The sequence below is a fragment of the Eulemur rufifrons genome, chromosome 6 (assembly GCF_041146395.1).
Source record: "Eulemur rufifrons isolate Redbay chromosome 6, OSU_ERuf_1, whole genome shotgun sequence".
Classification (NCBI taxonomy): Eukaryota; Metazoa; Chordata; class Mammalia; order Primates; family Lemuridae; genus Eulemur; species Eulemur rufifrons.
In genome coordinates, this window is record NC_090988.1 from 82,362,189 (window position 1) to 82,506,367 (window position 144,179).

Below are 144,179 nucleotides of genomic sequence, written 5' to 3' on the forward strand. Positions count from 1 at the left end.
CTTCTGATGGCAGGTGTTAGAGAGAAGGCCACAAACAGTAGGACCAAGCCACCCTTGCACTGACTGGTAGGGCCAGGTTGCCTAAGTGCTCCCATTAACCAAGTGGCCATTGTAAAAATGTAGCTGATTTTGAAGCATCTGGAGAGCCCCCCACACAAGATGGCCTCTCGTGGTGTTCAGCTGGGAGTCAATAGCCAAGGGGAAGCTGCTGGAATTTCTATTGCCTACATCAGAGAATGGTGCAAAGACGATATTCCCCAGCGAGAAAGGTCCCAGAGGAATGCCTCAAAGTGACTCACTTGGCAGGACAGAGGTTGTTTGACAGCCAAGGAAGACCTATAATTAGCACTTTCTAATTAAAAAAAAAAAATACTTGAATACATTTTTAACATTCACGGTACTCTTTTCCGGTCCCCAAATTAGAAGACATAGCAGACTAAAGAGAGTTGGAAAATGGAGAGAAAGAACAGATCATCTCACATTCCTTGCTGCTGATCAAATGTGAGCTGGTAAAGCAGGGAACAGCTTTAAATTGACTGAGAGAGTAAAAGCCTTATTTTACTAGTTGAAAATAAAACAGTTATAACACCTGAAAATTGTGGGACTTCTGTCACTAGAAAGCTAACAACTATATCTAATTCATTTTCTAGGAAAGGACAAAGAACATCCGACTAAATAAATTTGAAGATGGAGATGGAAAATATTAAGGTTGTTTTCTGATCATATTGAGCTCTTTAGCCATTTATAATCTGTAATATTAATTATCTTCACCAGGGTAATCCTCTCTGTCCAGGGGGGAAAAAACACCACCACCACCACCACCAACAAACTCAGAAGAATAAATTGGACTCTATTTTTACTTTCAAAGACCTGGTAGTCTAAAAGCAGAAAAAATGATGAGAATGAAATTACTAGGGAAATGGGCAGTTTTAAAATTACCAATAGGATACCAGTGTTAAGGAGGATGGAGAGATTCTAAAATCTTGATTCTTTTCTGTGGTCATTAAGTTACCTTCTGACTTCTCCCAGCTGAAGACAAGAGTCTTTGTAAGAAAGAAAGCTGACTAAAGCTGCAGTGACTTGTTTTCTTGTTATAATTCCTCTTACTAATTTGGAAGACACCTGAAATACTTAAAGTGTCTGTCTTTCACAGACCAAATCCTCACAAAAAAAAAAAAAAAAATATATGTGTTGGGTTGAGTAGCAAGTACTGTGGCTGAGATTTGGAATCCAGTCTTAAATGTGCTTTATTCATAGTGGCATACTGCTATTATGTAATTGTATGCTTTTTGGTTAAATTAAATGCTGTGTTCTATACATTTGCAGATATTCTAGCACGGAATAAGTATATAGGTTTTGGCATTCAGACATGAATTGACAGACCACTGTCAGTCCAAACAATGTCATAGACTTGATGTTACAGAATTAATTCTTTTTCTGTAAAAACTGCCAGAAGTGCTGCTTTGCTAATGACATACTGGACTTGTGAATCGGAAGCAACCATAGTCCAGAGATGAGTAAACATATTATAAATACTAATAATTTTAAAATATGCAACCGTAACTCTGTGAAAGAATAAATATGGCAATTTGCATTAATTTTGTAGTTGGTATATCAGTATTATGCCAGGACTTGACATGCATCATCTCACTGAATCTTCAAGGTAGGAATATAGTAAAGGTTTGAGCAGCATTCCACCAAGCTGAGGATTAGGTGAAGGTCAACTGTTGCTTCCTCTTTTATTCCAGACCTATTCTCTCCAGTTTGCTATATTTTTCACCACTCACTCTTTGTATGCACTGGACCCACTTCCACAATTTTCTATTAAAGGCCTGGCTCGTATAGGCATTTGCTTTTTCATAATGGGCTTCTCAGTGGAGTATTTATTAAAAGAAACTTTCCACTACAGCCAATAGTTATGGTCATTCTTCCTAACATACAAGAACATGCTCCTTGAATACTGAAAAGATATCTCCACTCCCGTGTTTATTGTAGCACTATTCACAATAGCCAAGGTAGGGAATCAGCCTAAAGTGTCCCTGAATGGATGAATGGATAAAGAAATTGTGGTTCATATACACAATGGAATATTATTATATGTAGCCACAAAAAAGAATGAAATCCTGCCCTTTGCAACAACATGGATGGAAATGGAGAATATTATGTTAAGTGAAATAAGCCAACTACAGAAAGACAAGTGTCGGATGTTCTCACTCGTATGTAGGAGCTAAATATTTTAAAAAATTGATCTTATGGAAACAAAGAGTAGAATGACAGTTACCAGGGGCTGGGAAGGGTAGCAGGGAAAGGGGGATAAAGTGGGGATGGCGAATGTGTACAAAAATATAGTTAGTTAGAATGAACAATATTTGATAGCATAACATAGTGACTATAATCAACAATAAGTTAGGGTATACTTTAAAATAAATAAAAGAGTGGAATTGGAATGTACCTAACACAAAGAAGTGTTAAATGACTGAGTGATGGATACTTCATTTACCCTGATTTGATTAAATCACATTGTGTACCTGTATCAAAACATCACATGTACCTGATAAAAAATATACAACTATTATATCTGTACTCCTAATAATTAAAAATAAAAAATAGAAAAAAGGACATGGTGCTTAAGCCCTCCCCACAAATGGCAGCATGGTATACTACCCTCAACTGAGAGAGTCACTGTTCTCATTTCATGAGTAACCAGCCACAGATCTCAATGTTCTCTCTTAACTTTCCACGTAGACGTATAGCTGCAAAGGATGTTGTTTCCTTGTCATTCTTTGTATCTCTTGGGAATTTCTTGTCAGTATTTGCTCATGCTCCTCCCATCCCATGCACACACACATTTTTCCTATTCTCCCAGTCATGCTTTCTTCTCTTCTCAACTTTTAGTCCATCAATTTGTCCTGTAATTAAAAGCTTCTCTTCCCTTAATTACAGTACCAAATAAGGTCAAATCTCATTTTTAATCTTTATTCTCCAATATTGTTCCTTCCCACACTCCATTTAGTATTCAGCCAAAGATTAACTCTAATCAAAATAACCTGGATCACTTTTAGCATCTTTCTGAAAGCTATTTCCTTGGGTTCCATCTAAGCCACTGACATAGGCTTAAGCATCTCCCTCAGTGATCTGTTTCTCTTCAGTCTATGCCTTCATGTAACTGAACTCTAAATTCTTCCCCTTCTGTATTTTAAGCCTATTTCCATATAATTTCCACAATGATTAATACTTATTTCAATAGAAAAAAATCCTCATGGAATTGCATAACCTTTTTCATTCTTGCACAATGGTGGTTTCTAATCACTTCAAATAGCAATAGTGAGTAAGAATTGAAATTAGCAAAATTTAAATCAGGAAGCAAAAGTGAATTCCAGAAACATTACCATTCTTAGACTTCTACATTGACACATTTGTGCACTTGATATCTAAATTGTGCTGATGAAAACAGACCAGAAAGGCACATTTTTTAAATAGCACAATTCTGAGTCCAGAAAGATTTGGTTACTCTCCGTGTGTGTGTACGTGTGTGTGTTATAGAGGAATACTGCTCTATAATGGAGGAAGATTAATTTTTTACCAAACTCTGGAAGATTTTCCCAAACACAAGGCTTTTGAATGCTCTAAAACATTTGCAATGATGTCATTGCCAATTCTTTACAACATTGATTGTATTTTCCTTTTGGAATAAAAGAATTGAATTGTTTGTTTTAAGAAAAGTTTGAAAAATTGGTTTTCAATATTATCAATTCTTTTGCATTTAGCCTTTCATTCTACAAACATCTACTGAATACATACCAAGCATTAGACATGAGCATACACAATTGAACAGAAAAACTAACGTCATTGTCAATAGGGAGCTTATTTTTTTCTGGTGGAGAAGAAAGATACTGAATAATGTGAAAATTTGGTTAGTGTTATGATGTGGTGAATACAGACTCTTGTGGAAGCACCTTTTTATTTATGGTGCCCAGTGTTATAGAAGAGTTAAATAAAATAAACAGGTGCTATGTTACTTCTTCCATCTGGCTGGAATAAACTGAATGGTTCCATTTTGACAAGTTTCAACTTCAATATCAAATCCTCAGAGGAGATATCCGCTATAAAAATATTACCACCTAGTCATTTTATCCCTCCACCATATTTTAATTCTCTGCATAGCTTTCTTGCTTATTTACTTGCTCATTATTTATGTTTCTGTGCTAGTGTTTACCACTGTATTCTCAGAGTTTAGGTCAGAGTCAGGCACATAATATTTATTCAATTAATATTTGTAAATTAATTGAATAATAATGATATGTAAATATGTCCACTTGAATATAAGTCTGGGTAGTAATTTCTTTAAAACATTACACTGATTCAGCCATATAGTTTTTATAACCTTTTTAAAAAAAGCCACATTTTCTTCTTTTTAAATCCTGAATAATATTCCCTTGTATGTATAAACCACATTTTCTTTATCCATTCTTCTACTGATGGGCATTCACGTTGCTGACATGTATTGGATATTATAAATAATTCTGCAATAAACATGGAAGTGCAGATACCTCTTCAAGATCTTGATTTCAAAATGAAGAAAATCCTGCCATTTTCAATAAGATATATGAACCTAGAAGACATTATGCTAAGCAAAATAGGCCAGATTCAAAAGGACAAATATTATATGATGCCACTTATGTGATGAATCTAAAACAGTCAAACTCATGGAAGCAGAGAGTGGAATGGTTTTTGTCAGGTGCTGGTAGAAGGGAAAATGAGATGATATTATTCAAAGTGCAAAGTTTCAGTTTTATAAGATGAGTAAGTCAGAGATCTATTGTATGAGATGGTGCCTACAGTTAGCAATATTGTATTGTATATTTATAAATATGCTAAAAGGATAGTTCTTATTTTAAGTGTTCTTATGATAATAATAATAAACAAGTTTTTTTTTTTTTATTTTTTGTTTGTTTTTCAGCTCATCAAGGGGGTACAAAAGATCAGGCTATATACATTGCCCATGCCTCCCCATCCCTCCGAGTCTGAGCTTTAGTTGTGTCCATTTCCTAGACAGTGCACATCACTCTCATCATGTAGGTGTGCACTCCTCCCCTCCCCCCACCCCATCCCCCCCAGAGAGAACTTCAAACGTGTCCATTCCCCAGGCAGTGCACATCGCACTCATCAAGTAGGTATACACCCATCCCTTCCACCCAGCCCCGACCTCTGTCCAATACCCAATTGGTGTGAATCCCAAATGTGCTCTCAGGGAAACCAGTTTGCTGGTGAGTACATGTGGTGCTTGTTTTTCCATTCTTGGGATACTTCACTTAATAGAATGGGTTCCAACTCTCTCCAGGAGAACCAAAGAGATGCCAAATCGCCATCATTTCTGATAGCTGAGTAATATTCCATGGTATACATATACCACATTTTGCTAATCCATTCATGAATCGATGGGCATTTGGGTTGTTTCCATATCTTTGCGATTGTGAATTGTGCTGCTATAAACATTCGGGTGCAGGTGTCTTTTTTATAGAATGACTTTTGTTCTTCTGGGTAGATGCCCAGTAATGGGATTGCTGGATCGAATGGTAGGTCTACTTGAATCTGTTTAAGGTATCTCCACATTGCTTTCCACAGGGGCTGCACTAGTTTACAGTCCCACCAGCAGTGTATGAGAGTACCTGTCTCTCCACACCCACGCCAACATGTATAGTTTTGGGACTTTTTGATAAAGGCCGTTCTCACTGGAGTTAAGTGATATCTCATTGTGGTTTTGATTTGCATTTCCCTGATGATTAGAGATGTTGAACACTTTTTCATATGTTTGTTAGCCATTTTTATATCTTCTTTTGAAAAATTTCTTTTCATGTCCTTTGCCCACTTTTTGATAGGGTTGTTCGATTTTTTCTTACTGATTTTCCTGAGTTCTAAATAGATTCTTGTTATCAGTCCTTTATCTGATGTGTAGTATGCGAAAATTTTTTCCCATTCTGTAGGTTGTCTATTTACTCTTGTGACTGTTTCTTTGGCTGTGCAGAAGCTTTTTAATTTGATCAGGTCCCATTTATTTATTTTTGTTGCTGCTGTGATTGCCTTAGGGGTCTTCTTCATAAATTCTTTGCCTAGGCCAATGTCTGTAAGAGTCTTTCCTACGTTTTCTTCTAGAATTCTAATAGTTTCTGACCTAAGGTTTAAGTCTGTTAACCACCGTGATTTGATTTTTGTGAGGGGTGAGAGCTGTGTGTCCTGTTTTAGTCTTCTACATGTGGATATACAGTTTTCCCAGCACCATTTATTAAATAAGGAATCTTTTCCCCAGAGTATGTTTTTTTCTGCTTTGTCAAAGATTAGATGGCTATATGAGGATGGTTTTATATTTGGATTTTCTGTTCTGTTCCACTGGTCTGTGTCTTGGCACTTGTGCCAGTACCAGGCTGTTTTTAGAACCACAGCCTTGTAGTAAAGTTTGAAGTCTGGCAAATTAATACCTCCCATTTTGTTTTTGTTGTTTAATATTGCTTTTGCTAAACGGGGTCTTCTCTGATTCCATACAAAGCGTAAAATTATTTTTTCTATGTCTGTGAAAAAAGATGTTGATAATTTAATAGGGATTGCATTGAATCTATAGATAACTTTGGGCAGTATAGACATTTTAACAATGTTGATTCTACCGATCCATGAGCATGGTATGGTTTTCCACCTATTTACATGTTCTGCGATTTCCTTCCTCAGAGTTTCATAGTTCTCCCTATAGAGGTCCTTTACTTCCTTAGTTAGATATATTCCTAGATATTTTATTTTCTTTGTTGCTATTTTGAAGGGTATTGAGTCCTTAATTTGGTTCTCCGTTTAACTGTTATTGGCGTATATGAATGCCTCTGATTTGTGTGTCTTGATTTTGTATCCTGAGACTTTGCTGAATTCATTAATCAATTCCAGGAGTCTCTTGGTTGAAATCTTGGGGTTTTCTAGATATAACATCATATCATCAGCAAAGAGTGAGAGTTTGATCTCTTCTGTCCCTATTTGGACTCCCTTGATTCTACTCTCTTGTCTGATAGCTCTTGCAAGGACTTCCAATACTATGTTGAAAAGTAATGGGGACAGTGGGCAGCCTTGTCTGGTTCCAGTTCGAAGTGGGAATGCTTTCAGTTTTTCCCCATTCAGTATGATGTTGGCTGTGGGTTTGTCATATATGGCTTGTATCATTTTTAGATAGGCCCCGTCTATGCCTATTTTTTTGAGTGTTCTTATCATAAAAGGGTGTTGAATTTTGTCGAATGCTTTTTCTGCATCTATTGAGAGTATCATATGATCTTTATTTTTGCTTCTATTTATGTGATGAATTACATTTATAGATTTGTGTATGTTAAACCATCCCTGCATCTCTGGGATGAAGCCCACTTGGTCGTGATGGATTATTTTTTTGATAAGCACTTGGATTCGATTTGCTAGAATTTTATTGAGAATTTTTGCATCTATATTCATAAGAGAAATTGGTCTATAGTTCTCTGTTTTAGTTGCATCCTTTCCTGGTTTTGGTATTAGGGTTATGTTGGCTTGGTAAAAAGTGTTGGGGAGAATCCCATCCTTCTCTATATTGGAGAATAGTTTATGTAGGATGGGCACCAGTTCTTCTTTGTAGGTATGGTAGAATTCAGGTGTGAACCCATCTGGTCCAGGGCTTTTCTTTTTGGGAAGGTTTTTTATTGCTGTTTCGATTTCAGATCTAGATATCGGTCTATTTAGGAATTCTACTTCTTCCTGGTTGAGCCTGGGAAGGCTGTGTGTTTCTAGGAATTTGTCCATTTCCTCCAGGTTTTCTAATTTGTGTGCATAAAGATTTTTGTAGAATTCATATATGGTATCCTGTATCTCTGTGGCATCCGTCGTGATTACTCCTTTTGTGTTCCTGATGGAGGTTATAAGAGATTTTTCTTTTCTGTTCTTGGTTAGTCTAGCCAGAGGTGTGTCAATTTTGTTTATTTTTTCAAAGAACCAACTTTTGGTTTTATTAATCTCCCTTATGGTTTGATTGTTGTCCTTTTCATTTAGTTCTGATTTAATCTTAATAATTTCTCTCCTTCTGCTGGGTTTGGGATCGGTCTGTTCTTCCTTCTCCAGCACTTTGAGTCTATTCATTAGATTGTCTAATTGTAAGTTTTCTGTCTTTTTGGTATAAGCATTTATGGAAATAAATTTTCCTCTCAGGACTGCTTTAGCTGTGTCCCACAGATTTTGATAGGTTTTATCTCCTTTGTCATTTAATTCAAAAAATCTTTTGATTTCCGACTTGATTTCTTCATTTATAAAATGATTGTTCAGGAGAAGGTTATTTAGCTTCCATGACTTTGAGTAGAAGTGAGGATTTCTGTTAGGGTTCATTGTTACTTTTATTCCACTGTGATCTGAGAAGATGCATGGTATAATTTCTATATTTTTAAATTTTTTAAGGCATGCTTTATGACCTAAGATATGGTCAATCTTGGAGAATGTCCCATGAGCTGATGAGAAGAAAGTATATTCAGTGGTTTTTGGGTAGAATGTCCTGTAGATATCAGTCAGGCCCATTTGATCGAGCGTTGTATTTAAGTCCACTATTTCTTTGTTTATTTTTTGTTTGGAAGATCTGTCCTGAACTGTCAGTGGCGTGTTAAAATCTCCGGCTACTAATGTGTTGTTATCTATCATTTGGTTGAGATCAAGTAGGGTTTGCTTTATGAATCTGGGTGCACCTAGATTGGGTGCATATATATTAAGTATAGTTATGTCTTCTTGTTGAATTGTACCCTTCACCAGTATATAGTAACCATCTTTGTCTTTCTTTACTTTTGTTGATTTGAAAACTACGTTATCGGAGATTAGAACCGCCACGCCAGCTTTCTTTTGGGTTCCATTTGCTTGGAATATTGATTTCCATCCTTTTATCTTCAGCCTAAATGCATCCTTGCAGGTTAGATGAGTTTCCTGAAGACAGCAGATACTTGGCTTATATTTTTTTATCCATTGGGCCAGTCTATGTCTCTTGAGTGGGGAATTCAATCCATTCACATTTAATGAGAGAACTGATAGGTGAGACAGATTGCTTTTCCTCAAGTTGGGTTGAATTTCATTGATCTGTTTTCTCTCTTGAGCCATTATGATAACTGGGTTTTTATATTTATCTCTTGATTAGTGTTACATTCGAGGGTCCTTCTTGTGCTGGACCATGTGTAACTCTGTTTTGAGTACTTCTTGGAGAGCTGGTCTTGTCTTGGTGAATTCCCTAAGTTTTTGTTTATCTGAGAATGTCTTAATTTCACCTTCATATATAAAACTGAGCTTAGCTGGATACAGGATTCTAGGCTGGGCATTATTCTGCTTCAGAAGAGTGAGAATGGGGCCCCAATCTCTTCTTGCTTGTAAGGTTTCAGTTGAGAAATCTGGCGTGATTCGGATGGACTTTCCTTTGTATGTTACTTGATTTTTTCTCCTTACAGCTCGAAGAAGGGCCTCTTTAGTGGATATTTTGGTCAGTCTAATGACTACATGACGTGGTGTCTTCCTATTTGGTATGAATCTCCCAGGGGTTCTTTGAGCTTCTTGAACCTGTATATCTAGAGATTTGGCTAGGCCTGGGAAATTTTCCTCAATTATATCTTCGAATAGTTTATTCAACCCTTGCTTATTGTCTTCTTCACCCTCAGGAATGCCGATAACTCTGACGTTAGGCTTCTTCTTCACATAATCCCACATTTCTTGTAGACTGTGGTTAATTCTCATGTTTGTTTGTTTCAGCTCTGTAACTGACTTATTTAATTGGAAAGTGTTGTCTTCGATCTCTGAGATTCTTTCTTCTGTTTGATCTACCCTGCTCTTGAGACTTTCCACTGTGTTTTGTAGCTCCTTGAATAAATTCTTCATTTCCAGGAGTTCAGTTTGATTTTTCTTCAGTATTTCAATTTCTTTGGTGAATTTTTCTTCCAAGTCCTGGATCTTTTTTGTGGTTTCTTTATGTTGATTATCCATTTTTACTTGCATGCTGTTCAGCGTGTTTATGATCCATGTTTGAAATTCTTCCTGTGACATGTTGCTATTTGGAATCTGGTTTGTGTTAATTGGTGGTGAACTAGTAATCCTCTTTGAGGGTGAAGTTTCAGCTTGATTCTTTATACTTCCAGAGTTCTTTCGCTGAGCCCTTCCCATCTGGATGATTCCTTAAGATTCCTTCTTTCAGCTTTAGTCTGGAAAGGGGCAGGCCGTGAGCGCCAGGTAAGCTGCCTCCTCTGTCGCTAGGGGGAGCCCTTCGCGTGTTGTTCAGGGTTTTGCTACCTCCGCTGGGGGGGCTGCTCCTCTTCCTCTCCCGAGGTGGTTTCCGTCTCTCTCTGTGAGAAAGACAGTGGATAGGGGGAGGGGAGCGGCGCCCTTGTTCGCCCAGCGCCCCAGCTGCTGCAGTTCCCGTGGGCGATGGTCCTCCCCGTCCCAATGTCCGCAAGGTCCACGCTCGACTCTCTCGTGACTGGGGAACCACTCAGTGTTCACACAAAGGCTTAGCTCCTAGTCGGTCCGTGGACTAGGGAAGGGAGCCGCCCGGTACCCAATCACTTCACCGGGTTTAGGGTGCAAAACCCAACAATGGCGACCGCCCGTCTGCAGCACTGTCGCTGGGGTTGAACGCTCAGCGACCGGCAGAGGCCAGAGGAGCCGAGACCGGGAGAACCCAGCCCCGCCTAAATGAGACAGATCGGCGTCTGCTCGAGCCGGGAGGGAGGCAGCCCCGCAGCCTGCGTATAGGAGACAGTTGCTAGGCGCCTCAGCCGCGCACAGCGCACAGCGTTCTAGGGTCCAAAAAGCCTCCCGCCAATGTTTCCTCTGCAGAGCTCACGTCTCCCGCGGCAATTCTGCGCCGACTTTGGGCAAATCCCCAATTGAGTGGGTGTGGAGGTCAGAGGGGGAACAAGATGCTTTCCTGTGGGGCTGAACCCACCCTACTCTCTGGTGGGGTGCGTACAACCGTCCCGCACTCCCTTCTCTGATGACCCTCCGCACTCTCTAGTTTTTCGCGCTGTATTTCCCGATCACCTCAGTCCTTTCTCGTTCTCTCTCTGTCCCACGCTGATTCTCCGTGGGTTCACGCCGCCGTTCTTGTGGGGGAGTGAACCTCTAGCGTTGTGGCAGTCCGAGACCCATGCCTTCCACTCTGGGAGCACGAATCCAGGAGGTCACCACCATTCCGCCATCTTCCCAACTCCAATAAACAAGTTGAAAGGAAATTTTTGGAGATGATGGATAGGTTTATAGCATAGATTGTGGTGATGGTTTCATGGATATCTATTTATCAAGATGTGCACATTAAATATGTGTGGTTTTTGGTGTCTTAATCATACCTCAACAAAGTAATTTAAAAAATAAAAATAAAATAATAGCCACAACTGATTCAAGGCAGCAGGTCACCTCTGCTTTTTTGCCTGCCCAGAAAGAATTCAACCTTTCTTTGGGAATATCACCATGTTTTTCCTTGGTAATCTTGTGTAATCTCAATTTAGATGTTCTCATTGAGAACCATCTGGAAAAGGAAGCCAATACTTAGGAAAGGAAAAGTACAATTAAGTTTCTTGATATAAGCATTTTATTACCTGGATTCAGCTCTAAGCTAGACTTCCCCTATGGACTTCTTCATTGTATCAGCCAATTTAAATAAGGTTTGTATCACTTGAAAATAAAAGAGTCCTTACTAATAATGTTAGAGCTGATTTTTGAGAGGTGTTGCTCTGGTTCTTTGGCTTCTGGCTTGGAAGAATCACAAGCTGGGCTAGGGCAACAGAGAGTCGACAGACATGAGCAACTCACACAAGCAGTTTTTATTGTAGGCTTGTCAGCATAGAATAGAAAACAAAAGTACACTTCCTGAGGGGAAATGGGTGTATCTCCGCAAGTGGAGAAGACGCTGGGGTCTTCCCACACTTTTGCTTTTATGTCTATACCTTATGATATGCTAAATGGTGGGTAGAATATGCATTATTTTCTTGGGGAAAAGGTAGAGAGTTCTTAGAGCTAAGGGTACTCCCCAATTTTATCCCCAATTTTATAGGGTAACTTCCTGGCATTGCCATGACAATGGTAAACTGTCATGGCACTGATGGGTATGATTTTTACTCTGCTAATGTATGTTAATGGGGAAAAGGTTACCTTTGGACATGAGTTCCTAGTTTCTGCCCATGCTCCTGGCTGGGAAAAGTCCCTAACCTCAAGTTCCTGCTGTTGCAGGTTTGGTTTTAAATGCTCACTGGCCTCCTCATTTTTGCCCCGCTCCTCTTTTCCTGTGGTTAGCCATGCCAAGCTGCACCTGTCCCTAACAATAATCTATCATTTTCTTAACTGATAAGTCATAATAGCTATGGACTGTCACTTTCACCTATTTGCTAATTAACATTCTCATTATATATTCTAAGTCTTTTATTCACCAATTTTTTTCTACTTATTTCTGATCACTCAAAAGTTACATTTAAATATGATTTATCATGGCCTCTCTAGCATCATTTCTTTTTTTTTAATATTTATTTATTTTTTTCATTTCAGCATATTTTGGGGATACAAAAGTTTAGGTTACGTATATTGCCATTGCCCCTGCCCCCAATCAGAGCTTCAAGTGTGTCCATCCCCTAGACGGTGCTCATCGCGCTCTTTATGTACGTATACACTCATCCCCTGCCCCCCAACATCTGCCCAACACCTGATTAATGTTATTCCTAAATATGCTTTTAGGTGATGATCAGTGAAACCAATTTGATGGTGAGTACATACGGTGCTTATTTTTCTATTCTTGGGATACTTCACTTAGTAGAATGGGTTCTAGCTCTATCCAGGAAAATACAAGAAGTGCCATATCACTATTATTTCTTATAGCTGAGTAGTACTCCATGGTATACGTATACCACATTTTATTAATCCACTCAGGTATTGATGGGCACTTGGGTTGTTTCCACATCTTTGCAATTGTGAATTGTGCTGCTATAAACATTCGAGTGCAGATGTCTTTTTTATAGAATGCCTTTTGTTCTTATGGGTAGATGCCCAATAATGGGATTGCTGGATCAAATGGTAGATCTGCTTGTATCTGTTTAAGGTATCTCCATATTGCTTTCCACAGAGGTTGCACTAGTTTGCAGTCCCACAAGCAGTGTATCAGTGTTCCTGTCTCTCCGCATCCTTGCCAACATTTATTGTTTTGGGACTTTTTGGTAAAGGCCATTCTCACTGGAGTTAAGTGATATCTCATTGTGGTTTTGATTTGCATTTCCCTGATGATTAGAGATGTTGAGCATTTTTTCATATGTTTGTTGGCCATTCTTCTGTCTTCTTTTGAAAAGTTTCTGTTCATGTACTTTGCTCACTTTTTGATAGGGTTGTTTGATTTTTTTCTTGCTGATTTTCCTGAGTTCTAAATAGATTCTAGTTATCGGTCCTTTATCAGATGTGTAGCATGCGAGAATTTTTTGCATTCTGTAGGTTGTTTGTTTGCTCTCGTGACAGTTTCTCTGGCTGTGCAGAAGCTTTTTAATTTAATCAGGTCCCATTTATTTATCTTTGTTGCTCTAGCATCATTTCTCATTATGACTTTTCTGCTTCAATTCTCCTAATAATTTCCTCATTTTAATACTCTTTCTAAGCTCAATTTCACAAGAGAGAGAATCTGGTGGGCACAACATGTTATATTCCTTAGAAGGGTTATAGATTACGTGTATAGGTAGGTTATCAGCTGGCTGTATTTGGGTGAAGTGACCATACTTTTCTTATCTACTAAGGATATGAGCAACATAGAGATTTATGATGTGGTATAAAATTTGACTACCTAAAAAGATATTGGAGAGAAAGATTCCCTTATAAGGACAATAAGCAAGGTAGGAAAGGTCACATTTAGTGATAATATTGGTACATGTATGCAACATAGTAGGTGCTCAGCTAACTACTATAGTTGCTTCTGCTTGTTATAAAAAAGGAATGTTTTGCTATTACTTGAAGGTATTTGAATAAAGCAATTAAGGTGATTCCATGGAGATTTTCTGGCTGCTTTTCACTTGAGCTGGTGCGTTGTTCAAGGTGATTAACCAAAGCTATTGGTCACTGTTTTTTTAAACCAGATTTTCCTTGCTCTTCATCCAAAAGTCTCTCTAATATCCTTCTATTGGTAGGCATCCAGCCAAGATTGCAGGAAAGTTAGAAGCCATTATTTCACTAATGGGAAACTCCACATTTGCTAGACCTTCCTTCCATGATAATACTGTATAAAGAACTTCCAAATGTATCAGCTCATGTGATTTAATATTTCACATTTTTGAGGCAAGTATTTTTCTCCCTTATTTAGTATATGAGGAAATTATATTTTACCAAATTTCTGTGATTTTTAATTCCATATCTTATAGTATGTCTAATGCTACTCTGCCTATTTCTTCTCCATTTTGGAAAAAGATAAACTAAGTAAAATCTTCATACCTAGGTCATGGATTCTGGACATGATCCTTCTTCTTTAGTTTGCTACCCATAACTCATAACTGATGCCTGATGCTGACACAGTTTTTCCAGATTGCCGTTATAAAATATACTACATTTAATTTTAGTATTCAGACTTTTAAATGAAGTAGGAATTATAAAGTCACTAATTTTCACAGCCCTGGAAATACTTTTTGTTAGTTATAAATTAATCATTATAAAATATTAGTTGATCCTTTAGGATATATTTCTGTTCTGAAATATAAGATCTTTAAGAATATGTTATATAGCTGGAGGTAAAGGAGGGCTAATTTATAACTCAAATGCCAAGTAGACGCTTCAACCTTCCTCTGCAAAATGAATTTATGTCTCCTTATATTTATTAGTGTCAGCCATAATTTACTGTGGAATTGAATCACATAATGTACATCAATTATGTGTTCTTTACTGATGGGAAGAGAGGATTTCCTATGTCTAATAGCCAAATTTTTTTGCATGGCATTTTGCAGAAAACAATAAAAGCAGTGATGGTCCTGTTTGAATAATTAAACATTAAATTTCTCTGTGATATCTGGTCTTCCTGTAAGTATTTCTAGTACTGAAACATGAATAATAACCTTATTTAGATTTGTGAGGAAGATAAACTACATGAGGAATAGTGGCTTAAAGATGTAAGGTAATAATACATTGCTAGATAGACCTGGATCCCTAACCATACAATGCAGACAAATTTGGTAAGTTACACAAGACCATGTGGAACAATGGTTTTTCTTAAGCTGTTCAGCCCTAAATGGCTTCAGTCAGATAAAAGAGCAATTCATGACATCTGCTAACATGAGAGGCCGTATAATCAGAAAGTTACAGTGTAAAAGAGATCACATTTGCCCTCAAGGCTACATACAGGCTACCAGGTGGCAGAAGGGAGAGGCTTCCTTCCATGCAGGAACGAACTTGGCTTTTCAATATACAGAGGGAACCAGTGATAGATTCTACAGAGAGATAGATAAAGATATTGAAAAAAAGAAAAAAAAGAAAAAGAAAAAATACTATATGCAGGGTTGTGCTTACTTCCCTAGCACAAGTGAATAGACACCAGAGAAAGATGCAGTTTCTTTCACATATGAGGCCTTTCAAAATACAGTGCTCCTATCCTCCAGCAAATGTGGCCCCACCATGTCTGGAATTGAAAAACAGAGGCTCCCATTTTCTCCTTTAGGTGATGATGCAGAGGGAGGGGGAGACAGCAATAGAGATTGCTTCCTTACCTCTGCATGGCCAGTATATAAAGTAACATACTAGTAATATAGTTCTGGAATTTTCCCAGTCAAAGCAATATTGCCTATCTTTTAGGATGAATTTCTAGCTTTACAATCCAGGAAAGAGATCAAGAGTTAAAAGTGATTTGCACAAGTCAACCACACTTCCATATGTGTATGCGTATGTGTCTGTGTGTAGGGTGTGTGTATCTTAATGCAATGAGTGATCGTATTCCCACGTACTGCCTAAAATTAGATTCTTAACAATGACCTCCTGAATTACTTTTTTGAAGAATTAGGCATCAGAATGCTTCCATTTGTTCTGGTATATAAGAAAGAGTCTCGTATTGGCAAAAATGTGAAAAGATTTATGAACACTGTAAGTTGAACTATTTATAATAGTAAACACCTAAAAAGAAACCCAATTATCTATCAATAGGGACCTTGTTGAATAAAAAGTAGCTCATAGGCACAATGAAAAACTATTCATCTATAGAAAAAGGAAGGAGAGATATCTCTATGTATTACAATAAAATGATTGCCAGGAAATATTCTTAAGTAAAGCAAGGAGAATAAAGCTGTGTATATTAACCTATATTTTTATCCAATAATGGGAGAAATTAATACATATATGTATTTATTTATATACTTTAATAGAAATATAAGCCTTGTAATAAAAAAATTGTTACCATAGGGGAAACGACAAATAGAGAGAAGACAGGGATACAGATTATTTTTTAATATGTCTTCTTTTTTATATTTCATTTCAGAACTGTGTGAAATTTTTTCATCATTATAAAATTAACTTACAGTAAAAATCTCTAAAACCAAAAGTTAGATGAAACAAATGCACCTGACTATCCAGTTAGTAGAATAAAACACAGAAAAGAAAAAGAAACATTGGCCAGTTGAATAGTTTCCTACTAACCAAAATCGGGACCATTTGAGCATCAATTAGAGTAATAATTGCAATCACTTGAAACACATTGTATGTTCCATCTTATGAATGGGAGTAAAGAAGACGAAAGAAGAGCTATGAATAGATAATTTTTAAAGTTGGATAAAGGAGACGTGATGTTTCAAGATACTATTCTCTTTACATTTTTATATGTTTGAAATATTCTCTACTAAAGCCAAAGGGGAAAAGAAAGGAAAGGGAATTTACATTTGCAGAGAAAAACAAATGCTAATTTTCATCAGGGTGTTGCACTATAGAACACTGTGTATTAACCACAAGTGATGTCTCTCACCCAGACCAAAGTGGAAGACAAGATAAAATGATCTGTCAAGCAGATTTCTTTTCTATTTTGTTTCCACAAATCATTGCAAGAGATAAACTGTTAAATTAAGCTATTTACAATGCTAGAATTGTTCTATTTCTAAACTCAGAAATGCAAAGCATAACTTGAGTTGTAGGCTTATGTTTACGAAGGAAGGATTAAGAAGTGGTAAAGTGCTTTCTTGAGGCTCTGCTGTGAGGTGAGTAAAAGAGTTTCAGTAGCCAATATGCTAGCCACTGGTCACATAAGGAAGGCTCTTTAAATTAAAATTAGTTAAAATTAGGGCCAGTCACAGTGGCTTATGACTGTAATCCTGGCACTTTGGGAAGCTGAAGTGGAAGTATTGCTTGAGTCCTTGAGTTCAAGACCAGTGAGGGCAAGGTAGCGAGACCCTGTCTCCACAAAAAATTAAAAAATTAGCCAGGCACTGTGGTGCACGCCTTTAGTCCCGGTTACTCAGGAGGTTGAAGTGGGAGGATCGCTTGAGCCCAGGAGTTCAAGGGTACAGTGAGCTATGAATTCCACCCTGCAGCCCAGTCTGGGAGACAGAATAGAGACCCTGTCTCAATCAATCAGTCAATCAATTAAAATAAAATAAATAATTCCCCAGTCACACTGGCTACATTTCAACTGTTCAGTTGCCATGTATGTATAATGGTCATTTTATTGGATAGTGCTGATATGAATATTTCCATCATCATGGAACGTTCTAATGGCCAGAATTTATCCAGAGGTAGTCCTCCTGTATAAAAATCCCAGTTCTATGCATTATTGACTGTACTGATTTTCTGTTCTTTAGTTCCTAAATTTTTTAAAATGGTATTAAAAATAGTAGAGCTTACTTCTAGGATGACAGTTAGGATTAAACATAAGGCACTCAGAACCTGTACAAACCTGTAGATACTTGTACAAACACATGATAAATATTGTTTCTTTCATATAAACTATTCCTTCAAATAGCTATAAGATGGATTAAAGAGTCTTGCCTCTGATTACATCACACACAAAACTTTTTGGTAATGAAGCATTCTGCACATTGCTTAACTGATTTTAGAATGTTGATAAACAGCTTTAAATATAGTTTTAAAAACTTGACAAATCCACAAATCACTTTTCTTGGATTCTCATGATGCATTATTTTACTTAGCTTTTATGGGTAAAACTGTCTGTCTCTTGTTTAGACAACAGATTCTTCCTGTCTAGAGAATCTGGGAGGTACTTAATCAATGTGGCAGACAGAATAATGGGTCCCCAAAATATCTGTGTTATAATCAATGGAACTTATGACTGTGTCATAAGGTAAAAAAAAAAAAAATTACACACAGAGGCAATTAAGTTTTCAGAGTTTAAAATAGGGAGATTTCTCTAGAGTATTTGAATGGGACCAGTGTATTCATGTGTGCCCTTAAAAGTAGAAGAAAGAGGCAGGTGGATGTGTTAGTGTGATAATACAGATGTAGAAGCTGGCAAGATTTGAACCATGAAAGAAACTCCGTGAGCTTTTGCTGGCTTTGAAGATAGAGAAAGGGGCCTTTAACTAAGACATGTAGAAGCCTCTAAAAACTGGATACAGCTCCCAGCTGATGGCCAGTAAAAAAATAGGGATCTCAGTTCTGCAACCACTAAAAACTGAACTCTGCCAGCAATCTGAATGAGAAAGGAATCAGATTCTCTCTCCGACAGCCTCCAGAAGGAAACTCACCTTTGCTACCATTTTGACATTACCCCAGTAAGCCTGGTATTATTATTTTGACATATAGAACTGAAAGATAAGAAATTTGTATTATTTTAAGATGCTAACTTTTTGATAGTTTGTTGTAGGGGCCACAAAAAACCAATACAATCAAAATAATAGAAAATGCATTTAAGATCTGGGAAAGCAAAAGCCTTAAACTTTTTACTGTGTCACTGCCATGTGTCATGGCAGTAGAATGTAAGTATTTATCACTTAAGATCCTCATAAAAATTGAACTTGAAAAAAATATTGAGACTGAAAATAACACCATATTCACATTATGGGAGAACGTCCAGAATATATTTGGGATGATATAGGAATTGTGAAAAAAGAATCTTGATTAATGTTCCCTTGGATGAGAAAAACTGAATCACTTATGACAAAGATAAAATAATTCTTTAATGTACATCACAATTTGATCCCAACTCTAGACATAGGAGCTAAACATAGAAGAGGCAACTGCATCTTATTTCATGATAACTAACTTCTGAGAGACGGAAATGTCCCCTAATCCTATCAGTTGATCTCTTTCTCTTTTAAAGAGACCCAAGACATTTTGGTATGCATACAAAATTATTTTAATCAGGTCCAAAAAATAAAGCTTTGATGTTTTAGCCTTTAACAAATAAAGTTTTTTACTTTTGTAAAAACAAAAATTCTAATATTGAAAATTTTTCATTGCTATTATGTGTAATATAATCTAAGCATTTTAATTTTAATAAACCATATAATCCTAACTACACCTACATGAAATGAACACTATTGCCTGCTCCCAAAACTCTATATTGACAATTATGTTAGAGGTTTTTCTTTGGTTATTTTACTCATCATAATTATGCATAATATTTTTAGATAAAATTGCCCATCCAGTTCACAAGTAAAACAGAAAGCAAAAGAATAGAAAAAATAAGAATTTTCTGAGAAAAATATCAAAGATTTCCAGTGTTTGGAATTAGGAGGGTTGATGGAGCATAGGGGGTGGGGGAAGAGTGAGTAGAGTCACAGAATTAAGTTTCTCTTCTGTATTCTAATAACAGAGAAACAAAATTTACTATAACCAAGTAACAGGTGATATCCTGAATGAACTCCCATTAACAGGAGGAGACTTGAAATATAATAGGAAGTAAAGTCACTTTTATAAATTTTGATACATGTCATTTTATTCTTCAACTGCATAAGGATTTCCTGTGCGACTGAGCAGTTACTACTCTAATTCCTACCTCCATTTACATGAAGTCTTAATTTCTAAAGCTCTTTCATTGCACTCTGGGGATGATTTCCACGTGAAGCACAATGATTAAGATTTTATGCAGGTATCATCAAAATGACTGTCCTAGAATTTCATACAAGTGAGATTGGGTTTTCATTTGAGTTTTAAGTGAGTTTTATGCTGCTATTATTTATTGCTTCAGGTGTGCTTCTAAAGGATATAGGGCCTATGAAATTTGCTCAAATTGTAATTTGAAAGTAAGTTGTCTAATTGCATTGTTTTTAAGAATCTTCTTGGTCATGTTTTGATATTTGCTTTGGGTTTATTTTTTCACAACTTAGAAAATATTTTTTATTTTCATATAATTAATTGGCTATTTTTTTATCCCATGAGGATTTCTGAGAGACAAAATCAAAGGTGATCTAAAAAAAGATATAAAAGTATTTTATGAAGAAAATTAAGAGCAGATGGCATAAGTCAGTCTCGTAGTCATGAAAGAGTATATAGAGAATGGGAAAAGAGGGTAATAAATTATGAAGCAAAATGATGATTCTGTGTATATACCTTTTGAGCATGGGGCATATTAGAAATTTATCAGAGGTTAGTGTTTTACCTTTATTGATATCATATTTTTGGTAATATTTCTGAGGTGTTTTTTTTTTTTTTTTTTTTTTTGGAGTGAGGAAGTTACTACTTAGTCCAGGAAGTTGCAATTTTTTTGAGTTCACATAGGTTTTAAATAGTAGAACTAGAATTTAAACCCATGTCATTTTCATCTTAAACTTTTGTCTCCTGTACCATACCATCAAGGGATTGATGGGGCCAGGTAAGAGAATCCAGCTAAAATCTCATGTGCTATCCTATAACACAAGTAATCCTTGGAAGATGTAAAACCTCATAACTCAGAATATTGTAGTGGCTGATAGTAAAAAATCACTCTTCTTTATTCCTTTCTAGAGCCTTTAACTTGTTCTAATTCTTTGTGATTGAAACTCTACTGAACGGTATTAATACCAGATAATACTCTGGGCTTTTGCAAGTTTGTGTACTGAAAGGATCCTATCTCATAGGGTGGTTAGGATAAATATCAATAGAGTATTGGGATTTCCTTGGAGTGGGATGCAGTGTTCCTTACATGAAACAAGGGAGCATGGTTCTCCTACGGGAAGTCACAGTCGAAATTCAAGAGACAGAGTCTGTGCACTGACAAGATGAAGATATTCAGTATTAATATCTAAACTAGCATTTGTACAGGAAGCCAAGAAAAGGAAAAAGGAGAAGCATATCTGGAACATCTGAGAAAGGCCCTGCACTATCTGGACTTTTAGAGACACATACCAGACTAGTGTGAATCTCAACTCAGCCACTGGTTAACTAACTGGCCCTGTGTCTCAGGAACTCATTTCCCTCATCTAGGGACAATAACAGTACCTGCTTCATTGCATTGTTGTAGGGAATGAATGAGTAATTATAGGCATTACCTACTTCATGCCATATAATATATGTTAATTAAATTTGGCATTCCTTACTAAGCACTCTGTGTCCCACAAGCGAAAATGGGAAAAGACACAAATAGTGTGTGTAAATCTAAATGTTAACTTTTAGACTAGGGATTCAGGAGCCTAGTATCTTGAGTTTCACTGTGTAGTTCTGCCAAATATAGTCACCACAATGTATCAGTAAGTTGACTTTCACTTGAAAGCCATTATTATAAGCTTTTCTGGTTCAGTTTCTGCTGACATCTATAGCATAAGTGACAATATCATATGAGATGAAGACGTTTTAAAGCAGGGATGTGAATGCAGTGGTAAAGTGCTTGCACTCCAGATTTGTTTGGCAGAAATACATGCAGCTTTGGGGTTATGTCTCATAATAATCACGTTGATTTGATGAAATCTTTGTCAAAATCAAGGGCATCTGATGTCATCATTAATCTATAAAGCCTTAGTGCAGATATTTGGACATTTTCTGTCCAAATATTGGAGGTGGCAAAATTAACATGTGGACCACCACCACCTCCTTAGTAGAACCCAAGCATTAACTTCTGTTCTAAAGTCAATAGCAGCTGATGACTATCTTAATCAGCTGTGGTTGAAAGGAAAAAGAGGCACTATTTTTGCTCTGGCAGCCTGGAGTGAAGAATGTGGCCCTCCATGTTTGATGAGTGTGGCCATAAGTAATGACACAGAGCTGCCTCCTTCCTGGCCTCAGAGCTGAAAGCATCCCTATTAAATTGGAGAACAGTGCTGTGCTTTCATTACAATGAGGGCTGCTCTTGCCAAAAGGGAATTTTCCTTAATTAATGAGAAAGTACTCTTTTCAAGTGCTACACAATGAGGTCATTGCAATGCAACTTTCTCAGTAAAGAGCAGTCCTCCTCGCCTCTGGATACTGGACTTTGTAGCTGGGGCGGAGAGGCAGTTTAGTGTAATTGTGAAGACAATGGGCTTTGAAGTCAGAACAACCTGTTGGCAAATATTGGCTGCCAGCTAATTTTTTCAATAATCTTGAGCATGTTATTTCACTTCTCTAAATCTTGGTTTCTATCTCTGCAAACATGGATGTATCAATACCTATCTCATAAAATTATCATTAGGATTAAACAAAGTGAGGATAGTAAAGGACTTAGCACAATGTTTGGGACATATTTGTTACTTATTAAGTGGTAGCTATTTTATCCTAAGAATTTTATTGTTAGTCTTTTTTGGATTCAATAGTTGGAAATTATATATTCTCATGAAATACAAACCCAAGAGAAAAATGATCAAAAAATTCTTCATTATTCATCATGAGTTAATACCAAGCATGTACTATCTTCTGCCTAGACTGCTAAATTGGAGCTTCATAAAAGCTATAGCTTAAACAGTGATGACAAATTAGTTCTATCTCATGGAATGTTGGGGCGACACCTAGACTTATTGAAACCAAGGGCCGTGATTGATAATGATACCAGTCATGGGGAAAAGAATGGAATTTGAAGGAACACACATCACCAACCCTCCATCCCTGACTAAGATAAACAAACAGGCTTCCATATTGGAATGAAAGCAGCTGAAAACTGGATCTGTTTAATATGGTCTTTATGCAGCAAATCTCTCTGATAATTGTGGAGTCACCAGTTTTGGGTCCTGCCCTTTTAATTTGGGGAAAATTATTTTGGATGATTCCTGTGTGTGATCCAAGCCAAGCTTGTGATTTTCAGTTTGAGAAACATTTTTAAAAATTATTCAACCAAAATTTCTTAATCACTTTTTTAACTTACCTTGAGTAATTCACTTTTTGTTTAACAAAAACCTAAGAAAATGATGGTAATTTTACACTTGTTGCTACAGCATCTCAATAGCAAGCCAGCTTGGAGGGGAAAGATTTGCAAAGTTTGGAAGTTTCGCTTGTTCACACTTGATTTTCAAATTAATTGTTTTCTCATATCAGAATGCCAATGTTAGGTAGATTCAATGGATAAAAGCATAGAACTGATATGTACTTACTGGCTTTTTCTAGTGACAGATTAATTAATCGTTATGAGACAGATCAATTTCACATTTAAAAGAGAAACCTGTATTGGTGATTAAGATACATAGATGGCCTGTAATCCCATTCCAAGAGATATTCTCTCTTGATGTCGTTGGGGCTTAGAAAATGCCCCAAAGTTGAGTGCTTTGGCATGGTGCATACTTTGGGCAGTACTTAAACAGGTTAGAAAGCCTCAGAGCAGCCTCAGAAACAAGTCTTTCTGACCTCTCTCTGAGTTTCTATCTCCTGACCCTCTTTCTCCCCCAAAGCAAGTGACAAATCCTAGATAGGTCACTGTCTCCCTTCTCATTTCTTTCTTGAAGACCCTTATTCCAGAGGGTCCTGACCCATACCCTGGAGGGAAGAAATGCTGTGCAGAGAGGCCAAGAAGACTGAACAGACAGGCCTTTGTGGGTTTCTTCCCCTCAGTCTATTACCATTAGATCATGCCCTCTGTTCAATCACATTTCTGTACGGCTATACATTTTTCATTGAATGTAAGCATAAAAATACTTTTCCCTGGGTCTTTGGGTCATTGTTTCTGAAGGCTCCCGTGCCAAGTAAAACTTTGATTAAATAAATGTGTTATGCATTTCTCCTGTTAACCTATCTTTTGCTATAGGAGTGGTCAGCATGACCCTTAGGATAAGTATGGAAAGGTATTACACCTTTCTGCCTCTACAAAGTAAATATATACCACACAGAAAAATAGCAAAACAGAAGTGAAGGCCTATCTTCTCACTTAGTTCTTTACTTCAATATTAAACATGTTTTATTAGGTTTTTTTGTGTGTTTGAGGAAAAAAAAATGCAGAGGAATACATGCTTATTTGTTTCATAGCTATTAAAATATTAATACTATTTATACTCTTCTGTACTTTATTGCACAATCTTATATTATAAATATACAAGTATTTTCACAGAAAACAATTGTAGAAAATGCAGAAATGAGCCAGAACAAGGAACTCCTTTTATCTTTCATGGGGCACATTTTTATTTTTCTCTGCTTCTGTCTGCTCCACTTTTCTGCCTTTTTCTGTTGACCCATTTCCTCTTCTTAAGCATATAGTATGGCAGAAAATAGTTCCACCAGTCACAGCTATTAAGATCAATACTCAAGCCTGTTCAAATTCCTGATAGAAGACAGGTGGACCACTTTTGCCCCAATGCTGGCTTGGTCCTTCTGCGATTGCTCACTATTTGAAGTTTAATCAGCTGCCCATCTCAGAGGTGAAGGGCTTGGGGGACAGGGGTTACCCAATTGTTAAGAGACAAATTTTTTAAAGAGTAAGTATAGGCAGACTCCTCCTCTAACAAGTCTACTTCTCTGTGAATAGTATTAATAGCTTTCCTTCTTGCTACTATGACAGTCCTTGTCACAGACAATCCCTGTCTGTGAACATGGCGATTTCTTCCATGTATCATTACTTCTAAATAGGCTTTCTGTTGTTAGAGTGTCTTTGCTTTTTGGTTGCTTGTTGTACTCTTGTATTTGTAAAACCATTAATTTTCCCTGAACATTCATCCTCAGGGTTCATTCTGTCCTATAATCTTAAGAACTCTTTATTTCCTCTTTCTATACATACCACCACACCCCCACTACACATACATGCACGCGCGCGCGCGCACACACACACACACACACACACACGTATGCACATACATAGGCATTACCATCTGGCTTCCCAGAGCAAAAGAATAATAAATACACTGAAAATTCAAGTAAAGCTTCAAGAAGTTATAATGTGTCATTGACAAAAGTGTGTGTGTGTGATCTCATTTTTTAAAAGAAATTTTCTTATTGCTCAGTTTTTCCAATGTCTGGGTTCTGGACTTCCTTTACCTTCAAATAGTAGTTTCTGCTGAGTAAGGTTGAAAAAAATAATAAAGCTATGATTCAGAAAAATTATGTTAATTATGTAACAACAAAAAAATCTATAAAAAAGAAAAGTGATTGATGATGGCATGAGGACCTTGTTGTAGCAGACATACTTGAAGAATGAACCTGGCCCCTGGATTCTGAGTCTCTTGGACAGTGACAGCCATGACATACAGCTCGTGACTTGATTGGTTGCATCTCTAGAAAACACAGTATTAAAGAAAGGATATGAGCCATGACATAGCAATAAGTCACTAAAGCCTGAGGCCGAATCTTCAATATGTAAATCTATAAACTCTTTAATATATCTTGACAATAAAACTAGAATTATACACAAGGCAATCATTTGGAGTGACCATTTTAGGACAGCTGAAGGACACTGAAGTTTATTTGAATTTGAAGCATATGCCTTGCAATGAGTTTGGTGGATTGGAATTGTCAGTAATTCTCTGTGTAATAGATTGTACAAATGGTTTTCCTAAGGGTTTCAGACACAGAAGGTTTTCTATGTATTTCTCTTAACTAGACAACTTTCCAAATTCTTATATGAAGATGCTATGAGGTACCCAACTTGGTCAAATGGCTGTGACCTAAACTCCAGGATGGATGAGACATAGGAGAATAGGACAATTATCTAGGGCAATTATCCACAATCTCTCCTGCTTTCTGGAACTCTCATGCAGCTTCAGAAGAAATCTGGGACACAGATAAAAACAATTTATTTCCAAATTAAAATGGACCACTGACCAGCCCTGCAGTACAATGCAAATTAGAAAATTGGAGAAGTGATTTTTATTGGGTAACTTTGTAAATTTGCATATACTCTTCCATATCTGATCTTTTCTTTTCTTTTTTCTTTCTTTTTCTTTTTTTTTGAGACAGGGTCTCACTCTGTTACCCAGGCTAGAGTACAGTGGGATGATTATAACTCACTGCAGCTTCAGACTCTTTGGCACAAGTGATCCACCTGACTCAGCTTTCTGAGTAGATGGATCACGCCTGGCTAATTTTTTTTATCTTTTGTAGAAATGGAGTCTCACTATGTTGCCCAGGCTGGTCTCGAACTCCTGGCCTCAAGCAATCCTATCGCCTAGGCCTCCCAAAGTGCTGGGATTATAGGCATGAGCCATGGTGCCTGGCCCTGACTTTTAGATAGTTTAAAAAATCAGAATCAAGTGTAAATATTTCCAAATTTATATGTTGATATTTCTAAATTTTATTTGGGACACCATTCATTTATTCTGTTGGCAGTTAAGGATAACTTTTGGCTTCTTTGACTTTTTCTCTTCATATTTAATATTAAAAATTTTAACTTCTACTATGTACTTGGGATAAAAAGATTAGGAAGACACTACTCTTAATTTTAAAAAGCAAACTTGTTCCTAGGATAGACTGATGTTTACATGCACATATGTTCAAGTTTGAAAATGCTAGTAGTATTCACCAGCTTATACAAAGCGTGATATTAAATGTTATTAACAAAGAAGTGAGCATAGACACTGACCAATAGTAGTGAAGATGCTGGTCCTAGAGCTGGAGAAGGACCTGGATACCCCCAATTATGCCAGGAATTGATCCTCTACTTGCTAGATTGTTGACAAGGAACAGAAAGTCTCATGAGTGGGCCAGAATAATCTGAGTGACAGAGCATTCAGAAAGTTTAAGGTATTGGCTATTTACCAAGAAATATATAAGTAATTCAGTATTTTAATAAAGAATAAGACTATGCCAGTTTATCCAGGTTCTATGTGTTCCATAAATTGGTACTGTTTGAATTAGAGTTCTCTAGGAGAGTGTGTGTGTGTGTGTGTGTGTCTATGTTTACCTGTGTATGTTTAGATGAGAAACGGTTAGACATGGAAAATAAACAGCAAAAATAAAAAGATAGCAGCCATCACCAAGGCTCTCTCACATAGAACGTGCAAAAGAATGTCCAGATAGGAGGTCAAAGGAGTATCATGCAGTTCTGTTAGCAAGGACCAAGTATGACAGAGATTTGGGGATCAATCCCTAGATACAAGAGATTGATTTATAATGTCATAATTAGATGTATATTTTAGAAATATTAATATAACTCTGATAGAAATATGAAAGGTAAATTGGTATCAAGTGACTTTTTAAAATTACAAAGTAATATATATATATTTTTTTTAGTTAATAGGATTCAAGGAAAATTACTAGAGCAGGAAACCAGGTACCTAGCACTTCTTTTCTATAATAAAGGGCAAAGAGGTTTGTTTATAACTTTAATCATTCTCTTGTCAATTGTCCCCATGTCCTTCATTCAAGAAAACCACAAACTTGAATCAATCCATTTCTCCTTTTCCATTCCTTTTCCATTTCTACACCATGCCTCATAAACACTGTTGACTTCTATTTTTAAACTTACTAACTTGCCTTTATTGAAAGAACTGGTATTTTAATGACATAGTATCAACATATAAAGGACAAATATATGACTTTGAGTTCTAATCTCAGTTCTGTCTTTCACTACTTGGATGATGACGTAAGTCCAAAAAGCTTATTTTTTTTGGGCTTTAGTCTTCTCCAGTGTAATACAGGCACAAAAAATGTCTCCCTGGCCAGGCTATTATAATTGTCTTTACCAAAGACAATGCTGTGTGTAAAAGTATGCCTCAGAGTTGAGTGTAAATACTCAGTCTGAATATTAGCACCATATGTGTTCCTTGCTTTCCATTTGACCAACTCTTCCTTCTAAATGTAGCTCAAACATCGTCCTCAAAGTCCTTCTGATCTGGTCCCCTAGGACCTCCTCTCATTCCATAGTTCATTCCACTCCAGCGACACTGGCTTCTTTGCTTCCTGTGTGTAAGTCAGACCTGCTCCTGTTACCCATATGTACTGACCAGGTATTGCACGGGTAACTTGCTTCCTCTAAAACTTTGTTCAAATGTCACCTCCAAAGTTCTGTTTATAATCACAATTTATAATTGCAAACTGCTCCCTCCCTCTTTGTAGCATAGGTAACATAATCACTTGTTCTCTAAATAAAGAATTGAGGGAATGGCTACAATGCCAGATTTTTACTGCCTGTTACTTCTAATCAGTGAAATTGACCTTCCTGGGAAAAGAAAGTAATAAATATATAAGATGTGAAGCTTAATCTATTAGTTCAATATGAAAATTAATTACCCTAAAGGACCAAAAATTCATTACCTAACTACTAATTTTGTTTAGGGTGACCTCAGAGCATAGCAAAACCTCTGAATGACCAAACATAGACTTGCCCTGTCAAAGTTCATGATGTAATTAATTAACCCTGAACTTTGGTCCGTGGAGTAAGTTATCCTAGGGACAGTGGCACAATACTATTCTGTAGTTCATACTGACAATAGAGTTTACAACCTTGATGTTGGATCAGGACATCCTAATTGTGTAACAGCTATTAAACGTGTGTTGTTACAAAATAAAGTTATGTGAGATCTGAGTTTAGACTGAAACAGGTGGTTTCCATCTATACCATATTTCTCAAAGTGCAAAAGGACAGAGAAATAAGGCCCACTTTATGAAACCACTATAAATTGAATAGATGGAATCACCTAAGTTTAGTAAATAAATATAAAGCTCTGCCTAAGAATAGAGCTCGTTAAGGTGACCGAACCAGGTAATTGCATGTAAGTTAAACCATGATCCCTACAGCTGGAACTACAACTCAGCATTTTAACAATCATCTTTTCACTCAACTTTCTGCTATGTGTTGTCCCAATCATACTTGCCGTAACTTTCTAAGACTGATTGAATGAAAAGCTATAGTCCTGGGGTCAGCAAACTATGGCCCACAGGCCAAATCTAGACAACCACCTCTTTTTGTATACTCTGTGAGCTAAGAATTTTATCTATTTATTTTTTTAGATTTAAAATGGTTGGAGGAAAAAAACCCAAAATGTTTTATGATGAGTGAAGGTTATACAAAATTCATATTGAGTGTCAATATAAAGTTTTATTGGACTACAACCCTGCCTATTTGTTTATATATTGGCTGGCTACATTTGCAGCACAAGGACAGAGTTGAATAGTTGCAAAAGAGATGGTATGGTTAGAAAAGCCTAAAATATTTACTATCTGACTCTTGAGAGAAATGTATACTGACCCTTATTTTAGGCTATACACAACTATGAAAAGACCAGATGTTGTAGGTCCATACAGACTGCTACAACCAACTGTAGATGCCATAAACTTATGTAGCAATGAACCACTTTGGCCCCTAACTTCATCAGAAATATTATTCATTATTGTACCTTTGCTAGCTACTTTAGCATTAGCAATTTGAACACTGATTCCAGTACTATACCAACTGACAGATTTAAAATTAGTACTATTATTCCTTCTATTTATATCAACTCTAGTTGCTGATTGCATCCTATAATCTTAATAAGCTTTAAATTCAATATACGTTTTTATGGAGGTTTTATGAGCAGTAGCACAAACAATTTCTTATAAGATTACACTAGTGCAATGGTCTGAATGTTTGTGTCCCTCCAAAGTTCGTGTTGAAACTTAATCCCCATTGTGGTGGTATTAAGGAGTGGGGCCTTTTGGGAAGTGATTAAGTCATTAAGTCGCCACCATTGTGAATGGGATTAACGCTTTTATAAAAGAAGCTTCAGAGAGCTGTATGGGCCTTCCTTCCCTTCCTCCATGTGCAGACACAGTGTCCGTCCCCTCCAGAAGACACAGCAACCAAATACCTTCTTGGAAGCAGAGAATAAGCCCTTACCCGACACCAAATCTGCCAGCACCTTGATCTTGGACTTCTCAGGCTTCAGAACTGTGAGAAATAAATCTCTGTCATTTTAAAATTACCCAGTCTAACATTTTTAAATTACCCATCAGAAACAGACTAAGACAGCTAGCAATCATTTCATTATTCACTATACTAATGAATGGGTGGTCATTCACATGTTCTGCACTCGTAATCATGACTCATGTCATCCTGTCTTAAAAGATTTATTTCAACTCTGGCAGAAATGAATTTCTAATCCCCTTGGCTTATGCTTTTTTTTACAATAATGTAGATCCAGATCCTTTCTACTAATAACAGACTGCATAATTTACTTCTTTATTATATTTATTATATGTAGTCTGCTTCCCCAGCCATTAGAATGTAACCTGCATGAGGGCGAGAAGTTTTATTTGTTTTTTTTTTTTTTCCTTTTATGTTCACTGAAATACCTCCACTGCTTAAAATAATACCTAACACATGTCAGGCACTGACTATATATTATTCGATAAATCTGTTTTTTGAAACTTTTGTATAATTTCTGATAAGATGCAGTGAGACCCTCCTTTATTCTTAGAACAGGCTTATTATGCTGTGTGATAAATATTTGCTTATAGTTGACTCTCCCAGTATATCATGCAGTTTTTGAAAATAAGGCTTCTTTTCGTTAATCTCTGTTTTCAAAAAAATGTTTGCTAGAAGAAAGAATAAATGTTTGCTAAGAGAAAGAATAAAGAAGTACTACTGAATTAATTGGCTTCTAAATTTGAGATCAGAATTAATTTTTTGTGTTCTGTGGCTCCTTGAATAATAAAATGAAAGCCTTAATCCATTGCAAATATCGTTCATAAAAAAAAATCTTCCAAATGAGTCTCTGTATTGATCCTTATGAAATTCTAGGTTGGTGTTAGGTCCAGAGCAGAGAGAGAGAGAGAGAGAGAGAGAGAGACAGAGACATGAAGCCTCATTTGCAGCAAAATTCTGTTTATTTTGAGCATCTTGGTGCAGATGGGTGGAGGCCGGAAAAAGGCAGCCATGAGAGAAAAGGGGAGAGCCTTGGGTTTTATAGAGGGTTTTTCTGGGAGGAGTAAACAAATTCTTTCAAACAAGAGTGGAGGGGGAATAAGGAAAGTAAGTTACCCTTTTTCATTTCATTCCCTTATCTCCCTAGGGGTCTGGCAAAGACTACCCCTAAGAAGGGGAGAAGGGTGGGTGTTACAAGAGGTTTGGATAGAAGTTTGGGGAGGGCAAATTCTTTAAGCCTAACAGTTGGCTTATGGCATTTTGAGATACAAAGTTAATTTTACTTAATAAATATTTTGGAACATGTGCTCTGCTCAAGGACACAATGAGGACCAGAGTTAGGAAAGGCCCCACACTCTGCTTGCCAAGCTAAAGTTTATACAGTTGGTAAATGGAGGAAGGTTATTTTGCAGTGAGTAATTTATTTCCAGGAAGTAAGTTAAATCCTGGGAAACTGGAAAATATTTTAAAATGTACCTGAAAATTTTAGCTTGATAAATTAATACTGGCATTTTTCTCCTCTAAAATGTCAGTAATATCACTTAAAGCTAGGTTACTATTTCAGTGCAAAAGCCCTCTACCCTCTCCCTGGCAGCTACATTTTCAGAGTGAGAAGGTGGTAGGAGAATCTTAATTTTTGTCATAATTGGAATATGTATGCTTCCTTGTACTCTTTGACACAAAGGAGAGAAATTACTAAGAAAATCAGCATTTTCCAGGGAACAGAAAACATATTGAATACATTAGGTAAATAAAAATCTCTGAGACCACCAAAGTCTCTATTGGTGCTATTTTTGCACAACTCACATTACAGTCACTTAATTGTCCTTGATGTTCAATATTTTCACAGTTAACTCTGCACAGCTAATCATAAGGTAGAATGAAGAGCCATTTAATGATTTGCTATTAGATCATATCACAAACCAAAGGATTATATCACAGACTAATCAAACAATGCCTGTAGAAAATTTTAAACAAACAAACAAATAAACAAAATTTTCCTGAGTTCATCTATTAAAGACTGCATGCTGCAGGATTTCTACTTTAACCACAGAAACCGGGCCAGTGCATATCTCGTTGACTTAGTTCCCTCCGTTATAGCAAAACACTACAGACTGAGTTGCTTAACCTACAGCTGTTTCTCATAGGCCTGGAGGCTGGGAAAGTCAAGATCAAGTTGCCAGCAAATTTAGCTCTTGATGAGGATGCTCTTTCTGGCTTGCAGATATCCACATTTCCTCTGTGTGCTAACATGGCCTTGCCTAGGCCTGTGCTCCTGGAATCCCTCTCTCTTCCTTTTTGCCTAAGGGCATTAATCTTACCATAAACTTCCCACCCTCATGACCTTATCTAAATCTAATTACCTCCCAAAGGCTCCATCTCCAGATATCATCCCATTGGAGTTAGGGCTTCAACATATGAATTGAGGGTGGGGAACCAACATTCAGTTCTTGAGAGTTCTGTAAGCTTTGCACTGCACAAGCCTTCTAGGGTTTAGGAGTCAGCAAAGTATAGCCTGCTGTATATTTTTGTAAGTAAAGTTTTACCAGAACACAGACACACTCATTTGTTAATGTCCTATCTATGGTTGCTTTTACATTTCTATGACACAGGTGAGTACTGTGACACAGACCATATGGTCTATAAAGTCTAAAATTCACTATCTGGTCCTTTAGAGAAAAGTTTGGCAACCCCTGGTCTAGACTGTGTAATCATTTGAGGCTGTTCTAGTAGGATATGTGTGATCATGCTACTCTAGATAAATGCTTCTCAAAATTGAGCATGCATTAGGATCATCTAGAGTACTGATTAAAACACATTTCTGGGCCCCATCCCCAGATATTATGATTTAGGAAGTCTTGGGTAAGTCCAGGGATTTGCATTTCTAACAAATGTCAAGGTAATAGTGATCCTGATGGAAGTTCAAAGTCCACACTTGGAGTAATACTGTTTTAGAAAATCATTCTGTCAATAAAATTGATATTCTTCCATGTTTGCTCAATTGTAAAAATTACTGGTTTACAAAGTACTAAAATGTGTTGAGGGATTGAAATGCTTAAGATAGATATCTTAAAAATATAACAGTTTTAATTGATTATGTTTCATACCAGCAAGGCACAGTGTTTTACCTACATTTATCTAATTCTCACAATTTTTATTTATTACCATATTTCAGTGAAGTAAATATTATGATTTATATTTTATGTGAATAAAATTGGGCTTAGAGAGTTGAAGAAATTTGCTCAAAACCACACACCAGGAAGCAGAGAAAATTGGATTCAAAAAAGGTCTTTTCACTCCAATTTCCATACTCTTACCCTTCTTCTATATTAAAAATCTAAACTATGATGCTTAGACCTCTGATAAATTTGGCTAAAGAAATAAGCATTTCTGGCAGTTTCAATCTTGAAACTAATAGAGCAAGTGGAAAGCAAATATTATATCCAAAGAACTTTTATTTTGTTTTATTTTTCCTAAACCACATAGTTAATTTGTTACTTTTTATGAGGGATACTTTTTTTTTTTTTTTTTTTTTTTTGGAGAGAGGGGCATGTGGGAAGCCAAAGATCACTAAAAGTATCCAAACTAGTTTAAATTAAATTATACGGTCAAATTATTTTTGCTGAATCATCAGGACCCCACGGAAAGTTTGTTTGTACAAGTTTACTGAAAAACTTTATCTTCAGTCTTCTTCTGTTCAGCATATTTATCAATAAATTCAACGAACACGAATGCACGTGTGCACACACCTTGAGTACTTAGCTATTTGGTAGACATGCTTTTAAGCACTTATCAAACATTATTTAATTTGTTAGCTATACTAACACTGTAAGACAGGTGACAGGTTTAATACCGCTTTCATTTTTATAAATGAGGAAATTGATGAGGTACAGATAGAATATGTATTTTGCTCAAGGCTATGCTACAAGCAAATGTAAGTACCGGGGTTGTAATCTAAAAGCCTGTTCTTTTGCCCCCAGCACCTATGATGCTGGCAGATGCCAGTAAGTTGGGAGAGACAATTAAAATACCAAATATCAGGCAGGGCACAGTGGCTCATGCCTGTAATCCCAGTGCTTTGGGAGGCCAAGGTGGTAGGATTGCTTGAGGTCAGGAGTTCGAGACCAGCCTGGGCAATATAGCAAGACCCTGTCTATAAAAAAAGGAAAAAAAAAAATAGCCAATCATGGTGGCTTGAGACTATAGTCCTAGCTACTACTCTGGAGGCTGAAGCAGGAGGATCACTTGAGCCCAGGAGTTCGAGGCTGCAGTGAGCTATGATTATGTCACTACACTTCAGCCTAGGTAACAGAGCAAGACCCTATCTCTAAAATAAAAAATAAAAACAAAAACCAGACAAACCAAGTATCAGATTTATTGGAGTCTTTTAAATTTATAATTCTAATTTAAGACTGCTGAATTATTTCCTCTGTGATAGACAGCATTTTAGACTGAGCCATTCGTACTGTCTCCCATTTCCCCTCTGGCATTGTAACTGCACCCACATGGTTCTCAGGACTCCTATGCAGAAGATTTCCAATGACTTAACCAGCTTCGATGTGCAAACTACTATTATAGCTTTTGTGATGTGTGACTTTACTAGTGGTTAGCCCTATTGGTGGAATGATACTTCTCTGCTAAATAAAAACTCTATTCTTTGTTCTAACCTGTTAACCAGATATCTAGTGAATCCAATATAAGTGAAGTCTTTAAAATTCTCAGTAAATATCTTATAGGTTAAAAATTGTACACGTATTTGCATGATCATAGATAATAGTTTTAAAATTATTTCCCCATACTTCACTTAGTAGAATGGGCTCCAGCTCTATCCAGGATAATACAAGAGGTGCTAGATCACCATTGTTTTCCGAAGCTTGAAGCTCTGACTTGGGTGGGGCAAAGGCAATACATGTGTAACCTAAACATTTGTAACCCCGTAATATGCTGAAATAAAAAAAAAAAAAATTATCTCCCAGTAGACAAATTAGTGATGCATTTTTAAATTGCCTGATGGCTTATGTTTTGTATATTGTCATTTGTTTAGCCAAAGGAAACTGTAGATCAAGAAATTTTATGAGTTTAAAATGGCAGAAATAAGCTTACCTGAATGGATTTTCCTTTTAAAATCACTAGGCTTTACTAATTACTATTATTAAGAATTTATATGGTATTTTGTGTTTGCAAATATTTTACAAGCAGCAATTAACTACTTACGTGGAATAATTGTTGCTATTATTTTCACCATTTTATATGTTGGTAAATTAACAAGCAAAATTAAATCTTCTCAGGGTATGTGTGTTTGTGTGTGGGTATGTGTTTGTGTTTGTGTTTTAGGGACATGGCAAATTTCTGATGAAGTTAATATAGCTGAGACTTTCTGTATCCTCAAATCACTGTGAATTTTATGATAATTTAATTGAAATGAGAGCAATTTGATCAATAAGAAATCTCAAATTTCTATGGAATTTATTGTTGGAACACTCAGTGACAGTTTTTGCATTTATTTAACATTTTTGAGGCATAATCATTTTGTCCCATTCTTCAATCTTTGGGGAAATGTGTTATCTAACTAAGTGGCAGCTGTTGGCTAACCCTCTCATTGGCCATATAATGGTCTGCATTGGCATTTCCTTCTTGGAATTTTTTGTTTAACAAATACTTTTTAATTCCTTGTTTGATTACTGGTGTTGTTCAAGGTACAGAAGAGAAAGAATTAAAGGTGGCCACAGGAGTCATTTCTTGCTAGGGAATGCAGATTTATAAACAGCTGCAGTTAAAGATGATGGCCTGAATAATATAAGAGTTTTTTTGTTAATTAAAAGTTGCTATAGGAATTTTAGGCAAAAGAATGATTATTCCCAAGCCATCGAAACAAGGTTTGTATTTGATAAATATGTTTGTTACGCTTACTATTTGCCAAGCATCATTTTAAACACTTTAGTTCTATTAACTGAGTCTTTATAATGCTCTTTTAAGTAAGCATTACTATTATCTTCATTTTTAGTTGGAGTTCTGAGCACAAAGAAGGTAAGAAACTTGCCCAAGTCATAGAGTTAACAAGTAGCAGAACCAGGATTCAAACTCAGGCTGCTTGGTTTAATTGGACTTACTCTTAACCACTATTCTATGCTACCTAAGTATTTGTGAGTTGTAACATAAGAATATAATTTAGTTTTACCATATTTCTAAGTTTTCAGATCTTGTATAGTATATATTTATATTTTAGTTCGGTTTTAAGTGTAATCAATTCTACCTTGAATGCAGTATTAACCAAGTGGGGGATGGAGATACTCCAGAATGTCCTCAAATAGATATTACAATCCAAACAGAACAACACTGATACCTTTAATATGCACTGGACCTAGACAGTCACCAAAAATGAGTGAAGTAGTCTACGCTCAAAAAATATCGTCTTTACTGCCACAAAGACACATGGTTTCTCTCATTTTTCTTAAAGCACGTGGCCTTGCTGATCTCATCTTTATTTTCTCACTTTGTGCAGAGAAATGAGTGTAAGAAATATTTCAGTGTCCTCTTGATTCTAGAAGACAAACAGCAGCTCCACTAGGGTGATGAATGACAACCAGTGCCTGGCATCATTATCAGGGAAACCCTGAGTGGCAGGGAAAACTTGACTCCGAAGATTTTTGCAATGGGTGGATGCTAACCTGAATGTAATACATTTCCTGATTTTTAAAAGAAGAGAAAAAAATGACATACATACATATGCATAACATGTGTACGTGCATGCAAAAAACCCCACACAGCACAAACACATATCTTGAATTTTGATTTTCTTTATTTGCAAATAACTTAGAAAAACAAAAACAATACTCTGCTCTTATGAGCACTACTGTATGAACCACTGTAAACCTGACTGCAGGGTGAATTCAAAGTCTGGATCATATCAAATCAAGAAGGAAGTCAAGGAAGTGAAATTAGGGTTCACACCGGGGCACCTGAGGTTGATGTGAATGAAGTGAATGACGTACATCTGCTTTCTCTTGTGTCATTCAACCCTAAGAACACAGCCCTCAGGATTTGAAAACCCAAATATCTTCCTCTTCGTGGCAGTGTCTGTATTTGTCAGAGTAGTCTAATCTTGCAAAAAAAAAAAAAAAAATCACAACATTGTCACAACAAAGATTTATTTCTTGTTAAGCCATTTGTCTATCGCTAATGGGCTGAGCATTTTATCTAGGATTATGGAACAGCAACCATCCCAAATATTGCTGATTACTATCACAGAAAGAGAGCTCTGAAAAATTTTCTCCTCAATTAAATGTTCTGACATTTAATTAGTCCACACTAGACACACAGCATCTTCTAGCTACAAAAAAACCCAGGGGAAAGGGAATTCTTATACCCAGGAGAAAGTTGGAGTAAGAACCCAATCACTATTAGATTTTCCTATTAAATAATTAAAGGGCAGGCTGTCCCTGGTCATTTAACAAGTCAAACACATTTATAGCATATTGATTATGCTGTGATTTTCATCATGATTTCCTAGATTAAGTTTAAAGCACACAAGGCCACATGGCTTGTGCTTACTCGAATAGCAGTTAATTTATACTAAGGCTCATGGTGGGGGTGAGGAAAATGTTTCTACAGTGCTACTTTTTTTGTAAAAAAAAAAAAGTTGGTTCTATCAGAAACAATATATTAGTGACTATTAAGAGATACCACATGTCATTTATTGACATTTCTAAAAGAGAAATGAGAGGAGGCTTATGAAAACCAAATAAAAAAAGTGTTTAACATCAGAAGTTACATTCAATTCGGGTTTTTGAAGCATTTACTATTATCAAAAAGGGATTAATTATCAGGTATCTATAAATACAGATATTATTTGTGTACTAAATAGGCAGTAGTGTTTATTTCATGACATAGTCAGTGACAATCAAACCATGTTCAAAGCATATTGGCTGTGTGAACCATATAAAATGAGAAACATATACGAAAATAGTAAAGGAAAATAAAAGAGCAGTTGATGTGGAGTGCTATGCAGACCCAGAGAGGGAAGGGAATAGTTGCAAGAAATTAAAGCTTTTGCCTGAAGTAAGCCCTTGATAACCTTATATTATGAAAAAGTCCCAGAACACCTAATCTGTGTCTGTATGGCAAAGGCAAACATGGTTTTAAAATTCTGAAGTGTACTCAGTGTTCAGCCAACAAGACAATTTTATTTATCATTTAATTTGCTCCAGATGCCACCTCTGGAAGTCTCATCTGAAAGTCTTCAGTAAAATTTTTTAATTTGCTATTCCCCAGAGTAAATGTTTTCTATTTTTTTTTTTTTCAGTTTTACCACAGCACTTGTTTGTGTTCCTGTTAAAGCACCTATCACTTTTAACTTGGGTTGTGATTACTTGTGCCTATATCTCCTGATAGAACTCCAGCTCTGAGAGCATGGGAGCATACTTCATTTGTTCAGGGATCACCCACATTGACTATTACCTTATGTGTTCTAGCTGTCTGTTGGGAATGCAGCTAAGTGTCTATGCAACGTCTCCTGCACCAGCAAAATATCACTTCAGTGCTATGAAATGGTAAATGTGAATTACGTTTTGCTTAGTTCTGGGTTCATCAGTTTACACAAGTGAGGGAATATAGCAATGAGTATAATTGACAGGAATTTACCTCAAGTACCACAGATAGTCTATTCATAAATAAATTCTAAATACAGAGGGAGCAGCTTCTTCAGAAGTGTTAGCCTTTCCCAGTGAAGTAGACGCCATGGAGTAATAAAGCATAGTTAGCACTTGAAAGTAGAGAAGAGATGTGAAATAGTTTATATTTCCCAGGAAATAAAGTGCTCTAATATGTCTCAATCTTTAACAGACCGTTTGGTTACAAAGTTTCTATAGCCAAAGAAAACTCTAATGTTCTGGTTGTAAATTTTGCCAGCTTTTACAAAAATATATTTGTATTCCACATGATTATCAAGAAGCTTAATTATAAGAATCACCTTTCTGCTATGGAATAATGGATACTGAGTAAATGTCAGTGGAAGTCAGGGACCCCTCACCCCACTCTGAATTATTTTCCACAATGATTAATAAATTAATCATTAATAAATGTCTTTGGTTGGACTTTTTGTATTAGTTGGTTTTTACAGTTTAATTACAGGTCATCGTTTTGGCAGTATTTTTGATTATTTATTGCCATTTTAATCAAAGTAGTATGTGCTAATAGTTAAAAATTAAATTTTTCTTAAATACAGGAGATGATAGTGATATGTAGATAAAGGGAAGAAGTGGAATTCTCAAACCATCCCTTTCAGTTGTTTCTACTGGGATAAGCTTTCATATTTGAAATAATAGTAAAATGTTTAGTTCAAAGTTACCTTGTTAAGCAAATATTATACACATTATATATAATCACTATTGACTTCACATTTTGATAAATTAGATTATTCTCTTTTTTTATTTCAGCATATTATGGGGTACAAATGTTTAGGTTATGTGTATTGCCCCTGCTCCCCTCTCCCCACCCTGAGTCAGAGCTTCAAGCATGTCTATCCCCTTGACGGTGTGCATCACACTCATTATGTATTTATATACCCATCCCCTCCTCCCCCCTCCCATCTGCCCAATAGCTGATTAATGTTATTCCTATATATGCACTTAGGTATTGATCAGTGAAACCAATTTGATGGTAAGTATATGTGGTGCTTATTCTTCCATTCTTGGGATACTTCACTTAATAGAATAGGTTCTAGCTCTATCCAGGAAAATACAAGAAGTGTTATATCACCATGGTTTCTTATAGCTGAGTAGTACTCCATGGTATACATATACCACATTTTATTAATCCACTCATGTATTGATGGGCACTTGGGTTGTTTCTACATCTTTGCAATTGTGAATTGTGCTGCTATAAACATTCGAGTGCAGATGTCTTTTTTATAGAATGTCTTTTGTTCTTTTGGGCAGATGCCCAGTAATGGGATTGCTGGATCAAATGGTAGATTTATTTGTATCTCTTTAAGGTATCTCCATATTGCTTTCCACAGAGGTTGCACTAGTTGCAGTCCCACCAGCAGTGTATGAGTGTTCCTATCTCTCCATATCCAGGCCAACATTTATTGTTTTGGGATTTTTTGATAAAGACCATTCTTACTGGAGATAAGTGATATCTCATTGTGGTTTTGATTTGCATTTCCCTGATAATTAGAGATGTTGAGCATTTTTTCATATGTTTGTTGGCCATTGTTCTGTCTTCTTTTGAAAAGTTTCTGTTCATGTCCTTTGCCCACTTTTTGATAGGGTTGTTTGATTTTTTCTTGCTGGTTTTCCTGAGTTCTGAATAGATTCTAGTTATCAGCCCTTTATTGGATGTGTGGCATGCAAAAATTTTCTCCCATTCTGTAGGTTGTCTGTTTATTCTCCTGACAATTTCTTTGGCTGTGCAGAAGCTTTTTAATTTGATCAGGTCCCATTTATTTATTCTTTAATATATCTCCACTTTTCCTTTTCCCATCCAAAAAACAAGTTATATCATGATTTTGAGGTAAGTTAAATGCCCATGTTTACCTTATTATGCTACACACACACACACACACATATATTGCTCATTGCTAATTAAGGATATAAAGTAATCATTGTGTACTCACTGATAAGTAACATTGTTGAGTCCATATATTTTGTTATGACAGAAAGCAAGAAAGCTTGCGCTGAATAAGAGATCAAGTCAAAAGGACAGGACTTACCTTGAAGAAACTCAGAATGGCAAATGTGTGACTCTGAGTGTCATAAAGAAAAATGATTCTATATGATAGAGATATATTAAATAAATGAAAACTCATGAATCCACAATAATAATAACAAAAAGAGAAAGAAAAGCTAGAAGAAACATACTTGTCCTTATTTATGGTGGTTAATAAATCAAACACTTATTTTCAAAATCAGAAATTAATAGAAAACAGGTAAGCATCTGTCTTAATAATGAAATTTTTGAGTAGCCAATTCATTCTAGTTGTTGACTCAAAACTCTAATGAAGAATACCTGCTTGTATAAATTGAAGGAATGATGCATTTGAAAATCATTTTGAAATGGCGATTCAGGTAGGAATTATCAATTGGTGTTTAATCAATAAGATAGAAGATTAACGAAGAGTTAAGCATTCCTTGTATTGTTAAATTTCATATAGGCAATGCATATTTCATATAGGAATGAATATACTAATAATGGAAGAAGATATTGACATTGAGCCTCCATTGATGATAGATATTATTAGTTGCTTTAATTATGTTTTCTCATTTAATCTTCAAAACAATACTGTAACTTAATGGCAATATGATTTAAAAGGGAAAAAAATAGAGATTAAAGTAGTTAAGTAACTTGGAGAGAGTCACTCAGCTAGGAAATGGCACAGCTAAAATCCAAACTCTTTTCTGATTCCTTTCTCTGTGCTACAAACCTCAAAATTAAATTTTGCAAAACTTTATATTTTATGATATTTATCCATTTATGTATGGGACTATAATAGTATTATATGATAGTATTAATAGTATTATAGCATGACATCATAGATTTTGTATGATGTCTGGAAAGGATTTTAATTTTTAAATATGATATATGTTAAGTTTATTAAACTGGAAGAATATTACATGCAAGTAGCCTATCTAGTATAACATAGTTAATCTATGGACTGAAATTAATTTTTTGATTATACTAACGCATATGTCTTGAATGACTCATGATTAAGAGTGGTATTGGTATGATGAGAAAACTTTGTATAAATATGTTATTGCATATATTGTGGACTTGAAGGTTATTATAAATGATGTGATATGTTTTTACATTATGTATAAAGATCTATTAATATACAGAAATATTGAAAATAAATTTGATTTTTATACTAGGTTTTACAAACTTCAAATACATAATTTCAAAAGATTTCTTTATCTTTCACTTCACTGAATTTGGGTTTGAAAGTAGAGCAAAGCATGCATGAGTTCTTCCTTGATTATGCAAGAGTCAGTTGGAAGGCAATGTTCGCTTAACTCTATCTTCTTCATGGAAACTTTTCCCCTTCTGTCCTCGAAGAACTAAAGATAGGATTTCATTATAAAGCATGTTAGAATTCACTTCTCTGTGCTGTGAAATTTATAAGAAATACCTTCTGTTTTGCCTTGAACTAACACTGCAAACCCATTGCTTGAGGTTCAGTTCATTTTGTCCTACTCAATAACTCTGGAAGCTGATTCCATGATTTTAGCCAAATGTAAGAGATGGTTGATGCACAAATCACTCCTCGATCACCAAACTCCTTACCTAAAACTGTAGTTGTTTCTGTCATGTCGTATAACAGTAAAGAATACGGACTGACTGTCCATGTTTATAAGTAGGTGCAAATCATGAAATAAGTATTGGCACTGTGGGATTGAATTCGGCCTGTTTTCTTGATAATTATATTCTAAAACAGTTTAAACTACTCCACTTCACTCGTGACCTGGGTCACAAAGCCAGGTAATCTGTTTTGTTGAGGATAACATGTGCATTGTTGACATCCCCCCCCCACACTCTAATCCTCTTTCCAAATGTTCAATACAAAAAAACCCACAAACCTATAAATTAAAATGAAAAAATCAAAAAGTAATTCTGAATAATTTCCATTGAGGAAAAATAGAAAATGGAATGATATGTACTGGTTTTATACACATACATGCCACTATCAGAGGTACAAAAATACAGTATTTCCTTATCCAGCACTACATGTATCAAATTGTTTCTTTAGGAAAAAATGTACCTACATATATTTTATATGCTAATGCTCAACTTTATTTCTCTCAACTTAATTTTCATAAGGTATTAATTGTACAGTTGTATCAGATTCAGTCAGCCATTTTGCAGGTAAAACAATGAGTAGATTCTAGATATTGATTTTCAGAGGAAAACATTATGAGCCTTTTGTAGTTCATAAAGAAAAAGCTGAGAAAATAGATTTAATCATTTAAAAATTTTCTATGTAAGAGTTAATCTTAAGTAATTTCTAGAAAGGATGCCTCTCCATTTTGTATTATGGTTGTATCCATAGAAACAACTTGAGCCTGTTCCAGTGTTCATGTCATTTGTTCTTAACTTCTCTCTTCAGTGAGATAGAACACAATATACCCTCCCCATTCCACATTGCTAATGCTATATGACATTAATAATGATTAATAGATATGTTATATTTCATTATTACAAAATGTATAAATTTGTGGCAAAAGCTTTCTTTCTTTTTTTTGTTCCTTTTCTTATCTTACTTTTATGGCACAGAAGTTTCTGAGTTTCAGAAGGTGGAATGAGGAGTTTCTTTAGAGCCTTCCAAAAGATGTAATATGCATATAAGAATAAGGAAACACACATCTTGATATTCTCAATGCTCCTATGAGGATGTGCAGGTCTCCATTCACCAGTGTTCTAGATGTTTGGTGATACTATATGTCCTTTCTCACATTTCAATTTGGTCTAACAAAGGAAGGAGCCAAGTTTGCTTTTCAGAATTAGGTCCCGTCAATTAAGAGGTCTCAAATCAGCATGTCATTATCCCGAACCCAGTTCGAGGTCTTCAATTTGGTTTATACACCCTTTAATTCTCTTAACTGACATTACAAAAGAGTTGACATACTAGGTAAATACATCCAACATATATACTACTAAATAACTTAAATACACACCAAATGTCGTCTACTCATACAAAATGAAAATATGATAAGTATAGCTCCACCCATCTTAATTACATTATAAACCTTCTAACCTATCATTCTTCTATATCCCCTCCCAGTTCTTGTTCCATAGAATGAAGTAATAGACATTGAGGACAAGTTCTGCAGACTAAGACAGCTAGCAATCCTTTCATTAGTCACTATACTAATGAATGGGTGGTCATGTAATAATTCATCCATTTTATTACACATCAACTTTTATAACTCTTACTGTCATTTATTACCAAATTCCTTAGAAGTTTATGAAATGTCAAAATACTGTTCGTTTTGAAAGAAATTTCATAAAACCAAAAGTTATTAATATTAGCAGCAAAGATTGGCAAAACATTTTTCTTTTCCTTTTTTAAATTTCTTTTTTAATTGACAAATAATAGTATATATTTATGGGGTATAATGTGATGTTTTGATATATGTACACATTGAGTAATGATTAAATCAAGGTAACTAACAGATCCATTACCACACATACTTATATTTTTGGGGTGAGAAAATTTGAAATTTACTCATCTAGCAAATTTGTAATATATAATACATTATTATTAACTGTAGTCACCACATTGTGCAAGAGAGCAATTGATCAGTAAAATATTCCTCCTAACTAAAACTTTAAGAAAATAAGTGAGTAGAAATTAAAAGACAGCATCATGCTTGGTTTGCAATTACCCTGTGTTATTTTCTGTTTTAAAATCTCTTTATGTATTAATTCATCCATTCCTCAGCAGATAATTAGAGAGCACCCACTGTGGGCCAGACAGTTACGTAGACCTTGTAGATGCATTGGTGAAGAGAAAAGACAATGATCCCCTGCGGTGCTGTCCCTGTGGAGCTTATGTTCCAGTGGCCCCTCCTTTTCTGTGCATGCCCAGACCCATGTCAGAGCATATTCAGCTTTCTTGAGTATGGCACAATCTACCTAGCAGACCTGATGTCACATCTAGGTTTGAGTACTATTTAGCTTATGAACTTTGACAATTTTTTGCACCTCACATTTATTAAAAGAGAATAAAATACATTGGAACGTTGAAATAATTGACCAAAGTAACATGCAAAATAGTCTTTAAAATATTGGTACTCCTCCTGTTATTGAATAATGGATAGAACTTTAGATAAAGAAAAACAATATTATTTTTCTTCCTAAAGCTCTTTGAAATGCCAAATCTAATGATTCATATTTTACCTTTCCCAGGATGAAAAGTTTCCCCTTTTCTTCAAAATGTGAAAATCTATTTATGTAAAAAAAGAAACCAAACAAACAGAAAACATGCTGCCAATTTCTTTCCCTCTATCATCCAAAAGTTTCAGAGAGAATAAAAAGATCTCAAGTGTAAAAGTAGAAAGGGAAACAGAAAGTATATCCTTCATCCAACCAAGTAGGTTGTGTTTTATCCCCAAACTAAAGTTACAATTCATAATAGCCTGTTGTCCAGATTCATACAAAGAACTGTGACTTTATAAGCACCTGCTAGGAGCTCTGTAATGAATAGCAGGCCCTGTAATCAGATTCAGAGCCAAATAAAACTGGACAACAGAATTTTGTTTCTTCAGAGTTGCTTAACCCATTAGAAGTATTTTTTTTTCTTTTTCTTTGCACACATAGGTGGTGTTCATTTATTTTCACTATTGAACAATCTTCTATTGCATGAATGCACCACAGCTTATTGGTTCATTGCCTTATATTAACGTTCATGGATATTTGGGTTGTTTCAAACATTTTGCTGTTACAAATCATGCATCACTCTGGTTTGTATCTTCTAGAACACATAGACAAGGATACATATAATAGATGTGACAGAGTCCAGATGTTCATCATATACATATATGTTTTATATGTATATGTGTATGTATATATTATATATATGTATATATTATATATACCTATACTCATTTACATACATACATATATACACACACACACAAACACAGTTGACCCTTGATCAATGCATGTTGGAACTGTCGGGGTTCACCTATATATGGATTTATTTCCATCTCTGCTACGAATTGGAAGTCTTTTATATGATTGTAGCTGTAGATGCCTCCTTCTGAGGCAGCCTTTCCCAAGTTGTCCACTGTTACTTGCTTGAGAGTATCTTTCCCAGTTGGTTCCTTTCCTCTCACTGCAATAATTGTGTTCTAAGTAGGGTTACGTAGACAGATCTCCCAGTTGGAAGGGGAAAGTATGGGGGAGAAAAAAGGAAATACTAGGCTGTTGATTGTGATTTTCTGTAAAATTTTGTAACAGTGACAAAATATATATGGACATCAGAGTTGTGTTTAATTAATTTGTGATATTCAGTTGGGGCCTGTATAGATTAAATAAGTTTAGCAGCTTTAGAAAAAATAAGCAGACAGTTTCTTCATGAGTTCCTGCAGAGCTGTCACTTGTTAGTGACTATCTACCTGTTGGGTAAGTAGTCACAAGACAGAAAAATGGGTGAGAGTCAAGGCTTAACTTTGGGGAATTTCAACTGCTGGCCCAGTGGTACTCAGGAATCCTGAGTCCACAACCCACTCTATGTCACAGAATTTAGGAGACAATGCGACTTGTCTGATGGGTGAGACAAAGGCAAGGCAGTGCCTCTTTGAAAACAGCAAACCATTTTTGCACTAGCAGAAGCAGATTTCCTCTCTCTCAAGCGTGAAAGAAGCTGAGACATGAAGTCAAAAAGCAGACAGGATGATCTTTCTTGCAGGAAGCCTGATTCCACAGACATTGGTAAGAACTTGTTTGCTTGTGTTCTAGGAGTCTGAAAAAGTAATTCAGCACAGCTTTAACCGTGACCTTTGATTATCTCCCTAATCCTTGCTTACTCAAGATGAGTAATAAAACTGCCCTTTGCAGAATCCCTATCTCCAGAAGAAACCTTAGATGCCAACTTCAAAGGTGAGGAAGAATCAGGCTGTGATAGAATTTAATGATCTATTTTCACCCCCAAGTGGGAAAGAAAAACATTCAGAAGATATTTGAGAATGAAAATGGAGTTTTGACTGCAGCAGTCTGCTAATTAATTGGAAAAGTGTTCTGAAGATATTAATGTATCAACATAACTTTTACTTGACAGCTGACCATGTATGAAATATAATGTGAAACTAATGTTTGAATGTTTTTATTTATATTTCATATTAAAAAGTACAATCACAGGAGAAACAACCTACATATTTTTATGTATTTTTGAGAATTATGTTTTACCTACAGCATGTGAATTAATTTATCCTGAAACTCTGATTAGCAAGTATTGTTTTCCTCTTTTCACTGATAAAATATGAAGCACAGAAAGGCAAAGGTCTTTGCCCGAGGGCATACCAGTAGCTAGTGAAATACCCAGGATTGGAACGTCATGTTGTCTGTACGCAAAGGGACAAAAAAAATGAGCTTGTGTAAACTAATGCCCCTTAGCCTTGAGCTAGGTACTTGAGCTTTTAGTATTCTATTAATAGTTAGGTTTCTGAACCTGTAGTTGCTCTGGGTACCTGAGCTTTTAGTACTCATTTTGCAAGAGGGCTGTGGAGAGCTTGGTTTCAGCACAAACACTGAGATCCAAAGAAATGCATTGCTTTGAGTACCAGGCTGCAGCCGGAGCCTTAGGCATAGTATAGTTCTCAAAGTCAGAACAACAATAGCGGCCCAGTCCAAGATTACTGGTGTAAAGTGGTTAAGAGAACAGATTGTGAAGCCAGACCATTGGAATTTGAAGCCTACCCTGAGTAGCTGTATGACCACAGGAAAGGTACTAAAATTTCTATGTTTTATAAGCTTTTCATAAGGATTCAATGAGTTAATACACTAGAGGAGTTTATACTGATCCACAGCATGTGTTTTCTATTATTATTGTTCATGTTCATAGAAGTAACTTGGAAACAGGGTATAGCAGGTATAGGGAATAAGGAGCCTGACATCAACACCCAGGAAATACGGCCAGTGAAAGCCAAGAAAGATGTCCAATCAGAGTAGGCTACAAATATACAGAATAAGAGAAAGCCCTTACTTTGTAGGTGTTTTATTTCACCCTTCAGGCATGCCAGCTGCCAGAGACTCTGCCCTCTGCAGAAAGACTGTGATCTTCCCAGCTGGTGACTGTAGGTCCCTGCCCTGATACAGATTGTACAAGGCTGAACTTTCAAGTGAAACCCTTTGATGACTGTGTCTGGGTGGGGCCAGAGTGGCCAGCACTGGTAGTGGCTTCCAAAGCCCCAGAATGTAGTGAAATTTTATAGGATTGGGTCAGAAGGCTCTTGGGGTTCTCTCATCAGGACTTCAATTTAAGTTCCCATTGGACACCCATTCAGGGATTATTTGTTTGCCAGGAGAAAACTACTTGGATTAGTCTATAGTAAAAAGAGAAACATTACGAAGAGCATAGGGCTTTCTCACAGAACTTTAGGGCTGGGGGTATATTTGGGCCTCACACAGGCCTAAAGGAAAGCACTAGAAGCTCTCAGGAGTCAGTGTAGTTACAATTTCCATCCCCTTTGTGTCCCCCCTCACCAGTGCTCAAAGGACACATGGTCTTTTCTGTAAAGCTGCTCTATTACTTGCTTACGTCTATTACCTTCACATATCAGGTTTGTCTGTTCCACAAGGTGGAACCCCAACTCCAACTTTACTTGCTGTTTTAATTCAAGAGGAAAATGAAGGTTGAGCTGTACTTCCAGATCTCTGGAAAAGGAAACAAAATCTGATTGACCAAGGCTTCATCAGTCGGCAAGGGGTGGAATTCTTCTTTTAAGGGTGTGGCATAGATCCTCTGAGCAGAGAGTAAGATGGGGAGCAAATCATCAGTCGTTTCTAATGCTGTAGATGTGAAGAAATTCTGTTCAATCAAATTTTATGATTAAGAGATGCTGTATAAACAAAAATTTCAAAATAGTAACTGGAGAATCTGATTATTGGCCTGGCTTTGCCTTTGGCCATCTACATCTCCCTGTTCGCACACACACTCTCTCTTGCCACTGTCCTGTTGCATTGATCGATACAATGCAATTTTCTTAAAAATATGTTGTTTTAGATTTCCAGGAGCTGAACAACTGAAGTGCACTTAAAATTGCAAATTATATGTGTGTTACCTTTTCTTGACTCTATGCCCTTTGTAGGACAAGTCTATATCCTATTTAAGGTTATATTTTCATTATCAAGCATATAATACACTTAAATAAATAAAATAATGAGTCGGAAAGATTTAAGGTATTTGCTAACAAGAAATATTAGTTGGACTAGAGTAAGAACTTAAGACTACCCTGAAAGATTTTATATATCTTTATACTTTATTTATTTTTGATTAGGAAGGAGTCTTTAAAAATAGCTATGATATTCTACTGTGAGTTATGGCCATGTGATTAGCTCTACCAGAAGACTTTGAGTAGAAGTTACATGTGTCGCCTTCAACCTGAGATTATCAAGAATTGTGTCTCGTACATCTCTGTATTTCCTTCTCATGGTTGTCTGGGAAGACTTGTGCTATAGGTCATGCAGCTACAAGATGGTTGAAGGTAACTGTTATGATTGAACGTTGTGAACTTGAAAAAGAAACTTGTGACCCAGGGATTTCTCTGCCATTGCCACATGGTCTCTGCTGATTAATGCAGTAACTAAGCAAAGGGGTCATTTTACTTTGACCTTGAAAGATCAATATGGTTTTACTAATTGGGAGGAAAAAAAGCATAATTCTTCTAGTTAAAGAAAAGAGTAGTTAAAAATAAATGGAAGAATGAAAGTTCATTGTCTAGTCAGAGAATATCACAGAGTCTCTTTGTTGGCAAAACTGATTATGTTTGCCTGATAATGAAGGATTTTTATGAAATTTTGGAAGGCTTTAAATATCATAAGTCTAATTTTTCACTAAATTTGGGCTTTTAAGTATTTGCCTATTTAAAATATAGGATTAAGTCCAGGTGCAGTGTTTCATTCTTGTAATCTTAGCACTTTGGTAGGTCGAGGTGGGAGGATTGTTTGAGGCCAGGATTTGGGGACCAGCCTGAGCTACACAGTGAGACCCATCACCACAAAAAATAGAAAAATTAGCCAGGCATGGTGGTACATGACTGTAGTCCCACATACTCAGGAGGCTGAGACAGGATGATTGCTTGAGCCTAGGAGTTTGAGTCTGTAGTGAGCTATAATGACACCACTGTATTCTGGCACAGGCAAAAGAACAAGAGACCCTATCCCCAAAATTATGATCATAGTTATCACTGTAAATTATAATTTTTCACAGTTAAAATCACCTAAATGATAAATTCACTCATAATTCTCCAATCTATTTAGATATAGTGCTGAAAGGCTCCTTCTGTTCTTAAATAGGGTAGGTAGGTAAAAAGGAACAGAAGAATGTTTAAACCTTAATCATGAAAGAGCCTCTCCTTCAGATAGTAGACAATAATTGGACAAGATAATGACTCAGTATCAATTTGTTTTGGCAGGATAAGCATTTAAAAGATAGAGAGTTTGGAATATGAATGATTGCCAGGTGATCAAAGCTAATGAAATACTCTTATGAGAAAATATAATCAGTGGGAATATTAATAATTATATTAGTTATCTTAAAATTTAATCTTCCCTCCTGTAATGTATATAAACATTTTCCATCCATCTAATTGCCACATCTTATTAAATAACCAGGTATTAAGTCTTGTTATTTTAAATTCTCATTAGTCTGGTTATCGCTGATCCAGACATGTAGACTTCTTCTTATGAGATAAAATAACTTTCAGAAAGTAATGAGATAAAATAACTTTATATGAGATAAAATAATTTTCAGAAAGTAATGTAAAAATATGTTTAAATTTAATTCTTCATGAGTGAGATGAGGATATAGATATGTTTCAGGTGGTGTAAACCAGTGGAAGCTGAGATTCTAAATGTCCTTATGATGAGTTTATCCAAATGAATAATTAATTCAGCATCTCTGGCTGTTACCCTTTTAACTGTGAATAGCACTTATATTTTTTTAAATAACATTCTTTTAATTCATTGTTTTGTGCATTAATAAATAACCATTTACCTATGTCCACCAAAAGCTATACTCTAAGATGTTCTTAAGCATAGCTATTCCAAAGGACAAGTAACACAATATCCTTTAAAAGTAAAATGGATAAATAAACTGTAGCATATTCACAAATGGAATTCTATACAGCAGTAATAATAAATAAATACACTACGTGAATGACTCTCACTAATATTTTGAGTGAAAGAAGCAATACTCAAAGAAGCACACATATAATTTCATCCAAATAATTTGCAGAACCAAGACAATTTGGGAATGTGAGAAAGTAATTATTAATTCTCTGATGAAGATGGTGGCTTTACTTTGAATTTTTACTAACAAGGTGAAAGTTTCAGGTCTTATACATTAGATCCTGGAGGAAAAGAAAGGCTTCCAGATGAGCTCAGTGGCAAAGGTTGAATTTTTAGAAAAAAAATAGAGAAACATTTATAAGGAGAAATGAGACAACTCAATGGACCATTTCGCATTGATTACCTTAAGTAAGAACTGGATTACACACGATTGCTTAAAAGATAGGGTGCAAAATTAAATAAAGGTGATTAATTAGGAAATGTGTTATAAACCTTGACACACAAGGAAATCGTAATTAGTTTTAAATTGGGATATGAGTGCACTGGTCAAAAGAAATGATGCAATAACTATTTTATAATAAACATTGTATATTGAAAAAAGTTTCAAGTCCAAAGAAGAATTACTTATTGAATGTTGTAAAAAGTTTAATAGTGATAATTTGGGACCCTGAACTTTCCTTTCATAATATTAATTATACGACATATTAGTTTATTATTCACCATGTGTGTTCCCAAATGGTCTATGAATCTACCTAAGCATATTTTATTTAGCCTTTCCTCCTTAATGCCTAGCACAGACAATAGTATGTATTAAAATAGCCACAATTAAACACTAAAATATTAGTGGAAAAAGTCAATTAAAAAAAAGTCCAATAAAAATCAACAATAAATATAGATTGGTAAGGGTTATTGATGTCCAATAATTTGATTTCATTCTTTTGCATATACGTATGATAAAGAGAAAAAGATATGATTGCCCTGTATCCAATCATTAGGTAGCCATTAAGCTAATTGAGGAAAAATATCAGTTGCTACAAATAACAAAGAATACAGACTCTAGAAAACTCATGCTGAATAATACTAACAAAACAATAAACCACCACAAACAACAATAACAACAAATTCTTGGTGTCAGGAAATTGAAAACTACAGTAACTCAAACAAAAAGTTTATTAGAAGGATTCTACGTCAGATTTCATATGGCAAAGAAAGAATCAGTTAACTTAAACATAGGTCAGTTGAGACCGATCTGAAAATCAGAAAGAAATAAATATATAGTGGTTTTACTTTTCCCATATATAAGCATATAAATATACATATTTATACATATATAAGCAAAATGACAGACATAAGTCTCACCTTATCATTAAGTGCATTATATATGAATGTATTAAACATTGTATTGAAAAAGTGGCAATTGGTGGAATGAATTAAAATGATCTAACTATATGATGTTTATAAGAGACACATTTTTTAATTTTTTTTTTAATTATTATGGGTACATAAGAATTGTATATCTTTATAGGGTACATGCGATGTTTTGATACAGGCATACAATGCCAATTAATTAAATCAGGGTAATCACCTCAGGCATTTAATGTTTCTTTGGATTAGAAACATTCCATTTCCACTCTTTTAATTATTTTAAGTTATACCCTAACATTGTTGATTATAGTCACTTCGTTATGCTATCAAATATTGATCATTCTATCTAAGTAACTATATTTTTGCACCCATTAACCATTCCCACTTTATCTCCTCCTCCCTGCTACTTTTCCTAGCATTTGGCAACCATCATTCTAATCTCTATAAGATCAGTTGTTTTTAATATTTAGCTCCCACATATGAATGAGAACATGTGAGATTTGTCTTTCTCTGCTTGGCTTATTTAACTTAATGTAATGTTCTCCAGTTCCATCCAGGTTGTTGCAAATGGCAGGATTTCAGTTTTGTGGCTATATAATATTCTATTGTGTATATGTACCATAATTTCTTTATCCATTCATCTATTGATGGACACTTAGATTGATTCCAAATCTCGGCTATTGTGAATAGTGCTGCAATAAACATGAGAGTGCAGATATCTTTTTGACATACTGATTTCCCCTCCTTTGGATATATACCAAGCAGTGGGATTGCTGGACTATATGGCAGTCCTATTTTTAGTTTTTGGGGACCCTCCATACCATTCATCATAGTGTTTACACTAATTGATATTCCCACCAACAGTGTACGAGAACTTTCCTTTCTCCACATCCTTGCCAGCATTCATTATTGCCTCTTTTTGATAAAAGCCATTTTAACTGGGGTGAGATAGTATCTCATTGTAGTTTTGATTTGCACTTCTCTGATGACTGACTAATGATGTTAAGCATGTTTTCATATACCTGATGGCCATTTATATGCCTTCTTTTGAGAAATGTCTATTTGGATCTATTGCCCATTTTTAAATCAGATTATTGATTTTTTTCCTACTGAGTTATTGGAGATCCTTATATATTCTAGTTATTAATCCCTTGTCAGATGAGTAGTTTATGAGAAGCACTTTTGATTCAGAGACACAAATAGGTTGAATATTTAAAAATTGCTTACATCAAATTTTTATATATGTAAAAATATGTATTGAAAAGAAGAATCATGTCATGTCAATAACCTAACCTACCTCAAGAAATTAGAAAAATAAGAATATACTAAGTCCAAAGCAAGCAGAAGAAAAAAGTAATAATAAAAATTAGAGTGAAAGTAAATGACATAGAGAATAGAAAAACAGTGGAGAAAAATCAATGAGCCCAAAATTTTGTATTTTGAAATTATCAAAGAAATTTACAGTGCTCTAACTAGACCGAGAAAGAAAGAAACTAGGAAGTCTCAAATTAATAAATAAATAAATAAAATTATTACTGACCTTAAAAATTTAAAAAATAGATTTACAAGGGAATATTGTGAACAATTACATACTAACATTCAGATAATCAAGATTAAATGGACAAAATTCCAGAAACACAAAAATTATAAAACTAACTCAAGAAAAAAAAATAGAAAATATGAACAGACCTATAACAAGAAAAGATATTGAATCAAAAACCTCCCAACAAATAAAAGCCAGATGCCAGAGGGTTTCAGTGATGAATTTTATCAAACATTTAAAGAATTAATAACAGTCCCTCGTAAATTCTTCCAAAAAACAAGAACAGGTGGGGGTACTTCCCTAAAAATTCTGTCGGACTGGTTAGTATTACTGGATATCAAAACCTGACAAAGACATCACAAGAAATGAAAATTACAGGTTAGTGTCACAAATATAGATGTCAAATTCTACAACAAATTACAACTGGATATATATATGCAAAAAATTAAATTATACCCCTACCTCACATTAAATACAAAATTTAACTCAAAATGAATCACCCACCTCCTGATACTCACAACCTTGAGGGTTGGCAGGACCTATGAATTGCTACTAACCAAGAAAATACAACAAAGATGTCAAGACCATGATTAAGTTACATATTAATATATTACAGTCTTATAATATCCTCTCGCTAGCATCGTGCTTGCTGGCTTTCTTGAGACAAACTGCTGTTTTAAGCTGCTATATAAAGAAGTTCTTGCTGTATGGCAAGGGACTGACAGTGGTCTCTGACTGACAACCAGAAAAAAACTGAGGCCCTCAGTTCTATAATCCACAAGGAACTCGATTCTTTCAACAGTCATGTGAGCTTGGAAGCAGACTCTTCCCCGGTCAAGACTTGAGATGATACTGCAGGTCGACACTTCTATTGTGGGCATTTGGGATATCCTGAAGCAGAGACCCCATCTAAGCTGTTCCTGGAACTCTGACACCCCAAAACAGTGAGACAAAAACTTGTGCTATTTTAAGTGACTAATTTTTTGACAGTGTGGTTATTCATCATTAGATAACTAATGTAGAAGGTAAAAATTAAGTGAATGACAAGTACAAAAAAGATGGACATGGTCATAGCATGTCACTAAAATGTCTTGATCTTAGAAAAATGTACCTAACTTCTTTAAACCTTGATTCTTCGCTACTATGCTAGACATAATGTCTAACTTATGGCAATGAAATATTGTTTTGAGGTTAAAATCAGTTTATGAGATGAACTGATTTTTGAATAGGCTTTAAGAAACCTATAGTAATACAAAGCATTAAGTATACATGTTAGCCGTCATCATCATAATTATTATGTATTATATTTCTGGAAGGCACATGGTTTTAATATAGTTGTAGAGCTAATACATACAAAATGCCTAGCATGTTGACTGGATCTCATGTAATAATAACTATTATTCTCAGTTCCAATGAGGAGGAGTACATCAAAATCTAAAGACTATTAGGCACAAAATGGAAATTGTCTGAAGGCTCACAGCATCAAGCTGGTATACTTTGGCAAATACTGTGCCCCTCATTAACGAGTAATGTTTCACTAACATCTACTTCCCACAAATCCCATGTGTCCCATTGGACATATTACCACTAAAAATTATTATTACAATCACAATTTTGCAAAATGTTTATCATCTCTAGTAAGACCAGTGTGTAATTATTATCATTTCACAGCTTAAGGTTAAGCTGCATTTACTGATTTTGCTATTTGGGTGATTTAATGATATGTCAAATCTCTGGGATGGTAAAATACCTTCAGGTGCGCAGTATGTTTCATCCACAAATCCCTCCTATTTACAGCTATCAAAACATATCATTACAAGCAAAAGGCAGGAAGATAGAAGTGAACAAATACATGCATTATTCATAAACTGTTTTTCTCTTCTGCTAGCTTTCTCAAAACCTTCTTTTCTTTAGGAGATGCCAGAAGCATGCATTTAGATTAGTTTATTAACAAGAACATTAATCAGGAATCTGTGTTTTAAGACATCTTGTTGATCAGGAAGAAAAAATAAGATGCCTAAAGGAAGATGTGAAATCTAATATTGCTGCAATACATTAGTAATTATCTCAGTCATGATTTATTAATTTAACAATTCAGAAAAGAAAAAAATAATGTACTTGCAATTAATAAATACTTTATAAGCCAAAATACATATTCTCAAATATCATAAAGCTTTGCATATATCCATCTTAGGAAAAAGTAGCAGTTTCATTGACATTTTGAAAGGATTTTTCTATCTATGATCATTCTCCCTCTTATTGAAGATTGACATCTGAACACAGGAAGTAGTTTCAATCTTATTTATGGATGAAAAAACTGAGGTCAAGAGATTCCCCTAAGGCTGAAAAGGACTGAGTCCCATCTCTGCTTGCTAACAATGATCTTTTCCCAATCACTGTGTTAGATTTCCTTCTACCTTGAAAACCAGTGACTTGTGATCAGAAAAAATAGAATTTTTATGAACCTCAGTTTCCATTTCTGTATGTTAAAATGAATAAGATTCATTATCTAGCTGATAGTATTGGAATGAAAATTATTAGACCTAAGAGATTTCAGAGAACATGTACATTTTAAGTATTAGGATTACTAATAATGCACTCTTAATAACATAATAAATGAATAGCAGTCTTCACTATGAATATTCTATTTGGTAACATCTAAAACTTGCATCAAAACTAGTCTGTTAAAAGATATATAAATCATTGATTTTTATAGATCAGTCCTTATCATAATCCATGTTCAAATTCAAAGCTTTTATTTCCAAGAAAATATGCATATGATTAGAATCAGACAAATATTTTTGCTATAATGATGCTGTATATTTTATTTTCTGTATTAGATATGTTATCTGGAAACTTAAATTACACAGTATGCATAAATCATGTGAGTTTAGAAAATAACATGAACAGGGAGGAATGCAAAAGTTTTTCCTGCTTTTAATAAAGAAATATAATTGATTTCACACCTTTCAACAAAGAACCCAAGATTTAAAATGTGTTACTTGTGTTATGCTATGGTTACTTATTAAAATTATACACTAATTATTTCCAAAATCTTTTATAATTATTACCTGTTAATTTAGACCTTTTAAAAACATTACTTTAGAAATTTCCACAAAAACATATTTTATTCAATCATTGCAATAATTATTAAATTCTTATTTATGAATCACACATTTTAGTTTTTGTGTTCACTAAGAAATTTCTTTGCAGTTTCCATAGCAATTACAAACTTCAAAGACCTAAGAAAGGATTGAAAAATTTCCCAAGAGCTGGTACAGCCAAAATGATAGAAAGATGAAAGTGAGTAAGTTGCTCTTATTTTCTATTTCCAGCTGCTCGTACATTAGTGACTTTGCCAAAAATCAGTAATATGATCAGTTTCTTGTCCAGACACCTGCAAAAGAATTCATTCTAACAGTAATTCTACATTTTTCCAGAGTATGCCTATTACTTTTCCATTAGTAAAGCATTCTTTTTTCCTTTTTTCTTTTTGGATAAAGGAAATGCACTGGTCAAAATATCTGAGGTGAATCTGAGTAATAAGCCAGACCAGGGAAACAGCTGAGAGTAAGGAGACCAAGAAATGAATCCATCACATGAAATTGTGACTTAGTATTTGATGAGATGCAATCTTTAGAGGCTTTAGTGTTTTGTCTTTAAAATGGTGTACTTCATTTCTAAAGCCCTCATAGTGTTGAAGAGTCTATGTTCTAAAATATAATTAGAAGTATCTGCCCAGTAATGTTAGCAACTGAAAATTTTCCAAGTTTTGATGCAAAGATACCCCTATCTAATACTAGAAAATGTTGCTTGTTACCCATTTAATAACTGCCTCCCACAATCTAATCCTTGGAACCTTTGAATATGGTATCTTAAATGGTAACAGGGACTTTGCAGATGTGGTTAAATTATGGATTTTGAGATGGAGAGATTACCCTGGCTTATCCAGGTAAACTCAGTGTAATCACAAGACTCTTTAAAATAGGGAAATGGGAGGATCTGATGATGGAAGTAGAAAGAGCAATTGGAAGATATTACGTTACTGGCTTTGATGATGTAGGAGGGATCCACAAGGCAAGGAATTCAGGAAGTTTCTATATACCGGAAAAGGCAAGCATTCTTTCCTGAATCCTCTTGAGGGAATGCAGTTCTGCCAATATCTCGAATTTGAACTTTCTACCTCTTGAGCTGTAAAAGAGTGAATCTGTGCTGTTTTAAGCTACTAAATTTGTGGTTATTTGTTATGACAGTAATAGGTAGCTAATATGCCCACCCTAATATGGAGATATAGATATACTGAATATGGATGAATGTAATAATTTGGAAAATTTTAATTTCTACTTGGAATTTCTAGAACTGAAATTATCCCTAATTGTAATTTTTGAACTGTTTTCTATAATAAATATTTATGGTGTGAAAGTTTGAAAAGAAAGCTATTAGAAGCAGCCAAACCATATTTTAGAATTCATTTTGCTCATTTTGAATTTAATTTTTCAAAATTATGTTCATATTTTATTAACTGGTGTAAAAATTACATTAATGAAAGGTATTCAACCATATTATGGAATAGTGTCTCCATAATAGTGTTTGAGCTTATTATATATGGTTTACTGAATATTAACAAAAGCTGCAAAAATATTTTTAAAAGGCTATATGAAAACCATAAACCACGTAGTGTGTACCTTAAAGGAGCTATGGATTTATGTTTTTGTTTTTTGGTAGGAAATACATTTTAAATTCTGTATTTTTCACTCAATGAAAGAGCATTTCAATTTGTACAAGAAAACGTATTTATTAGAATGTTAGCAGTATAAATTCTGGATCCAGACTGTTGGTAACCAAATCCTACGTGTGTGACTTAAGAAGTTTTAGCTATTTTATGCTGTATTTACTCATTTGTAAATTAGAGTTTAAAATAATACCTTGTTGTGAGGATTATTTGAATTAATACATGCAGCACTTTGATTAGTACCTGATACAATGTAAACAAAGGTTCAGTGTGTTAGCTATTTTTATTGCTACTTTTCTTACTTGATCCCTAAGTAGTCCAAATGACAACAAGATTTTACTTTATCATTTACAAAATACAGTGTTGTATTCCATTATAAGACTGGTACACGTGCTCCACTATAAAGTGAATACCTTTTTAAAATCTCTACAAGGATCTACAGGATTCCCTCTCATTTCTATATCACTTTACCTAAAGAAGTTTCAATATTTTAAAAAAAATGATTGACTCATACAGGAACATGGTTGCAAGTGATAAGAGGTTTTCCTTCCTAATTTTTTTCTTTAAATTTATTTTATTTTGAAGTATTTCTTAGATTTACAAGAGTTGCAAAGCCAGTACATACAGTTCATGTATACCTTCACTTAGCTTCCTCTAATATTAACATCTTAACATAATCATGGTACATTTGTTCAAAACTAAGAAATTAAGATATTAAATTACAGACATTATTCAGGTTTTACCAGCTTATTCAGTATTTTTTTTCTGTCCCAGGATTCAATTTAGCATACCACATTGCATTTCATCATCATTTCTCCTTAGTTTCCTCCAGTCTGTGACAGTTCCTTCCTAATTTTTAAAGCAGCTTGTCTTGTAAAAATACAGGTATTTTGAAATCTGCTCATTTGAATTCTGGCAAAAGGATTTGACTTGGAAACAAAAATTTCATGATCGCTGTGTAGATCTTTTATTTGGTAAGTTTTTAAATTGAAGAGATTTAATGAGTAGCTTCCTCAGCAGTTTTAAATTTTGATTTATTTTAGTGAAAAATATTCTCAAATATTTTTTCATATAATGAGGGTTTTTGAAAATTTTACTTTTTAACACCAGTTTCTAACAAGTCAAACTTTTGTATTTCGTGTTAATTTCATCACAATCAGGTAATGAATGACACATGTGATGGATAATATTTTGAAATCCTGACAATTATTTTCTGTAATATCTTATCAACCCTTGTTCCTCTTCCTTTCAAGCTAGAGTATCTAGAATCCATTGTCCCTGAAGTGAAAACAGTTAAATCTTGATTTTTGAGCTTTATATTGGTTGGATTCATTGGATTATAAATAAAGTAATGGGAGAATGATGACAATCTGTATGGTTCTCTCCCATAAGAGTTTAAGAATCTCCACACTACAGCATTGGGTTATTCAGAACAAAGCAAAGATATCTTAGATTTGAATGATTCTCCCTTCCTTTTCCTTTGCTTTTTGGCTTGTTTCTGGGGTGGAGAATCATACAACACTCAGATAGTTGGGGTATTTGAGAGCAGAGGAGGCCCAAGAACAAACACAATATCCAAAATATCCTGGGAAGTCTAACAGGATATGGAATGTCATGATAAGTGGTACATCTAAAATTAGTAGCCCTCCGCAGTGGTAGAGAACAATGCTTTTTGGTTATCATGGCCAAGTGTTTTCTGTCATGTGCTTCCATGTTATTAGTCGAAGGCTCCTATTTTCCTTTAGGGAAAAAGTGACTTAATTTCATTTGTGAATTTGGAGGAGGGGCTGGATATATATATGTATATATCTATTTATTTACATATACATATATATGTATATATCTCCAAATACATATATAAAATATATATGTGTATATATATATTTCTCAATTACCTGTCATGCTTCCAGAAAGCCCATGTTTTAGACTATTTTCCAGCCAGTAAGTTTTGCATGGGCAAGTCTCCATGTGTATATATGTGTGCTGGGTTTGGGGAGGAGGTCGGATGGGAAGGGATAATGGTATTCTATTGTAGCCTGTGACTGTCTGTGTTTCATGAAAAGGAAACACACTTGCCTTCACATAAAAGCCATATTCACTAGTAATAAAGGTTGATATTTTGGCCTGCATATGCCTGACTCATCTCTACCCTCATTTTGTTGCAAATTCATGCAGCAAATCCAGCATTGTTAATACCTAACTGTAAGCACATAGACTATTATGTATCAGTCATTATTCCAAACTCTTTAATATAATCACATTTCAATATTTATGATTATTCCCATTTTTTACATGAGGAAGCTGAGATCATTAATTAGGGTGTCTCAGATTACATAGTGAGCATTGGGACTGGGATTGAAGTGCAGGAAGCAGGGCTTCAGTCAGCACACATGCTATAAGAACTGTGGGTGTTCTATCTAAGGATCCTTCAAGTTCTGGTATTGTGAAAGCAGTGGACTCATCCTATCAGAAAGGGTGGCCTAGATGTGGCCCAAATGCCCATGTCAATGTTCTAGAGCTGAGAAGAGGAATCTGAAAATAGAATATGCTCCCCACTCCATGTTTTCATACTAAAACATCTCCCATGTTAGATGTAACATTTTTGGAGTGGTCAGCAACCCTAGACTCGATAGGAGCTTATTATAAACGTTAGCAGTTATAGAAAAATAAACTTACATTCCTTGCCCACCTGCAGTCATGGGCTGAGATTTGTAGCTGCTATGTAAGAGTAGGAGTAGTTACAGCTCTGCAGTTTTGAATTGGGCTCATTTAATCAATTAAACATATCATTAAGCCATATATGCTGCTGTAATCACATTTAATAAAATAGATATTCAGCTTTGTTGGCAAAAATTGAGGTGCTTCACTGTTTCATTTGAAATTAATTATAGAAGTTTCACTTTCCTCAATACTTCAGTAAAAAATAAATATATGCATACATAAACACATAAATAGATAGGAATTCTGGAATGCATTATCTTCTTGATTAAAAGTAAGTATAAATACTGAAATAAATGTGGCATTAACTAAAACTCATTTAAAAGCTGTTGGGATTGTTTTAACAGCTAGCACCTCTCGATATAGCAAAGATGAGATGACTACATTTTGACAACAGCTTTTATGTGAGCTACCCTTTCTACAGTTTTTCTTGCTATTGCTATCAGGCATCACTGCTTACTTAATAAATAATATGTTAATAAATGATTTAATCACACATTTATCTGCTTTTGTTTATGTATCACATATTTTTAAAAGCTAATTAATCCTTCTCATATTCATCATTACACATATATTATGTGAAACAAACACATGGAGAGAATAAAAAAATACCTCTACATTCATCTAGTTGCACCCTAATTATTTCAAGTAAATTCAATATTTTTTAAATCTTCCAAATTATATATTTTGCAGCAGTCTGCTATCTTTGTGTAGAACTAACAATGATATTTATTTATGCATTCTTTCATTCAAAAACATTAAGGACCTGCTACGCATTAGCGGTAGTTTTAAGTACTGAGGATACAGCCTTGAAGAAAGTTCCTTCTATAATGAAGTTTATATTTCAGCACTGAGTTTAGCATGTGATGAGAGTAGACTTCCTTGTTTCAGACCATAGGGGAAAAGTATTATGTTTTTCATCATTAAGTAAGGCACTAGCTGTAGGTTTTTCATAGCTTCTGTTTATCAAGTTGAGAATTTTCTCTTTCATATCTGGTTTGGAAAATAAAACATTTGAACAAAATCCAGTTTTGCATTTCTTATTCTGTTAATATAGTGAATGACAGAGATTTATTTTCAAATGTTAAACAGACTTTGCATTCCTGAGATAAATTCCAATTGGCCATAGAATATTATCCTTTCACAAAAATTGGTCTTAATTTTTGGATCTATGTTCATGTGAGATATTCAAATGTAATTCTTCTGTCTTTTATATTAGGGTAATGTGGATGTGATAAGTTGAAGTAAGAATTATTTTCTCTTCTTCAATTTTCTGAGAGATTTTGCATAGTATTTATGTTATTTCTTAAATAAGGTTAGAATTGACCCATGAAGCCATCTGAATCTAAAGTCTCTGTATAACAAGGATTTTAACTACACATTTAGTTATTTTTGTCAATTTAGGGCCATTAAAATTATTTCTTCTTGGATGAATTTTTACAGTTTGTTTCATTCATGAAATTTCCCCATTTCATCTAAATTGTTACATTTATTGGTATAAAGTTCTTCATAATATTCTCTTATATGCCATTTAATATCTGTAGATTGTGTAGTCATGTCAACTCTCCCATCACTGATATTGGTATTTTGATACTTTTTGCTTTTGTTCCTGGCAGGGCTAAGTAGAGACTTACCAATTTTATTGAAATAGTTTTCCATTTCATTGATTATTTTTCTGTTTTTTACTTCATTGATGTCAACGGCCATCAATTTTTTTCCTCTCGTTTGGGGTTTTATTTGCTTTTCTCTTGCTGGTTTCCTAAGATGGAAGCTGAAGACTTTGGAGACTTTATTCTTTTCTAATATAAATTTTTAGTGCAATGAATTTCTCTTAATGCTGTATTAGCTTAATGTCACAGGTAGTGTTGCATTTTCACAGAAATGTTGCATTTTCATTTTTATTCATTTCCAAGTAAATTTTAATTTTGCTTTTAAGACTTTCTTTGACACACAGATTATTTATATATGAATGAGTTATTCAGTTTGCAAATATTTGTTTATTTCAGATATCCTCCTGGTATTACTTTCTGGTTTACTATCACTGTGCTCAGAGAATATAGTTTGTATGATTTAGAAACTTTTAAATTTATCAAGACTTGTTTTATAGTCCTAAATAGGTTTTATCATGGTAAATGATTCATGTGTATTTGGAAATAATGAACATTTTGCTATTGTTGAATGGAAAATTCTGTAAATATATACTAGGCCAAGTTGCTGATAGTGTTAAACTCTTCCATATTCTTACTGATTTTCTGGATACTTTTTACATCAAATACTAAGCAGAGAGATGTTTAAATATCTGACTTTAATTGTAGAATTGTCTATTTCTCCTTATAATTCTATCAGCTTTTGTTTCATGAGTTTTGGACTTCTGTTATTTTATACAAAAAGATTTGGGTTTGTTCAGGTCCTCTTGACAAATTACACTGTCATTATGAAATACCCCTTTGAATCCCTGGTAATATTACTTCTCCTGTAATTTACTTCCTCTGATATTAATGTAGCTACTCCACCTCTTCCCTGGCTGATTTTAGGATTTTCATTTTGACTTGTTTTAAGCAATTTTATTGTGGTCTCATTTGATTAATTTTATTATGTTTCTTAAACTTGGGGTTTGTTGAATTTCTTGGATCTGTGGCTGTATAATTTTCATGAAATTAGTAATTTAAAATAACATTTTAATAAAGACATTATTTATATTTTCCCAGTTATTCCCCCATTGTGGCCTCCAATTTCACATTATTAGGCCATTTGAAGTTATTCCATAGCTCGCTGATATTTTGTTAAGTCTTTTCTTTACTATGTGCTCTATTTGGATAGTTTCTTTTGCTTCATTTTCATGTTCACTATTTTTCACTCAGATATTGTAATTTTTATCTCTAGAAGTTCAGTTCGGCTCTTTTATAAAATATCTCTTCCGTGTTTCGATTTAACATGTTTAATCTATCCTTAGGTTTTTGGTCATAGGGGATACCATTATAATAACTGTTTAATATATGTGTCTACTAATGTTAACATCTGTATCATTTCTGGGTAAGTTTTAATTGATTATTTGTTCCCTCACTGTGGGCTCATCCTTTGTGTGACTGTTAAGTTTTGACTAGATGCCAGGCAATGTGAATTTTACCTTTCTGAGTGCTGCATATTTTTGTTTTTCTATTCTTATAAATATTCTTAATCTTTGTTATTGTACACTGTTAAATTACTTAGAAAATGTTTTACTTTTAATCTTCTAAGACAGTATCAGCAGCATTTACTTTAACATTTTATATTGCTCACTAAGAAGGCAAACCTTTCTGAATGCTCTACCCAGTACTCTATGAATTATAGGACTTTGAATCTGGTTGTAGGGAATCACTCTCCTTTTTGCCTTTGTTGCAGTGTCTTGAGAGCCACTGTTTCACGCACATTCCCCACTCCTTTTTTTTTCTTGTCTTTTTGGTTGGGAGATATGGGGGAAATAACTGCTCTCTTATCATATCTGGGCCAAAAATATTTAGTCAAAAGTGTTTTCTAGCAACAGGAATTCTCTTGCATTTCTTTTGGGAATGAAAAATGATATAGCCACTTTGGAAGGCAGTTTGTCAGTTTATTACCAAACTAAACATACTCTTACCAGATAATCCAGCTATCATATGGTAAGCACTTCTTGGTATTTACCCAAAGGAGCTGAAAACTTGTGTCCACACAAACCTGTATGTGGATGTTTATAGCAACTTTATTTATAATTACCAAAACTTGTAAGCAACCAAGATGTCCGTCCTTTAATAGGTGAATGAATAAAATAAACTGTGGCACATCCGGACAATGGAATATTATTCAATGCTAAAAAAAAATGAGCTATCAAGCCATGAAAAGGCATTGAAGAAATTTAAGTGCATATTACTGTGTGAAAGAAGTCAATGTAAAAAGGCTACACATTGTATGATTTCAACTAAATGACATTCTGTAAAAGGCAAAACTATGGAGACAGTACAAAGATCATTGATAGCCAGGGGGTTAGCAGAGAGGTTAGAAGGATGAATAGGCAGAGCACAGAGGACTTTTAGGGCAGTGAAAATGCTCTGTATGATACTATAAGGATAGACACATGCCACTATACAGTCGTCCAAATCTATAGGATGTAAAACACCAAGAGTGAACCCTAATGCAAACTATTGGCTTTTGGGTAATTATGATGTGTCAATGTAGGTTCATTAATTGTGACAAATGTTCCACTCTCAGGAAGATGTTGATGATGTGGGAGGTTATGTGTGTGGGGGGGGGCAGGGGTGATATGGGAAATATCTTGTACCTTCTGCTAAATTTTGCTGTGAACCGAAAACTGCTCTAAAAAACTAAGGTCTATTAAAAATGTTTTCTTTTCCCTCTTAAAAAGTAAAACTCAAACTTTTGGTGAATATGTAGAAAATCTTATTTTCTAGTTTACTACGATTTGTTTCCATGTAATTCTTTAATATGTAGAAGATAGAGAACTATTTTGCAAAACTATGCACAAATGCATGTTAAATCTTATAATATTTTTAGATATTTTCTGAGAGTTTTGGCATGTTTTTCTAATGCTGTTTATGACTAAAGTATGTTTGATACCAGTTCACATGGTGATTATTTTAGGATTAGTCATTTCTTTTTAGTATGAGTATGATTTTTAAAATATTTAGAAATAAAAAGCCACAAAATTACAACCCTTTCATAAATGTAAAATCAAACTTTAGTACGCTTTGCACTATCAAATTATTTTAAAAGCTACAAGCACCCATTGTATGATAGCAGCACAACTGCCAAATAATGACAAACACCGAACAGACAGATGTATCTTAACCTTAAACTACAATAATATAGCATCTCCCAAATATTTCTACTATGGTTGATAAATATAAATATTCATTTTAAAAACAACTTAAAATAACAAAGTATAAAAATATTTATACCAGGTTTAAGTACAATCCCAGAAATAGTCTAAGAAGTTTAATTATAAAGCCTGGACATAAAATGAAATATTGAAGGCATCTAATGTTTGCAAAAACAATTGTGTATTTTTTAAATTAAAATTAATAAAATATATCTCTGCAGTATAATTTGAATCATTAGTTTTGAGCAGTCTTTGAAACATCTTGGTGAGATCCTATATTTCCACAGATTATAGACAGTAAAATCACGCCTTGGTGTTTAAAGTCAATTACATAATGGCTTGTCAAAAAGTTCTAGTATGTCCTTTAAATCTATCCTGTTATTTTTGAACAGAATTTCTCCCTCATTAGGATGTGGGACTTCAAAAAATTTTGAGGTGAGACAAACAGGTAAAAATATGTGAGCAAAAATATTTGAATACTCAGACAATTATTTATAAAAAATAAAAGAAGTGAGTTTTGTCATTGAACTATTTTTTAATGTTGGAAACCTAACTTAGTTTCTTACCTAATCCTTCATATAGATTTAGTTTTAATATATTTGAGGGATTTTTTATTATTTTCTTGTAAAGATTGGTGGAGGAGAAATTATTGGAGCTTTTATCTTTGAACTACTGCTGTTTGAGTAGAATGAAAAAAAATCACATATTCCTTTGAGATACCTGTCTCATTAACTTCAGTATAGATTTTGTCAGCATGAACACTGTATGACTATGCATTAAAATTAATTTCATAAGAAACTCAAGTGAAATTACATTTCACATGGGTTTAGTTTGGCAAAGCATTTTTTCATCAGGGCTATGGGGCCATTTACAGGAAGTACATGGATTTTTAAGTGGATGTAACTGATGTACGCTATGAAAAATATGTATCATAAAATAATTAGCATGTGTTATCACTAGATATTGACATATATTACTGATTCAACAGAGTATCAGTTGATCTAAACTCCTATAAAGAGAAAAACCTCACTGTTTTTCTTTCTAACACCACTAATTCCTCCTTCCATTTTCTAACACTGCATATATACCTGAAATTGTTTAATCTTTTGATAATGGATTGCCAAATTATTACACATCTCATTATTATTTAGGCATAATCAGAATTTTTAATATGTAAAATTAGTAGATTATAACCATAAAAATGGAATAAATTAGTTCTTAAATGGCAATGTGATAAATTTGGTAGGAATTACAGAAAATAATAAGTTCAAGACCTGGTCTCTACCTTCAAGTAGTAAAATAATTATGGGGTAATGAGTATTTATTAACTTGTTTTTAATACAATTTATTACTTTAACTTAAAAAATAACTGTATCACAGCTTGCTTGCAAAATTCCTGAAAATGTAACAATCACCCTCTGAAAGCTGATGTTAAACTGGTTGCATCACACCACTAGCAGGTAAAGCAGCCATTTTATTATGAACAAGAGTTTGGTTGTTTAGAAATTCAAAAGGGACACAAGGAGGTCCCCTTGTCTATGTCCCACTTTGTTTGGGTCCTCAGCTGGGAAGACACAAATGGTGGCAGATAGAACACCTTGGGCTGGAGGATCCAATTCCAAGATAGCTTCTCCACTCACTTTTCTGTGATGTGGGCAGGGCTCAGCTGGGACTGTCAATCAGAGAACCTTAATGTGGCTTCTCTTTCTTGGCATTCTCAGTGTAGTCATACATCCTACATGACATCTCAGCAACAACACCTTTTCTGGCCTACTCTCAGAAGTCAAATAGCATCACTTCTTCCATATTCCATTGGCCGATGCAATCACAATCACAAACTTACCAAGATCCAAGAGAGTGGGTTCTTGGATCTTCCCTCTTAATGGGGTAAATATTAAAAAATTTGGAGCCATGTTTGAAAATCACTACACTGTGCCTACAATTTTGTATTCTACTTTTCCACTTAACATTGTAATACAAGCCAGAAACATCTTTCTTGTAAACATCATTTAAATACCTATTTGGCATGATCTAGCTTTCCTAGCAAAATTGTTCACTGCAGATGCAAATACCAAGTTTTAGTGCTATTGAATGGTTTAAGCAGGAAAAAGGTAGTGTCTCTTCATATAAGAGATATATTCATAATAAGGAATCATGAGAGAATAAAACTATTTCATGGAAATTTAGCTAGGTAAAATTCTGAAAAAGTATCTGCACAGAGAAATACATCTTTGGACATTTCATTGAAAATTACAGGGCATATTTAATTTCATGAAAGAGTATTGGATGTTGTGTGTATTTTAGCAAGTGCAATATAATATCATAGAACTACTAAACTGCAAACTTTCTGCTGCATCAGCCAATCTATGTTTGTATCTACAACTTTGTCAAAAGCCAATAAAGCAAAAGAGCTTATTCATCTCACTAAGGGGTTGTAAGCTCTATTTATTTAAAATGGAGTTTGGAGATTGATAGGAGTCATGCATCACTTTCATTTAGTGACATCAAATGTTAAGCCTCAGTAAAACTGCTTAATAGGAGAAAAAAATATGATGTTGATTCAGTGATAAACAATTCCGAAATAAAAGGATGCTGGCACTGAGATTAGTTGCATAGATTTTGAAAATTAATAAAACAAGAAATATGTTTTGGCAATATGTCTACTTTAGAGAAGCTTCTTTTTGTAAAAGGAAATTAAAGAAAAAAACCCTAATTCCTATTTAGGAATGCTAACTATAATGTACCATCTCATTTAAAAATATTAGCTGGAATAATCGCCACACCTAGTAAACTGGAAAGACACAGAAAACCAAACAAAAGCTTCTAAAGTTGACCTTCTTTAATGGCTCTTCCTCCAAATTCATCGTTTTCCTGTAATCCAATTTAGGAATGTAATTGTTCTCAACACACACTTTATCCTAAATCTCCTTACACAGCCATTAAGCAGCTTGCATTGTTTTTTGTTTTGTTTTTTTCCTCTAAGAAATCCTTTGTATCCATTTCTTCCTTCTCATTTTACAGTTGCCATCTTAGAATAGATGAGAGGGTGAATATTGATTTTCCAAGGCTAAAATTGCCTTTTTAATAGAATTTCAATGCTTTTAGATAGGTTAGCTCCTCATTAAGTCCGTAGCTTTCCCTATGTGTTTTAGTAAGTATGGTTATGTATCAGTATAACCCATAATGGTATTTGAATTAGTGATATTTTGCTGTTTATATCATCTCACCAATACTAAAAGCTACCTTTTCAAAATGTCTTGCTTTTACCCACTCACTTCTCTACACTCTGATCTATAAACTTATTACGGTAATCCACATGATAAAAAGAAGCTACAATAAACTTGTTTAAATACTTGCATTCATATGTTATCCTTGCTTTTACCTATCCATGATTCATGGTAGTCTACTGTCAAGCATGTTTTCATGATCTATGCCTATTGAACTTTTGCAAATATATTTCCCCTTCTTCCTCATCATGGTCCCTCCACTCAAATCAGACCTGCTGAGTAGATGCTTTCTGAATACTTCAATTCACAGTCTTAAAATACCTGATTCTATCTTAACTTAAAATGGGTCACTATATGCTCATCTACCCTGTTTCAGGTGTCTAGGAATGGGGATGACCAGGCATACTGTTTCATCCCACCAAACCCATGGCTGGAATCACCCCAAAAGCAGTAGTAGCAGAGGAATTCCCAGAAGGGAGTGCCCCAAACCATCCTGAGGTGGGGCTGGCTGGGATTCCAAAGCAAGAAGCACTAAATGCCATGGTGATCATCAGTCAGAAGCATTTATTGTGGGAACTACTTACAGAGTGGACTATAGCAATTTGTGTGTGTGTCCACAGTGAAGGGGTCAGGTTATGAAGTTTGTATGAGGGTTTAAGGAATTTGACTGAGGGCCAGGGCCGGTTTCTTTTAATGTTTTGGTCAAAAACTCCTCTATCTTTATCAGTGCCTGGGAATGTTCACGGGCCCAGTTTGGGTTCAAGTCTGCTGGGAACAACCTGCGGCTGTCTGGGCCCAAAGAAGTCAAGGTACTCTGTGATTTTCCATTAGGAAGTAGAAATAAAGTGAGGGGTACCTGGTGACCCTACAATCCATCCCCCTTGAGTGGCTCTTATACTCTCATATGCCCCCCTCTTTGGTGATGTTCCCTGAGGTGGCAGGAAAAAGGTGGGATCACCTGCAAGGTCCTTTTTGCTAACTTTATGAAACAGTGTAAATAATCCCCATACCCACAGTAAATACTGGTGCACATGACAAGACATAGACCAGAATTCCCAAAAGACTTACTAGCAGAGATTTCCACCAAGGACCCCATGCTGGAAGCCATGATTTTATCATAGTTCACCAGGAGTGACCCCCCCCCCATGGTCAATTAGCTATAAATTCATTTGTAAATGAATAAGGGATTGATTAATTTCAGCTTCTTCATCTAGAATTTATATACAACATTCAGTTTTTAAAAGAGCATAGGTCCGCTTTGTGCAGCTGTCAGTGTATCTAGAGCCATTCAGTTATGTAGGACCACTTTCCTCATCGCAGCTGTTTCAATGTTCAAGGCCTCCAAACCATGATCAGTGTCTTTCAAAGCAGTTGAGACAAATCTTCAAAGGGCTATTTTTCTGCATGATATCAATAGAGTCTCCCAGAGACACAAATATAGTCAGTAAATAATCCCATCAAGAAAAAAAACAAACCTACTCTATAGAATCCTCTAGATGGGATTGCTGAGGAGCACAGGGATGTTGTCAGAGATTCTGGAGTGTATCCATGGGAAGCTGAGTGTGCACTGTCCAAGCTACTCTGGGGGAAGCCAGGGCATAATGTTAGTACTACAGATCTACTCGGTACCATTCAGGGAAATCCAGTATATTACTGGCCCATGAGAACAGTCTGTGGGAAACCAAATTGTGTCCCTAAACATAATGGTGTGTTGGCATTGAGCAGTTTCGAGGAACCTAGGTACCTGGTGTTGTTTATCTGAGTGTCCTTAAAGTGATTGCTTTTAATAGGTCTCTGCAACCTGGGAAAGCATCCCTGACATAGGGGTGAGGCACACACAGCCATTCCAGATTTGCCAGTATGATCATTTCTGAGATATGGTGCTCTTCAGTGCAGCTTTGGCTTTGGTGGTTGTCTCCCTGTGAGACATGATTAGGGAAAAACTTACATTGTGTACAGGGTTGCTTGATGTCATATCCCAATTATTCATGTTTACATGTGTGATGTCAGAGATATTTAGGGTAAACTTTTCTGTGCATTGTTTAGTTCTCTGGGTTTGTACAGAGACCCAGTCTTCACCCGGCAGTGGTGCAGTACACATGGAGTTCTTCCTTGGCTACTCAGGAACATAAGAGCATATACCCAGAAGTTAGATTGGCTTTGCATAGGGGACCCAGGCCAGAAAAGTGTTCTCTGAGGATATACAAATATTAATGGGAATAATATAACAGCAAAGAAAAAGGAAGCTCAAGCTTACAGCAAAAATAAAAAATGTATTAGCAATACACTGTGGAGGGGACATCTTCTATAATAAAATTGGTATTAGATTCCTCCTTTTCAATAATCTTGGTAGCCTTGGGAATCCTCCTAGGAGAACTACGCCAGATATTCCATCCTACTGTGAGAGGAGTTACAGCCCCAACAGTGATAAGGCTGGCTGGAATCTACCATACTGGTGCCATTTCAGTGCCTACTGGCATGGGGGCACTGCCTGCCCAGTGCCAAAGGAAAGTAGGGGTCAGATCCAGGGTCATGATAGCCTCCTGCCTGAGGGTACAAAGGATACCAATTCAGCCTGGTGGCATTTTCTATCCCAGGTCCCATCTCCGGTTCCCTGCCCAGGTGTATGGGACAAGGGAAGCACAAAATCAGGGCATTCCCTATCAAACTGAGTTCTGAGCCTGGCAATAGACAGGGAAATTTTGTATTGTCTTTCCTTTTCCTTGTTGGACACCTGTAAGACGGCTGCTTGAGACAGTTTCCAAGTAGTATGCACCCTCCTATGACTCCTCTTCTGATGTATCCAATGTGCTTTATCTGCTGTTTCTGAGGTGACAGTGACCAGGCTTGGGCCATAGTATCTGCTTCTACATTTCCACTGGGGAATGATCATTGGTGAGCTGCTTCATGGGACACTGTGGCTTTATCCCCTGGTTGTTGTAACAGTCCCAAATGTCTGCCTGTAGTTATGTCCCTCACAATGGCCTTCCATTTATGGACTATTAATTCTTTTTTCACTGAGTTATCCACAGTGTCAACCTTTTCATGACTACCCAGGAATCAGTATACAGAGTTACTGGGTATGGCTCTTTCATGATCACTAACCTGTCAGCTCATAGCTCCATCCATCGGTTGCTAGGCCCAGTTCCAGATTCCACTCATATGGTATTGGTGGCTAGTCAAATAGCTATGGCAGTCTAACCGAGTGGCTGACCCTCACTGGAGCTGTCTGTGTACCAAGTATCCTCTGATGGGTTCCTATCTCCTTTTATTTAATGGAGCTTCTGTGGGGGCAGCATTGATTTTAAATCTACAGTATATTGTATGGACCACAGCAAGGTCTGTAGTTCTATAGACACTGGGCTAGATGTAAGGTACCCTCTCTGTTGAAAATATGCATACCACCCAACCAGAGTACTCTTCTGTGCTATGGGCTGACGTACATCTGGCAAATAGGCCATCCATATGCCCCTTAATGGGGTAAGCTATTTTTACTTCCATTGGCATATCTCCAGATAAGGCCTCTCTTTGCAGAGGGCCTGGTAAACAACAGGGAACTGTTTTCCAACAGAATATACCATTGCTAGCCGCCACTGAACAGTTGTGACCAGAAGCCAATGGACACTCATTCATTACCCTCCCTCTGTGAGATGACCCGACTCATCCCCTCCTCTGTCAGAAACAATTGAACAGTCTCCCAGGGGTGACCTTGTTTGGATCACTAAGACTTTTACCTGAGTAAAAAGCACTTTTTCTTTAGTTCCCCAGGCCCAATGGGCCCCCTTTCTTTATCAGGTGGTATAATGTCCTCAGACATTCGGCCAAATGGAGAGTAAAGGTCCTCCAATGTCCTAGCAGACCTACAACAGTTTGTAATTCTTTAACTGTGTTGGGGTGCTGGGTATGCTTGTATCTTGTCAATCAAGGCTATTGGCAAAATCCAAGACTTACCAACCAGATTATGCCTAGGAATTTTATGATGACTCCGGGCCCCTGGAATTTCTGCAGGTTGACCACCCAACCTCTTGATTGCAGGTGCTCTAGAACATTGTGGGTAGCCTTCTGCAAAAGACTCAAATCAGTTACCCTGTGATTTTCAGTTGGGATATAGAAAGAAAACAGGGAGATCTATGGGAACCTACACACACAAAAAAAGTCAGGTGGTGAATTTATTTCTTGTAGCGTAAATTTACAGACCAAATTTCAGACAGAAATAATAATAGCATCAGGTTACACTTATTAGGGACCTACAATGTGCCAGTCTCTATACTAAAAAGCATTTACATGTGTTATTTATTTAATCCTTATAACAACCCCCTAGAATATGTACCATTATTGTCTGCCTTTTATAGACAGGGAAGCTGAATACAGAAGGTTTATTGCCACATGTCGCAGCCGGTAAGTGGCAGAGCTGCAATTCCAGTTCAGCAGGTTTGACTCTAGGTAGGTGCTCTGTGTTATTTTGCTGCATCACCAGTAAGGAAAACAAAAGAAACAAGAGAAAAAAAAAAAGTTGCTCCAAAAAGGAATGAAGTTGCATGGATACCAAAAAGGAGAGGGAATTTTATTTAGTCACTCACATTTATTTGAGCACCTGCTAAGTACCCGGTGACATTAAGCATTAGAATATATCGGCAAACACAGCAAACATCCTTGACCTTGTGGAGTAGAAAACCCAAGTAGAAACAAAGCACGTAGATACACTTTAGCATCAATAGGACATTTTTTAAAACTCTGAACATATTGTTGAGTGGATGGTTCAGCCTGATGTCAGTGAACAGGCCCGTAGTCAAGGATATTTCAAGAAAAGTTCTTTAACTTTGAAATAGTTGGTTAAATTTTGAAGTAGGTTTTTTTCACTTTCCTTAAATAGGGACTTATAGTCAGGAATTAACATCAAACTCTGAATTTCTTGAGATGGTGTCTATTTCTTTTTCAAATATTATCACAATGGTTAGCACACATTTTGAGTTCAGTAAATATTTACACAACATATCATTCAATGGATTGTGTCATAAATATCAATTATATATGTATATGATACTGTATTTTTTTTACCAGCTGCAAATATAGTTAACCTCTGATTGGACTTTTCAATTTTATTAGATGAGTTTTTTCAGAACATTCAACTAGATTAAGGGTAAGTTGGTCAATTTTTCCATTTAAAAATACTATGAACAAGAATATAAATAAGACCATTAGATGCAATCCTCTATAGGGGCCTTTTCTTTTTTTTTTAATCAGAGCAATGAAAAACAATGATGGCTTTAGATATTGTTTTGGGACAAAAGTAGCTCTTAAGCCTCAATCAACAATTTATCTTTCACAAAAGTAATGATCCCTGAACATTTTCAGAGTCTTAAAGAATTCTCCGGTGATTTGGGGGAAGGCAAAGTAGAATGATATAAAGGATCTCAGAAGACTAATTTTTTGCATTGAGATATGGCAGGCAATTATGTATTGTGAAACACACACACAATTTTTCTTAAAGCACTGTAAATTAGTTAACCCATCTCATGTGAATATATGAGTACCATTTATTGGAAAACTATTAGAGACACAAAAATTGAGTAGTAACTTTTTCAAAAATTTACAAATCTTAGTCTTTTCCCTGTCTAGTGTTTTATTATATTATATTTTTTTAAAAATTGAGAATGTTTTATATGATTTTTTTTTTTTTTTTTTTTTTTTTTTTTTTTGAGACAGAGTCTCACTCTGTTGCCCGGGCTAGAGTGAGTGCCGTGGCGTCAGCCTAGCTCACAGCAACCTCAAACTGCTGAGCTCAAGGGATCCTCCTGTCTCAGCCTCCCGAGTAGCTGGGACTACAGACATGCGCCACCATGCCCGGCTAATTTGAGAATGTTTTATATGATTGGAAGAGAATTTAATAAAGGATTATACATATGAGGCCAGAAATTATATCATTTATAGACAAAAGAGTACATTATAAAACATTTAAGCTTTCTTTTTTAAAGAACATAAAAGAATTAAAAAAAAAAAAAGCAGACATAGATTTGTCAGCAGCAGTAACCCAGTAGCTTAGGCAAATTTACTCTTTTAATGAAAAATCTGTTCTGAAGATGTCATCTTCTCGTATAGGTCTGAATGGTACTCCGGTTACATTTGCTGATTATTTGAAAGGTTGGATTAATTGCTTTTGATGAGGATGTATTGAGAGAAAGAAAGAAAATGGACTTTTCTGCTGCTTCTTTTGTTTCTTGTATAAATAAATAGTGATACTCTTTGAACCAAGGAAACATAATGGGGTTGCTTATGATGAGACTGGTCCTGCAGTATCCCAAGTATAGTTAATCTGAAACCTAGCAGTTTGTAGAACTGGGCCAGTCCTAGTGATTCTACATTTGAGATTCACTATTCCACTTGTATGCATGGAAGTGTATGATTCTGGCTAGCTATGCATTCAATTCCTAATCTGATTCATGCACGTGTAATAGACTCTTGAATATATGCATTGATTATATTTGAAACCTAGACATAAAAATATTTAATGCAAAAAAAGACCTCTAAAATGTTGCAGTTGCATTTATTTACCAAAAATGCACATTGTGTTTTACTAAATTCCAGGCAGTATTCTAAGGGTTCTTCAAACAGTAATGTTTCTAATCTTCATAATAACTATAAATGGCTGATGGTATTATTATCTCTACTTTATAGGTGAGGAAACTGTGTCATCAGAATTATTTACTTATACAAGATCACACAGCTAGTGAGTAACAGAGATGAGGCTTAAATACATAAATTCCAGATTCTATTCCCCTAGCTACCATTGCTATGCTGACCCCCTTGTAAGGAATGGCACTGAATACACTTTAGGTTAGTAATTTCATTACCAATTATTGTGGTTAAAAACATTACAATAGCTGGCAGAGACCTGGAGATCACTGGTTATCCTTAGATGGCAAAAGTCAATCCCAGGGTTGACATGTCTAATAACAATGACCAGTATTTATTTACTATGTGAAAACTACTCTCTTAGCACTTTTCATATTGTCTCTCATTTACTCATCACCACAAATTTATGAGATAGATGTTTTTGCTTCTAATCTATACATTGAAAAATTGATATTTTAAGAGATTAACTTGCCCAAAGTTATATAGCTCATAAATGCTGTGGTGGGGATTTAAACCCGTGGTCTCATACCCGACAGCCTGCAGGTCAACGCAGCTCCCTTTCACTTTTTGTGACTTTCCAATTGTGAAACATTTGATTATCCAATTGCCCTACCATTATTAGACAGTTTTAGCTAAAATGTATTCTTTATTGGCACATAAAAATAAGTATACAAAATATCATGATTAAGCATTTTGTATACATAAGCAAACCTATATATAAGTTTTTCCCACTGGTCAACTGAAAGAATAGGAAAATTTTTAATTCAAAAGCCACCATAGTTTGTTAAAAAGTCACTATAATTGTTCCCATTGTTTTTTTTTTTTTCTTCCCCACCTACTTGGAAATAATATAATAAACGTCATAGAAGAAAGATAACTTTGCAACTGATCTATCTGGTGGAAATATTAAAAAAAAACAAAATCAGCATTTGATTATTTTAGTAAGTGATAGTTGCACTAGGTGGAGTAAGACTAAATTCCCTCAAATTTATTATTCTTCCTTATTTTTCTAACATAAATGATTTTTTACACCTGTAGTCTTTAAATTGAGTCAGTGCTAAAACTTAAGGATACTATGTCAGAGTCTCCAGATTCACTAGCTCCTTCAGAGATAGTGATTGCAGAGGTCTCAATTTAACATATTCCCTTTAAGTGAACAACATCTCTTTAACCATGCCAACATACATATAACAATGCCAATAAACACTTTAGGGGGAGAGTACTACACAATGCTTGAATCACTGATAATCTTATTCTTTTCTTTATAAAGTTAATATGTTAGCAGTTATAATGCAGAATCCCAAGTCTGTTTCCTAAATTAAGCATTTTAAAGATAAACTTGTGGTTCTGTGAAGTGATAATATTAATCCAGGGTACTTTACATTCACACAGGGAATGAAAATCTTTCCTGTTTTCCAATTACTTTTAGTGAAAGGTTGGAGAGCACTGTCAAATCCATTGTGTATGTGTGTGTGCGTGTTGGTGTATGAGTGTACATGTTTGCTAATAGGTTCTCCTGCATGTGTCAGTGCAAAATCACCAAAACAGTCTAAAGCGGTTCATGCTAGTCTATTCCAAAGCTGTAATTCACACAAATCATATTAACTAAGTTAGCTATGTCACCTCTTCGTTTCTATGTAACTCTCAGAGTTAGCCAAAATACATTTTCTGATTCTATTGATAGTCATCACTTGTTATGAATGTGACACACATTTTATCAAGCAGATTCAAAGAAAGTCTTACATAATATTTAATGGCAACTCAATACATATTTTTAATTAAAAATAAATGATTTCTTTTACATTGCCATGTGTTTGAAATTTTAATAAATGAACAATTGGGCAGAAAATGAAAGCAAAAAAAAAAAACTTAAATCTCCATAACTTGTCTTCATGGATACAAATATTACACTACATTCAGTAAATGAATAAATATGTAACATTAATAGAGATAGGTAAAAATCAAAATGTTCTTCCTACTCTCACAACACTCACTCAATATAGCACAAAACACTTCTGTGATCACATGTGTGGAGTCTTTTCCCCATATACCATGCAGTTCTCCAGGACATACCAACTGGTGTCCTATATAATCAATTCAATTCTGATACTATCTACCTGGAGATAGTGTCGCATCCCACAGGTTGAGGGCTGAGTCACACAAAGCTGACCCCCACTTCAGATGCCAATGGCAATTAATAGGTTGTCACCTATATTTCTGATGGACCAGCTGTAAATTGAGGTTCCCACTATCCTTTCTGTGGGTTCTATTAATTTGCTAGGATGGCTCACAGAAGTGAGAAAAATACTTATTTTTACTGGTATACTATAAAGGATACAGATAAACAGCTAGATGGAAGAACTGCATAGGAGAGGTATGGAAGAAGGAGCACAGAGCTTCCATGCCCTCTTTGCACATGCCACCCTCCTGAGAACTCCAAATGTTCAGCCATCTGGGAACACTGAACCCTTTCCTTTTGGGTTTTATAGAGGCGTCATTACACAGGCATGATTGATTAGATTATTGGTTACTGATGCTTAACTCAACCATTAGCCCCTCTCCCCTCCCCAGAGGTTGGCAGGGGGAGGGCTGGAAGTCCCAACCCTCTAACCATGGCTTTGTTTTTCTCATGACCAGCCCCCATACTGAAGCTACTAGAGCTCCCCCCACCCAGCCCCTGTAGCTACCAGTCATCTCAGTACAAAAAAGACATATTACTCTGCTGATTCCAAGAATTTTAAGAGCTGTGTACCAAAAACTAGGGGTAGAAACCAAATACAGGTATATAATTCATATTAAATCACAATATCACAAATATATACATATATGTAGATATTATTTTTTAAATACTGAGGCTAAGAAAGACTAGTTATCACTTTAATGGGCAAGACAATAGAGTTAGCTAGTGAGAAACCATGAGCAACTTAAACCTAAACTAGCATTTACAAAAAAAATAATTCTCAAAATCCTTAAATCTTTATTTTTATTTAAAAAAATCCCCCATTTTGGCATAAGACCTATTGAGTAAATATGTTTTCTGAAAACAAGACAATCATTTATGTACTCTTTTTCCTTAGGAGAAACTCACTTTCTTTCTTAAAATGTCCAGGGTGATATTCTTTGCCTAGAATATGTGGAAAACCTTGCCTGTTACATAGAAGAGATGCACCAAGCTGCATTTCTGAAATGCTGGTGATTTTAAGACCCTTTGGAATTTACAGAGCCTTACTTGCCGTTAAAATGAAATAAGGATCTGCATCAGAAGGCAGCAGGCGCCAGGGAGAGTAATATGGGGGATAATGTAGCTCACTTCTTCAGGGAGTTATACACTAAGTTCCCAAAATAAACCAGAATGAGAGTAGTGAGTCTTGCCAATGTTTTAAAAATTACAGAAAATAAGTTGCTTCTCTCAACAATTCTTTTAAAAGAAATCATTCATAAACACAGGAATACTCTCCCCAAGAGAGTGTATCTTGACTTCAGAACTCTGAAAGTGGCATGATAAGGCTATAGTTAAAAATAAAGGGAGAGGCTTTTTGTTTGTTTGTTTTTGAAAAACTGAGTAGTAAATGTTTAAAGCATATATTCAGGTTTAATTTCTGAGAGAATGGGCTAACATAAATTTTCAAGTAGATGCATTTATATCTGTAAATCTTGATACATTGATTTTTACATAAGATGCAGCAAGGGTGCTAGATGCTAGTTTTCATAGTATATTATTCAGAACTTCTTAACATGAAGCGTATGGATGGGTTTCCGGGGGCTCACAAATGCCTAAAATTATATTCTAAATTATTCATATGTGTATGTCTTTTATATCTTTCCTTAAATTCTTCAAGGGACCTTGACTACAAAATATTTAGGTCCTTGACTCTAAAAAACATTATAAAACATGTCAGTCACAGTTTAAATGTTTTGCTAGTTAATAAATGTACTTGACATCTCTAGACTCCCTACTTTTTTTACTGAATTCTTATAATCAGCCTTTAAAACTCTATACTTTCTCGGCATTCAAAGCTTGATATTTAATACAACAGCCAAATATAAAATTGCACCAAATATTTTATGGAAATCTGGAATTAGTTTATGACTTCATACACAAGCAATTCAATCTTTCTTGTTTTAGTTGATGCTGACCCTTTGGACTAGATGGGAGGGACAATTGTGGCACTTAAGAGAGTGGTCACTAGAGCCCGAGTGGTCTGGATGAAAACTCTGGTTTGGCATTCACTGTCTGTGCGACCTCAAGTAAACAATGTGGTTACTCTGTCTTCAGTTTCTTCACCTATAAAATATGAATAAAAACAGAATCAATTTCATAGTTCTATTCCGAGAATTCAATGATATAATTCACATGAAGCTCTTAGAAACATATTAAGCACACAGTAAATATTAGCCAATAACGAAAGCTCATAATACATATCACTAATACACACTAGATGTGCCTCTAAGCGCATTACATTAGCCTCTCTAACCCTCATGATAATCCAATGATATAGGTTTTATTGTTATGCCCATTTTGTAACTGGAGAAATTAAGTCATGAAAAAATTGATTAGGTAATTTGGCCATGGTTACATAACTCATAAGTGGCAAAGTCAATTCAAACTCAGGTAGTTTGGTTCTAGATATTACATTTAACCACTATAGCTTTCTCATATTATTATTGCCATTGCATCTTTTTTAAAAAAATTTCACTATCTAGCATACCTATTATAATTGACATATAGGTAGAAGAAATCACAGTCTGAGAATTCTTAGAAAAAGGTACACATTATGTAAACTACACAAAGGCATAGTTCTTGGTAGTGTACCTGAAGAATTAATAAACTTTTTCTCTCTTGTGTCTTGGGAGAAAGTAAATGTTAGCTAAAGTTGTTTGTAGAATGTCAATACCAAATATATTTTCTAAAAAGAATAGGGTCACATTCACATCCATTGTGTAAACACTTATGTGTAATAACATAATAAATAGTTTCATATTAACGATGAAAGAAAATACAGTTTATAACTGATAAGGAATGATTGATTATTTGCAGAACAGAACTAGGACCAGTATTCTACATGGGTCAAAGACAGAACTGAGCTGACTCCTAATGTAGTGTTTTAGTTACTACGTAAAACGGATCTGCTTTGCAGAAATAAAATAATGAGTATGTCTGTTAAAAAAAAAATTCTGTGTTTTACCTCAGACAAAATTATACTGAAATGATCAATTTCCTCTCCAGGTGCAGGAGTGTATATTATATATTTTCTTGTTCAGCAGCTATTCCAGATAATAAAATATGATGGAATATATATATAACCCACTGGTTTATAAAGAAAAGAATTAAAGAGAAAGAATGTGCAAATGGAACATTTTTTTAAAGATCTGCTCATGGTAAATGAATCCAGAGAGAAATCCAAAGCACTGCAATGACTGTTCAGAAGAAAAATAATGTCTATGCACAATGACAAATGCAAATTATTACTTGTTTTCTAATGAAGATCATCTTCTCCATATCACATATATAATAAGGCTATTATAAAAACATATGGAAGAGATGTAAATTTTCCATGTAAACAGGCCCTCAAAAAAATCAAGCACATTTTAAAGCAGATAAAAACAAAAACCAAAAACTATCGAGTGCAAACTAATTTCTTTCAAACCAAGTTGAAAGGGCGTCCTTTTTGATCTCTTAAAGTAGAAATGTCCTCTCCGTGATAGAAGTGTTTATCCCTTTACTTTTATTTTCTCTTTTCTAGTAGTTCCTTTCTTTTTCACAATGTGTGTGTGTGTGTGTGTGTGTATCCACACACACACACACGTATAAAATTTCCTTTAAAATATACAAACTGCTCTTCTCTTATGCCTCTCTTATTTTTATGTTAATTCATTTTTGAAACCTTAAGGAAATAATTTACTCTCACTGACTTGGCTTCCTTGGTCCACATCCATTGTTGACCTCTTGATACCTGGGCTGTCCTTGCTACTAGAAAAAACCTGAAACTGCTCTTGCCAAGGCCATCGGTAAAATGCCAGATCCAGTGGCCTCCCCTTTCTAAACCTTTCTGCATTATCTGATGTTTTGGACTACTAAAAAATTTAAACCTCTCCTCTTTCGAAATCCACTTGCTCTGATTCTCACTCTCCTTCTTAGCCAGCTACCTTGTTCTCTTCCTGCTTTCGATTCTCCGTGTGTTTTTTCCAAGGCTTTGTTAATCCAGCTTATCGACCTTAGTTTTTCTCATTTACATTTGTCAGACTCACTCACATCCAAGGGTTGAATTTTCTCAATTATTCCAAAGTTCACAAATCTCACTGTGATACCTCAGTGATCTTCTAATCCATAATCTCCACATTTTCCTACATACTGTCAAAAAGATAAAAGCCTGCTGATACTGCAAACTCATCTTCCAGAAGATAAATTTGATTAGTCTAAAATTAGCAGTGTCCATCCCCCCAATATTCAAATTAAACACATTTGTGCTATTTTTTTATACCTCTATTTCCCTATTGCCTTGCCAAAATTTCTGAGGTATGTAGTACAGCTACAAAAAGTAAAGCCTGTTAGCCCAAGTCTCTGTTTGATTATAAACCAGAGTCCCTGATGATATATAATATTTATATATTAAAATAAACATAAATATACATTATAATGATATAACATATTCTGTATATTATTTTACAGATCATATACATATGTAATAAATATATTATACATATATAATATAAGATAATAAATACAAATAAATATTTGTTGTATTCCAGCCATGAAAATCTGAGGATGGTTACTACAGTGTGACCTGTCCTATTCTCACAAAATGTGTCTTTCTCAACCTCATATTTCCTTCTAGCTATCACTCCCTTTGTCATTTTCTGTAGCCTTTAATAGCAAGTCTTGAAACTATTAGTCTTCTCTGAAAGTTCCTACATTCTCAATTCTCACTCTCTACTTATATAGAGTCATTTGCAAATAACAGAGTCAGGTGTTCTTTCCACTCAGTTGAAGGTGACTCCAAATTCCTATTTTCAAATGATTTCTCTTGTCAAACTCAATGGTCAGCTCTCAGGTCTTACTATACTCAAACTCTTGAAAGCATTTGAAAAATTTACCCCTTCATCCTCTGTCAACTGCTTCATTTCTTCTGACCGTGTAGGCTCCTACCTCTGCATTTCTGTTGAGGGTTGCTCCTCCTCTTCTAAGGTGTATCAGAGTGATCTATAGCCTTTGTCCTTTTCTACCTATGTTTCCTCTCTGTATGACCTCGTTTGTTCAACACCGATCTTTAAGTAACTACTATGTGCCAGGCACTGTTATGGGTACTGGATATATAGCAGTGAGCAAAACGCACCAAAATTCCCATCCTCATAGAGCTGCCATTTGAATGGGGGAGACAGGCAAAGATAAACAAGATGAAAAAGTAAATCAAGAAGGGGTAGACTTAGTTACTGCTAAGGGCATTTCTGAAACTGGATCACCACATTTGACTGGATATTTTCATTTCCAAAATGATATTCTTCTCAGCACAGAAATTCAGTGGTAGACTGAATTTTATAAGGGTGCCTGAAAAAAGATCAGTGAGATATAGCTGATACTTTAATCAGAGTTAGGGAAAAAAGCAGACAACTGTAAATGGGCTTCTGTGAAATTAAAAAATAAAAAGCTTTCTTTTGCTGTTGCTCACTGCTTGAACTCTATTGATTTCAGTTCTTTCAATAAATAATTCTAATAGTAAAAAGTATTGCTATAATAATAGTATTTTTTGCTGTATTTGTTATTATGTCATTTTGTTACTTTTGTTGTGGTTGTATGTTGCTTATCAAATGAGCCTTTAAAGTGATGAATCAAATAATGTCCCTCTCTGCTCCAGTTACTTCCCCTCACACTTACGGTGCAATCACTTTCTTACCAAATCGCACACAATCCTATGTAATCTGGCCTCGTGATTCACTTTTCAGCCTATTGCCCATCATACTTGTCCTTGCTCATTGTGATGCAGCCAAACCAACTTTCTTGCCATTCTGAAATAAGGCCAAGGCTTTCTAGTCAAACAAGGCCCTGCCTAGGGATTTTGGAATTCTGCTGGAGCATTCTTCCTGCAGATATATAGATGACTCATTTATTTAGGTTCCTGCTCAAATGTTCACTTCATAGACAAGCCCACTGACCATCATTTTTAAAATAACAACACTTTTCTCACTCCTCTCTGAGTTTTTGTATTGTTTTTCTTTATAGCAGTTATCATTATTATATTATATGCCTGCTATTTGATTGGGTTTGATTTTCTCCTGCACTAGAATGTAATCTCCTTGAGGTCAGGACTTTTGTTTGCTTTACCACTCTGTCCCTGCATTGGAACATCATCTGGCCCAAAGATGATGCTCAACAAATATTTGCTGAATGTATGAGTGTGTTTGCAACAATGGAATTCCTTATAAAGTACAAAGCTAATTTATTAAATTTCCTCTTTATAGTTTAAAGCCTCATAGCAAAAATGGCAAATTCAATAGACCTGATGTGAGTTTACACTCACTTTATTGAATATCTATTAAGTTAGTTGGAAACATCTAGCCAGATTTCACATACAGACCCAATTTCCTTGGTTCTTTTTATCTTCTAGAAGATTTGGCATCCAGGCCTAAAGTCCTACTTGGTAACTAATTTCTGTAGTTGAGAAGCCACTAATCTTTCCAGAAAGAGTGTAGTCTTTTCAATTGGAAATGGTTCCTTTTACTTCTTATCTTTCCCTCACCCTGAAGACAAGTTTCACTTACCATTCATTGATAATTTTTTTATTGTATCTATAAAAATGGCCCATGTTATTAATTACATGATCTTCTTGGTTCCTATAGGCATTTTTTTTCTGCGATGGCATCCATAGATTAATAAAGATGATTTCATTGTTGGTCCTTGGCCTCTACGCACATATTCCCTTTAGGGATTTTATTGGAATAAGTGCCCTTCAATGATAAAATTATGCATTTCAGATCTGAGGTATCATATATTAATTTCTCTATTGACATATCTATTTCCATTTTAATAGAACTTATACCCTGTACTGACTCTAAATATCATTCATCTTGAACCACAAAAGAGTAACTTTTAGTGGATTAATTATAGAGCTCAATGTGCTACTTAACACTGTCTCTTGTTTATTCTGGTATTTCGTTATCAATTTTACATGGAATCAAATAGAATGAAATTAGAGGTCCATCTCAAAAATTTCCCTATATAGAACAATAGATATATGTGGACATTTTAAAAAGATATATGATTTGGAATTCTTTGGTGAAATCAGCCATATCCATCCATCAACGATATAAATAGTAAAATAATTTATTGGAAGAGTAAGAAATAGGTTACAGATGTGAAGTAAAAGATATGGACAATACCCAAACAAGAAACAAAACAAAAACAAAATACATTCAGGAATTGGGAAGCTGATGAATAGCTTCTGCAGACCATGACAAGTAGGATAAATCAAATCCCAAGCCTTGTCCTTAGTCCACTTAAGATTCAAATTCCAGAAAGGATTTGTTTAGACCAACATCCTTCCACTAGTCTGTCCCTTCACTAGAGGGGAAGATAGCATCTTGATTTAAAGCCCTACCTTATTATGTCAATAGGGGAAAGACAATTCTCCAAAACAAAAGTGTGGGTTATTACTCAACAAAAGCAAAATGGAAGTTGGATGAAAAGATAATAGATGTCCACATGTAACAAAGCTCTTTGTAGATAGCTAAATGGTTGCCTAAACAGAAATCCCCTAACAAAAATAGTAAAATAAAATTCTATTCTAACCTATAGGCTTTTAGATAAGAATAATAATCCTTCCATTTGCTTAATGACTCACAGTTTGTTATGTGATTTCATACATAATATCACCTAGTCTATCATTTCTTCAATGAAGGGGTCAGGATTTACTTGACATTTTTATTCCTGCCATCTGTTATTGTCACATATATAGTAAGTCCTCACTAAATATTAGAGTGTCTGCCTACATTAATTTTAAAAATGATTATTTTTATTATTTTCATATGAAAAACTAAGATGCAAAGAAGATAAATGAGTTTCTCAAGGTCACATAGCTGGTATGTAACAGAGATGCAACTGGAACCCAGGACTACTCATTTCTGTAATAAAAATGAACGATTGCAATTAATAAATTTGTAATTTTATAGCAAATTATATAATACAAATTGATTTCACAAGCATCATTGTACATAATCTGTACAATAGAATATTTTTATGTCTGTTATAATAATGAGGTTTCAGAGTCTTAAGAAATTAAGTGACTTGCTCAAGATCACACAGCTATCAGGGGTGGAGTGGAGTAGTAGTCTTTTATTTCTGCTGAATAAATTACCATAAACTCAGTGATATAAAATAACACACATTTATTATCTGACAAATCTGAAGGTCAATAGTTTGTAGTGGGTCTTCCTGGGTAAAAATCAAGGTATCAGCATGGCTGCATTTCTTTCTGGAGACTCTAAGGATAAGATCAGTTTTATTGCTCCCTTTCCCTTCTATCTAGAAAGCAAACAATGGCCAGTGAAGTCTTTTTGATGTAGCATCATTCTAAAAGTGACTCTCCTTTATTTTTTCACTTATAAAGACCCTTATGATTACATTGAGCACTCTGGGATAATCCAGGATAATCTCCCTGTCATAAAATCAGATGATTAGCAATTTTAATTCTAGCTACAATCTTAATTCCTTCTTGTTAGTAAACTCATATATTCATAATTTCTGCCCAGAAATTAGGACTTTGGGGGAGAGGAGTATTCTTGTGGAGGGGAGAGTGATTCTCTTTACCAAAAGTGGTAACTAAAACTGTCTGACTCTAAATCTGAAGCTCTTGTTACAATATTGCATCATCTCACCTGACTCAATATTGTTTCTACCTGGATACATACTATTAAGGGGCTTTCTGGAAATAGCATATGGTCACTTTCATATCAATGATAACATGCAAGAGTAAGAGTTAGAAAGACATGATGTTGAGGCATCTGATCCAAATGGTAGTGGTATTTCCAGGAAGGAAAGGCAAATAGTAATTATAAATCATAAATCACTGCATGGGACACTTTCTGAGCTTTGCCATTGGAAGATGAAAGGACCTTGGTAGTTTCTTGGAGAAAAAAGGACGTATTCTCCACTGCTTGACCTCTCAGGGTGGCTGATCTGATTCACCAATGCAGTTACACAAAAAACACATTTATTTTGAAACAAGGCCTAGAAAAGTTTTCTTTTTTTTTTCAGTGATCATGTTTCTCTGGGTTCTGCATAGTCTTAATATGATAATCACTGAATATAAGCAAAAATGGTATCTCCCGGTATATTAAAGCTCTTATTTTTCTTATTCTGTCCATGATATCACATGATAATTTGTGACTAGGAAGATGATTGTGATGTCAAAGCAAATGAAGGATGACCAGTGCTATAAACAAACCCCAAGCACAGATAAATCCCTGAGTGGGGAGAATCTGCTGTTTCAAGTATTTTGTTTAATAATGACGGAAGCAAGTAAAGGAAATAAAGTTGTTCCTAAGCAGGATCAACAAAATTTTTTCTGAACATTTTGAAATGCTCTGTTTAATTTTTGAGGCAACATTTAAATTCTTTATTTTGAAAAAAATAATAAATGGCCTTCTTCAATGACAAAGTGAAAAGATTCCTTTAGAAAACCCTAAATTCATATTTCACAGCTGCAGCTGAAGAGCGCAAAACTTAATTTCTTATGACAGGCCTTTTCTGAAAAAATTGTTTGGGACACCTACATTGTTCATATCGCACTACAGATGATGAGTATAAAGATTGTGATTTCAGGGAAGGTAGGTGTGGAGCTATGAAAGCAATTTCAAACTCTTTGACTATAATAATAAAGCTATAGCTAGAATTTTAAAAAGAAATATTTCATTATTAAATTGAAAGTAAAATAGGATTCACAGTCAGGAAAATTTTTGTTCATCAAATGTTTAGTGAATATCTGCTAAATAATAGACACTGCTTAAAGTTCTACAGAATATTATAGTTGGTTGTTATAAAAGTCCTTTGAGAATAATTTACTATCCCTATTTTACAGAGCTGGAAGAGGTAACAAGCAGTAAAGATCACCTTACTAAGATGTTAGTAGAGCATATTCCTATTAATGTAAGTATAAAATGAGGGAGGAAAAGTAAACCAATATAAATTTATGTAAGACATCTTTCCTTTTATATCTCATGCTTTCTAGTTTTCAGTCACCTATTATACCTATAGTTAATTTTTAACCAAAGCTATTATAGATTTCAATGTCAAATAACTCATGATTTAACATAATGCCTAGATCCAAGTTTTCATTCTCCATTTTCTTTTTAAGATCGAAAGCATCCCTTGAGTTCTCTAGCTTAACTTCACAAGAAATTCATAAGAAAGTTGAAAAAGTAAAAAGAATTGAACAGGTCTTATTTTATGCCTTGACTTTAGTTTCCTTATCTATTAGAAAAATCAACAGGAAGATAGCTTTTTTCAGCAATTCATAGTTTGTAATTCCACAGTTTGTGTTTTCTTTCTGTCCATTTCTTGGATTGTAATCCCAAAATACTAATTAATATGTCAATCAAAAGCAGTGAGTAATGGCTTTGGTGAGTTTCTACTCTGTTGTTTGGTTTCCATTTTAAACTCAGTCAATAGTATATGTCTATAAATTGTTAAGCCTTACTGATTCCAGGTGGAAATTTCTCACTTTTCAACATTTATTCATTCAACATATACAAACTTACATTTGTTTTACATTTGTTATGTGCTTAGCACCCTACTAGGTGCCTCAAATACAATGGTACAAGATAGTCCTATCTTTGAAAGATGAAATTTTTCTGAGGGCCATGGAAAAATAAGTAATTCCATAAATGTATGCTAAGGGTAAGGATTAGTTTAGCACACCATGGGACTACATAAAAGTATTTTTAATTTTAAAAGTGTTCTGAAAAAAAGAGAACCATAAATAGAAATTGTAATGATAAGAGTTGGAGGAAATGGGGCATTGGGAAGCAGTGGAGTATAGTGTTTAGGGGCATAGATTCTGATGTCTATTTTCCTGTGTTTGAATTCTTCTTCCCATACTTGCTGTGTAATCTTGGAAGAGATGGCTAACCTTTCTGTTCCTCAATTAAAAAAAAATACAAAACAAAAACAAAAAACAATACACCACAAACAAAAAACACCTTAGTACAAAAGTGGTTATGAGGATAAATATATTGACAAGAAAACCACAATAGAGCCTAACATATATTATGTTAAACACTTAAGTTACTGAATTTATTAGTCTTTTAAAGGAAAGAGCATGAGCAATATTTTGGAATCAAAAGAAGAAGCATAAGTAATCTCATCTGACTACATGATATTGGTTGTAGTCTATAAGAAATCATGCTAAGTAGATTAGCAGGGACCAGTCCACAAAGTGCTGTGTATGTCTTCTGAAGGACTTGCAACTTTAAGTTGCATCTGAAGACCAATGAAGGGCTATAAGTAAGAATGTGAAATGACTAGGTCTGCATTGTAGATACATACCTCTGGTCTGCATGGAGAATCAACTGGAAGCAGAATCAGCTGGGCCAGAAGCAAAGTGCCCATAAGAAGCAGTTATCCAGGTGAGAGAAGGTAGTGACTCAGACTGAGCTAGTATCAATGGAGTACTTGAGAGATATTAAAGACAAAGAACAACAGATTTGGTTACTGATCTAATGTGAAGGATGAGGGTGAGGAATAAATCAAGGATGACATTCAGGACTCTGATTTAAACAAATAAATGAGCAGCAGTATTATTCACTGAGAAAGAGTAGATTAGGAGAGAAGAAGATAATGGTGTTAGGTTAGGGTATGTTTTGATTTTGAAGTTCCCTAACAGCCAAGTGGTGATGACCAGTGGGCTCTCTGGTACATTGGAACTGATGCATATCAACTTGAAAGAGCTAATTATTAATATTCAGGAATTTGCTGAGCTAGTTGTTAAATGATTGGCAGCTTATAATGGGCTATTGAGGGAGTATTTACTCCACAGAAATCAGCAAATGCTACAAATTATGCCTTTCCCCTGACAGAGAACAAATTGACCAGCTCACCACCCACATATTGATCTCAAGTGTGAGCTCTAGCCTGGAAACATGACCTTAGCAGTCACCATTATGATATGTCATTAAAGCCACGTGAGTGAACACAATAATTCCAGACAAATGTGCCAAGTGATAAGAAAAGATAGCCAAGGATGATGCAATGGAGATCATCCCAAAAGAAGGGAAATCCTGCAAAGGACTCAGAGAAGGAAGAATAAGAGTCATGAGAGACTATCAGGAACTCTGGGGACACAAAAGCCAAAGAAAGCATTCACATTTGAGAGAATAAAACAGACATCAAAATTTGTCCCTTCTCAGAAAGAAATTTTTTTCAAAAATTTATTTTTGGTTTAAGATAATAACAAAAATACAAAAACAACACAATAATAAATCAGCAAATAGAAATAGCTCCTTTGTGCATACTTGATATAGGCAGAGATTTTTTTAACCTTAAAAGAACATATAAAAGTTGCTTATGTTAATTTGATATATAATGGTATTGGTTCTTTAAGCCTGCAGTCCCCAACCCCTGGGCCTGGCCTGTTAAGAACTCAGCCACACAGCAGGAGGTGAGCCCCTGAGTAAGCAAAGCTTCATCCATATTTACAGCCACTCCCATACTTGCCTGAGCTCTGCCTCCTTTCAGATCAGCAACAGCATTAGATTCTTATAAGAGCACGAGCCCTACTGTAAACTGTACATTTAGGTTGTGTGCTCTTTATGAGAATTTAATGCTTGATGATCTGAGGTGAAGCTGAGGCAGTGATGCTAGCGCTGGGGAGCGACTGCAAATACAGATTATAATTAGCAGAGAGGTTTGACTGCACAATAAATACAACACGCTTGACTCATCCCCAAACCATCCCACCTCCCAGCTTCCAGTCTGTAGAAAAATTGTCTTCCACGAAACCAGTCCCTGGTGCCAAAAAGGTTGGGGACTGCTGCTCTAAGATATTAGAATCATTCCTTCACAATCAGGTGATGGGATATTAGTGTTTAATACAAAGAACAGTTTGTTGTTCTTGCAGGTAGCACTCAGAAAGGAGCAATATTCTCACTATGGCACAGATTTGTATCAGACAAACATTATTTTTTCAAATTTATTATAGAAAACCCATCTTTTCCCCCACAATACCATATAAAACGAGACTAAAAGCACAGCTAACCATTTGCTGAAAACACAGAGAGCTTTCCACAAAATTTAAGACTCTCCTATCCCATTAAGAATTTTGTATTATTAATGAAGAATGCTTTTGATTGAAAATAGAAGATAAAAGTGCATTCATTTGAAAATAGAGACTTTGTTTTTTCATATAGCAAGAAAGCTGAAGCAGATGTCTGCTGATGTTGGTTCTGAAACCATGGGTTTCTCTTTTCCGTCACGGTCACAAAATGGCTTCTGCAGTGTGGCTATGTCTGAGATTTCAAGCAAAAAAAAAAAAAGGGTGTAGGGCGAGCCCATCATATTTCTGATTATGTTTGTTTAGACAGAACTACATTGCTTAGCCATTTCTAGCTGCAAAATAAGCTTTCTTGCCTTCATAAAGTAAGTAGGTATTCGGACAAAAAGAGAGTTGAGTTTGGGAATCCTATGAGTCAACCTACAACAATATCTGTCTCAGGTTTCTTTATTCAGAAGCAAAAATACCACAAGCTGGAGAATGGTGATGATGAATAGAGAAACAACTAAAGAGACAGTAAGTAGCTCATGACATTGGATGTAACTGCGAGCTTTCAGCTCAGTCAGAAAGCTATTCTCCAGAGATATCCATTTAACATGGAGAGTATGCTTTATACTACTGGGACGGGACAGAATTAGTGAGATTGTGAGGGCCACCTTTTGTGTGTATGGGTCATCATATTGAGGTAGCCCTTTGCAAAAGCCCAGTATTATGTCTGTTTAAATCATTCGATGCTACTAACTACCACTCTAAATGGATAGCAACTTGTCACTATTCAGGGGAAATCTGGGGAAGTGATATAGTGGGAATAAAACAGAATTTAAGGAACAAAAACCTGTCCTTTTAAAGCTTCAATCACTTGGCTCCTTTCACATTGCCACTCCCTCTCAGTTGCAACCACAGAAAAGATGCTTCGGATGATGTTGTATGCTATAACTGACAACATCTGCTACCTACCGCAAGCACAGACATTTGTTTGGCTAAATAAATGTGCGACCACAGGGAAATCACTCTGGCAAATTTACTGACATTGCCATGGTGTTTCAGTAATAAACTTGGGAATCAACTTATCTTATGATGCAGATGGCTGCGGCAGGATTATGCCACGGTGGGGCTCTTGGAAATGAATTATCCAACCAACTGGTTTGAATTCTAAAATGACACTGACTCATAATAATTGACTACAACTTCATGAGAGTATTATCCTATTATACTTAGTATGGCAGAGCCTCTAAACATTTCTCAAGTAATTTAGGGTTCATACTTAATTATAGCACTTATATTTCTCTTAGGGGATTTTGCAAGGCAATGGCTTCACTCTTTTTGTGACATTTAAACTTGGTCAAATCTGTTCTTCCTAAACCTAGGTATAACAATTTATCCACCTTGTCAAATTACAGGGATTTATTCACCAGTGTTTAATTTTCTATGTATTTACTTCTCAAAGGGACTTAGCACCACATAATTTTTTATATTTACAGTACCTCCCTGGTTCCCATATGGAATGAAACCACATAAAATGGTGGTTTTATTAAATTCATGTGATATAAAAATACAAATATTTTTCCAGTGGTTTAGAAATGTGCTCCAAACTTTTATTTACATAATGAATATAAGGCACTTGAATGTGATAGTGAAAAATCTGGGATGTTAATGTCTTATTAATTTTTCTTATGTATCTCAATGATGAGGTAGTCAATAGCTTTAAAAAAAATCCATTCACTGTTTTATAAACCTTTATCAGATTGATGTAGCTATGGATATAGATATAGATATACAATAAGCCAAGCATTATATATCCTGAGCATATGGCAGTGAAAAGAAAACTCTCCCTGCCCTCACAGAACCTATTATTTAGAAACAATTTACATTTCTCAGAGTTCAGTGATTCCCAAAATTATCCACATTAATTTTTAAAGCATGCTTTCATATCCATCATCGCATTAATTTTTATCTTCTTTAACAGAGAGGAATACTATGCTTATAATTGAGAAGAAATCTGAGTTCATAAATAAAATCTGCTTAAAGAAGCAATCCATGTAACCAAAAACATATGTACTCCATAATACTTTGAAATTAAAAAAAAAACTTATTGGAAGAAAATTCACTAAATCTATGTGCTTATTAAAATTATAAATGAAGAATAAGTCTAATTGATTCTGTAAACTTTTATTATATATTATGTGGCTTTTTTCAGGAGTGAGTATAGTTTTATTACCTAAATCTCTGAAAAAATCTAGTCACATTATGATAAAATGATTCTGAAATGTCTCCTTAATACCAGAGTGTTGCTGGAATTATTCAACCAATACACTCTTTATTTTTGTTTCTAAAGTGTATTTGCAATTAATAATACTTTTAGTTGAGTCTTTAAATATTTCTATTTTAAAACTGGATTAAAAGAAAAAGAAGCCTTGTCTTTCAAAAATAATAATAATAATAAAAGAATATGAGAAGAACTCAGGTGTGGTAGAGAAGTGACACCGAGTTAAATCAAATTCTATTCTTCCCACTAGTAGCACTGTCAGTCTCTAATAGCTTGGTCGATCTCCGTAAATACAGAGTCAAGAGAGTCATTTTGGTACAGAAATGCTTCAGAGATACTTCTGGATTAATGGTAAAGAAAAACACAAACGCTGCAAACAGCCAGTGGAACATAAAAGACATTGTAAAATTTTAAATTATCTAAATATATAATCTAAGTAAATACTTGCTGTTAAACTCATTGGTTGGCTGATACTTGATAAGCATTTTTTACTACTTCTAGGAATAATATCATCTAGTCAGACAGTGGTTTTTACTAAATAATATATTTATCATTAACTTCTTATTACTCTAACTTGAAAATGAATAAAAATAAATGTAAACTTATGACCTAACACAAAAGATGAAATTGTGAAATAAGAATCACACAAATCAGAGATTTTACCCGGTGCCAAGCTTTACTAATAATTTCAATGATATAAATAATTAAGAAGTACAGACAAAACAGGAAGAGGCCTAAGACACTGAGGGTAACTCCAAGTCCTTTCATTCTTCATTCACATCAGACATATGCCTTCTACAATGGGGGCCTTTTAGGTTACTGATATAAGTTATAATTGTATAGCTTATATGACATCCTCCCGGTATCCTTGATTTGTTGAACCATAGGTTCTAGGTTTGTTTACCAAAAGCACTCCTAAATTACGACACCAGCTAAGAGTAGAAGTATTCTTCACTAATCAAATATCATTAGTCTTTTTACTAAGAGGTCCAGTTATAATCTTCACAAGGATATCAAACAAGACTATCTTGTTTCTTTCCCTAGGGGATCCTCGGTAATTCGAAGAGAAATGGATCAAAGACAGGCTGTTTTAACTTCTTTCTCAACTTAAACAATGTAGACTTTTATCATAAAATTATAAGTATAGCTGATTAGTATGACTCTTTTTATGAAAATGTATATGAGATTCATATACATTTTATTAAAAAATGTATTCATATACATTTTCATAAAATGTATATGAATCTCATATTCAGTTGTTATTTGAGGGTTACTTATATAATGCTATATGTAAGTTCTGAGTCTTTCTAGAAAAGAACTTAGTACCAGATAAATGGATACCATAAGGATATTCCTAGTTAATTTATATAAAATAAAAATAATTTATATGTACTGTGTGTTTTAAGAAAATGTTATTTTTATACATGTTGAATAACCAAAAATGGAGTTCACATGTGTGAAAGAAGCTATGATTTCTGCATGCAGGCTGTAAAGAATACACTTTTATAGTGAAGATAATTTTAATTTATTTTATATTTTGTTATTTGTTTTAATTATAGTTCAGTATATAGTTACTTGATTTGATTTAGTGAAAAAGAAACTTCTATAATATGGTTGGATATCAGTATCAGCTGACACATTGTTTGTTTTTTTTTTTTTTTTCCCCCCCGCTCGCCCCCCCTGACACATTGTTAAAATCTAACTATGGAAACCACAAGGGTTATGCAATCTGATTGATTTGTATACCAATTCCAGGTCTGCTAGTTATTAGCTTTGTGGCTCTGGGGAAATTGTTTCTCCCCTATGAACAGCAATCCACCATCTGCAAACTCATACATAAACATTCACACTTATTCATTTTTTACGTAAAAATATTTATTTAGCATTTTCTTTGTGCCAGACATTGTGCTAGAAACTGGAGAAAATGCACATAGTAAGAGTGGAGAAATTCCCCACTTTCATGTAATGCATTAAGATATTGTGAAGATTAAACAATATAATGTATATTCCTTCAATAAACATTAGCTTCATGTTTCTTTTTTTTTTTTTTTCAAAATAGTATTTGCTTCTTTTCCATAAACAGTTAAAGAGATATGTGTTAAACTGTCATGTCAGGAACTCTACTGGGTTTACCTACTCACAAGCTACCAAGTTAGCCTTTCATAGGTTTATAGTTATGAATACCAGCAGAAATGCTTGATGTCTCTGAGTCAGAGACAAAAGACAGTTTAGTACTTACAACAATGGCACTAGCTATTGCTTGACATATGTTTCTCAAGCCCCAGATTCTCAAAGGACAACACTATGAGAGCTAGGAGTTGCCTACACATGTAGCGAGGGGTACGTGACGGGAGAGGAGCCCTGAAATTAAACCAGCCCCAATCTTGTATAGGGGCTGCTGGCAAATCTGCCCAGAAAGAGAAATTATTATTATAATTTAAAATATTAGCAAATCTGCTCTGGAGAGAAAAGGGAGATGTCTCTATCTGTACAGTCTTGGAATGTCTCCAGGGGAGAGATATATTTTTATCTTTACTATCTGGAATTAAGTAAACCTGCTCCAAAATCATTTGCTTATACAATCATTTCTGAAAAGGTAGTCTGGAACAAATTGGCTGTTACTACCTAAATATATAGAAACATGAGAGATTTGTGGAAAATTATCTTCCAACACCATGTTTCCAAAAATAATTTGTCAGCTGATAACTTAATTGTATAAAGATGAACACATACTTTCCATGTTTTAACTCACAAAAGATGAGACTATCATCTTCTCATCACATGGGGGAAGTATCTGGGAAGGGAGGCATTCCATATCCTTATTTCATGAAGAAGTAACCAATTTCATGTTTTGTGTATGACAAGCATAGAAACTTATTTTACTAGGCTATAGAGTCATGATTCTGTTAGAGCAAGAACTCAGCTTCTGTCACTTTGATGTGTGCTGATACACTAGGAATTCTATCCTCCTCCTTTTGAATTCCTTTGAACTTCCTGTTTCTTTGTATTAAGGAGATCAGATAAGACTTTCCCTACAAAGGACAGGGAAACTTGTTATACTCTATCTAGAGGCTCTTCTGCCTATTACTTAATAGGTAAGTCATTATCACAATTCAAGGCCACCCTTGAATTGTACATTGTTTTCAATTCCAGGATAAGGAACTAGAAGACCCCACTTTAATCTTAACCCTAATCTGTGTTTTTGTAAATCAACGTTCAACAAAGCATGCATTTTTAAACTTAATAGGCATTGCTGTGATACTAACAAGTGGTCACAGTTTAGTCATTTTTGGGGGGTTGGGTGTTTTATCAAAGGAGAAAAGAAAGAAGGGTAAGTCTTATGCTTCAGAATTCCTAACAGATTAATAATTCTATGTGAGTCATTTCCAATATATCAACCACAAGAAATCCCCAGGGTTAAAGTGAGGTTAAAGTGAGGCTAAGACTCACTCAATAACAACAAAGGATTAAAAAAGAATAAGACAAGAGTATGAAAACTAAATATTAAAAGCATCGATCTCTTAAATTTGTTGAAGTAATAACCTTTGTTTCCTATTTCAGTCATTGTTGTAGCAGGTGATGCTTTCACAAACATATATATAGTTTCAAAATAAACACTTTTCTTCCATACCAAGGAGGCCCCAATTATCAACCCTGAGGGCAATGTCAAGAAAAAATAGTGAAAGTCAACTATAGTGATGCCATTGAATTCCTAGATGATGACCCAAAATGTAGAATATAACATAGGATGGAAAAAAACAGGAACATCATCACAAAAACTCTCCTGATTCCTGAACCCCTAAACACAAAAGCCTTGTGAAATGACAGTTGTCTTGGAAAACTACTAGACAACAGAAGAACTAAATATCAATGAGACAAAATTATAAGCTTCTCTTAAATAGAGAAGGTTCAGAAAGCATCAAGAACACTTACACAGCAGGGAAAATTATATTTATGCAATGTACCTGAAAACTTGTTATTTGCGTATCATTTTTGTCTGATTTATTAATCTTAATGAGTGCTTATTAAGCACTTAGTGAGAAAAACATTATTTGAAATAATAATAGAGTACAAAGTATTATTATGCAAATGTGTTTAACATGGTGTACCACTGCAAATTTTATTTCTTGCTAATTTTACTTCTGCTGTATTCTCTTGAGTTTATCATCTCTTTTCCAGTTTCAATACTACAACCCATTAGTCTTTTGGCCTCCATGATCAACTTAACTTTCAAAATGCCCCAAAAGTAATTTTCTCAGGCTTAGCATGGCATTCAAGGCCATCTATTTCTTTATCCCAATCTATCTTTTTAGTCTTATTTTTCAATACATGTCCCATCTATCATACCTCAGCCGCAGCAAGGTTGCATCTCTGCTCATTGTTGTCTGCTGAAATCTCATTTTTCAAGTCCCAGAACTTCTGTCACCTTTCCCACATGTATACTTTTTTTCTGGTTATCCTCTTAGTATTTTTATATTCATTTATTAAAGACCTTCAAAACTTCATTTGTTACTTTTTTGTATATTTAATATTCACATGATTGTTGCCTGTGTACGATTAATTGTTTCTTTGAGCTACTGTTTTATAAGTTCTGGGAAGTCAGAAATATGCAATATTTGTATCCCTTATGGAACCTAGGAAGATCATTATGCACTAAAATCTTTTGTTAAATTCCATATCATCAATTTAATTATCTAGATCCTAAATGTTCATTATTTAAAGTAAATAAAACATCAACATTTCCCAAGAACATTTCTAGCTACTAGCATATGACTTGGTATCAGACAGACATTTAAGAAAGACCTGGAGGGAAATGGTAGTAGCTTCAATTTTGATACATAGTGTATTTGTTTCTACCCTTGATTTCTTCCAGTGGCCTAATCAGTTAATCCTGATTCCTTATTATAAGCAAAACTTAAAAGTAGTTCTTTGTATTTATTCAAACGTGTAATCAGAAATTACAGCTAATTCTAAAACAAAAAATTATTTTATATGTAAATTATAACCCATTTAAGTGGGGGGGATCTGCACAAATATACATGAAAATGTTGAGTATGATATTGTGTGTATAAGGGCATCTGGTGTGCACAATGTGGAACAATGTAGGGGTATCCACAACAACTCTCCTGTATTGCTGTGTGTTTTATACCATACGTTCCACAGGAGAAAGAATTTATCCTTCAATAACAAAAGAACAAAATCCAGCCCCTCAGAAATATAATGTTTTTGAAGGGATAAGCTAGACTCAGGTGGAGTTAAATATCAATAAAAGTAGAATAATATTTTGAAACCAAGCAAATATTTATTTTGGTGATAGAATCAAAAGTTCTAGGTGAATATTTTCTATGTGTATTCTATTTCTAACGTATTTGTGAATATCTAACCATAAATTATCAAAAGCTAAAAAAGTCCCCAGAAATAATCTAGTACAAACCTATTATTTTACTATTAAGAAAACTTGTGCTTCAGTGAGATAAAGTGATTTGCTCAAGTTCACACTGATAATTAATATTAAGCTCTAGTTTTCCTGACTCGGAAATCATGCACATTTTATTTTCTACAGAATACATTTTATTACATTTCCTACAAATACTGTACATACCAGGCATACACTAAATATATGTTAATTTTTTTCTTTGTTTTCTTATATTTATTTATTTTCCTCATCCAAATTTTTATTCACTTAAAAATACTTTTTGAGCATCACCTCTGTGCTTCTAATACATGGAAATATGTACATCAATCAATTCCCATATCTATTACCTTCTGCCTTCACTGAAGAAGAGTGAGGAGTAAAGATCCATTTTAAAAAATGTCACTGAGCTATATAAGCAATGGAAAAGTGTTTGGGCTAGTCACTGGTGAACTCATTTACTGAGATACAGATCAGAGAATTGTAGATGAAACTATGAAGTGAAGAGAAATTGAGTTGTGCTAAAATGGAAATAGAGGGCTCCTAAATCTAGAAGATTGATAGCCCAAAACACAAAGGAAAGAAAATATGTAATAATGGACAGCCTTACAACTTGTAACTGACACACAAAGTGTTGTCCTAAGACAATATGTCAATCTAATGACAAACTGTAATATCTTTTAATATCACCAGGGTCCTAAAGTGAAATTTAGGGAGTTCTGAATCTTTTCCCATATGAAAAGCCACCTGTCTGAGTTCATGATCATTTTCTATTTGTAAGAGTGCAAATTATTTTATGAGACATGAGCAGATGTTCTTGCATCAAGGCAAAAATCTGTTCAGCTAAGAAGAGAAAGGATTTAGACTCCTCAGAAAATAATCTTCTAACACAATCAAATCTGGTTATCATTTCACAGGCTCAATTCTTTGTAATAGCAAGAGCTCTGGAGAAATTACAGCATAAAACTACATACAGCAAAATTATATGTACTGCATTGAATGATATCCCTCCAAAAAGATATATGAAATCCTAACCCCCAGTACTTGTGAATGTGACTTCATTTGGAAATAGGATCTTTACAAATGAATTAAAATAAGAATCTCAAGATCATATCCTCCTGGATTTAGGGCTTATCATATTTGGAATTACTGGTGTCTTTATAAGAGAAAGGAGAGTGAGATTTGAGAGACTGAGACACAGATGGGGAAAAGCCATGTGAAGATAGAGGCAGAAACTGGAATTATGGAGCTACAAGCCAAAGAATGCCAAGAATTGCTGGCAGTCACCAAAAGTTGGAGGAGAGGCAACAGATTCTCCAACAGAGCATCCAGAAGGAACTTATCCTGTTGACACCTTGATTTCAGATTTCTGGTCCTCATATTTGTGAGAGAATAAATATTGGTTGTTTTAGCCACCTAGTTTGTGGTAATTTTATATGGAAGCCCTAGGAAAGTAGTGAATTATATAATCTCATTTTTTGTATAATTAAGAGTTGTCGGGGGAAAAAAGAAAACTTTAATCTCTTTAAATTATTTATACACACTAATTTGAGAGTAACACAATTTAACGTACTCATGGAAGATTTGGGGCTTAAGTAGTAGTCTACATCAGGAGTGCTTTTGGGTAACCATTTTAATTGCCATAATTTATATCATGATGCAAAATAATTTCCTAACAGCACCTAAGCCTGCATATTATAAGATTATATGTTTTGAGTTTATCGAAGTATATTTGTTGTTGTTGATTTTGTTTTCTCTCTTAAGAGAAATGATGGCTGAAGCAGTTAACTAATCACAAATACAGGCTCCCAGGTTCCTATAGTTTTAATGTGTGTGTACCCTTGGAAATTTATGTTGAAACTTAGTTCCCAATGCAACAGTATAAATGCATGTCTGTCTAACTCAAAACCCTACTACTTAGCTCCTCCTGAAATGGTCCCATCTGTCAAGGGTACCTCTACTTATCTCAATATCATCGTTTATAAATTGACAAATGTTAGGTTACTGGGTTTTGATACAAACAAAAAGCTTATGATTCAATATAAGACTTTGTTACTTTTACTTAGTGTTGATCAGGAGAGATGATAGAAGTCTTTTACATTTACAAATACTGAGTTTATCATCACTCTAGGAAACACAAGTAGAAGTTTAAGTTATACAAGGTAGAGACTTTATTAGCTGAGTTGTATTTAGCTCACCAAATACATGAGCACTCTTCCTTCCCAATAGAATCTGGGACTAGAAGGCTTCCCTGAAGTCAGCCTGCACAATTCTGGGTTCACTAATTGAATTGTGCGCTAAGAACACTTTGTGTTTGTCACGAAACGTGTTACTCTTGTTTTTATAATCAATACAATAGTTACTCTGATTAAATATAAATATAAGGTTAAAAAAAGAGCTGTGGTTTTTAAACAAACTAAGTAAATGATTTTGACTTCATAAAGGTAAGACACTAAAGTATGATTTCTACCAGAATAGATGTGGAAGAGGTGAGTGAAAAAGGTTGAGGAAAAAAATGTTATAAAATTATACAAACATTTTGTACTGGATTCATTTGCAGGTGTTTTAAAATTTTAACTTCATCTTAAGAAATGTATACTAGAAATAATAGAATGTACAATAATGGTGTGGTTTCGGCGGGGGTTTTTTGTTGTTATTGGTTTGTCTTCTCTCTTCATCTTCCATGTCTCTTCTCTCTTCCATTTCCAACCAATGGAAATGGCTTTAACCTGCATCAATACTGAGCACTTCTTCTAGTTTTCTAAGGGGTTTATTTGCCATTCCAATTTATAGAGTGATAGTTCCTAACGAGAAAATGTTATTGCTCAAACTTTTTTTCTGTGCTTTAGGCCTCCTTAAGTAACAATTATTATGAATTATTATTATTGTGAATAAAAATAAAATGATTTGCTGCTGTATTAATGTACTTACATACTTGCAGTATGAAAAATCCTAAATAATTACATGAAAGAATCTAGTCAGTTTGCAGAAAATGATTTCAGCTGAAACTTTTAGAGGCTAGTTAAGTGTTTTCAGATTGTTCTGTGGTACATTTGTATAGGCTTGATCCCATGATATTAGTTGAAGTATTTTGGCCATTTTGTTCCTCTCTGGGCTTTTCTCAAACTTTTAAAGCAGAGTAGACTTATTGATTATTGGTTATGCTATCTTTCCTCCCGCCTTTCTTTTTTCCTTCTTTTTTTATTCAACAAATATTTATGATGTGCCTTTTACATTCAGGTCATTTTTCCAGGCTCTAGTGAACCACATAAACATAGTTGCTAAACTCATGGAATCTTACGTCCTGGTGAGAAGAGAGACATAACACAAATAATTACACAGATTTTAATTAACTATAATAATGGTAATTGCTATGAAGAAGAGCATAGTGTTATAAAATGCATAAAAGGAACCTGATTAAACTAGTCTGTGACAGTAGGGAGGACTTCATCGGAGAAACCAACATTAATGTGACACTTGAAAGATAATCTAAATGAGCCAGAAGAAAAATAGGGGGTAAGTGGGGGTGGAAAGTATGGAGCATGGGGGAGAAATCAAGGAAGTAATGGTCAGAATTCTTATAATCTCAGGTAAGGTTGTTGCAAAATGAGGTCTAGGGAAAAGCTGAATCAGACTGTATTAGCAGGAATTTGGTAGACTCACTCATGACTTTCTAATCGAGGATATCTGGAAATGGAATGTAGTAATCTCCTTCCTAGAAAATACCCAGGTAGTTCTTACAGACCAGACAAGTAGTTTGAGATTTACTGAAATAGACTATTCTTTCCAAATGTGTTGCTATAACAAATTGAAGAAATGGCTTCACAATGTCAAGCTTTAATTCAATTCTGGACACACAGTCTTTTCTTTTTCTTTTATTCTCTTTTTGCCCCAAGACAATAATAAAGAATTAGATCTAGGGAATGTGGTAAAAACTCTTCTTGTTCTTTTAACTGATGTCTTATTTTCTCCTCATAAACTATCAAAGGACTAGGTAGGAACATCTATTTCTCATGGTACACAGTGGCCCAGAGAGGTTAATTGCCTTTCTCAGAACCACAGTTTGCCCGAAGTAGTGCACAGGTCTCACGTCTCCAATGTCCACATTCTTGCCCCCTACATCCCCTGCATCCCTTTATCTCATCAGGAGGTCATTAGTATTTGTTCTCTTTCCCAAATGGCACTTTTCCTATGAGCTAGATCTACACTCAAAGAAAAAGGAAAAACAATAGGAAATGCTAAATGTTGAACTTTTCACAGGTGATGTTTTCAGAAATTGATGTCAAGAATAAAATAGCTGTCGGCAGTTACAACTGTTTGGATGTCATTTTACAAAACAATTGCCTATGAGGTCTTCATGGATTAAAGGTTTCACATAAATTGGCGATAGCTGGCTGCTCGCATTCCCTTCTGAACTCCTCTCCGGGCTTTCTTTACATAGCTACATAGCACAGTTCGTCCCCACATCTGCCAAGCTCTTCCTTGCCTAAAGAAATTAAAATGATCAAGGGAGAAGAGCTTTAAATGGAGGAGCCATAAAAATCATGGAGGCTGTTCTCATTTATTCAACAGGTGCTGCAATTACAACACCTCCTGAACATGAGTGATTGTGATCAATTGTGAAGTGGGACTAACCTCATCCAGAGAGATCAGTTAAACACATCAGGCTTAGCTGTAGGGAGGATAAGGCATTATGAAGAAGTTTTGCGCAGAGATGTACTACTGAATTTCTGAAGCAGCAACTAGATCACATGATGGAGCCATCCACGTGCTCACTTCAGTGAAGGAGAATAATTAGCAAGTTACCACATTGAGGTTTAACAGAGAACCGCCCAGGGAAGACAGACTTTTACATGGCCGGCCCCAGGTTCCCTTCCTCTTGGAATTCATTCCTTTGCATACTTCCCTCCCATTGATTGGGTGATGGACCTCTGACCTGCTTCTCAGCTCCAGAATACAACAAAGATGATGAGATGTCCATCATTACCTGCAAGTGATTATATTACATAAAATTGTAATGCCCATCTTGCAAGAAGATCTTCTTTCCCTCTTTGGCATTAAAGGAGCAAGCTACCATGTTGTGGGCTACCATATGGAGAGGGCCACATGGCTAAGAGCTGAGGACCAGCTGTAGCCTACAATCAACAAAAAACTGAAGCCCTCCATCCAGCACCTTCAAGGAAATGGATTCTGCCAACAACTGCATGAGTTATGAAGCACTACCTTCCCGATGGAGGCTCAGATGACATTATAGCCACAGCCAAGATATGATTGCAACCTTTTGAGACTCTAAGTAAATCATTATTTGGGGCCCAGGTAAATTATTACTGGACTCCTAACCCACAGAAACTGTGTCATAATAAATGTGTGTTTTAAACCACTAAGTTTGTGATAATTTTGCTATGCAGCGATATATCACTAATACACCACAGCAAAGCACTGATTTGTATAGAAAATAAATTCCTCAACAGAGATCCTGTCAAGGAATCCATTCTCTAAACTGGAATAACTGACACCCAAGCTGGATACTAAAGCATGAAGGGGAGGATAATTAAAGACATTTGAGAGTTCACTTCCTCTTTTCAAAATGTGGGGGTCTGAAAAGTAACTAAAGCAGCAATAAGCCAAAGGAGTTGCCATCTGCTTTGTTTTGTTGTTGTTGTTTAATCTTCACCTTTGTCATATTGGATGGGTTCTTCTAGCAAAAACTTGCAAAACCTGGCCTCTTATTATCTCACAGCCTAATTATGAGACAGTTTTCTTTTTCTGTCACTCCAATCAAGTCCCTTTTAGCTTAACTAAACTACTCCTGTGGTCACTGTCATGGGCTAATCTATGAACTAGCTACACTTCCTCACCACTTGATCTTGCACATGCTGCTCTGCTCTTTATCATTTTAATTTTCTCTTCTCTAACTTCTTTGTCTCTCCTTTCTCTTACCTATTCTTCAGGTCTCAACTTAAATGTCACTTACTCTAAGGAGCTTTCCATGACCCCCCAAATCTAGCTTAAGAGTTCTTTTACTGTACTTCAGTAAGCATTTAACCCTGCCATAGTATGTTTGCTTCTTTATTGAAATTTCCTCTTCATTATCCTGTCTCCTTCACTAGAGTGCAAGTTCAATACAGAAATTAGTGTCTTGGTCACCTATTTATCTCTTATTCTTTAGCACCTGTCTTGGTGCATAAGTGCATGCTCAAATGATTTTATTTTAAACAAATGAAAGAATGCCATAATAAAAAGAGTAGAAGCATTGGAATCAAGTACATTTATATTCAAATTTTAGTACACCGTGTGACCTTGGATAAATTACTGAACCTGTATTAACCTTGATTTCCTCATCTGGCAAAATGAGGATTAATAGTTGCCATTCAAATAATAATTCAAATATTAATTCATTTTTCCAACAAATGAACTGCTACTTATGCTTTCATACTATGTCAGACATGGTTCTAGCGTTGGGGATACAAGGTTGTGCAAAAGAGTCAAAATGCTTGCCTCCAGAAGCATAAAACATTTAATAAACAAGACGGATGAAATATATAGTATGTCAGGTAGTGATAAGTGCTAAGAAGAAAAATTAATTACAGAACAGGAATAGGAAGAATTGATGAGGTGGGAATTGCAATTTTAGATAAGGTAGCCAGGAAAGACCTCACTGAGAAGGTGCCATTCATGTAAAAATGTGAAAGAGATGCAACAGTTAACTATGCCAATAACTAGGAGAAGAACATTCTTGACAGACAGAGTGGGATACTTCTAGCAATTAATTTGCAGGAATAATCAGCTGCACAGTACCTGGTACACGGACTTTCTCAGGAAATGTTAGTAACTGCCTCACACCCACTTTTTTTCCATATTGGCATTTTTTACTTCTAATACAGAGTCATTAATTACATATTACACTGTTTGGCCTTGGAAAATGCTTAAATCTTATAGCCCACTGTCAGATTCAATCTATTATTTATACTGTGAAAAAGTCTATCTATTTTTATTTATGTAAATGGAAAGTTAGAAGTTAACTCTGCAGGTGGCAAGTAGACACTAATCCTTTCTTCAGCTTTCTAAGTAGAATAATAGAACATCAATATCCAAAGCAAGAATTCCATAAGGAAACCTTAAAGCTGCTAAAACTCTTCATTTTAAGGGGACATAATGAGCACACATGGAGGCAGTGAAGCACAGTTCAGAAAAACATTTTTTAAAATCTCCCATCACCTAATAAAATTTGACTCTGAGTTTTTATACTCCTAAACTTCTGGAGAATTCACCCCTAGGCCTTCTTGAGGCTCCAGCAACCTGGACATAAAGAGGTAGTGTTGAAGCGCTTCAGAGGCCATTGTCTCTGTTCATATGGTCTTCATTCCCACTAGATCTATTGCCCCTGTGCTACTCTTGAGACACAGTGAGGTGAGGAATCCTTATGTCCACGATTTGGTCTCCCTAAGTCCACTACACTGCCCTCAAGACTAAAGTTGAGAACCCTCTTGAAGGCACTGTCCTGGAACAATATTCATTGTTCTACCTTCTCCTCCTGTACATGCCTGTGTTTATCCTTAAGCACTGCAGTGCATGGACACATGTTCTTCATAATAGGTTTGAACTTTTAGAAGCAACAGCCAAGGAGGTATATGTCTTATATTTAATATCAATTTTCCTTCCATTCACATAGAGTATCCCCTGAAGCAAGGCAATGAGTAGACAGCTATTTACTAGACAAGGAAAATAGGAAAATACAAGGAGAAATATGTAAATTACTCCCCTACACTTTATCCAACCAAATATAAACGGTAATATCGCCACGAGTATTTATACTTAGTAGTAGTCAGTAAATATTGAAATTCATAAGTGATATCAGTTACAAGTTGTATCAGCCCTCTCTCCTTTCTCCTAGTATAATATTCTTTTGTGTAACAATGACAAAGTTCTTCATAACTATTTTTAGAAATATCTAGGAAAAACTCTTTGGCCTAGGCAAAGAATTTATGACTAAGGCTCCAAAAGCAAATGAAACAAAAACAAAAATAAATGGGACTTAATTAAACTAAAAAGCTTGTGAACAGTGAAAGAAATAATCAACAGAGTAAATAGACAACCTACAGAATGGGAGAAAATATTTGCAAATTATGTGCCTGATAAAGGACTAATATCCAGAATCTATAAGAAACTCAAACAAATCATCTGGAAATACCTACATCAAATTCCATGCACTTTAAATATTTAATTGCATGTTGTATAATAAACAAACTTACCTTTTTTGTGTCATCACTTTCTTTTGCATCAATAATTCACAATTTGCGAAAATATGAAAATAATTGTGATCCATTCATCTTCTTTTATGGTTATTAAATATCCAGGTTTCCTCTAGTAAGTCTATAAGAACATGGCTCAGAAGCAGTCATCCTAAATCAAAAGGTAATAAATGATTCTCTGAGCCTATAGCTAGTAAATGTGTTTGAAATAGTTTGCAGTGACATTTACCTCCATCGATTGATAAGACTTCAGCCAACAAAACAAAGGAATTTTCTGAATGTGGTTTATCTAATGTGCTTAAATTCACAATATCTCCAGTATATTCAGAGAGAAAAAAAAGAAATATTATGAGTTATTTTGTTTTGATATCATATTTCAGTAGATTCAACCTGCTATCCCCCTCTCTGCCAAATTTCAGGTTGGTTAGCTCTTGCCCATGATTCTTTTGCACTACCTCACTTAGAATGAATACAAGACTTCTATAATTCACAATTTTCTCTCCTTCCTGTGACTTCCTATATTATTTTTAGATCAGATATATGTTTTATAATTAATTTTTTTAAATTTCAGTATATTACAGGGGTGCACACATTTTGGTTACATATTTTGTTTTTGTACAGTTTGAGTCAAAGTTATAAGTGTGCCCTTCATCCCATTAGCATGCTTTGTACCCATTAGGTGTGAATTTACCAATCCCCTCCTCCCCCTTCTCACCTACTTGATTTCAAGTTTTATTTCCATATGTGCATGTGTTGATCAATTAGTTCCAATTTAGTATTGAGTACATGTGTTGGTTTTTCCATTCTTGTGATACTTCACTAAGAAGAATGTTCTCCAGTTCCATCCAGTTTGTTACAAAAGATACTAGATCACCACTTTTTTTTTTTTTATGGCTGAGTAGTGCTCCATGGTATACATATACCACACTTTATTAATCCACTGATGTACTGACGGGCACTTGGGTTGTTTCCACATCTTTGCAATTGTGACTTGTGCTGCAATAAACATTTGTGTGCAAGTATCTTTTTTATAAAATGTCTTTTTTTTTTTTTCCTTTGGGTGGATACCCAGTAGTGGGATTGCTGGATCAAATGCTAGGTCTACTTTTAGTTCTTTGAGGTGTCTCCATACTACTTTCTATAGAGATTGTACTAGTTTGCAGTCCCACAAACAGTGTATAAGTGTATCTTTCTCGCCACATCCTTGCCAGCATTTGTTGTTTTAGGACTTTTTGATAAAAGCCATTCTCACTGGATTTAGGTGATATCTAATTATGGTTTTGATTTGCATTTCCTTGATGATTAGAAACATTGAGCATTTTTTCATATGTTTTTTGGATATTAATCTATCTTCATGCTATATTTATTTTTTGACATATTATAATTGTACATATTTATGGAGCACAATTTGATGTTTTAATACATATCCATGTCATATAATGATCCAATAAGAGTAGTTAGTGTATCCATCACCTCATGCATTTATCATTTCTTGTGATGAGAAGCTTCAAAAGCCTCTCTTCTAGCTATTTTGTAGTACATGATATTTTACTGTTAACCATAGTCACCACACTGTTCAATAGACTACCAGAATTTATTCCTCCTTATTGTAACTTTGCACCCTTTGACCACCCTTTCCCAATTCTCCTCTCTCCCCTCTCTTATCCAGTCTCTGATAACCACTGTTCCACTCTTAGCTTCTAAGTATCTACTTTTTTTTTTTAATTTCACATGTGAGTGAGATAATATGGTATTTGCCTTTCTGTGTTTGGCTTATTTCACATAACATGATGTCCTCCAGGTTCATTCATCCGTGTTTTTGCAAATGACAGGATTTCATTCTTGTTCATGGCTAAACAGTATTCCATTGTGCATATATAAAACATTTTTTTATTCATTCATCTATTGATGGATGCTCAGGTTGATTCCATGTCTTGGCTATTGCAAATATTGCTGCAGTAAACATGGGAGTACAGATATTTCTTTGACATACTAATTTCACTTCCTTTAGATAAATATTCAGTAGTGAAATTGCTGGCTCATATATGAGTTCTATCGATTTTTGAGGAACCTCCTTACTGTTTTTCATGACAGCGGTACTAATTTACATTCTCACCAACAGTGTGTAAGTGTTCCTTTTCTCCACTTCCATAACAATGCTTGTTTTGTTTTCTTTTTCTTTAAAAGATTTTTTTTATTGACACATAATAATTGTACATATTTATGGGTACATAGTGATATTGCAATACATAACATGTATAGTGATCAGATAAGGGTAACAGCATATTCATCATCTCAAATATTTATTTCTTTGTATTGAGAACATTCAATATCCTCCTCCTAGCTATTTGAAATTATTTATTATTATTAATTATAGTCATCTCAAAGTGCGTTGTCACTGAAAATACTTGTTTTCTTTTATAGATAGTAGCCACTCTAACTGAAGTTAGATAGATGGTATCTCATTGTGGTTTTGATTTGCATTACCTTGATGATTAATGATACTGAACATTTTTTTATGTATTTCTTGGTCATTTGTATGTCTTCCTTTGAGAAATGTCTATTAAGGAAGGTGCTTTGCCCAGTATGTTTTTTTTTCTCTTAAGTTAAGTTCCTTATGCATTCTGAATATTAACCCTTTGCCAGATGTATAGTTTGCAAATATATTCTCTCATTCTGAAAATTGTCTCTTCACTATATTTATTATTATTATTATTTTGCTGTGCAAAAGCTTTTTATTTTGGTAAAATCCTATTTGCCTATGTTTGCTTTTATTACTTGTGCTTTTAGGTCTTCTCCAAAAAATTCTTGCCTATACCTCTATTATGAAGCATTTCCCCTCAGTTTTCTTTGAGTAGTTCACAGTTTTGGATCTTACATGTCAGTCTTTAATCCATTTTGAGTTGAGTTTTTTAAGTGGTGGGAGATAGGAGTCTAGTTTCATTCTTCTGCATATGGATATCTAGTTTTCCAAGCACCATTTACTGAAGATACTGTCCTTTTCATAATGTATGTTCTTGGTCACTTTGTCAAAAATCAGTTGGCTGTAAGCGGTAAGTGCATGAATTTATTTCTGGACTCCCTGTTCTTTTCCATTGGCCTATGTATCTGCTTTTATGCCAGTACCATGGTGTGCTGATTAGTATAGCTTTATATAAAGTATTTTGAAGTTGGATAATGTGATTCCTTCAGCTTTGCTCTTTGATCAGGATTGCTTTGGCTATTCAGAGTTTTTTGTGGTTCCATAAATTTTTTGATTGATTTTTCTATTTCTGTGAAGAATATCATTGGTACTTTGTTAGGGATTGCATTAAATCTGTAGATCACTTTAGACACTATGACCATTTTTATAATATTAATTCTTCCAATCCATGACCACAGAATATATTTCCATTTATTTGTGCCCTCTTCAAGTTCTTTCATGAAAGGTTTACAGTATTCAGTGTAGAGATCTTTCACATACTTGGTTAAGTTTCTTCCTAGACATCTTATTTTTTTTTATTGGTAGTTGTTGTTAATGGAATTTTCTTGATTTCTGTTTCAGATAGTTAAATATTAGCAGATAGAAATGCTACTGAATTTTGTATCCTGCAACTTTATCAATTTGTTTATTCATTCTCACAGTTTTTTGGTGAAGTCTTTCAGAGCATGTAGTCTGCAATTAGGGGCAATTTTACCTCATCCTTTACAATTTGCATGCCTTTCATTATTTTTTCTCTTGTTTAATTATTTTGGCTAAGACTTCCAGTACTATTTTAAATTGAAGTGAGGAAAGTGGGTATCTTTGCCTTTTCCTGATCTTATGAAATGCTTTTAGCTTCTCCCCATTCAGTACGATGTTAGCCATGGGCTTGTCATATATGGCCTTTATTGTGTTCAGATATATAACTTCTATAGCTAATATGTTGAGAGGTTTTTTTTTAAACACAAATGGATTTTAAGTTTTGTCAAATGCTTTAACTGCATCTGTTAATATTAACATGATCAATGGTTGTTGTCTTTATTTCTCTTAATGTGCGCTATCACATTTATTGATTTGCATATGTCGAACTATTCTTGCATCCCAGGGATGAATCTCACTTGATCATTGTAAGTAATCTTTTTAATGTGCTGTAGTTACCTTTCTGGGCTAATATAAAGAGTCTCATAGTTATAATAGACCATTTTAAGCTAGTAGCAGTTTAACTTTAGTCACAATAAAATGCCTGTGGTTACCTTTGTGGGCCAATATAAAGAGTCTCATAGTTATAATAGACCATTTTAAATTAGTAGCAATTTAACTTTAGTCACAATAAAATGCTCTAGATTTTCCCCTCCCCTCCATAGTTTATCTATTTGTTGCCTTAATACACTTCTTAATCTATTATGAGTTCCTTAGCCATTAATTGCAGCTGTTGTTTTTTTTAGCATTTTGACTTAAACTTTCATACCAGAGGATTGAGAGCCTTACATAGCACCATTACATTACTGGGATATTCTGAGTTTGATTTATAAATTCACCCCTACAAGTGAGTTTTATCTATGTTATGTTTTTATTTAATGGTTTCTTGTGGGCAAGGATTTTTTTCTAGCTAGACCATAAATATCTTGAGGAAAGCAATAAGCATAACTTTTTAAAAATTAGATCTCCTGAATATTCTCAGCACTGTGCCAAGCACATGGTGGAAGCAAATAGATATTTTCTTTTAAATCATTTGAGTACTTACTACATTCAGCTTCTTCTCTACTAGTATTTTACTAATATATACGTATTTAATGTAATGCTGACATTAATAAAGTAAGGGACATATGACCCTTTTCATCCTGATACATGATATTAATTTCAGACAGGTAAAATAGCTTTCAAACATATTTACACAAAAAAGGCACAGCACACAGCCATGGAACTGAAATCTGAACACATCTTTCTCTGACTTAAACTTTGTACTCTAAGCCAATATATAATAATGATTATCTACAAACTGAGTGCTTCATAAAAGGTAATGGAAGGTTTGTGAAAATATCCATAGGTGGAGGTCAATCTTCTTATGATAAGCATAAAATGTGGTTTACTTATATTGTTTCCTCTATGAGGAATATACATTCTTTTAGATATTTCATGTGATCACCTATATAGTGAAACTAAATTATTTTAACTAAGGAATCTTACAAAGAAGACTGGTCAATAGATGCATAAGCTATCCACACAGAATGGTGTGCTCAGTCCAGAATGACAATATTTTGAAGGTCATATAAATGGATTAATTCAGTGAGTATTAATCAATGCTAAATCTCAGGCATTGTGCCAGTGTCATGCATACAAAAAGAATGGCATGCTCCTTAGTCTCTACACGCTTTCAATCTAGTAAGAAAAGGTATATATGCAAAGAAAACAATAAAATCCCTGATAAAAACATAGACTTTCATTAAATGATAGACATTGAATTTAAATGCCTTAACATACTCATGAGAGTACAAATGGATGTGTGATTAATTCTTTCTAGGCAGGATGTAGTGGGAGATTTAGGATGCCCTAGAAAAGAAGGTGATTCAGACCTATGATTTGAAAGCTAAAAGACCATTAACTAGAAAAGAATGAATGAGAGGAACATGCCAGAAAGTCAAGAAAGTGTTTTCTAAGTTACAAACATGACTTGTTCAGAGACATTCTATGTTTATGCAGTGTATAAAAGGTGGAGGGATGAGAAATAACAATGAAATATTAGATGGAAATAGATATTGAAGGGTTGTCTATTTCAAGTTTTTTTCACTGTTGGAAATTTCCTAGTGTCCCATTCTGGTAAATTCTTAGAATCTCACCTCAAGCACATACAAAGATTTTATTAAGTTGGCTTATTCCAGTAACCATGATTATTCAAAGATAATGATTTACATCAATATCAGTTGAAGGTTCCCCAAATATTTTAAATGTACATTCACAATATGGTTAATATAATTGTTTACCTCTCAGTTTGGTACTCTCTATTGACACTCGTGGCCATATCGAAATTAATAGCAACCCGTATTTAAACACAGCATGGAAGCTAGTGGAATAGAGATAAGAAATCAGGTAGCAGAGTGATAAGTCTCTTTGTAATAACATTCTAGAAGAAGATTCATTTAAATCAGCTAATTTCAGACACTGATAAAATATGTGCAAAGGAAAATGAGCTCTCTGGAGGGATTCTTTCTTATATTTACTTAAATATGTTTTTCCCTGTCTTACATTACTGGTTTCTTAAAGTCAAGCACTCTGTTCTCTTCATCTTCATATATTTATGCCCTCTCCAATTTTCTCATTTTAAGGCTCAGTAAATGAGTCAAAATGATGCATCTTTGTTTTAGCAATATTTCACTTTGCATTTATTTCTATCCCATAATCAAGACATTTAAACAGGTTTTCCAGGGAGCTTCATCATCCAGAATATATTAATAACAGAGGTTTTATAAATTAATTAAGCTAAGAAGTTTCTTATGGTTTGGGACTTTTCCTCATGGCAATTGCACCTTCCTATGGGTCCAAAGGTAAACACAAAGCCATTTCACACTAGCTAATTAATTTTTGTATACTACTGAAGGCATGGTTCTCAGAGCAAGATAATATCTCCGGCTCTCTTAAAGGACTATAGTTTGACCCAAGTATGTATAGAGATCACAGAAATTTCTTTTCCCCAACATACAGCAGCATAAACAGTTTTGATGCCTCCCTTTCCAGAGTCACATTCTTATGTCATCTAGGTAAAATAGCATCTCTGGAGGTCTTTTTACCATTTCATATTTTTTTGCAGTAAACATGTATTTATTGAAAATTTTGAGTTATCAAACTTTTATAGACAAAAAGAAAATTTGAGTTCCTCTCAATACTACAGAATACTATATGCAAGAAAGTTATAGAGGAAGAGTTGGATTGCCTTAAAGCAAATTACCAGGCTTATGATATTAATAAAAGAAAAAGATTCTCTGCAAAAGATGTACAAAAAATGTTAGGACATTCAACCCATTCATTATGATTCATTCTTAGTATGATTGGTGCATGGAAAGCAAGATTCTAAAATTATTCTGCTTTTCTGAATAGTGTACTTCATTCTGGTTAATATTTAATTTTCATAATCCTAATAAATAGTTAAAGAGGCTTGTCAATTTCATTTTTTCTATTATACATCTCATTCACTTATCTCATCAAGAGTCAAGAGCCTGGTTGATAAGATATGCAGCTTGAATAATGAAGGTAGCTGATGAGCCTGCTAATCATCATTTCTCAAATGGTTGTGTACATATGGATCACTTGGAGATCTGGCTTAAATGTAGTTTAGTATTTCTGGGGTGTGGCCTAAGGTTCTGCATTTTTAACAAGCTCCCAAGTGATGTTGATGAAGCTGGCCTGTGAGCCACACCACACACAAAATTTTTAGCCTCATGAGTTCCTGAAGTTTGTTTATGCATTGTAGTTGGATTCTATCCTCTTGGAAAGAGAACCTCAACTTTCTAAGTTGAGAAAGAAAGTAAATGCCTCAACATCATAATCTAAGTTTTATATTCTTGATATTGCCCAATCTGCTTAGAGTTCTGATCTGGGTAACTGATTCTGACATGCTTCTGTGTTTGTACACATTGCTTTGCCTGGGCCTTCCTCTGACTGCCTACCTTTGCCTCATAACACTGTTTTTTAAAAGTCATCCAGTCATCACCAGGATCAAAAGCTGCTGGGATGCTTGTTAAAATACATATTCCACAGGCCATCCTGGAGTATGATATCCGTGTGTAATGCTCTGAAATCTGTGTTTTGAAATAAGCACACTAAAATTGAAAACAACTGACATATTACTTTCCTTTCAAGGTACTACCAAGTTATATATGCTTCCTTGCTGTTTATCTAAATTTAATTCAGTGTCTCATTCTTATCTGTAAAGGATCCCACCCAAGGATGCTCATGAGGCCCTGCATATTAGACTCTGTCTTGAATTCTGTCCTGATTTTTTTTTTTTTTTCAAAACAGAGTCTTGCTCTGTTGCCCAGGCTAGAGTGCCATGGCGTCAGCCTAGCTCAGAGTAACCTCAAACTCCTGGGCTTAAGCAATCCTTCTGCCTCAGTTTCCCGAGTAGCTGGGACCACAGGCATGTGCCACCATGCCCGGCTAATTTTTTTCTATATATATTTTTAGCTGTCCAGATAATTTCTTTCTATTTTTAGTAGAGACAAGGGTCTCACTCTTGCTCAGGCTGGTCTCGAACTCCTGACCTGGAGCCATCCTCCTGCCTCAGCCTCCCAGAGTGCTAGGATTATAGGGGTGAGCCACCGCGCCCAGCCTGGCCTGATGTTCTTTTAAGACATTATCTTTTCTACTACCTAACTTTTGTTTGCTTCACTCTCTGTTTCTGTCTTTCTCAGATTTATCTTTCATATTCTGTGTTACACTCCTGCTCATGATAGTGCTAAAAACAAATCCAAAAGGAGTTACAGTAGCTCCCCCTTATTTGCAGGGGATACATTTCAAGGCCCCCAGTGAATGCCTGAAACCATGGATAGTCCTGAATCCAATTGCTGTCAATCAGAACACATTTCTGGTCATGTCTTCCACCCCCAAATTTAATGCTTTTTCCATCTTAGCTAAGCACTTATTACACACTGTGGTTGTAACTCTTGCAGTTTGAGGTGTGACAGCAAAACTAGCACAAACTTCTTTTTCCTCCTTAACAATTTCATGGAGAGAAGATTCATTCTTACCATAGATCTTAGCAACTTTAGCTTACATTTTTTTCTTTCCTTATTAAATCAAGAACTTTCACATTTCACTTAAAGGAAGCGCTTTATGGCTTCTCTTGGGCATATCGGAATTGCCAACATCACTACTCTTGTGCTTTGAAGCCGTTATTAAGTGAAATAAGGTTAACTGGAGCACAAGCACTGCAATACCTCATCAGTGAATCCTATAACCTGGACAGATATTAAGTGGGCTGGTAGCATATATATCATGAATACATGGGACAAAGGGATGATTCATGTCCTGGGCAGGATAGAGCAGGAAGGTATGAGATTTCATCATGCTACTCAAACCAGTGGATGCACAGTTTAAAACTTACTGTTTATTTCTGGAATTTTCCAGTTAATATTTTCGGACTGTGTTTAACCACAGGTAACTGAAACTGTGTGGAAAGTGAAATTGTGGATAAGGGGGGACTACTATACTTCCATTTTTACTGTGGATGTAATTACACGATTCCAGATAAAATCAATTCAATATATACTTAATAAGCATTTATGTGTGTGTGACTGTGGGCCAGGTTGCTCTGAGGAAAGAAAACATGATTAGGACATAGTGCTGACTCTTAAAGAGATTATAATTTATCTAGTTTTAAGGGCAACTTAGTCTCAGAAGCATTTTGTTAGTCAAAACATAAGAAATACTACCAAAACTTAATGAAGATATGTTTATTTCTGCTCAAAGTCTTTTGGGAGAACCATTTGTATTAATTTCTTATTGCTGCTGTAACCCAAAACAGCAAACGTAATGGCTTAAAATCTTACATTTCTGTAGGGCAGAAATTCAAAATAATTCTCAGTGAGCTAAAATTAAAGTCCTTGTTGGACTGGGTTTCTTCTGGAGGTTCTAGAGGGGAATCCATTCCTTGCCTTTTCCACCTTCTAGAGACCACCTACATTCCTTGGATCACAGCGCCTTTCAGCAATGACATCATTCTGACTGCTGTTGCCGTTATATTACATTTTCTGCTTTGAATCTGACCCTCTCGCTTCCTTTATGTAAGGATCCTTTGGTTACACTGAGCCCATCCAGATAATCTAGCATGATGTTAGAATCTCAGAATCCTTAACATAGTAAAATCTTTAGAGTCCCTTTTCCCATGTAAGGTAACAAATTCACAGACTCTGGAGATTATAATGTGAACATCTTGAAAGGGTTGGAGGACACATTATTCAGCCTACCACATCATCCTTTCTCAGTTTAGTCCATGTGGCATGTCCAGGGCCATCTCTAAATGGAATCTATAACTAAGACTGAGAGGACTCTATTATGATGGCCACAGTAGTTAAGTTCTGAAGTGGATCTGTGACCAAAGATAAGCAAAGTATGATCTCTCCTTATTACTTTTGTCAGGGCGATTTTTAAGATACTCTCTTTCTCCTGGGTTTACTATGTTTCTAAGGTATGATTCTTGAGTATCTAACAACAATATTTTTCTTTGTATGGAGGGCTTTTACCAGAGAATGAAAGGAACACAGAGAAAAGCATTGGTGAGAGATGGAGACAGGGAGAAAAAAAATTCTGATTATGTTTTTGGAGCTCAACAAAGAAGCCAATAGCCCCATTCTCCATTTCCTCTTCATCAAGTCTGAACTGTTTCCAATCACGTCTGAACAAAACAGACAGTGTGAATATAGTTATGGTGGATTATCTGAATCATAGATAACAGAAAAAGCTGGTCAGGTTGAGAAGACAAAAGTTTGCACAAAGGGCAAAAACAAATGTTGCAGAATTGGTGCACAGGAGAATTATCAACACTGGAGCATGAACAGTGATTCTGAACTTAGACCATTCTGAGAATACTCCTGAATTTTTTTTTTTTTCCCTTACACAGGGTCTCACTCTGTCACAGTGCAGTGGTGTCATCACAGTTCACTGTAGCCTCAAACTCCCGGGCTCAAAAAATCCTCTGCCTCAGCCTCCTGAGTAGCTGGGACCCTTGAATATTCTTTTTATGGGATGGCCACTTTATGTAGCACGGCTGGGTCTAGCAGCTTAAGTCACTATGTTGAGCTGCCCAATATATAAGGTATATATACATATAATTCAGTAGGCCTTTACTAAATGCCATGGATAAGCTGATATGAGATGGAATTAAATAAAAAATGCTGGAGTAGTATAGGCTATATTTTAGGGAGGAAAACAACCCAACTAAATAAGAAGGAATTTAGTCAAGTCTATACCTGAGTTAATTGTAAACATTTAATGAGTTAACTGGTGTTATTGGTATAATTGGAAACAAGTATAACACTTTTATTTTTTACTTTTTGTATTAGGATTTTTGAAGGAGACTATTTCTATTTAGTGGACAGTTATTTTTATTTCTTTCTTTATGGAGAAGCTCTAATAGGCAGATGGTGCAGCTCTGGCTCTATCTGTCCAGTTCATCTTTCTACACACTGGGACGCCCTGAATTTAAGAGGAGATTCCCAGCTATGCGAAGAAGATGACAACAGTGCAGATCTAAGCTCAAAACAGCAGGTTTTATGGCACAGCAGTTGGGACATTCATATATTCACCAAGATTAGAAAACTTCAGAAAGAGTTACTCATGAAAATCTGAACTGACCTTTAATTAGAGCTACACAGAAAAAAAACTTTTTTTTTTTCCAAAGCTGTTGCGAACAGATGACAGATGCAAGATTTATTGCATCAAGAATTTAATCAGAGAAACATACTTTCTTTTCTTGGGATGTAGTAAATTGTTTTGTTACATGAAGGAAAATACAACACTTCTGTGTGCACAATTGCTTATTTACAAGTCCTTTTGTTTTCCTGGCTGTTGTGAAATATTTGATCCTTATTCATTTTAATCAGATATTTAAATACTAGCATAAACTGGAAGGAGCGATATATTGTATTCAAGCTTTAGATATGCCTAAAAAAGTATATGTTCTACCAGCTCCATTTAACAAGGATATAACAAATGACAATATAATTCCAATTGTTCATGAAAGGCTGGTTTCTGGGCATTTTCCACAGTATTTGGAAACACAAAAGATTCAAAAAAGTGAAAAAAAAGAAACCATAAAACTCCTTTAACAAAATATATTAGAAAATATTTCAGGTAAAAATAGCCCTAGTGATATGCTTTGTTCAAAATGAATAAACACAGTAAATTTACTAGTAATAAAGTTAGACGCCATATAACAGTTCAGGCACTATCCCTGCCATTCGAATTTAATACCATGTATTGCTTTCAATAGTAAAGTTAATTATGTATTTAATAAAATTTTAAGATACTCTTCCACCAGCCACTTCATGGCATTTCTGGTTGACTCTTTCAGGAAGCCTCTGTCCTAATAAAAACTAAAGGAGCCAATATTTCAAAAGCCAATTTCTTTTTTAAATGCCACATAGAAATAGGACAAGGGAGAGGAAGCACAGAAAAAGGCAATTATAATAGTAAAGAGTGGCCCAAAGCAATATGCAGGAAGATGCACCCCTGGTCCTGATTTATGTCAACATGACCCCCAATCATGACATGGAAGTCAATTCATAGGATTATAAACAGGCAGCAGCTCAGTAACAGAAGAACTGGTGAAGCAGACCTCCAGATTTATCCATTTCCCATCTGATCATTGTCAAAAGGATAAAATTCACACCTTGGCCTCATCTGTTCTTATTACAATCTTTGTCATTGGAATGAGGCGCCTGAATGTTAATAACCATTGCAGTCCGGGGAAGCTTGTAGTCTGCAGCACTGCTGTAACCTTTTCAATATTCCATATTTGATTGGCTCTCCAATCCACCCTGATTTCTCACATGAAAGAGAGGTTGTAAAAGGTGATAACAGAGGCAGCCATCCAATCAAACTGCAGAACCTTGAAAAGGTCAAGCACATATAGAGTTGCCTCCCTGAGAACATATCAGAAAAATAAAATAAAGGCCTCTTTTCTTATCTGAGATTTTATAATATCAGTCATGGACTACACCAATTCAAATCACAGAAGATAAAAAAAAAAACTTGTTTATCTTCATAAGAAATAAAATTATTGCTATAGAGTGAATCTCTTGTTTTTGTTTATTGCTTTTTTCTAAATGAGTTTAAGTCTATGCAGGATACTATGTGCAAACTGAAATAATGCAAACAGTGTAGAATAATATTTAAAATAACTCAGGTTTAGGAATCTGAATAACATAAATTCTAATCCCATCTCTAGCATTTATTAGTCAAGTAACTTTGGTTACGCAATTTAGCATCTCTAAGCCTCAGTACTCTCATCAGTTAAACACAATATGTTTCCTAAAGCACTGTTTTAGAGATTGGGTCAAATAGCATGTTTATTCACTCTATAGCAATCAAAAGAAAGATGGTGGCACACAGCAATAGCAGCAATAACAGTAGTAGTAGTAATAAAAACATAAAAATAATGGTAATAATAGTAATAGTTGCACAAGTAGTAGTAGATACATAGTAGAAACATTAATTTTCATATGTATATTAGGGAATAAAATTCAATCAGACTGTTTTTACCAGATAACTATGTATCAAGGAGGCACATTTAAATATAGATAGATAGATAGATAGATAGGAAAAATGTTCAGGTAATATGTCCAAAGCATTGGCTTCTGATATGAAAGCTCAGAAACTTCTATACAAGGAAAGAAAAAAGGGTAAATTAATTTAATTTCTAATGGAGAATGAGGGTTAAATTAGATCTGTGTTTCTTAATCCAAACTATGCTTAGACTTAAGATATTTCTTACATTCTCTGCTTTAAAATGTCTTAGGAGAGGATATGGGACATAAGACAGTAAGCAAGTTGAAAGCAATTAACATGAATAGTGTGTTTTACATATGAATGGGTAGGAAATACTATCTAGAAACTACAGAAGGTTACTCATGTACCATAAGTTGTGTGTGTACTGCCACTGGCCTCATAATTCTATTTCCTTTTCTCCTGTTGTGCCCCACTCCCCATATTTGGATGTAATCTCAACTGTCTAGAAACTCTGTTGCACAGAGTTTATTTATAAATACAACAATAACAAATTACTATGGTCAAAAACAAATTTGATTGAAAATATAACTTTTCAATTATAAATATTACTTTGGTTATATCTGCAGATTGACACAGCTAATGAAGAGAGAAAAATTTCACACTTAGAAGGAAATAAATAGTAAATAATTGTAATTTGCTAAAATATTATCTTAATTAGAGGAATTAGTTCAGATTCCCATTAATACAAATTGAGGAGCTACTATTTATAGTATAATGCTGCTTTGTAGCAGTGAATAATTGTTTTATTACAGTGATATTTCTGAGGATGCTTCTAGTAAGTAGGGTATGAATTTTGAATTTTGAGACTTTTAGGTGTCTTATAGAGCTAGATAATGGCCAACTTGGTGGAGTTAATATTTGTAAGCTCTAATTTCGTAACATTTCACTCTGACAGTAAAGTTCAAACATGTAAAAGTAATGAAATAGTCTGGGATTCCCTAAACAAAGAGAAGATGCTAAGATTTTTTTTATTAAAATATTTTCAGTTAAACAAGATGTGGAAATTATGTAATAGAATCACCGAAGCATAATCTGATGACAGTCACAGAACTTTGAAATAAATAGAAATTATGAATATGATGAAAATCACTCTCTAATAACCCTTCTCTCTCTCTCTCACTCTTACCTCTACATACACACAGACACACACACACACACACACACACACACACACACGAAGGGGAGAAGAGACAGAGATACAGAAAAACAGAGACAGAGATAGAGAATTAATTCATGGCCATGAAAATACCATTCAATCAACAGGTGTTTTATTGACTGTGTAAAACGGATCACTTGAATTTGAATCCTAGATCTGCCACTTACTAGCTGTGTACCCTTGAGGAAATTATTTACCTTCTTCATGCCTGAATTTCTATATATGTAAAAAAAAAATAGGCTCGGTCCATTCATCAGAATTTTGTTGCTCAACAGAAATACCTTCCCTTAGCTGAGGATGTAGCAGCAAACCACACAAAACTCCTTGGCCTCAAAGAGTGCACATTTTAGTAGAGGATGGGGTGGGTATCCATTACACACAAGAAAGAGTGCAGTGTATTTTAAAGTGTGTTTTTGTAAAATCTAATCAGAAAATAAAGTGAGGAAAGAAGTTAGGATTTTTTGAAGGTGGAAAAACAATTTTATTAGGTAAGTGAGCAACAAATTGCTCATTGGAAAGCTGATGTTTGAGTAATGACTAGAAGGAGATGGGCAATTTGGCTTTGCAGACACAAAGAGTGAGAGGGTTCCAAGAAGAGAGAATGGCAAAAGGTTCTTTACTGGCACAGTACCTCAGCTTTGCTTGGCTAACAACCCAGCATGGCTATCAGGTAACCAATAGTAACAATAGCTATCCCTTTAGTGCTTTACTACGGGTGATGTATTCTGAAAACTGGAAATATTATCCTTATTTAATATATGCAGAAACTAGGTGTCAGAGAGATTAAATAATGTCCCCAAAGTATCAGTAATTCCAGCAGAAAGTAACAGAACAGTTTCAAACCTACTCTGGAGTCCTGCAGCTTCTGCTCATGCTTCGTCAAACAGAGAGAAGGATGAGATCAGTAATTCAACTAATATTTATTGAATACTGTACCAGGATTTGAGATACATTAGCAAATAAAACATAATATTCCTGCATTTTTGAACTTATAATTTTCGGTCAAAAGAGATTAAAAAATAGATGTATTATAGGTAATCTAGTAAATTATGGCTATACTGTATAATTTACTTAATATATATGCACATTTAAATGTTTTATATAGATATAATTAGATATATATAATATATTCTTCTGGAAAAAATAAAGCAGAGAAAGGGGATTGGGATTATGAGATGGGTTGTAATTATAAATAACTTTTTAAGTATAAGTTTCACTTAATACCCATTGATTATGTCTAGCTATTCCTAGCATTCAGGGTAGAATAACATTCACAAACATGAGAAAGAATTCTTACCGCCTAAGAAAAGGTTTTCTGAAGTAGTATGTCACAGCAATGGACTTTTTTACAATTTTGGAAAATATTTAGGGGAATTGTAAGGGAGGGATGCAAGGGAAGTCTGCCCTTGCAAGCAGCATAGCTAACTCTGTGTGTGTGTATGTTTGTGTGTATACAAACATGCAAATGCACATCCATCCATAGGCCTGTATACATACATATATACATATATATGTACACACATGCATATATATAATACATGAATGAAAATTTGCATATAAATATAGAAAATATATGATTTATTAATATAAAATTTGTTTTACCTATGTATTTATTTCATCAAAATTAGTAAATGACATATGTCTCCTTTAAAGTAGAGGAGAATATCTCTTTAAAGTTAGTGAGACAATTCTCACCTGAAGTTATTCATACTAGGGGAAACTGCAATGCAAAAAAGAAAAAAAAAGTAAATAACTCTGAAATTCACCAGTTAAATGGCTTTTAGAATTTCAATAATAGGTTTCTTCCTCAAATAGAAAAACCTCAATTTAAAAGAATTCTCCCCTGGGTAACATTTGCCTTTCTTAAGCAGAATAGAAAGTGTCAATGACAAAATGGTACAAATACAGTTTCATAGAATATGGTCTACCATCATAGCCTTTTGAAAAATCATTATTTAAAAGGGAGAGAAAAAAAAGGCAGTAACATTGATGATCAAAAAGCAAGGCTGGGGTCCAATGCTTTCTTTGTCCTTGTTTTTTTTCTGATTGTGGCCTCTTCACCTGCATCAAAATACATGATCATAGGCTCTTGCTTACTCAAAGTGCAGAGCTGCTTAATCACTTGGCTTTGGAAAAAATGGTAATGCAGGGTTACATCTCCTTTCTCCAATGCCAAGGATCTTTGATGCAAAGCTTAAAAAGCTTTGCTCATTGAAGTCAAGCCAGTTAAGAATATTTATTTCAATCAATAGGCCCTCCGTTGTTAGGAATGACCTGCATATTTCAAAAATTCAAATGGAGGAAGGTAAAAAGAGAGTTAAGCTTTGAGAAATGTAGGAATTTGTAATGGCATCTCCCTCCTTTCTTAGTCTATGGATATTTTATAAGGCAGTAATTGTTTTGGTGCATAGACAAAGCTTGTGGCTATTCTGAATCAAGTCTTCTGTATTTTAAATCAATTTTCTTATTAATGGCTTGTTTTATTATACTTTTTATAATAATTGATATTTATAATTTTTGTCAGTATAAAATACATTTATCTTTATGGTCTATTCAGCATTTGTGTTTCTTCTATGAAATTTCTGCTCAGATATTTGCCTGGCTTTTCCACTATGTTATTGATCTTTTTCTTACTCTCATAAAACTTCTCTTATGTTAATTTGCTTTTGCTCATATGCTTTGGAAATATTCTCTACCAATTAATGGCTTGTGTTTTCACTTTTTTAAAGAAGCATTTTTTCCATCAACTTAAGTTCTTAAGCTTTAATGCAATTGAATGTATTAGTGTAGCTTATGTTTAGTGTTTTGTTGTTTTTGTTTTTGCTGTTGTTTAAATAGTTTCTACTCCTATGATTACTCATGTTTATTAAAAATCAGGGAAATTTAAAACACAATCAAAAGAGATTTTATTTAATATTGATTCAGTTGGTACAATTAAAAATTTTTACAATATCAAGTGTTGGCTCAGATATGGATAATGGGCATGTATTTGTGCAACTGCTTTGGAAAATATTTTTAACATAATCATGTAAAGGTGGAAATTTGTATATATTAAGAAATAGGAATTACAATCCCAGAATACAACTAAAAAAAAACCCTTGGCTATATTTATTGTGTGCAGAAAATTCAGAAAACTAGCCATAGAATGATATCCCTTGTATCAACTGAGAAAATTCAGAGGCAGGCAAAAATAATTAATATGTGTGATAAAATCATATTATGATAAAATCAATATAATATGTAATATAAAATTCAAAAAAATAGTGGCCTGGGTCTGGAATATTGAGGTTGGGGGGGGGATGTTAAATTAGAAGAGAAACCCATAAGTAGATGTCATATTTGGAAAACATTCTATGCTTTTCGTAATTGTCAGAGCTTCTGTATGTACTATATTAAAAAATAATAATATAGGCCATGTATAGACCAATTATAACACTGTATGATGAAAAAGCAGTATGAAAAAAATTGAAGACCAAAGATAAAGTAATATAGGATGTATTCCAATGACTAGTGTAAAAATAATATGTAAATATTCCTTACTTATATTTCCCACCTGGTGCCACTCCTTGGACATATTCCACTATTGACCGTCCTTCCAAAAATGTTCAATACATAAGCATATATATCATGATATGCCATGTCATATCATATCATATTTTAGCATTCCAGAGTATATTTGAATAATGTAAAAATTAAAACCCTGCAATTTATAGTATATTCTTCCATTTTTAATCTCTATCTTTATCACTATCCCTATATTTATCTATCTGTGAGAGAGGGAGTCAGAAAAGCAGGAAGTAAGGGAGAAGGGAAAGAAGGAGGAAAGGGAGAGGGGGAGAGATACAGAGAGAGAAAAAGAGAGAGAGCACACACAGGAGGGCAAATGTGGAGACTATTCTACTAATACATACTATTAAACTGTTTAAATTGCCTCATCTTCACTCTGTGTTCTTCAGGAAAGTCCATCTGTTAAAAGTCTCTGCTCACTCTCACAGAATTTCCAAACAGCTATATATTTCATAGGAGAAAACTTTTGGAGATATTATGGGAGTAGATTCTAATATTTTTGTAAATATTTATGTAAAATGTGATTCCAGTATATTTTAAAATTATATGTATTTATATAGAGAGAGATAAATATAGATATAGATAGATATTGTTATAGATGTACGTGTAAGTAGAGATGTATATGCATAACAGTTACAGAGTTAGATGGAAGGATACACTCCAAAATATTAACTGTGTTAATATCTAATTATGTCGTAGAATTATGGAAGATTTAATTATCTTTTCTATAATGCCCTATATCTTCAAATTTTTTCCCTCATTAATGTGCATTGAACTGTAAATATTACTTAAGAAAACATTCATCCTTGTGAACAATCAAATAAATTGGGAGGTACTGTTTTTCATCTATCAAAATTAGCAGAGATTGATACTCCCAGTTGTAAAAAGTCCTGAAAAATTCAATGTTCATTTATTGCTCATGGCTGTATCAATTGACCCAATTAAAAGAGAAGACAATTTGCCAATATAGTAAGCAGCCATAAAAAACGTTCAGATCCTTTCATCCTGGATAACAACATTGTCACGCAGTGCCTCCAGCCTCCAAATAATACAAAATAGAACAATCAACAGCAAATACAACATAATCTGAATACATGAACTGTTTATTGTGAGTGATAAATTGGAAAATATTTTATGTTTTTATAATAAGGGAAATATTTATTATAGGATATTTATGTAATGGATTATATAATCATTAAAATGGTAATTAAGTCATTAGTAGTTTTAAAAGCTTATGAAAAGTGCAAAAAGTAGAATGCATCTTTGAAGTTAGATAATTGCTTATGAAAAAATCTGTGAAGAGTATACAAACAGATTGAATACAATCCTTATGGTCAAGAGGTTTAAAATCTAATTTGGCTGACAATAAATAGAATATAGAAGTTTCTCAAATTTTAAATTTCATTCCATTTTATTTTTTTATATTCCAGACTGGAAAATAGGACTTTTGACATTTATATCATGACTGAATCTGCACTGAATTTTCTAGACATGGCCTTTAGAAACCAAATGAGAGCCCTTTAAAAGATTATTTTATGCAAATTGGAGTAATAATGGTATAATTTTCAGTTATATAGGCTGACTCAATGCTGTCTGTCCAAATTGTAGAAAATAAAGGGAGGAACAATGCTAATTCCAGTCATTTGTTCTTCAAAGAAACTACACAGTCCAAATACAAAGGTACATTTACCATTTATTATTGCATGTACTTGAGCAAGTTATTTAACTGTCTCATCCTCAGTATTGTCATGTGTATGTATGTGCATGTATGTGTGTGTCTGTCTGTGTATGTGTGTGAAGGAGAGGGACAGAGACAGAGAGATCCAATTAAATTACCCATATAAAGTCCTGAGTTTGTCATAAAGTAAGTGCCAAAAAATATTTCATATCATATCTATTATGAGTAATGTAGAAATGACTTTTGAAATAGGGTTTTTTAAAAAAGTATAAACTAGAACCTGAACAAAATGGATTTTTAACCCAAATGACAAAATTAATAGTGAATGATTTTTTGTTCATTTTCCAAGATGATAATATACAATCATTCATTTACCGCTGTTATAAATATGACCATTTATTTCTTTGTAGATGTTTCCAATGTTAACCTTTAAAGATAAAAATAAAAGTCCAGGGAGCTGGGGTCAAGATGGCTGACTAGAGACGGTGCATGCCAGACCTTCCCAGAGGGAAGGTGGGGTTTCAGATAAAGGAGAAGGGAGAGGAGATGCAGCTTAGGGGTAGATTATAGAGAGAAGTGCCGGAGCCTGCAAGGGACCTCATGGGGGAAAATAGGGAAGCAGAGAAGGAAGAAGATAAAGGAAAACAGATATTGGTGAGGATCAAATCCAAAGAGGCTTGGAGCCCAGTGAAATGGTGGTGGTAGGGGGTCCCTTTCTCCCTCCCACACTTCTTTGGTAACCAGCCGGCCACCAAGGTTTTGGAAGCTTTCCTACCCCTGTGAGCCCAAGTGCTGCGGTAAAGATGGAATAGCGGGGAGACCTTGTGTGATCCCAGAGTTTAGACATTCCATGTGGGGTTCCCTTCCAAGGAGAGTGACCTGAGAGGCTAGAGAGCCAGCTTTCTTCCACTCAGACTCTTATTCCTCCCCACCCCTCCCTGACCCACTGCAGCCAGGAGAGCAGTTTGAGCCTAGAGTTTGGCAAGTGACTGTCTGCCCCCAGCTGGCTGAGGTTTCCAGAGAATGGGGCCCATGCCTTTCTCCTTGAGGACCTGCAGAGGACCTGGGGCACCTGACCTGGGAGCTCCCTGCCTGCCGGCACTTCATGGAGACACGTGTCAGTGGATCAGACACTAGCTTTCAGTCCCACAGCTGCCCATAACAGGGCTGTGCATATTGTCCTAAGTGTGCTTAGGAGAGCTTGGTCTCCTCTGTTCCTTTTTGGCCTCCTGGCAGCTGCAACCATGTCTCTTTGAACTCAGCCTGAGGGCAGGAAATAGCCCAGTGTTGTATTCTCAAAATGGCACCAGCTGTGGGCTTGCAATCAAAGACAGTGGAGGCCCCTTTCAAGCAAGTGGACTGGTCAAGAAATTGTGAGGAGTGTGGTCCTCTTGGGTCTCAATCTCACAGGAGCCCATAGTAGGGTGGTGGAAGTTGTCACAGGTGTATATAGGAGAGCTTGTGCTTCCCTTTCCCTCCTCAGCTGGGTGGGACTGCAGCTGGGTCAGGCTAAATTTAGCCTGAGGGTGGGGTGCAGCCCAACTTTAAACTCCCCCAAATGGCACCTTTGGCCTGTGACCAGAGAGGGTGTGACCCTTCCCAGGCATACTATGTTGGCAGAAAATTGTGAGGAGCACAGTTTGCTTAAAATTTGCTCTCATAGCAGCCCATTTAAGGTGGTGGATATTGTCCTACATATGTGTCTGAAATCCTGGTTTCCATGTCCTTCCCCAGCCAGTCGGGGACTCCAGCTTGGCTATCCCAAACTCATCTTGAGGATGGGGTGCAGCCCAGTGTTAAACTTTCAAAATGGTGCCTTGTGCCTGGGAATGAAGAGTCTGGCAAGCAGCAAGGGCAAGAACCTGTGGAAAATGTTCACTCACGTCTCTGTCTCAACTGCAACCCACAGCAGGGTAGTGAAGACCTTCCCAGGGATGTATGGGAGCACCTTGGCTGCTCTATTCCTTCTCAGAGCTTCACAGTCACTGTAGGTGCACCCGTAGAGTTCCTTGGTAGCTAGACTCTCAGAATGATGCCAAGCTCAAGTTTCTCTAGGCTCAGATGTCTGTGGGATTCCATGTGGGCTCCTTTTCTGGAGCAATGTACCTATGCAATCTCAAGGCATCTCCCTATGTCAGGCCTCAGACCTGCATGGGTCAGGGTGTTCTCTTGTAGCCAAGATCATAAAAGCTACTTACAGAGTATAAAGCCCTGGAGGCTTCTCTCCTACTGTTTCCTTGTGTCCAGGACCTTCTCCTAGCTCTTAGCCAGTCTCTAGCATGGCAGGTTGCCCTGAATCCTCTCTTTATCAATTTTTGGTGCTTCCTATCACTTCTCTGGTAATCCTAGTGTTCTTTCCTAAACAATTTGTTGAAATCTTCAACTCAAACTGTGAGTTTGTCATTTCTCCACGTATTTCTATCTGGTTTTTTTTTTTTTAATTCTGAAATTGTTGTTAGGTACACATGCATTTAGGATTACTATGTCTTCTTGGAGAATTAACTCTATTACTGTGCAATGTCTCCTCTTTATCCCCGGTAATTTTCCTTGTTCTAAAGGCTACATTAATAATAAAATAGTATTCCAAGTTAAAAAAAAAAAACATGAGAATCTGCTTACTATTCTGGTTCCTCTCCATGGGAGAGTCACATACTTTTATATCTATTTGGCCATCTTGATCTTATCTTGGTCACAGTTTAGAAATTGTATCCTCCAGGGAACCTTCTTTAATACTTTATTATTGGGTTACCTATAGTTATCACACTCGTAACACTGTAATTACTATATTGTTTCACTAATAGCCATGTAATATAATCACGTTTACATTCTTTATCATTCACCAATTTTTAAAATATATGAGGTAGGTGCATAGGAAGCAATTTTAAAAATGTGCTTAAAGAGTAGAGGCTTATATATTATATACTTAATTGTTAAGTGTCAAGATTTATGATTTTAGAGAAAATAAACATTAAATTTTGTCAAATTCATTATACATCTTTGAAAATTGAGCTTTGCAAGATAAAATAATTTTTTCCTAGGTCACTCCTTGAGTTTATGAAAAAATCAGAAAGTGACCAAGGTGTTGGATCCAGTGCTTTTCAGTCTTGGATCCAATACTTTTCAGTATTTTTCCACATTATGAGGTTGTCTCATTTCAGACACAGACATAGGGCAAACGTACTTAAATAAGATATTTTCCTTATTTTTTCAAGAATGCAAATTGAGCTACTTGAGAATGAAATAATGAGAGTGCATCTTGTTATCATTATGGTCTTAACAGAGAAGAAAATGCACTATGCTTCTATAAAAAGATTTTAAGATTCTTCATGAAAAGATGCAATTGGCACATCTGTTTTAATTGCTTTATTTCTATTGTATTTATAAATTAGAACAATAGACATTATTTAGAATAGTTATCTGCCTTTAAGCATTTTTTTCTAACTCAGAAATTTTGATTTTTAAGTTACTTCTTTATTTAGCTACATTATTTTTCTACAATTAGCAATCATTTCACCTCTTCAAAGTATTCCTTCTTTACTACCCAATTTTACAGTCAAAGTTGTTTCACATCAAAATCAGAGAGCCCTGTTTTATACTCATAAGCATGTAAAATTGACATCTATCAAATGGACAAATTCACAAATTTTTTTTCCCCACCAGACTGTTTCTTTAGCAGATATTTGCTAAAGATATTCAAATAGACATTTCAGCAAGAAGATATGAAATGTATTAACTAAAACAATTTTGTTCCCTTTTCAGGTCAACTTTCAGTTATATATTATTTTGACACAAAGTGGATATAATCTTTTACACCAATATATAAAACCATTAATTCTATGTTGCCATTAGGCTAGAATATACAGCAGTTAATACTGTCAGCACGGAATCATTGCCAGGTAATATTGTGATAGAATTATGCTCAACATTTCTTATCAGTTTGCTCAGTGATGGCCTTTCCATGCTAGCAAGGAAATTAATTTGTTACTTGTGATAAGTACAGAATTGATAACCTTGGTGATTGATATGGGGAGTTACCAAATCATTGGACCATTGAATTTATATTCAGAATTGACTGGATAAGTCATTTTCCTTTCTCCAGATCTAAAACTACTCAGAAACTTTGTATTTCATTACCATAAGAGATAATGTCTGCAAGGAATTTAATGTCTTGAAAAAGGCAGATGAGAAGTAGGAAAAAAATCTGTTATATGTGTCCCATAAATATGTACAACTATTATGAATTCATAATAATTAAAATAAAAAACGAGCACCGCATGCACCCATCATTAAATTGGTACTAATTGATCAACACTTACATGCACATATGGAAGTAACATTCATAGGTCATCGGGCAGGTGGGAGGGGGGAGGAGGAGATAGGTAAATTCACACCTAATGGGTACAGTACGTGATGTCTGGGGGTTGGGCATGCTTGTATCACCAACTTGGGTGGTACAAAGGCAATATATATAACCAAAGCATCTGTACCCCCGTAATATTCTGCAATAAAAATATTAAAAATAAAAAATAAAAACAAACAAAAATCTGTCACATGAGAGTAGATTGATTCTGTGATGAATAGGTAACCTCTTTTACTTTAATCTTGAGAGAATTCATTTCTTCACTATCATTTTTTAAACTATCTTTCCTAAAAATTTTTTCACTTTTGTTTCCCATAAAGCATGATTTGGAAACTTGTTTCCAAGGACTCACTCATATTTGTATTTGATAAATAATCTTTATGTCATTTCTAGGAAACATGATAGTATAGGATAGGGGTTAATGATAACTAAGTTATTGTTCACCTATGTGCTCTCAATCTATTAATGGAGATAAGAGACGCTCATTAAAAGCCATCAATCCTAGACTCTATTTAAAGATAAATATTGGATGAACAAAGGAAAATGCTGGCAAACTTAGGAAGAGCTTTCATTCTGTTGAGTAGTTTTACAAAGTTACATGGAGAGAAATAGCCATAATTAGTGGACTGGATATTTTACAAGGAAAGATACAAGGCAGAAAGCATTTCAAGGTAATAACATAAATTAGTGATCCCAGTAAAATAGTATAGGTGAGCTCAAAAAAATTTTAATTGCTAAAGTATAGTAAAGCCATAAGTATTAAAGGCAGAAGGGGATGGTACAGAAAAATTAAATAGAGCCTAAAACTCTTCACAAAATAATTTTAATTCTAATTGGTAAGCAAATGTCATCTTTAAAGTTTTTTGAGAAAAAAAAATAGACACAATCAAAGATGTGCTTTATGTAGTGGAATATCACTGGCAAGTTAGAAATCCTAGTTTATAAGCATACACTTCACTCTAATTAGATAGGTGAAATTAGATAAGGTCATTGAGTGATACAGTACACTTAGTGTACTGTAATGCCCCATGCTGAAGAGATGAGTTGTATAAAATAGGGCAAGAAGGTATTTTTCTTCTAATAGGGATATCTATGAATATCAGAAAGGATATCAAATGGCTATTTTAATGGAAATAACTCAAGGACATCTTAGTGGATACCTACCTTCAATTTAGCTGTGAAAGACAGAATCCTAGGAAAGACTCCTCTCTCCAAAGATCACAGAATCTGTCCTCCTCTCCCCATGTACATTATCATTATCCTGATCTAAGTTTTATTTTTGCTCCTTGAAAAGCATAATGGGACCTCCAAACTGCTCTCCTCATACCCCCTTCTTCCATCATATAATCTATTTACGTTTCAAATGTAAATTAAAATTTGCCATTCCCTTGTTTGAATACTTTAGCAATTTGCCATTTTTCTTGTGATAAATAACAAAAGTATACTATGGCCCCAGAAGCCCTTCAAAATGTGTTGTTCCGTGCCTACTTTACTAAACTCATCTTGGACCACTGAATTCCTTTTCCAGCCATAGTAGCCTTCTTTTGCAGTTGCAATACATTCTGTTTCCTTTAGACTTATGCTGTTTACACACATTATTTCTGTTGACTGTCAAGCACTTATGTTTTTTCTTTTTTTTTTTTTTACCTGTGTTTGTAATTAAGTTATATAGACAAAGGCATCAGACAGGGATTTAAAAGACAAAACAAAACAAATGTTATTTTTGAAAAATAAAGATGGTGGATGACATACAAGAACTTTTGAGCACATGGTCTCCCCCTCTTCCATTCTTCAGGAGTGGGCAGTCTCAAACATCCAGGTCAACCTCCATCATTGCTCCCCATCACCACCCTGGAAAAACATGCTACTGTAGAAGTCATGATTTGGTGAAGCAGAGCATTTATTCTCCCTGCAAAGAGCCAAATTTCCCTTAACTTAGGGGGTGAGGATAAAAAAGTGCTGGATTATATATAATCAAAATATAAATAAGAACCTTTTCCTCCCATTGGGAGGATGCCATAAGGGATTGGGGAGAGATTGAAAAGTTTATTTCAAGGCAGAGTTTCCCTGTTTACTTATGTTTCAGAGCTCAGTTCTGTGCCACTTCCTCAAGGAAGCTCTCCCTAATCCCCTAGTCTATGTTGGTACCTTTATGTAGAAATCTCAGAATCTTTAATGTGCTTTATTGTGCTGTGAATTTCTAACAGAGTGCTGTAGCTGCAATGTTTCTCATTCTCTATGATCAGAAAACAATTTGATTCCTGAGAATTCTATAATTCTAATAACTATTTCAAGAAATACAGTTTGAGAAATACTGTTTTATGATAAGCAGACATGTGAACATATTGCTGGTGCAACCTCAGTCATGCCATCAGCGATGTTATCGCATCTACTTATCATCTGGCACGTAAGTCTAAAGGAAGCCACGGTAACACTAAGCCCCAACAGAATCTGATGTGAGTCAGAGGAACTTTCCAGGGTACCTGTCCTCCCTGGAGTGGCTTAATAATTCAGGGTTTACCAAGTCAACACAGGGGCTTTTCATAATTATTGTGAAAGGGGAAGAAAGAAGAGAGGTAACACACCAACAATTATATGCTTTGGTCTAGAAGTGACACATGTCTCTTTTACTCACAGACCATTTGGTAGGGAAATTATGTAGACTTCCTACCTTCAAGGGATGTAGGAAGTGCGTTCTTCCATGTACCCAGGAAGTAGAGAATGAATAGTAGTTGTATCACATGTGATACTTTAATGATCAACTGTTATTTAACAGTGTCTTTTAAACTGTCAAATTCAGAAGACAAAGGTCATATGCAAATTTGATCCTGTGCCATTCTTATTGCTTTACAATTAAAAATGTCTATGTTTTAATAAATATGTTCAATCACTTTTTTCCATTCACATCTTAGGGCAATATTAGATTTAGTTTGAAATAGCTATCAATCTGTATTTTTTCTAGAAGCCCTGTTTACCACACTTACTAGCATCTGATTTCTTAACTTTTACTAGAAAAAAGATGCTTGTATAGATGCCAGATGGTTGGGTCAACTCCAACATAGTTTATTTTTGATTGACCAGTAGTGTACGCTGCTCAGAAATTAAAAGTTTAATACAAAAATTTTCTGCAGATCCTTAGGTATAGAAACAAAAAACAAACACAAGATAGAGGAATGGGAAAACAGGAAGCTTTGTATTATATAATTCTGATGTAAAATTAATATTGTAATATAATATAACATACTTATGCTAGAATATATATTAACATAATTATGATATAATTAGACTACTGCTGTGGAGCTTACAATACATTATAAGCACAGTGTTTCCTTAATTATGAGGTGTCTTTTTTTATAATTCATCATATATTTGACAACAGTTTACAAACAAAATAGTTCTTGTTAAGTGGGTTTATAAAAAGAATAGTGATTTCAGAAAACTCCAAATGCAGAAATATTGTAAGTCTTAGAATATAGAAGATAGTGTCATCTGAATTTTAGTTTATTATGCAAAAGATTTTCTTACTTGTATTATAATTTTTGTTTATTTTGGGACCAATGTTAATTTATATGACTACTGAAGCAAATTAGATAATAGGATATCAGCATATATTGCCTTTATAGGCCAGGGGATTTGCATCAGTTTGATTCTGGCAACAATCGTAAGAGGAAAATATTAATAATGTCATATAACAGATGAACAAATAGGTTTGGAGAAAATGAGTAATTTTCCCAATTTCATGTTGCTTACAATTGGCAGGACCAGGGTTTTAACCTAGTTCAGCCTGACTCTGTAAACTGCTGTATGCTTTTCCTACTAGTCAGGTGAAATAGTGACAATTTACAAGAAATACCCTGAATGTGCTTTTTTGAATATTGTATAGTGCTCCACAGACTTCTGTCCTATCTCTTAAGGACTCTGTGTGTGTGTGTGTGTGTCCATGTAGTTAGCCAGAATAGGGAGAATAACAATATCTAGTTCTTATTCAAACCAATTTGTTTGACAAAATTTCTAGGGTGAAAATGTTAAAAACTGACAGTATCTTTAGGTCAAAGGATAATTATAGTTAGAGATTAGTTTAGTCACATCAGAGAAAATTCACTTAAGACATTTTTCTAGTGTCAGCTGCAATATTTTTACTAATGGGAATCCGGGCTTTAATAAAAAATAAATAAAGAAATATAAAATGACCGTACATCAAAGGAAAGAACAATGTTCTTTTTGGCTGGAATAGATTTATAATTTACTTCTTTCTATTGTAAAAGTAAAACCTAAAAGGCTTTTTCTTTTCAGTCTTTTTAAAATCAGAATTTCTTGACTAATTCTAGCTAGCCATGCATTGCCATCTAATTCAGACATGCTCTGCAGAAATATTCCACTGGGCAGAGATACTGCGTACACTGAGAAAATAATTTTTCTCTGCCTCTCATTAGGATAACAGTTCAGAAATGTTGCCAGTTTCATAGTTATGAGAAATGCTTATTATCCATACATTTCTTTACATTCTCTAAATTTCATGTTAGATCTGCGAATTTGAACTGCATAGTTTTGACCCTCATAAATGTTAAAAACAATGGTGTTGCATTATTGTCCTACAGCAAGGTATGTCTCAAGAAGATTTTATTAAAACAATCTTACAGAAAGACATTTTCTACAACACCATTTAGCCTCCTCTTTACAAGGGCTCATGGGAGAAATTTTCACATAACTGTATAAAAGTAAAAACTTTTGCCTACGAAATAGGTTGCTTTTTTATCTTTTGGATTCTATCCATGACATAAAATTTTTATCTTGTTTATCTTATGGATTAATGTAACCAACAATGTCTCCTACTTCTGTTGGGCCCACTCAAGTGTTACCTTGCACACTACATTGAAGTATCACCTCGGCAGAAAGGTCTTTCCTGATTACGCCACTCACTTGGCTCCAGAAACTCTTATCCCTCGTGTTCTATTATATTTTTGTCTTTGTCACTTATTATCAATTAACTGTTATATATATCTGTGTGTGTGTACATATGTATGTTTATGTATATTTGTATATATTTATCTATATCTATCTCTTTTCCTCCACTAAATGGAAGCTCCATGGAGACAAGGACTTTGTCAAATTGCTCACTAATTTATACCTAATGGTAAGCATAGTTCCTGGGTTGTGGTAGCAGCTTATTGAGTAAATGAATGCAGGAACAGCCAGTATGATTTTTCTTCTCCTGACTGTAATCCCAAACCTAGCTCACGCCACACTTTCTAAGGTATCAGTGTCTTTTTTTTCTTAGCAGTTTTCATCTGACCCGTGCCCTTGCTCAATAGATGTGAATATTCATTACTATATTATAATTGGATCAATTTGAAACTCTTTGACTCTTACACTTTCCCTCTGTGTGGCGTAGTTTTAGACAGCTTTCCATATTCACTTACCTTGCAACTTCCCTTAAAGAGGAGAAGCAGCTGCTCCATTAGCCATTTCCAGATCATCTTTTTATCATTCTTATTTCATTTTGAGTTGGCTCCTGCCTGACTACCAACCCTTCTTGCCTCTATCTCCTGTTTTCTTTGGCAACAGGACAGCTTCTGACTCCTTTTCGTGGACTTTTGCTTGGATTTACCTAACTAATACAATATCTTCTGGCTGTAACCAGTGAGTTGGGACCCAATCATGGGTTTATCTGTCCTATCAGATTACCTAGATGGGATGGGAGTGTTTACACATCAACTAAAGTCCTGCCCCATTACATTCACATATATCCCTTATGCTTTATCTAAAACAATGTATCTACACAAAGTATTATACCTTCATAACATTTACTCATGATAAAGCTTTTAGTTGCCGTCATTTTCCCTGCCTGCTTTATCAGACAATGTAGGATGTTTTTTGCCTTGCTTCTATAGGAGTCAGGAAGGCAAACTGCAAATCTTGACTCTATTGCTAACAAACTGAGTGACAGTGGCTATAAAAATATATGTATATATATATTTAATATTAAGAACCACTATGCTCCATGATCACAGAACAAAGCCATAGTCATTTATCTGCAATTAGTCATGAATTGCAAATATACTGAACTATGTTAAAAGATCTTTCTTGTAATAGGTTACATTTTATTAACTGCTTATTTTACTAAAGCTTCATCCTGCCTTGGTCCTATGGCCTAATGTTGCATTTTGATTGACTAAGGTACATGTGCCCTTGATCAAAGATGAAAAAAATTGAGCTTTCTATTTCTATGTAATTGTGCCTAGTTGTCATTCAACAAGATTTCTTGAATAAATGAATAAAATTGTGGGATAGAAGATGTCTTTCAGGTTTAGGATGCATACAGTTACAACCATAGCTTGGGAATATTCTTTGGGGATGATTAAATTTATAATACTAGCTGTATCACTCCCATAAGTGGTAGAACTAATGGGATACTTACTTACCTGGTCAACTATATATATGTGGGGGGGGGGAAGCATGTAGGAGAGTGACAATACAATGGAACTCTGTAGGGCCTAAAGAACATATTTGATATCTAGAAAATTGATTCTATGTGCCTTTTCTTATGCCTGTAATTAGAGCATTTGTAAGAATAAATTTTCAAAGAGGAATTATCATAATTTGACAATAAATTGGTAAACGTGGTGTTTTTTTAAAAATGAACTTGAATGAATAACACTAAAATTATGTAGAGTGCAGAGCAGAAATATAAAGAAAAAATAGCACTCAAGATGTTTTCAGAAAGACAAACTGTTAATGAGTTAATGAGATTCAAAGTAACAATAAAGAAAATTATGAGTTAGATGGAAAAGGAAAATTGATGACGAAAAACTATGAGAAAAAATAGTAATCAGCATTAAATGTAGCACATTATGAATTCAACACTTCAATATGAAATTTGACCCAGTTGACTTGTGTGATAGTACTTCAAATTTTTGAAATGAGGAAAACAGATAAGAATGAAAGAGGTATTTTAACATGTACTTAACATTTATGAAGAGAAACTACCAGCCAGAATCTATTCTTTAAGTCTGGAGTCTCCAACTCCTGGACCTGGGCCAAGAGGCACTGGGAGGGTCTGGGGGCAGAGAGAGGGGAGATGCTACACAGCAGGAGGTGAGCTGAGAGCAAGCAAAGCTTCATCTGTATTTACAGCCACTCCCATCTCTCACAAGATTACCGCCTGAACTCTCCACCCTCCCTGTCCATGGAAAAATTGTCTTCCATGAAACCAGTCCCTCGTGTCAAAAAGCTTGGGGACAACTGCTCTAAGAGCATCGCATTCAATTCTTTCAACAATCGTATTGTGTAACAATTTCTATTATAGGTGGAGAGTAGGTGTTAGTATAGTACCCTCTTCTGAGATTTGATGCTTCTCAGGAATAATTAAGGTTATGTAACAACCAAGATATTTTAAATGTCTATTAGGAAAAGTTCATTTATTACTTAGCCCAAATAATGCAATTCATCATTCATCATGCTGTTTTAGATTCTCTTTTTTTCTTACCTCACATGCACTTTTTTGGTAAATTCATCTACTCCTAATGTTCTGAACTCTCTCTCTCTCTCTCTCTCTTGTTCTCTCTCTTGGTATATACACATACTTAGACCTCTCTTCTGAAATCCAGAAGTATATATCCAGCTGCCTTCTGAACATCTCTTTTTGTCTTCCAAATATTTAAATCCAATACTTTCTAATCCAGACTTGTTTACCTTCCCCTCTCTACCTGCTTGTCCTTCACTGTTACTCATTTAAATAAATGGTGCAGCCATCATCTAATTGTTCAATTTAGAAATGTGAACATCTTTCTTCACTACTCTCTCTGCCATACAATCAAATCTAATACTGTAAATTCTTATCCACATGTTTCTCAAATAACAGTTTTCTCTCCATCCTCATTATCATTCTTTTTTCTTTCTCCTTTTTTTTGCGGGGGAATATCTCTTTCTTAAAAGACTTGAAAAGCCTCCTTGGAAATTCTAGTTTCCTTCATGTCTTTTTGTTTTGTTTTGTTTTGTTTTCATTCTCCCCTATCCCTTTACTTTGTCTTCAAGGGAATCTTTCTAAAAAAACAATCTGACTTTTTCAGTCTTCTGCATAAAACTCATCAATGACTATCCATTTATCTGGATATAGCATATATTGTTCTATGACCATTTAAGTTTAGATAATTGTAGATTCACATGCAAGAAAGAATACAAAGAGATTTTGTGTACCTTTAACCCCGTTTCCTCCAGTGAGAGCTTAGTGCATAACTATAACACAACATCACAATGAGGATATTAATATAATCTACTGACCTTATAATTTTTATAGGTCTTTTATGATATTGCCATTGCTTAAAAACTGCAGTATTATCTTTTGCTAAGCCAATTCTCAAACATTTATTTATTGTGACAAATATTATTAATAATTACACTTAATAGATTATTTTTTAAAATTCATGATGCTTTCACATCTGTAATCTTGTTAGATTTTTAAAAGAGCCTCATTATAAAGGAAAGATATATATATATCTCATCAAAGCCATCACTTTACAGATGAGCAATGTGTGCAAAATTTGCTGTTTAATTTGGGATCACAAAGTGAAGTGGTGACATAAAGACAATTGGATGTCTGTTATGTACCCAGAACTTTACTTGCATTATATCATTAGCACACAAAACCACCCTATGAAGGAAGCACACTATGATGCTAATTACATCATCTAATCTACAAAATCACCCATTTCACATGATGTAGATGAGTCTCAGTGGAATTATGTAATTTACATAAAATCACACTGCTATTTCCTGGTGGAGACTACCTTTGTTATTATTTTCTTTTCAAACTCCAGGAATACTTTAGCCCACTCTTTAATCACTTGTGGAAGATCGGAATTATACCTTGAAAGTTCCTATAAAAATTTAATTCTTGTTACAAAAATATTCTTTCTTGAACACCTTAAAAAAGTACTTAAGAACATGAAATTTGGAGAAGTTTGTTGTTTTATGAATTTCTCTTGTGCTTTCCTCCAGTCTTACACAGGAACATTTAGAGTAATTATAAGTGCTGAGACCACGTTAGTTTTATGAGCCTGGTTTCACACTAATGAAGAGATGATGCTCCTCAAGTTCTCATTTACTTACTAAGAAATGGTTTCAAGAAAGCAAGAACACACAAAGGCATCAACTGAAAAGGAAAGTCAAGATATAAGCTGTGGATTCTTTCCTTCTAACTGCAGTTTTACTTCCACAAGTTCCTACCCCAGAGTTGTAAAACTGCTTACTTATGTTGGAAACTGTTGCCTTTTGTGTAGGAGGCAGATGGCATTTTCTTGGCACAGCACAGAGTGAATTTGCAGAACTAGCAAGGGGGAAGGCAACAGAGAAGGAGACACGAAATGTTTTTTCATGACACTTCCTCCAGCAACAGCTGCGTGGACTGCAGTTGACTTGGCATGGAGAAACCGTCCCCAGTTGAACAGAGGAGAGGTCTCAAGAGGCTCCATTAAAAATTGCAAAAGGAGACACATCTCACTCCCCATCTGAAAACTGTAGGACGCTCAGAGAAAATTGGCAATGAGATGAAGGTCTGTTCTGCCTACTGCCCTGTGCTAAAGTGAAAACTTAAAAAACAGTCTATGTGAGTAATAATATGAATCTGTCCTATTTTGTACCATACTTTCATTGTTTTAAACAAACTTGACATATAATAGTCACAAATTGGAAACCCTGTGATTATATGTAATTTCTAGACATGTTTGTTTGTGCCAGATAGAACTTAAAAATAAAGAATGAGTTATCAATATTTAAAAATAAGAAGACTTCATAGAAACATCTTTTGAAGAATTATAAAGTTTAGCCTCTCATCACTGCCAAGCACCAACCAGCTGGAGCTGAGGAGATAGAGCACTCTATGGAGAGTGTCTCAAAGGCTTTTTTGCCTCATGACTTCAGACTGATTTTTAATCTTAAAGCAGATAGTATGGGATCATTTATATGTATTTTAATGACAAAAGAACATGTCAGGCTAGAATGAGTCCATTTATGTTTGGGAGAATGCTAGAGTTTCTAGACGTCAGTAAAAAATTATGTAGTTGTTCAGTATTTTTTCTAGACTTAAAAGTGACCTTAGGGATTCAGCGGCTTATAAAATGTGGCAGACGGAATTCTTGGCATTTATGGAAGAGACTCTACAGCTCCAACTAAACTCCTTTTCCAATCAGAACAATTCCAACTATATATGTTTTACATGTGACATGGGTTCACAGAGCTTCACATAAGTGTTTTATTGGGAAAAAATAATTTAAAGCACTATTTTAACATTTTCTAGGTAAATATATGTGTTCTAAATCATCTGGCTTATAAGGAATCTGTATAGACGAGTTGGGTTTCTGTCTCATAACCAGGAGTAAGATCTTTTTCCATTCTTTTGGGACAGATTTGCTTAGGGTGTTACACAACAATTAGACTTCAGAGGTTTATGCTGATGGTATAACATTTCTCGTTTAGCAGCATGAAGCCTTGATTATATTTCTAGACCCCAAACTCATTCAGGAGTATCAACACTTAGGGAAAAAAAATCTGTGAATCCCTGCTCCATCCTCACAAAGACATACCCAAATCACACATGCACATAAACATCTCTGTTGAACATTCTCTTCCCTCTACTACCTCCATGAAAATTACTAAAGGTTTTCCAATTACTTCTCCATGAAAGTACTTTTTTTTTAAAGCATTTCTTGATATGCTGTGCAGTCCTGATACCATTAAAACATAGTTGCCCCACTTTTCCCAAGAAATCTGCTAAGGAGGCAATGTTGTAGCAAGGACTCAGTTTGTTTGGACTCAGACAGACTATAATGTTCAGATTAATCTACTAGCAGTACAAATTTGGGCATGTTATTTAACCTCACTGAGCCTCAGTTTCCTCATTTTTAAAATGGAAATAATAATATTTACTCTGTATATGAGTCATTAGAATTAAAGAAGAGAACTTTGAAAGTATCTAGTATACTGTCTGAGAAATAGTTGGAGGTTAACAAGTATCATCCCTTCCCCAAGTGGTCAGCTAATCAACCTGAAATATCCTTACCAAGTAACATTTAAATTTTAATAGTGGCCTTTAGTGCTTTAAATCACTGCAGTGAGTGTATGAGAATTTTAGTGGCTGCTAACGAATTAGATGAGGGAAACATTTGGAGGATTAAAAAAAATCTTGTTTTCTTTGAAACTGAAACTAAGCAGGGCCAACTTCAGCTATTTAGCAATATCTGAAAATAGTTCCTCCCCCCAAAAAAATAATAAAATCAGACTATTTTGCATCTGCAATTGTATTTTGCATCTGTAACTGTCTGTAATTTTGTATAGGGTATATTCAAAGCATTTTCCAAGTGTGTCATTGGATTCTTTATTTTTTCTCAAATACAACTACTTTCAGGGAACAGGTAGAGCCACTTAGGTAGCTTAGAGAAGCTATCGATGTTTAGATACAGTGCTTTATTCCAGGATCACTTCAACCCAACTCTCTGAAGAAGCTTAAAACTCCAATGACTGCTCTGTCCCCTTCCTGTGGAGCTGTTCCAGAGGACTCCTCATATGAGGACTATTAAAAAGACGTGTCCTGGACAGTAAATGTGAACTAAATAAAAACACAGCAACAGGGAACCAAGCTTCATTTGTGCTTCTTTGAAATGTAAAAATAATGCCCTGAATGCTGATCACAATGCATAAAATAAAAAGCGCAGTCCAAATGAAAAGCATCTCATTCCCAGTGACTTATTTCTCATATCGCTTTGCAGTTTGAACAGTTTACTAAATTCAGGGCCTCCTACTTCCTTTTCTCTCTGTCCTCCAGGGGTAACAGAGTGCTCCAAATACAACCTTAATTGGCCTGCTCTGGCTTAACAGAGCCATCTGTTGTGGCTTCTGAGACTGTCTCTCAGGTCTCTGTTCTGTTCCCTGAGCATGGCAGGGATCCTTCACTCTGTCTTACATCAGCTAAATTTTTTGTATATTCATTTCATTGTAAAGACTTTTTTTTTCCTAAAGGAAAGATTTTTTAAAAGTCACTCAGGTTTTTTTGTATGCATTTGTGCTTAACTTTGCCATTAGCAATGTGAAACAAAATCATTAAAAAAAAAGCCAAACACAAAAACAACAACAAAAATCAAGAGACATACAGTGTCTAAACAAGAAGTCTTCTTTATCTTTGTGAATAAGGCAGGATACATAAGAACACATTTAGCTCAGAGTGGAATTCCTACACATTATGAAATGGTTTTGTGATGCGTTCATCTCCTTAGCAAACACATAGTACTGCCAAAGTGAATAATGAACCTATCAAAGTCTGGTTTCCACTGCTAGAATCAGTGTTTTAAAATAATCAGTTTTACTGTATCTTGTTTTGACTAAATTATGCCTAATCTCTGTTTCCTCCCCAAGTCATTGATATTATCTGAGTAATCATGGGCCTTCTGCAGAGTGTGCCTACCAATACTCTTTTCATGTTCCATACGAAGTGGCACCTCAGGGTGACTTGGTCACTGGGATGCACATTCAGTAAACTGAGAAAATTAAGCCCATGTGATATTTGGGAAATTATGGATTTATCAAATCCCTCTCAAAGTCAGAGAGCTACTAGATAATTCATGTATAATATTCTCTGTTTTGATAAATAGGATAATATATAATCGTAAATATTTTAAAGCTTACATAAAATTTCCTGTAGAGATCCAGCCAAATTGAAAGCTTTCCATTCAAAACCTTGTAACTTTAAAGTGTACAGTTGTGATACTGTTTATTAATTATTTATTAATAAATATTTATTAATATAATAGGAAACATAGTCATGGATCACTTAACGACAGGGATAAATTCTGAGAAATGCATCATTAGCTGATTTCATAGTTGTGCAAACATTGTAGAGTGTACTCATGCAAACCTAGATAGTATAGCCTGCTACATACCTAGGCTATATGGTATAATAGCCTATTGCTCCTAGGCTGCAAACCTGTCAAGCATGTTATGGTACTACTACAGGCAATTGTAACATGATCATAATTATTAATATTTG